At 41.6% G+C, this 110,672-nt stretch overlaps 1 protein-coding gene and 1 long non-coding RNA gene across 5 annotated transcripts; one reads left to right on the top strand and one right to left on the bottom strand.

Annotated features, from left to right (window-relative positions):
- Positions 1 to 9,331: 9,331 nt before the first annotated feature.
- On the bottom strand, positions 9,332 to 98,464 carry SHB (SH2 domain containing adaptor protein B). Of its 4 annotated transcripts, none has more exons than XM_064642501.1 (7): positions 97,560 to 98,459; positions 84,409 to 84,526; positions 62,210 to 62,425; positions 54,716 to 54,887; positions 50,275 to 50,394; positions 37,927 to 38,150; positions 9,332 to 15,015 (listed from the first exon to the last, which is right to left on the bottom strand). In XM_064642501.1, the coding sequence occupies exons 1-6, from the start codon at positions 98,142 to 98,144 to the stop codon at positions 37,967 to 37,969; spliced, it is 1,395 nt and encodes a 464-aa protein (XP_064498571.1). In that variant the 5' UTR covers positions 98,145 to 98,459; the 3' UTR covers positions 9,332 to 15,015; positions 37,927 to 37,966. The 4 variants fall into 4 exon arrangements, with proteins under 4 accessions (XP_064498571.1, XP_064498570.1, XP_064498569.1 ...); XM_064642500.1 differs by lacking the exon at positions 9,332 to 15,015 and adding an exon at positions 34,555 to 36,873; XM_064642499.1 differs by lacking the exon at positions 9,332 to 15,015 and having other exon boundaries at positions 34,555 to 38,150.
- Positions 80,460 to 81,987, top strand: LOC135407458 (uncharacterized). Its single transcript, XR_010426881.1, has 2 exons — positions 80,460 to 80,689; positions 81,096 to 81,987. It is a non-coding gene; the product is annotated as an uncharacterized LOC135407458 (long non-coding RNA).
- Positions 98,465 to 110,672: the final 12,208 nt, after the last annotated feature.

The following is a 110,672-nucleotide window of genomic DNA, read 5'->3' as shown; positions in this document are numbered from 1 at the left end:
ATCAAAGTCCTGTTTCAGAGGTGCTGAGGCCCAGATCTTCAATGGCAGTCATATGCCAAGCTGAGATTTGAGCAGGAGTTGGTCACACTGGCTAGATGAACGCACAGCATTACAATTATGACCTTCAGGGACTCCACAAGACTCTGTGAAAATGGAATTTTGAAACTAAAAAAGGCAAATTTCTGCCACTCATTTTCATGGTTATGTGTTAGTTTTCTGTATTTTATAAACCTGTATAGAACAGCCATTCAGCAAAATGCAGCTAAAATGTTTACCATCTCCAGGAATCATGCTTTAAGGAGCTCTAACAATTTGATTTAATAATGTTAATTAACGAATTTAATGTCTTTAAACAGATTGAAATATTAAGGCATGATTAAACTATGAATAACAAAATCCTGCAAAAATGAACTTTGGGAACCAGTCTTTGCCAGGTTCATCATTGTAATAAAATCATAGAACCATAGAATGGCATGGGTTGGAAGGGGCCTTAAAGATCATGTAGTTCCAGCCCCATCCACCAAGGGTAGCAATGGCACCCACTAGACCAGATTGCTCAGAGCCCCATTTAACCCGGCCTTGAATACTTCCAGGGATGGCTTGTACAACTTTTCTGGACAACCTGTGCCAGTACCACACTACCCTCTGAATAAAGAATTTCTTCCTGACATCTAATCTGTATCTCCCCCCCCTTTTTTTTTTTAAGTTTAAAACCGTACCCCCTTGTCCTATCACCATCTACTGTCACACTATATAAATGTAAATTGTCATTAGAAGTGTGGCCTGACCACCACTGACCTTTCCTTTGGCCCTGTACAGAAGTCCATTGCAGCACTGTCTGTCATCATGGGATTGCAGATGAGGTTTTTTCTCATAGACCATTTATCTTCTTTACCTTATATGATGGACCTGCTCGTGGTGTGAATAATAGTTTCCCCATCCCCCTGCCCTTTTTTAAAAAAAGCTTATGACAGCATGTTTATCACTTTTTATCACTGTTACGCTAAACCTCAGCTCTCTTGTTAAAAATATGAGCTACACAATGCAAACGATTTACATTTTCTAAATCAGCAGAGATACTTTTACAGTTTCAATGAGCAGAAAATATCTTTGAGGCAAAGAAACAGTGACCTTCTTATGTAGCTGCTCAGCTGGCTCTGGAAACTGTGCAAAACATTCTACATTCCCTCTCCATCACCTACACGATCCTTACTAAGGATCAGTGCTGATTATATTGGTACAATTTCTCTTGGCACTAGGTATATCCCTTTCCCTGTTTCTTTCTGTTTCCAGCTTCTGATGTTTTTAAAATATCTGGTGGTGATTACAGAACAACATTGTGTGGGCCTCCCCTTCCTCTCAACATACAAAAAATCTCTTGTGTGTGCCTTTGGTGGATGGAGTTGTGCCTTTCCTTACACGGGAGTCCAGAATTCAGTTAATTAAATGGTACTAAATGGGAGACTGAATCAGAAATATTATTGAGCATGAACACACTTATATATAGGAGTATATAAAACCATTATATACTTTCCTACACCGTGGTCAGACTTTACCTGAACCCCTTAACCTTTTATGGCTATGTTTTCTTCATCGATAGAGTAGAAAAGCCTTAGACTGTGGATTGCTCCTTACAGGAGGCTTTTGAAGCCACACTGTTATTTCTCTGTGTGCTGTAGTAATAGAAATTAAGATACTCAGTGCGTGGCAGTTCACAATCCCTTGTGGTTTATGATAAATGTGACCAATCAGCAAATCAAAGGCTGGAATAAACCACAAACTTTTCTACAAGCTGCGCTTGGTAAGCTGAATGTTTGCCTCAAGCAACAAACAGTTGTGAATTGCAGTGTCAGACAAGAGATCGGTTCATAGAAGATGTGTTGCCAAAACTGGTCTGTGTGTTGGGTGTAGTACCACAGAGTGCAACAGTAAGTGGCAAAGAGAGGAGAGGAGCCTACTGGTTGGAGCAGTATTTCACCTAACATTGACTACAAGATAGCTTCTTCCCTTCATTAGTAGTTACATTTGTTCTTCTAACAGAATTCAGGAGGAAAATGGGATATTCAGCTCAGATTTTTAAAAAGTTTATTAATTTCAGTAGTATATTAAAGTACTTTGCTGTCAATGTCTTTATGGCAGTATATTCACAGAAATGTCTCAGCATAAGCAAACAGCTGAGGCAGTTTTGTATATTATTTGTGTATTATTTGTGTATCATTTTGTATATATTTCTAATGCACAAATTAGACTGCAACAACAGTCTAGATCATTTAAAATGCAGGTCCAGCACAGTGTGATTCTCTGCATTCTGAGATTCTTGATGCAAAAGAAATGAAAACTACTAGCAATTGATATGAACTAATTGCCATTGTTCTTGTATTCCCACTGCCATTACCCTGTTTGTAACACTAGATGTGCTCACAGCAGTCAGCCAGACATGGCTGAAGGTCTGGTCCCTATTTAAAATTGTACAAATTCTACAGTATCCACGCTGACATTATGGACCTGGGTAAGCCATCTCCCAGCTGTACTAACTTGGAAATTCGCAGTTTTAACTCCCATGGCTGGTGTTTTCTTTGAGAGAATAATGGTTCGATGCCTTTTGCTACCAAATTAGGGGCTGAGCATTTCGACAGAGCACATTCCTATCTTGCTGTACAGAAGAGGAGATGCAAAGCACCTTCTTCTGACAGCAATTGCTTGGGTCCTCATGAATGAGAGGCAACTAAGGCACGAAACCATGAGTTTAAAACCAGGTATATATCCAACTTGCATCACAAACACATCTGGGCAGACACAATGTCCCAGGCAGGACTGGTATCTGCTCACCACCCTGGAGAAGATGCTATCACACACAGGGAGTGGAGACTTTGTGACTTTGCAAGAAATCTTGCAGATTGCCCTAGACACTGGATTGATAACTGCCTTTGCATGGTGCAGAGGTTTCCAGCTTCTGTATCAGTTCTTGGACCCCGTGGGATCTGAATGTCCTGTTTCTCAAAGATGGAGAGGACCTGCTTTTTCTTCATCAGGCCCTGGAATTTCAGCACTTCATAGAATGCTTTGGGTGGGAAAGGACATTAAAGATTACCTAGTTCCAAACCCTTGGCATGGACAGAGACATCTCCCACTAGACCAGTTTGTTCAAAGCCCTGTCCAACCTCACCTTGAACACTTCCAGGAATGAGCAACCTGTTCCAGTGCCTCACCATCCTCATGGTAAATAATTTCTTCCTAGTTATCTGATTTAACCCTGCCTTTTGTCAGTTTAAGGCCATTCCCCCTTGTCCTGTCACTACATGCTCTTGTAAAAAGTTCCTCTCCAGATTTCTTACAGGCCTCTTATAGGTACTGGAAGGTTCTCCAGGGTCTTCCCAGAGACTCTTCTTCTCCAGGCCCAACAAGCCCAACTCTCTCAGCCTGTCTTCACAGAGGAGATGTCCCAGCACTCTGGTCATTTTTGTGGCCTCCTCTGGACTTGTTCCAACGGGTCCAATTCTTTCTTGTGTTGTGGGCCCCAGAACTGGATGGGGTACTCCAGGTAGGATCTCACGAGAGCAGAGTAGAGGGGCAGAATCACCTCTCCCAACTTGCTGGCCACACTGCTTTTGATGCAGCCCAGGATACAATTGGCTTTCTGGGCTGCAAGTGCACATTGCCAGGTCATGTCCAGCCTCTCATCCACCAGAACCCCCCAGTCCCTCTCCTTAGAGCTGTGATCAATCTGTTCTCCTTCCAACTTGGTTTTTTTGCTTGGGATTGCCCCAACCCAGGTGCAGCACCTTGCACTTGGTCTTGTTGAACTTTGTGATGTTTGCACAGGCCCACCTCTTCAGCCTGTCAAGGTCCCTCTGGATGGCATCCCTTCCCTCCAGCACATCAACTGCACCACACAACTTGGTGTCGTCAGTGAACTTCCTGAGAGTGCCCTCAATCCCACTGCCCATGTCGCTGACAGAGGTGTTGAACAGCACTGGTCCCAACACTGACCCCTGAGGGACACCACTTGTCACTGGTCTCCACTTGGACATTGAGCCATTGACCACAACTCTGAGTATGATCATCCAGCCAGTTTCTAATCTACCAAGTGGTTCACCCATCGAATTCGTGTCTCTCCAGTTTAGAGACAAGATGTCATGTGGGACAGTGTCAAATGCTTTACACGAGTCTGGGTCCCATGAAGAGAATTTTGTCCCATGATGACAATTTTGATATCTGCAATCAGCAGTGTTTTCCCTAAGACCTTGCAGAAATGAAGTCCTTTCCTGTACACCAACTACATTATGGGCTGGTACAACACACAGTATGGGATCTTGATTAAGCCATTTCTTTCCTTAGAAAGCATTCATGTGCTGTGGTTGTTCCACAAAGAAAATTACCTCTCCTGGGTGTTCTGGCTCCAGCATAAGATAGAAAATGTCTGCCAATATTTTGCTTTACAGGCCACTTTACACTTCAAAGTGGAAATGCTCAGACTTGCACGATGTGGCCAGGATATGCCATCAGCTTTGTCCATCAACTCTCATATTGCTGTATTTTCCCTTGGCTATTAAACTTTACAAGGTTATGCACAGAAGCCAGCATGTGACTGAGGTGTCATATCTGTGAGCAGACACACCTGCACCTGCTGAGCTTGTTTTTCAGTGTTGAGGGGTTATCTGTTGATCACAGCAGTCAAGACTACTTCCATTAGTAATATCCATGTCTGTTGTTACTTGAAAAGTCTACACAAAGGACTCTCTGTGTTCAGACAACACCTCTAGGACAGACCTACTCCTCTGAAGGGTCCCCTCTACGAGGTAAGATTGCTTTCTTCTTTGTGTCTGAGGTTTATCCTCCTGGGTTTGATATACAATTTGATAATTGCACGTTTTGACTGTACAGGCATTTTTGACAATAGTTCATTTTGCATAAAACTCATAAATTTCAAGCGAACTCCTTACAACAGAAACATCCATCAGGAAATCAAGCTGTGTTCTGCTGGCTCTTCTTTTTGTTCGGTGGGGTTGGGTTGTCCCTTGTAAGTCTTTCATTGCTGTTCCAAATGCTACTGCTGTTCCTGAGGGGCGTGTCAAGTTCACCTTTGCCACTGACGGTCTTTGACGTCTCCTGCTGTGACTGCAATTAATCCACTTTGGCCCACCACCTATGCAGAACAGTCCTACAGGAGGAATAGCCTGTCTTGTACTATGTGTAAACTTTCATTGATGAAGACGGGGGGTTCTTTATGGTGGGAAGGGAAAGAGAGTGGGTCGCTCAGTTAATCTGCAAGAATACAGTGTTCAGTGTTGCTGACTTTAGAAAGGCACTGGTGAAATGGGACACAGCCACTCTCAAAGACACCTAAAATGGAGATGGGGCAAAGGACATGATTATATCCAAAAACCTCTTCTCTGTGACTTGGCCTCATTTTCCTCCTATCCATATGGCCCATGAACTTCAATAAAATAACCTCATGCAAGTACTTCACTAGAGGTCTGTGAACATGGCAAAGCTACTGCAGTATATCTAGAAATGTGACGTAGCAATTATTCAGAAATTCAAGATGGTGGTCCCTACATACCTTTGGAAGGATACAGACCATCTGGACTCAAAACATGCTATAAGAAGAAACTAGAAGACCAACAGTTGTGAGCACACCAAATATTAAAATCTGGCATTGCAAAACTCCTTTGGACACATTTGTCATCAGAGAAAGATTTTCAAAATAACTTTTTTGAAAAATTAATAGAGAAGAGTCTAATGGTTGTCTGGAAGTTTGCTGCTAGCTAGACTGACCTATGTTCTTCTTCCCAATAGCTCAGAATCATGAATTTGAATCCACAGTCAGATCTTGCAAGAAGTCAGCTGGGAAACAGATCTAGGGGATATCTTCCTGTCAAGGATTCATGATTCACTCCATCTTCTCTCTCCAGACCACATCACTGAGAGGGCTATTCTTTCAGCAAGAAAAGTTAAGGAGATCAGATATATTTTAGACTTTGGAAATAACAAGCCATTAGAGAACACACAGTTTCAGACCCAGGTTTACTTGTTAGGAAACTGAATTGTTTGCAAGTGTTTTCACCCATTACTGATGTAAAACCTGAGCTTTCTAGTAGAGAAGAGACGCTGCTCTGCAAGTTGTTTCATCATCTGCCTGTTAAAAAATTAATTTCACCATCTATTTAAATGCTTGTCTTTCAGTGGAAGAAAATCTAAAAAAAAAAAAAAAAGAGATAATCTTGTTAGGACTGTAGTGCTGATTTAAACTTTTTCTTGTGCATTATTGTTTTTGGAATAGTATGGTTTAATGATCAAGAGATGGGACATGTTGGACTGAGTTTTAAGACAAATGGAGAATCTTAGAGGTTGGCATTCTTGTGGGGGCTTTTGGCATGCAGGAGCAGGCTGTCTTCAGATGATCAAGAGTCATCTTGGTATTTGTCTTTTAATTTTGTCTTCCCTGGGTTATTGCACAACACTATCTGAATTTTTATCAACAAGACAGAGTCCTTTTTTATAGATGATTCAGGCTAGTGTCACTCGAGGATATGTCTTTTTAAAAGAAAATAAAAGGGAAATGGTATATACTGAATGGGAAATTAGAAAGACAGACAGAAAGCACTCACTGCTGCAAAGGAATTCAGAGGTATTTGTAATCCAGTTCCAAACTATTAAAAATATGTGCTAATTTTTTGTTAATGACATATCCATATGTAAACCAACTTGGCTTTTTTTTTTTTTTTGTGCTAAGATACAGTGGGATGTTTTTTCTGTTGAAATGTTTCATAGGCTTTTAAAAACTGACAAAAACACTTTGAGAGTTTCGATAATTTATTCTGGCTTCCTATACAGCCCAGGCCATGGGCAAAGGAACCTGTTCTGTCTTCCTGCTTAAGCGACATTCTTTAACTTCGTTACACGTGGTTGCACTGGTCCCCATTCTACACAAGCGGTTTCTCACTAAAATCCTGCCAAAATTTCTGCTTTTCTGAACGTGAACTTACCAGACAGAGAGATGGTAAGATTGCTCACAGGAAAAAAGCCATACATTTCATTTACCTGAGGCTTCATTCTGCCACTTCTCATAACAAACTGGATATAACTCTAGTGTCACTAGAACTATTTGAAGTTACTAATTGATAAGCTTATCCCAATAACCAAATCCAGCCACTCTTTAAAAAGTAGTCTATGTCTCTTTATTGCTATGAGGATCTACTACTTGATATTTCAAGGTGAAAGTCTTGCATGAAACCTGTTATTCAGCAGTGGATATATAGCATCAACTAGTCAGCTGCAGACTATTCATTGTCGCTCACTGTTACCCCAGTCAGAGATTTTAACAACCTGACCTCTCTCTAGGTACTTAACTGCAAGAAGTTATGGATTAACTATATTAGCAGTTCAGCTTGCAGTCTAAATGGACAGCCAGCCCATATCTAAATGAAGTGGTTGAGTATGGATTGTCTCAACCTGGAAGGCTGTTGAGACAAAGAGAGGCAATAACTCTATAGATAGAATGGACATCTGTAATTTTAGGCTGAACTTTGTACTCCTCTGTATTGCTTGGAACTCTTTGCAGGGAGGGGTATGGGAAGTTCATGAGATTCAACCAAGCCAAATGCAAGGTCCTGCACCTGGGGTGGGGCAACCCCCAGTATCTACACAGGCTGGAGGATGCAAGGATTGAGAACAGCCCTGCTGAGAAGGACTTGGATGTACTGATGAATAAAAAGCTGCACATAAGCCAGCAAGCCCCAGAAGCCAACCATATCCTGGGCTGCACAAAAAAACATGGCTAGCAGGCTGGGAGAGGAGATTCTGTTCCTGTATTCCATGCTGGTGAGATACCACCTGGAATGCTGCATTCAGCTCTGGAATCTTCAGTACAAGAAAGATATAGACCTGTTGGAACAGGTCCAGAGGAGAGCCACAGAAATGATCAGAGGGCTTGAGAACCTATAAAGACAGGCTAAGAGTGTGGTGGTTGTTCAGACTGGAGAAGAGAAGGTTGATTAAAAAGAGACCTTATTGCAGTCTTTCAACTCTTTAAGTAGGGAGGCTTATAAGAAAGGAGGGGACAGGCTTTTTGATAGAGTCTGTAGTGATAGGACAATGGGTAGTAGTTTTAAACTAAAAGAGGGTAAATTTAGACTAGATAAAAGGAAGAATTTTTTTATGATGAGGGTGGTGAAACACTGGCACAGGTTGCCTAGAGATGTGGTCTATGCCCCATACTGTAAACATTAAAAAGGCTGGGTTGGATGGGGCTCTGACCAACCTGATATAGTTGAAATGTCCCTGCTCACTGCAGGAAGTTGGACTAGATGACCTTTAAAGGTCTCTTCCAACACAAACCATTTTAGGTTTCTGTGATTCAGTGATGAAGTTCTATTATCCTTAGTTTTTCTTCCAGCATAACAGGAATGGATCAGTAACTTGCTGCCTGGACAATGCTTTTCAAATCACAACAAGCGATACCTTTTTTTCATCACTAAGTCTTGTTGAAAAAGTTGAGTTAAAACTGCATTTCAACTGGGGCATCATTTCAGTATGCCAACCAAAAAAATTGATGTAACATTTTCATCTTGTTGTGTCACTCTGTTTTCCTCTACAGACAGTTTTTACACCTGAGCTTTTTCTCCTTGAGTACAAGTCACACAGAGACCCTCCTGCCATACCGTAATAGAAGAAACTGAAATATGCAGTGAAACATATCGTACAAATAAGAAGCTTTACCTTTTGAGGCTTCAAGAAGCTCATGTACTAGGTCTGTGATTCCGAGGAGCAACACAGAGATGTTGCCCAAAATTCAGACGTTGGCCAAAACAGCTCCTTCTGGTTTTTGTATGAATTGACATGATTATCTAAGTGCAGCAAAACACAGCACTGTTAGTTAACTTGCCTACATGGTGAGTTGGTGTGTTCCCTTGCTCTGAGTAAATCTGATTGGTCTGCTCACCACTTGCAGAGGAAGTGGCCCTGTAGCCTGAGTGAGCGCTATCAGTACCTTTGTCCAAAATACAAAAGGAGAAGAAGGTACCCCAGCAGTTATTCATGAATCTTGTTTTGTGAGTTACACTTGCAGGGAAATGAGTGTAGTATTACAGACTCTAAATTACAGGTAGCAAACTAGACTGAATAAGACTGATTAGAAACATCTGTTTGCATAGAGATACCACCTTCTGGCAATGAATGACAGAAGAAGTAAGAATTTGAGTGGGGTTTGGTAGCTGTTTGCCTGCTTGTGGTACTGGATCTCCTTTAGTGCTCAGATGGCTTGCGTGCCCACTTTGAATCAAAGTTTAGATTCTCTCTCTTGTTGTAAGAAGAAAAGCTGGATAGAAAATGGCACAATATCCATGATTTTTAATATTCATACTTAGGACAGACCTGCAAGCTGTACAATCGTTTACAGAAAACAGGAAATAGTATGAGTCACTGAGGAATGAGAGATACACGTTGCTTAAACCACCCATACTCCAGCACAAAACGTGCAGTGCTGTTCATATTTTAATGTGAATACCATTGAAAAGGATAAGACAAGTCAGTTTTGCAATATTGCTCTGTTTTGATTCGACCGTGCGAAGTGTAAAACAACACTCTGGGTCACACAACTGTACTCCAGCTTTCCTCAAATGATTGTCGCTTTAGCACATTCCTTCTAGAAAAATAGAAGATTCTCTTAAGAGTATTAAGTCTTTGTTTCTCCTTCTAGAGCACTGACTATTAAAAGCTATGTACATACCAGCTGGTTTTTTTCCCCACTATCTTTAATAACAATATATTTTTTCTATTACTTTTACAAAAGCTTTTTGTTACAGTCAACAAGATCAGTCAAATACTGCTACTGTAGACAACTTGAAGCAGTAAGAAGTCAGAACTTTTGTATTTCATCTTCTGAATGAAAATACCACTGCTTTTAGTATCAAAACCCTCACTCTCGCACACAGACAGTCCTCAATAAGGTAATGTGCTGGTCTCAGATGATGCTATTGAGTGGTAGAAGCTTCCTATTTCAATTTTTTGCCTAGAAAATTAAAATTGGCACTTCAATTTATTAATTTTTTTAGTACAGTGGTTCTATCTTGAAATATTCAAACAGTACAGTCAATTCTACAATTGCAATTGGATATTTCTATGTGGAATAAGAGTTCCTGTTCTTGTATGTGAAGAGTGGGATTGCTTATGCAACCTGATCTCTAGTCAGGAGGGTGTTTACCAGTTAATGCCATGGGAGCCAGCATAGATCTGCAAGGACCACTTAAGGATTATGGCTGTTATTTGATTTTGAAAATTATTTAATTTTTTTTTTTTTAGTCATTCCAGATGGTGGGAGAAACTGTGACTCCTTAAGGACTGCCCAAAAATTAAAGTGGAAAAAATGTGAGAGATTCTTCAGTGTCAGCCCTTGCTCTGCACATTCTAGTTGCATTACTCCTGCTTGGAATGGAAGTGTCTGGTAATTGTCACTAGGTGTGAGATTAATTTTGAACCTTCTTGAATAAAAATCTACCTTCATCTGCTCTGCTAGCCTGCCTGCATAAAGTTCATGCAAACCCTTTCAGGAGCATGAGGAAGGAGATTTCCAGTGTGAGTTTCCTCAGCCAGTGAGTTTCTTATTATGCATTGCAGGTCTGTTAGGAAAAGCAAGTTAAGGAGAGCTGGCTTGTAAGCAGAAAATTAACATTTCCCCTTCTGTCTTTTGGGATCATGAGATAACTCTGATTACTCAGCCAGGGTTGGCAGAAAAAGCACAATTCCTGAGGAAGTGAAAGTGTTGAGGCCACAAGCAGCCAGACTGAGGGAAAGAAACTTCGAGCTTCTCCAAGCATTTGTAAACCACTGTTTCTCCAAGACCAGACCTTCAGCTAGTGTAGATGACACAGCCTGGGGACCCAGGATCTTGTGCCTCCCTGATCCTAAGCACAATTCCTGGACGGGGCCATCTGCTACGGGTACTATAAGGACACTGTCTTCACTGTCTTCCTCTCAGACTCATATTGCCATCACATCCCTTCCTGCAGTCCTCAGGCATTACCTGTGAGAAAATGTTTCTAAAGGCAAAGATTCTGTGGAAAGCTCTCTTTTAGGACATGATGAGAAACATGCACCACGAAAGTAAGCACCTTGTGGTGCTTACATTACTGCAGAGAAGAGAGGTAGACTTCTGCTACACACAGATTGGCATCATTTGTTTTTTTAATTCTGAGTTGTGCTGTACTCACCTGGCATAACAAACACTGCTCTATTCATAATGCTGAAGAAATGTAGGTCTTATAACCAAAGGGCTGATGTGGTAGCTACTTTAGCTACTCTGACTGAAGATTTGTGAAAGAACACCAGGATAAGCATGTCTCTGTGGTGGAAAATATATTCACTGCTTGACATCTAGCGATGTCAGCTCCCATCATTGCCTCACAGCTGATCACAGACTCCGGGCAGTAAAAGAGGTCAGAGGTCTGCGTTTCAGGCTGCTATCAATAATATGACCTAGGACAAACTGCGTGTGAAAATCTCTTCTATTTATCATTTCCAGTTAATAACTCATGGAAAATAAACGTATCATTTCACGTGTTCAAATTATAACAAGGAAGTTGTGTTTCACCTCCACTGTAAGTAATGCGTTCTGAATATAGGAATTACTGTGTATTGGAGTGCCAAGCAAATGTTTTTGGGTCAAGAGATGCCTTTGCTGATAAACTTTGAGATAAAGAATCCAGACTGGCAGTGGTTCCTGGCTTAGGAGGCCTCATTCCTTCTGCTTCAGGCACCTCATCAAACAGCCCTCCGAAAAATTCAGCTGTGCTTCTCTCTAAAGCCAGACTGGCAGCCTATGAAACCTGTAGACAGGCACTGCTAGAACCTCCCTGCTCCAGTGGTTAGGAATGTTCCTTAATTTCTACCCTAAACTTACTGATAGCCAGGCTGTACTCCTTTGTTCCTATGCCTTGTGTTTTAGCTCAAAGAGTTGCTCACCCAACACAGCACTTTGTAATCTGATGTTTTTACAGGAAGTAATTAAATGCCTTCAAGCCTTCTCTTAACTGAGTGAAACAACCAGGCTCTTTTTGTCTTCTTTCAGAAGAACTGTGATTCTGTCCAGAACCCTGAGTGTAGCACTGAGTAATACAGGATGTATTAGGAGTTGCCCAAGACCAGGTTTGTTTCAACCATGTGTGAGTTGAGATTTCTGACCCTCATGTTGTGTCTTTGAATATTCTAACTGCTTTTTTCCTTCGCTGAATTTTTCTGTCTAATTTCATATTTTAGCATCCATGAAACTCCGGAGGTCTATGAGTGGCATGAAGAAACAGCTAAGTCTCCATTTTGAATTTATAAACTGATTTCTTTAGTGATGTCACCAGTTAGTGATTTAGGTCATTTAAAGAATCACATCAAAGATTTCAGCAAAAGCACATTTAACATAAATTTGTGAAAGCACAACTCAACAAAGTTTGGCAGCAAGGTTTTCTCTTACTACATAGATGAAGCATACATAGGGCAATTGTATTATGAAGCATACTTAGGACAATCAGATCAGAAGGAGGTTAGAATGATTTACACAGAGACCAAGGATGCAAAAAGGTAAGGATGCAAAATGGTAAGGGAGACCTTCATGTTGAGTCCAGACATTCAAGGAGGACCCTCTTGCTTTCTAAACTCCAGATGGAGCCTAGGTGAACTTGAACACAATCTTAGTCCCAGACTGGCTCAGTGGTTTATGTCTAAAGGATTTGATCATTGATGCATTTAGAAAGCGATGCAATTGGATTTACTACAATTACAACAGTAACTTAATAATAGATGGCAACATCCATACTATACTTGATAAAGGGTATTTGAATTAATTCACACATACACACAGGGACACAGAGATGTAAATATGCACATATATGTACAAAAGTACCTTTTAAAATTCACACCTAATGCCTTTGCATCTCTCAACAGGCAAAGGGTTGAGCCTCGAGGAGTGGGGGCACCAGCCCCCACTCAAGGAGAGGGAGGTACTTGTGCAGCCACTGAAGCCCAGGGGAGCTCAAGGGGCCTCGCTTGGAACTTCTGTTCATAATTTATCCCTGTAGCACAAATTCTGTGGTATTACAGGTCTTCCATTCCTCACCTGTTGTGGAAAACAGTATCTTCTCTCTTACTTAATCAATTGCAATAAAAATGAAATCATAACCCACACATACACTGATATCCAGATTTTAAAAATCCTGGCCATTACCATATCCCATTTTTTTCTCCTGAGAATTGGGGAGGAAGGAGGGGTCTCCATCATTTTAAGTAGGAGATGCTAGATTGGGAGTTAAACACTGCAGTTTGAGTTGAGTTCTGTAGAAACTGAGAACTCTCATTTATAAGTGGGAATGCCCGGGACCTGGTTTCCTGGCTCTGCAAATACATTCCCTGAATTACCCCAAAGCTTTTGTGATCCAGGAAAGTTTGTAGCGCATATTTCTGCTGGAAAGTTTGCTCTCTCGGTTGGTTACTCAGACTGCTATAACAAAGGGTTCAAGAGGCAATAAGAAAATTTCTCCACAAACAAGGTGTACCAGGCAGGAAAGCTGCTCCTTTGGTACCACCCTAGACTGGAGTTTCGCTTGTACTTTTCTGTAACATAGTTATTCCAACTGCCTCATCTAAAGTCAGATTCATGCCCGTGGTAAAGGCAGAGATCGATAGGCAGCACCACCACCACCACTACAAGCAGTACCTCGAGCTGTCCAGTTGGCTCTCATGCTTCTCCATGGCACGAAGACAGTAAATGGCTCACACAACTGTTGACTGACTCAACTGTTTGTGTGAAGGTCGTGCCAGGTTTTTTGCTTTCCAAGGAAAGCTGGAGCATTAAATACCATGAAATGAATGGAAACTTGAGAATAGGAATGCAGGAGCTGAACTAAGAATTTTCACATGTTTTTGTTGCCAGGGAAACTCACTCTCTTTGAACTTGTTTCCTGGTTTTTTTTTTTTATTATTTCAGGAAGAACAACAGTTACTTGGGCTTTGTCAGATATTCACAAGGTTTTGTTGCTATACTAACTTTCACCTTCTATATTTTCTTGTTCCATAGATAGGTTTTCCACTATATTATTCAGTCCTATTATATTATATCAGTAAGGCAAGAATTATTTTTTTTTTTTTACTTTGAGAAAGCACAACAACCTTCTGGAGTCTGACCAGGCATCCAAGAAACAAGTGATAACAGCAGGTAAAAATTTAGATTAAAAACTGAAGTGGTAAATGTCAAGGATCTCTAATTCATTATGTTCACATTCCTGATTCTGTTTTCAATTCTGTTCTAGAGCTGTGTGTCTAGGTACATTCCAGGCATAATCAGGAATATGGAATGAGCCACTGTAGTGACCCTCAGCAGAAGATTGTTGTTCAGAGCTAATGATCCACTAATGATCTACTCAGCTTTCCTGAGTAGATCTTGGACAGTGCTATGCTTCACTATGCAGATTGTATGTCTTTGCCTTCAGTCCTGAAGCCATTTGACTTTTGCAGTTTGACTTTTTATGCCCAGAACTCTTAATCTTCACTCATTATGGCAGACTGTAGCGAAGATACAGCCCAAGTCACAGAATTCTCATGCTAAGTTGGATAAAAAAATCATCCCCACCTGAACATTGCCATGTGTTTGTCGCTGCAAACTGACTCTCCCCTTTGTCCTTTTCTTCCCCAGAATGATGAAAGACAGAGTTCATGGCCAGGTCTACAGTGCTAATGTCTGAGTGCTCAAGTGATTTTTGAAAAAACTTTTAGTTAGGAATGTGAAACATAAGCTGAGGTCTATTGAAAGCATAATTCTAATCATAAGCAATAAGTACTTTTAGAACATGGTTATGTGAGATGGTTAGTTAGTAGAAAATCCAGTTTTCACCACTTTTGCTTTTCCTCCTGAAGCTGTCCTGGTTCCATGCTGGCCATGACACTTCTTGGCTGGCTCAGAGTTTTGAACATAGAAGACAGTAAAGCTTCTTGTGTTCACAATGTTTAAATCATCTTAGGTCAAGAAAAGGCCTGAAATAAAAAACATGTCATTTTTAAGTGGATGTGCAAAACAAGTTATACAAGTGGAAATTAACCTGAGAGCACAAATCCATCCCTGGGGATTCCAGCTGATAAAATATCCCTCACTGGGCTCTTGATGTCATTAATGTCTTTGTTCCAATTGAATATAAATTATTCTGATTTTCAAGTAACTTAGTAATTATTTCTTTCTATTGGTCGCATGACTTAGGAGATAACTTTCAGCTTAGTGACTGCATAGTAATCAATAATAAAATTATTTGCAAATTATTTGCTCTCAAGACCAAGTAGCCTCCAACATGCAGCATGCCCTGTAGCCATGATCCGTTGCAGGCAATATCCCTTCTTGGTCTTTCAAGCAAATACAGGTTTTACTTGCAAGGAGCAGCTCTACCATTGCTACAGTCAAAACAGTAACAAAGTTAACTTGAAATCTTCCTTCTGCACCATTAAACACGGGAGATGCAGTTGCTAGTACCAAATGGGGTGAGCTGACTGCGGGCTGCACTACTGCACTGAGCTGGCTGAATTTATCCTGCAGCCAAGGGATCTCCACATCCGTAGGGCCGTGCAGGTACGGGGGAACTGCACTGTAAATCACCAGCTCCTGGACATGCGTGATGGTCTTCCCATCGGGATCAATACATTCTATTCCTCAAAAGGGCCACATCATTGGCTTTGGTGACAACTAGAAGGGAAACATCACTTAGAAAATTTGCTTGGGCTAACATTTAGCACAGCTACCCAGTGCAGGTGACTCCCTGTTTGGGTAATAGGAAGTTCTAAGCAACAGCCATTTAGGACCTCCTTGGCTCAGGGGCTATGGAAAGGCTGTTGGAGTCAAGCAGTAGCCATACATTTTCTTTGATTTTTCTGTCGAGCAGTGAGGAGGAGATTTGGGTACTAATCCTACACATACTTTACTGCAAGGTAAAGGCCTTATTTTGCAGAAATAGGTTCTTTTCAGAGATCTTGGAGCAAACGTGCTGACTTTGTTGTTTCGCCTGTGGGGCATGGTTCTCTGTCCTTGCTGGATTTAAAAAAAAAAACAAAAACAACACAACAACAACAACAAAAACAAAAGAGCGACCAGATAAATATATGGTGCAAAATTTCTTTGAGGGTCACTAGTTACTTACGTAAAACTTCTGCTATTCAAAATCCCTGAACCATTGGAAACTGGAAAGATGGAGCAAGATCGATACTGCTGCAGATCTCTTCCTACAGAAAACTCATTTTTCTGTTTGTTTCTGGACACTGTCAGCACTGTATTGGATGGACCTCGGTCTTAGCTAGGTCAGCATTTCTCTCCATCATGTCTGAGGCTTTAATTGAGCAGGGCTTTGAGCAGTCAACTCTTAAAAAATACACAAAGTACTGTCATGCTTCCAGGGTTGCAGACACATATTCTTTTATTGGGAAGGGAGAAGAAAACAATCAAATACCTCCTTGATTTTTAGATGAGCTCCATAACAATTGAAATTCAGTTATTTCCAAACCTACAAATATTCTGGTTAATAGAATAGGTGTGATAAATTCTCCAGTCCTTATCTGTGAATGGGCATTGCCTGCAGCTTCTCTGATTGCAACATGCAGTCGCTCAAAAAAGTTATCATAAATAAGTAATTATACAAAGGTTAAGAAGCCTGGAGATATTTGCAGCTAGGAAAAAAGCTTCTTGCGCTTGGATGAGAGTGAATGGATTTTTATTATCATGGAAAAAACATTATTTCTGATCTAATAAATCACATAATAGAGTAGATACATAACCTGTTTGTTTTGTTCATCAGGAAACAAAGTGGTTTGGGAATAAAAGTCTTTAGATTGCTATAACAGTGTGTGTCCCTTTCTCTAGAGAGCAAGACAGCATGCTAGGAATTTATCTGCTACATTGGCTGAAAGGGACCTCATTTGACATTCAGAGTTCTCTGGACAATTTTGATTATTTGAAATATTATTGCATATTCTAGAGATAAATGATTTTAAACCAATAGTGACTGAATGGATGTTTTTATATGCATTTTTACAGATTACTAGTACTCCTTGTTATGTTCCTGGATTATTTGCTGGTTTTTTTTTTTTCCCCAGATAATCTTATTTCCTGGTCTTTTTTCCTGAATATTTCCAAAAGTTAGAGTTTACACTGGATTTTTTTAAATTAATTCTGGAGGCATGAATATGCCTATAATTCATCTAAGCCCACTTAGAATATTTCAGAATATTCTGAATGTTCTGTTTCATTTTGCCTTGTATCTCTGTTACAATCAAAGGAACCTGCGCTCTGAGTTCATTTTCTGCAGGCTTCTGGCTCTGTCTGTGTACGGTACATCCACTGATGGACCAATACCATGTCTGCAGCATGCACTTGAACTTCCTGTGATGAGATAATTTCAGTTAGCCAAGTATAACATGTGTAAACAAGGTGTGGTGGTTTAACCCACCGACTTAGCTGCTCGCTCATACCCCTGCCCCTGGTGGGATGGGAAGAAGAATTGGAAGAAAAAGGTACAACTTGTGGATTGACATAAGAACAGTTTCATAACTGAAACAAAGTAACATGTAACAGTACTAATACTAATGTAGTAATAACAATAATAACAACAACAACAATAACAATAGCAATGAAAAGGAGAGAGGAAAACAAATAAAACTGAAGTGATGCACAATACAATTGCTCACCATTTTTATCTGGGTAACAGGAAAATACAGCACGAGCAATCGCGTGGAATTTCTCAACGATTTTTCAAAAATAACACAAAAAATAAGTCAATCAGTCAAATAACTTACTCTTCTTCAGATCTCATCTTCATGTCTCATTTCTAAAAAATGTATAATCATTGTTCAAATCCAACCCACACGCTAAGACTCAGATTTAATCTGTGCGAAAGCCATGCTGGGAAAAAAAGATCAAAAAGCTGTGCTGAAGCCATTCTGAATAGAAGCAGGTGCTGAGTCAGTGGTGGTGATTCTATTTCCATTCTTTGTTCCTACCACTTCTTACTTTCCTAACCATGCTGCATGTGGTTCATAGCCTGTGAGGTTCAAAGGATGTCTCTTTTTGAAAGCACTCTGTGACCAAGACATTCAGATGCTGTTGCTAGAGGACATGTGAAAATGCTATTCGTGCAAATAATTAGCCTCGTGCTCCCTGAAGCCTTCTTTCATAGCCGGCCTCTGGCAGAGCAGAGAGGTACGTAAATGAAATAGTTGGTGGAACTATTGAGTCAACTAAAATAATATGACTAATTTTACCTGGAAGGTAATTTCTTTCCCAGCTTTCATGCATTTCATAGAATACTACCTTTTGGCCTCCAGTGGTTTTGGGAATATTTTGTTCTCAATTACCCCATATTATTCTGAATCTCATCCAGAAGAAGTATCTTTTCTTTCCTTGGTAAAGACACAGACACATGCATTTGCACCTATACTGCTTGTTTTACAGCCATTTAGACTGAATGCGTAATATGACATAGGGAAAATAATTAAGATGAGATAAACTAAATAAGATAACTTATGCTGCAATCCAGCATCAACATGGTTTACTTTTCATCAGACAGACATTGCAAACTAGTCTCAGCTATTGTCCAGAAATGAAGAAGTGCCTGTTAGCTTTCCCTGGCCCGTCTAAGGCGGTGTTGTATTGCGTTTTACGTCACCGAAACAAAAACAGTAATGCATGTCTCTCAGTCCCTTGTTAATGCAGGTAGAAATGACTGCTGTAGGCCTCATTCCCTGTTGTAAAACCATGGATGACTCACTGAAAAAATTTTCCAACAATAGCACTGAACTGGGAGAAAGAATGTGGTAAATTGCAAAGCGGAGACTCTGGATTATGGCTGAACACAATCATGGATGTAGCAAATACTTAGATCTGTTCACTGTCATCCAGCCAGATAATTTCTAAGTTTTCCCAAGGTGCTATATTTCTAACTGCAGGGTGTCTGAATGCTGTACAAGGGTAACCAATTTTATCATTCTTCGCAGCGCTCTGAGCGGTAGCAATTGTTTATTACTTTTTAGAGTAGTTGCCTGAAGATTCATTGCTTCTGATGATACATCATTCCTCATTGTTTGCTCTTCCTGAGTTAAAAACACCAAAAAGACACAGATGTTTCCCTCTTTGTATTCATTAAAAGTTCCATGATCCTTTTCTGACCCACTCTTACTGAGACTGTGATCTCAGTGGAAATGTTGGTGAACCCAGACTGATCACTAATGAGCTGCTGCTGACCTCTGCACTTCATGGAGATGAATTTTATCTTGCATTTATTCAATTATGACCCAGATCCTTGGGGAAAAAAAACCAAACACCACCAGGCTCTGGTACACAGATAATTGAAGGCAATAAAACTTTTAAACCTATTTCAAAAGTCTTCAGATGGAGTTTTTATTTTATGCCCCTTGCAACTGGATTCTCATTGAAATCTGAAACTCCAGCAACAGAAATACAAGGTCAGTATTCCAATAATGAATAAAGGAGAAAATTTGTATGTGCAATTGAAGGAAAAGAATCTTGGATGGGTGAAGGTGATATCTGGCCTTATAACAGATCCCAGTTGTCACTGCTTACCTAGACCTGCCAGTGTAATCTGAAACACACCTGTGAGATCATCAAATGGAAGATTTATAGCTAATTGGGATTTGCTTAATCTGACTGAAGAAAACCAAGGTTTATGAGAACTTCTGTAGGGGATCTGGTTCCTACTGATATTAGTTTTGTGGTTTATGTGTGATCGAGGCAGCCCTAATCAAATATCATACTGGTTAGGGAGCTGTCAACTGCCACCAGCCCCACCACCATATTCCCTGGGAAGCTTACATGGGTCATGCTGCTCTAGCTCAGTCCAGGAGACGGTATCTGTCCTGAACAGCTTCGACAAAAATCCATAGCTTAGCAAACAGGAGAGAAGCCCACATGGCAAGAACTTGGCATGGAAATACACCACCAGAAAGGCAGACACACTACTGTGCTATGAGGAGGAGAGATGCAGTTTACAAAGGCTGCCCCCTCTTGATGGCAGAGTGAATGCATTTTCCTGTCCACAGTGGGGTTTAATACAACATGATAAAAAATAGGAGTGGCGTTCCCTGCACTGCACTGAGAGTGTGATTCCCTTCTGGAAGGGATAATTATGTATGGGCTGTTTAATCCTGCCACTTGCAAAAAAGCCTAGATGAAGTGGACTTGCTCTGCCAAAGCAATGCACAGTAATTAGGCAGACTCACATATCCCTTTTCCCTCTCAACAGGGCCTGAAAGGACTAAATGTCTTCTTCAGCTGATCTCTCTTCAGCTGCCTGTGCAGTTTCAGCAGTGCAATAGGGTTTGATGAAATTACACTGATGTAAATTTGACAAGGTGTTTCCATGTCAGTTGGGATGCAGATAATTTTATAAGTTTTCCAGACTGGCAAGGCGTTACACTGGGCGGGTATAGCTCCCAGGAGAGGGTATTTTTAGTTCAGCAGAATGAGGCAATACCTCCACTTGTCTAATTTACACTACACTGAGGCTATCTGAACTGTCATGCTTTTTTCTTGCATTACTGTTAACTGCATGACAAATCACACTGCATTTGTCCAAAGTATAGCAGCACATACACACCACCCTGGCATCCTTCTCTGGCTTATCATTTTACATCTGTTGGTTCTCATTCAAAGCTCTTTCACACTTAAAGCCATGTACTCACCAGGAGCTAGTCACCAAAAGTTGCCCCGGGTGCCATTCTAAAGATGGAAATGATTGGATGGGATACCCTTCCAAGCAGAGGAAGGCCACACTGCCACAAGGAAAATTTCACAAGAAAAAACTCTCCTTTGATTATGCTCCATGACTTTCCCTTTAACATAATTTTTGAAGGTAATTTTCAAACTTTTTTGCACCTTTCCCGTAGTATCCCTCCCACCTTTGACATTTTCCTCCAAGCACTACATCCTTTGGAAGCTCTCACAACACCTGAACCTCTATCTTGCATCATTGCAGTACCCACTTTAAAGAAACCATTCTTAATTAAATTCTGTTTTTTCACATCTTTCATATTTACAACTTTAACTCGTAACAATCCTTCCTTAAGCCATTCCTCCTACTTAGCACTTTCAGATCTGTATTTTTTATTCAGACCACCTTCTCAATTATAAAAACTCACGATTAGAGTTTTTAATGACTGATTCATCTCTTTTGAGAGAAAATCTTAAGCTCAGCACTTTTCTATGAACTGCAAATAATATTTTCACTGATCTTTTCCCTATGATGATTAAAATACCTCAAACTCAAATAAATATGCTGGTTGAAAATGAACAGCAAGGAACAGATCTTTCATGAAAGAGAAAAGGATCTATTGCTTCATAGAAGTTTACTTTTGAAAACAGAACATAAAAATGAAGACATTTTACTTTCATCGTCTGAGTTAAATCAGAGTCTTCAGTTTGGAATATATTCTTCATTCTATGTTTTTTAAATCAATTCAAAGCATCATAAAACTTCCCTAATGCCATGACATCTCCTCCAACATTTTCCTCAGTCAGATGACCAAATTCCATTTAAATTAATAGCAGCTCAAAGCCAATCAAATACAGGAGATTGCTCTCACTCAGGAGGTCACTGACTGCAAGAAAATATAAAATTTTCAAAGAACTTTCCAACTTTAGGTACTGTTTGAACTTGAAACACCTGTTCTAAATATTTCTGCTATGCTTGATATTACTGAGAATGCTACTGTGGAGTCTTTAAAAGATTTTCAGTCTAAAATTGACTCACTTTATGTAATAATAAAAATTTAATTGCAACCACAACACTGTGGCCTGTTCTAATTCTGATGAAGATCCTTAAAAGGACCTGTCCCCATCGCATTTGGTAGCACCGGGTGACATGCACCAAAGGGTGAGATGCCCAACACATTTGTCAGGACTGGGAAATGTTTCTTCCTAGGCAGGAAATGCTGTCACTGTTTCCTTCTCAACAGAATTGGAACTGTGAGGTGGGAGGTGGAGTCAGCAGGAGTTAGCAGATTCCTGTTGGGATGCAAACCCAAGGTTGGATCCCATGTAAATCATAGCTTTGGAAGGCCTGTAGTATCCCAAAGCACTTGGGCAGTGGCCCAGGTCAAGGAGGGCTGGCAGTGTGCTCCCATGGCCTTCACAGGCCTGGTGGCAAAGCCCTGAAAGGAGAATGGAGAGTGAAGACAGCAGCCTGTAGAGACAGGGCTTAGACTCCAGCTTCGGGGCATGGCCTGCCTGAGAGCCCTGACCTGTGCCCAAGCTTTCCTCAGAGGAAGCCGAAGGCTGTGGAGTTTTCTCTGGCAGCTGCAGATTGCCTGAGTGGAAACTTCTTCACTTCATCAAAGAAGAGATGCCAGGAGCTGACTCAGGCAGGTAATTCAGCCCATGGCAGGCTCACAAACAGCTGCTGGCTGTAACTCAGCGAAGGGCAACGGAGCCTGGGGAGAGAAAAGCTGCCACTCTCCTCTGTAACCTGGCAGCTGCTCCAAGGGACAGCTCTGCTGAAAGCCTGGCCAACTGTACACTGTGTTTCCTTGGAGCAGGAACAAGACTTGTTCAGGAATAGGAACAAGTAACACAGTTCTCACCTCTACAGTTGCTGGCAGCCATGAGGGAAATATCTGAGACTGACCTATTGCTGAACAGAGAGCCAGATCCTATGCCTCCTGCAGTCTCTGAATCTTTCAAAAAATGGCCCAGGGTTAGAAGGTTCTGGGGCAAGCACACCCCTGATGAAGGCAACTCTAGACCTGATAGGAAGCAGAACATACCTTTAGGGCTGTGACAGGCAGGTCCCAGTGAGTTGCTGCCCTGCTTGGGCTTGGGGAGGAAAACACAGTGGAGAGTGCTTTGCCAATTGTTAGCTTCTGTGGGGCCAAGGAAGGAGGTTCCAACACCTCTCCTGCTTTGGCAAAAGGGAAAGGTTTGGGTGAGGGTCAGCCTGGAGTGGTAGAGGTCAGGGCTTTCCCGTAACACCTCAGGGGTAGGGAGGAGGGAGGTAAGATTCTGACTGCAGCTGGGAGACACTGTACTCACAAACTAGCATGGTGAACTGTTTTGGGTCTGGACAGGGTGGAGTTAACTTTCCCCATAGCACCCATGATAGAGCTGTGCTTTGTATTTGTAGCTAGAATGGTGTTGATAGCACACCAGTGTTTTGATTATTGCTGAACAGGCCTCACATAGCATCAAGGCTATTTATTCAAATTCAGTCCAAAGGCCAGTAGGCTGGAGATGGGCAAGAGTTTGGGAGGGAATATAGTCAGGGCAGCTGACCCAGACTAACCAAAGGGGATATTCCATACCATATTGATGTTGTACTTAGCAATAAAATAAAAGTTAAGGATTGTGAGAGGGATTTGTTACTAAGGTGCTTGTCTTACAAAACAATCACTGTATGTACTAAGGCCCAAATTCACATGACGATGAGAAAGAGAGAATAAATCTTTTTGCTTTGCTTCTATGCATGGCCTTTGGCTTCATTCACTGAGCTGCTTTTATCTTGACCTACAAGCCATTTCATCTTATTTTCTCCAGTGTGCTGTTGAGTGATAAAGCTGCTTGGTGGCCACCTGGCATCCAGTCAAGCTCAACCCACCACAGTCCTTTATGGCACTCAGCATGTGTATTGAGACAACATGAGTTTTGAATTGAGTAAGCTATAGCTGTAGCAGTTATAAATTGGCAGGCTTCTCTGTCTTTGAAGTTGGCTTGCTGCACTCAATACCCCTTTATGTTGTTGAGCTTTGGAACGTGTTAATACAAACATTAGCCATATCCTTGGCCCTGGCACTGATGCACTTAACTGTGCTGGGAAAGTTATCTTGTAGAGAGAATGAGAGAATACACCTCCCACTTCTCATCTGAGATTGATGTTGGTGGTTTCATTGCACAGACTCTCAAGGTTCTTGTTCATCCTTGTGTGAGTGGTTACACCAGCAGCCATACTGCAGTAATAGATACTCTGGCTCCTGTCCATGAGCTGATTCACCCAATGCAGAGCCGAAGAGTGGTGAGCATCTTTTAAATGTCCTCCTATACAGCCAGTGCAGAAGTCTGATGGAAGGTGAAAGTTAACAGGGACTATTGTGCCCTGAATGAAGTCACTGCTGCTGAGTGCTGCTCTAGTTGATCTGCTAGAGCTCCTATATCAACTGGAGTCAAGGACAGAGAAGTGGTATGCTACAGCATATATTGCCAGTGTCTTTTTCTCAATTCCTCTGGCAGCAGAGTGCAACAGTTTGCTTTCATGTGAAGGGATGTCAATACACTTGCAGTCAACTGCCCCAGGGTGAGAACACAGTCCCCCCATCTGTCATGGGCTAATCTGAGCTGCACCGTAGCAGGGTGATCCCACTGGACATCTACCATACATGGACAACATCATCACGTGGGGTAACGATGCAGTGCTAGGTAGGCAGCAGGGTTTATAGAGCTGGGAGTCTGTGATGTGATTTTTAAGAAGTTAAGTCTCTAGAGTCTGGTGAAGAAGCCAAGCCTGGATTGGGACTAACAATTAGAGCAGAGCAGGGCTAGTGAGCAGCAGGACATCTGGGCTTCCTGGAAAACCACAGGATCTAGTGCTTCTCTCCCCAGCCTCGCCTCTTACAAGATGGGCATCTTCCAGTTGTACCTGTGCTGAGGGTTGAGGGTTATATCTGCTTCCTTGGTGTTGCAGATAGTTTTGCTCATTACTGAGCTGAACCTGGAGCCTCAAACGGCCCTGCTGAAGTCTGCCTCATGAGGGAGCTGTGTTCCCAGAAAAAAAGAGAGTGCTAGGTGATTCCCTCCCACTATATTAGCCCTTGAGACCTAGAATAGGGCTGGGGGAAAAGATCTCTCTTTCCTCTCCCTGCATGCCTTACCGAAGGGGTGCCTCTATACAGCCCCCAGTTATGCCCCATAGAGACACAGGGGCAGGGAAGATGAGGATTTAGAGCTGTGGGGTACAGGACGGGGGGACGTCAGCCTAGGGAAAGAAGGATCATTGCCTGCCTGTGGGGGGGTCTCCACTTTTGGAGGAATTTCCTCGTGCTTTGTCTCTATATCGAACAAGGCCCCACTTTTGAGCAAGCTGGGGGGTATTCAGTCCTCACAAGGCCAGGAAAGGCTGGGTTCTCTCCAGCCTCTTCCCCTGCAGCCCAAAAATGTCCTGGCCCACAGAGGACCTAAGACAGCAGTTCTGGGCAGAGAGAGGACACAGCCATAGCTGCTTCAGCCCCTTCAGAATCCTGGGGACTGCACTGTCTGACTGCCTGCATCAGGACCAATCCAATGCTGGGATTGGCCACAACAGCCAAACAATATTTTCATCTTGCATCAAAATATTATTATTTTTTTTAATTTTTCAAAACGGAAACCAAAATATTTGATGGTTAGATTTCAGCTTTTCAAGTTGGTGGGCAAAAGGAAGAGGAATGGGCAATTAAGATGAAAGAAGGAAAGAAGAAATGCAGCTGGGGAAACAAATGTAAAAACTGAAATGAGCACAAACAGGCCAAACACATCTTCCATTTTTCTTTTTGCTTTTGTTGCAATAACCAAAGTGCTAGGATTCAGTAACAAGAAAATTCAATATGAAGAAAAATCACAATATGATGAACACTAAGTTAACATTTAGGTTAAATGAAACTAACCTAAAAAATTGGCATAATCCCCACTATTATTGCCTTGGGCTTGGTTAATGTGTCATATCTTTAAAAGCAGAAAAATTTCGTTTTGCACATGAATGAGCCTCCTTCTTCAGCCACGGGGTGGCTACAGCTGTAAATGGAAGACACAAAAACTGAAAGAAGAATGCAGGTGTGAACAGCCAGTGGCTCAATGTGTAAAACCCACAACAGTTCAGCAGCTTTGGTGATCCCAGAATAACGTCGTAAGGTGTGTTTTCAGGAAGGTTTTGGGTTTTGCAGAATGTTGAGAAAATGAAAGTAACTCTATGAAGCAGTTTGCAGCATATCTGATGCTGAGAGGAAAGGCTCTGTCCTGCAGCCAAGACGGTGATGGATGGTTCGTTGTTCTGTGCTTTCCAGCTCTCTAATAACACCTTCAGTACTACATATTCTGGACACAACACCAATCAATCAATCAATCAGTCAATCAAAAAAAAAACAAACTCAGAAGAAACAAGGCAAAAAGCAGTCCCTGATTTGCATTATTTTTAAATAATGCAGTCTCACATTATTAAAATAACCACAGGTATGATTCCACTTATTCGCACAGAGTTACATCAGAAGAAATTGAAGCTGATGCAATGAAATGCAGAAAGACAATCACAATTCAATAGGAACTCAACAGACACAAAAGGAGCTAAAGTTTCAAGATGAATAATTTTGTGTTGAGCCTCCCATCTGCTGAATGCTATCTGAAACAACCTCCACATACAGACAGACACTGACACAATATAGTTAGCCATTTGATATAGTTGCACAGGGAAGCTTTAAATAAACAAGCAAACGAACAAAACCTAACCAACTAACCAAAATAACTTTCATCATTGTAATCCTTTGCTGCCTTTGCAGAAGATGAAGTGTCCCATTTCAGCCTATCCCGAGAACCACAGAAGGCAGGAGATAAAACAGCTGTGCTTATTGCCACCCAGAAAAAAAAAAAGCTCAGCTGTTGCTGTTCAGGACAAAGTGTTTCCACCTGCCCTGAGAGTAGCCATACAGGTGGGTGTTTGGCTCTCGGTTCAGACAAGTGAGAGTCCGTTTTTTGGTACTCAAACCTAAGGTTCTTCTGCCTCCAGAGCTGTACTTTCATTTATGGGAAGGGGGCTGCTGCCACCTGATGAGGCCTTTGGAAGAGGCCTTAGGACTCTGCTTGTCATAAGGTGTCTGACCTAAGATAGTTCTTCCTCCTGAAAACTTCCAGACTGCCATAATCTGCAGCGGAAGGCAGTTATGGGGAATGCTGATAGAAGCTCTGTGGTGGTACAATGCACTGTCAATCTCAGGAAGAGAGGAGGAGTTCCATCAGTTCCACTTCAAGTGGCGGTTTGGCTCCCTACCATGTCCCCTTGGCTCATGGGCTCTCTCACTGCTGATCTCTGGAGCTGCACCTCCCTATTGTGGGAGCACAGTGTTCCCACCCAGGCACCTCCTAAGCAGCTAGATCCCAATCACAAAGGCTAAGTTTCTGACTCTCCCTCTTTGGGGCTCAGAGAACATTCCATCCATCCTTCACTAAGTCCTATGAGGATGCTAATGGCCTTTTGGAAAGAAGATACTTTGTTCTTTTTCGGAATTCACCACTGCAGTTCAAAAGATTTTTTTTCTTTTTTTCTTTTTTTTTTCTTTTTTTTTCTTTTTTTTTTCTTTTTACAGTGAAATTTTTCCCAAAATACTCAGCTTTGCCTTTTCCAACTATAAGGTAGTTTTTGTTTTCCTATCAAAAACACTGCTTGGTGGAAGAGTTTTGATGCCCTTTTGTCCTTCCTCATGTCCCCTTCTCATACATCTCTGGAAAATTCCCATGTATCCAAACAGCAGTGTTGCTTCAGCAACCCCTGCTCTAGACTATTTATAACCTCTATGCTCCAAGGGGATGGGCCCCAAAAAGGCTTTGTGTCCCACAAGGGTCTCCTGGAGCTTAGCAAGGCAAAGACACAGCTCCATACTTCAACATTTCTCTTCCTTAAGAGTTGGCAAAATGCAAGTCTCTCACCTAGAGCATGGAGACAACACTGGCCTGAAAGATTGTTCCAGAGCTGTGAAACAATTTATGCTTCCAGAAAGGTGTGTGCATGGATACACCCATCTCATAGGGTGCCACAGCTCAGTTGTTTACAGCTTTTCTTTCACTGCTACAGTTTGAGGTCTTTGAGCTCACACTCTTCCCACATAGGTGGTAGAAGGAGTGTCCAAGACGTGGAAATCAAATTATCTCTAGCAAAGAAGGCCCATGCAAATCAGGGAAGCCCAGAACACAGGTAAAAATGATCCAAATCATCTGCCTTGCTCAGGCAGAACTAGAGCTTCTGCCTGGGACAGGACATAAAAACCACTCATAAAAATCCAGATGTTAGTGCTCTTCTTTCACACTGTCACCTCTCTCCAGAAGAACAGGAGAGGCAGGCACTTTCAGCAGGCACTTCTTAGCTATGCAGCTCTTTCTGAGAATGCCTGAGCATCAGATCTCAAAGCCCTTTAATGCAGACAGCTGACAGTCTGCATTAGGGCTGACAGAGTCTGCAAATGGGCTCTGCCTTTCTTCTGTGGAAGTGGTTCCCCTGTGCATGGGCACGTCACTCTTCCAGCAGGACGCAGAGCAGGACTAGTTCTGTCCACTGCTCCTTGATCTGGTGGAATCAAGAAGACAGCACTGCTGAGATGGGGCCTAGCTCTTGTTCTTATAATTTCCGTGTCTTGACTGTACCCAGAGGCAGCTGATAGTTCTTTACCTCATCCATGACTTCTCAGGGAATATTTTTTGTCTGCTCAAAATGTATCATTGAGCACACTAGTGGGCAATAGCAACACGCTTTACAAGGCAGCCGTAAATGAAGGTCACCATGCCCAGTCTGGTGAACGTGCTCAGGGACACCCTTTATGTGACACACGGAAGATAACCAGAGTGGTGGTGAGCAGCAGCACCTGGGGAAAAGTAGCTCTGCTATCCTCTCCCAGGGCATGAGAATAACCAGTAAAACTTGAGTGCCTCCCAAGGAAGGACATCCTTGTTGTCAAGTTCCAACCCCATCATTTTCTCATGACCTCTACAAAAGACAGCATATAGCTGAAACGGTATGCAGGGTAGTGGGGGTTTTTTTGGGTTTTGGTTTTGGTTTTTTTTGTTTGTTTGGGGTTTTTTTGGTTGGTCAGTGGTGGGGGTTTTGTTTTTGTTTTGTTGGGGTTTTTGTTTTGTTTTGTTTGTTTGTTCTAGGCCTTATTCTGAGTCAGCAAGTCACTCTCAGTCTTGTGGTAAAACAGCAGGTGCATAGTGACATGGCAGGCCTGAAGTTAAGCCTGGAAACCAAACCAACAGGCCAGGATTAGGGTCAGAATCAAGGAGGTACAGGGCAACGAGGTACACAGGTAGTGGCTACAAAGCTGTGATATGTAGCACAGGTAGAGGCCAGCAGTAAATTCTCAGCTTAAAAGCAGATTTCCAAGTGGAAGAGGGACATGCTCTCATTTTTAGCTTTCTTCACCACAGCTCCTCTTAGTGACAGAGCAGGCCCTGGACTCTGTAACTCAGACTCTTTAATTCAGCTTATCCTCAGCACCTTGAAATCAGAATAATTCAGGCAGTCACACAGTGACAGCATGAAAGACAAGTAAGGGAAGGGACGGCTTAATTTGTTAACAGAGGTGAAGAACAGCCTTAATAACAGCAAAACTGGTGCAACTAATGGCTAGAGGATGGCTGGACCATAGTAATCATGAAATGACAGAGTTTTTGAGTCTCAGAGAAATAAGGATGTGGTTAGTAGAACCGCTACCTTGGACTTCTGAAGGGCAGATTTTGGCCTGGTTGACAGAACCCCTGGGGAGGCACTTCAAGGAAAGACATTGAGGTGCTGGAGCGAGTCCAGAGAAGGGCAATGCAGCTGGTGAAGGGCCTAAAAGGTAAGTTCTATTAGGAGCAGCTCAGGGAGCTGGGGTTGTTTAGCCTGGAGAGTTGGGGTGACCTTACCTGAAAGGAGGTTGTAGGGAGCTGGGGGTCAGCCTCTTCGCCCAGGCAACCAGTAACAGGATGAGAGGAGATAGCCTCAAGCTGTAGTAGGGGAGATTTGGGTTGGACATCAGGAGGAATTTGTTCATGGAAAGGGTTGTTAAACATCTGAATGGACTGCCCAGGGAGGTGATGGAGTCACCGTCCCTAGAGGTGTTCAAGAAATGACTGACACAGCACTTACTGTCATGGTCTAGCTGACAAGGTTGTGATCAGTCAAAGGTTGGACTCAGTGATCTCAGAGGTCTTTTCCAACCTAAATGATTTTGTGATTCTACGCTGTCTTAAAGGGCAAAGGAATCTAGGCAGGCTGGAGATCTTCCAACAACAAAATCTTAAAGGTGTGGGAGCACTGTCCCTGTGTGAGAAAAGAGAAGTTGCAGGGTAGGGGGAAGAAAACCAGTCTGAACAGAGAGTTTTGACTGTAACTCAGGAAAAAAAAAGAGTTTATGACCTTTGAAAGAAGTGGCAGTCCACTCAGGAAGACTACAATGATGTTGTGAGTTTATATGGAGAGAAAATTAAAAGAGCCAAAGCCCAGTTAGAACTTAATTTGGCAACTGCAGTAAAAACCAAAATGTTTCTATAAGTACATCTGTTGAGCTGGAAGACATAGATGGGGAAGAGAATGATGCCCTCATAATCCAACTGGAAAGAGTTAGAAACCTGCATGCCACTTAGACACACAAAAGTCTATGGGGTCAAATGGGATCCACTCAAGGATACCGAGGGAGGAGGTGGAAGGGCTCGCTGAGGCATTTTCAGTCATTTACCATCAGCCCTGGCTACTCGGGGAAGTCCCACTTGACTAAAAGTTAGCTAATGTGATGCCCATCTACAAGGGCTGGAGGGGGCACTAAAGGCATGTCTGCCTGGGAAGGCAATGGAGCAGATCAGCTTGAGTGATCTTTGTACACAGCATGTACAAAACAACCAGGGGATTAGGCTCAGCCAGCGTGGCTGGGTGCTACTTGACTAACCTGATCTGCTTCTGTGACAGGGTGACCTACTTAGTGGATAAGGATAAGGCTATGAATGTCGTCTACCTTGACTTTAGTAAAGCCCTTGACACCTTTTCCCACAGCATTCTCTTGGAGAGACTGGCTGTTCATGGCTTGGATGGGTGCACTGTTTGCTGGGTAACAAACTGGCTGGATGGCTGGGCCTGGAGAGTGGTGGTGAATGGAGTTACATTCGGGTGGCAGTCGGCCGCAAGCACTTTTCCCCAGGGCTCAGTTTTGGTGCCAGTTCTATTTCAACAGCTTAACTGATGATCTGGACGAGTGGATCAAGTTCACCTTCAGTCAGCTTGCAAACAACACCAAGTTTGGAGGGAGTGTCCATCAGCTGGAGGGCAGAAAGACTAGCCAAGGCCAGCGGTATGAGTTCAACAAGGCCAAGTGCCAGATCCTGCACTTGGGTCACAACAACCCCATGCAGTGCCACAGGCTGGGGGCTGAGTGGCTGGAGAGCTCCCTGGCAGTAAAGCATGTGGGTGCTGATTTAACAGCCAGCTGAACATGAGCCAGCAGTGTGCCCAGGTGCCCAAGAAGGCCAGTGGCATCCTGGCCTGCATCAGCAATAGTGTGGCCAGCAGGACCAGGGTAGGGATTGTGCCTCTGTGCTCGGCACTAGTCGTGTCGTACCTTGAGTTCTCTGTCCAGTTCTGGGCCCCTCATTACAAGAAAGACATTGAGGTGCTGGAGCAAGTCCAGAGAAGCACAACAAAGCCATGAAGGGTCTGGAGCATAAGTCTGATTAGGAGTGGCTGAGAGAACTGAGGTTGTTTAGCCTGGAGACAAGGAGGGTCAGGGGGAAACTTTCCCTCTCTGCAACTACCTGAAAGGAGGTTGTAGTGAGGGGGATGTCAGCCTCTTCTCCTAAGTAACAAATAAGAGTACGAGAGGAAACAAGCTCAAGTTGCACAAGGAGTGGTTTAGATTGTATATTAGGAAAAAATTCTTTACTGAAAGTGTTGTCAATTATAGACCAGGCTGTTCAGGGAAGTGATTCAGTCACTGTCACTGGAGATATTTAAAAGATGAGGCACTTAAGAACATGGTTTAACGGTGGATTTGACAGTGTTAGGTTAAATGGTTGGACTCAATGACCTTAAGGGTCATTTCCAACCTAAATGATTCTATGGTTATATGGAATTAAGAACATTCTCTAGGTATGGACATAACAGACAGATGACAAAATCTTACAGGCCAGCATCTCAATTAATGAAACTAATTAGTGGAGGTAATTAATAAGATGATGTCAGAGAAAATCTACTATGTTTGTGCTGAATGGAGGTTATGAACAACAAAAACCAAAGACATTGTTTACGTGGCCCTTACTTTCACAGAGCTGATAATACTCAGGTTGAAAACACAGTCCATCCTGGCCATACGAAGTTACTAACCAGAATCCTTTCATTATGATTTAATACAATTATATCACATAACTTTGCATTTGAAAATAATTAATAAGGAACAGGGAGCGCAGGGCTGGTTTTTGCAGTTGAAGAGCAAATTGAAAGTGTAGAGTCTAAATGGAGTCAAACCCAAAACTACTTTACACGTGGATATGTGTGATGTCAACAATGAGTAACATGACCTTCCAGTTCCACAGGGCAGTCCAGGGGAGAAGTTGGTTTGGTCTGTGTAGTGGTGCCTGACATAACTTCCTTGTCCTGTGTGGGAAATCACATGATGGTCCGTGAGAGAAGTCAGGAGGGTCAGTGTAGCAGTTCCAGCCCTACTGTGTGTTGTCTGTAAGGATGCAGGATCCCCTCTGTTTCTCCCAAGGCACTCCTGTAACCTCCCTTTTTACTCTCCGGGGTTTTGCTTGAGGCCTCTTCTGAGTATTTTGCATTCTCCTCAGGTTTCTCTGGTCTCTTCTTATAATCTCTTCCTCTAGGCTATCTCTTGTAGGCCTCTTCTGTGTCTCTCTTGAGAGACCCTATGCAATATGAGTTAGAGACTGGTAGAGAATGCCTGATTCCCGATAAACTTATCCAAATTCTCTTGGTGTCTCAGACTTGGGTCTTGCCTCACTAGCATTGACAGTCTGCCCCTTCTGAAAGTATCTCCAGGTTTTCCCCATGACACTTTTGCAACTTTCATAGCAGTTAACAAGTTGTTTACTCTTAAATGGTTCCCTTATTCTTCTCTATTCTTTCATAGCCAAATTTCAGCAAGGCCCAGCCCGCCTGACACACAATCTAGCCCTTATTCTATAAACAATCCTGGAACTCTTCCTATAGACTAATTCCATGTACTTATCATGTTTCAGCCATCCCCATGACTTTTGCAACTAAGTTTCCAACCATCCTGTTGTTATTTCCACCATGGCTAGAACCATTGCTTCTTGGAGGTAGACTTGGGGAGCAGGCTATTATGGTCAACTTGCCAACAAGCTTCCTCAGGCTTGTGTCTTGGAACTGTCAGCAGCAATAAATGCAATCCAGGGAGCCTGAAAACACAGGCACCGTTTGGACTAATCTTGTGACTGAACTAAATACAAGGTACAGAGCACTGAAGTCACCACAGCAACTCTGAATTGTCCATACATAGTTCTCAATGTAAGGTCAAGCCCTGAGACAGGAAATCAGTGCTGCAGAAAAAGGGATTTTGTACATGGTCATCCCTTGCAACATATGAACATCCTTTTACAGTAGGCCTTCTATTCGCTTTATTTCAGATCAACAACTTTGTTCAGCTGCTGTGCACTCCAGCAATAAGTAAGGGAAGGCAGTAATCTGCAGTGTTTTATGTGGGATCACTGCAGATCATTACAAAAGAAAGAATGTATGAAAAACAGTTGATCCCCAATGTTTAATTTCTTTCACCTCTTGCTCAGACCAGGAGTGCAGAGAGGTCTGTTTCATTTCTGTTTTGTTTTCTCTCCTCTGCAGGGAGATAGTGCAGCAGTGTGTTAGGTGAGGGTTTTTTGATTTATTTATTTAAACAAGTGTTAAGACCTCGCTTGTTCTGCTCAGGCACCACTTTAAGTACAACCTGAGGACAGCATGAATAACTTAGAGCAGCAGAGGACCGAGTACACCAGAGTATAGCAGAGTCAAAATGGAATCAGAGCCTGGACAAAAGATGGTACCAGCAGACTCCACCAACAATCCCACACAGTGTTTGTGTTGCCACCTTGAGCCATGACACCACAATGAAGTGCAAAGCATGACCCTCTTTGGAATGGTGAGAAGCAGCACACAAGTGTTCATTCTTCAAGTTTTCCTCAGAACACAGGTTAAGGCCATGTTCTTTGAGAAGCTGAAAATGTGTGGTTTGTACCTTTGCACATTAAGACAGCCCTGCACTTTGCATCCTGTCTCTAGAGACTTAATTTCAGAGTAAGAGAATAATATGTTATCAAATACAGAAACCATGGTGATGACTGTACTTCCACAAACCTGAATGGTTTTTCCAATTATGGAAGGACCTGTGAAATGTAATCTTGGCCACTAGAGCTCTCCTACCCGCCATACAGATGTTCACAGCTTTCATCAAGCTGTGAAATACTCATCAAAATAGAAGCCTAATTAACACCTCTGCAAAAAGTCTGCAAAAAGTGACTCACCAGTGTTATGCTGTGAGCAGCAATAAATGGATTCCTTGGACACCACCAGCAATGTCATTCACACATGCACCCGTGTCAGCCCTTGTAAAGGTGCACATTATCAAAAGAATTAGTCAGGGCAGAACTGAGACATATGATTTTCCAGACTCCAAAGCAGATTATAACCTAATGATTACTTTCACAACACACAAACACAAGTTGTTCTGAAAGGCCGCTTCAGTTATTAGCTGTTCATGGCAATCCGAGTACACAATGACAATCAGAGAAAGAAAAGAGAGAGGTTTATATTTTTTTTTAAAATAAACTTTTAATGTGCTATATAGGCATCATTGCTACAAAATCTTCCACCTAAATGCAATACTACACACTGTTACCACACTGCATTTTCACTGTACATTAAAAAATCTGGGAAGAATATTCCTTCACTGGAAAAATATCATACAATCACTTAAATAAACAAAGACAACATTACAGTGCAAACAAAATCCTGGTTTTATTTATTCTGCAATTACTCAGTACTTTCTAGAAGTCTTTTAGAAAAATAATAAAAAACCTTCCCATGGACAACCAATACTTTTGAGATGATTTCTTCTTGCTGAACCAAGAACTTTGATCTGATCCTTGAAGCTGTAATAAGCTGTATACACAGTTGTATGAAGCAATGGATCCCAACCCAAAATTTGCAGACAGCAATAAAATGGCACCTGCTGGCTTCATTTGACATTTGATCAGACCCCTGACAAGACAGGTCTGATACAATAGTTATCCCCATGAATTAAAGACAAAGTGCTTAAGGAAGCCAGGCAAGGCCTTGGTTAATGATGCTGTTGGTTTCTACTTGTAATTGCTGTTAGACAGAGTAGGGGCATACTCTTTTTTCCTTTAAAGAAGAAGAAAAGCAGACCATGGAACAGAAACAATGTCAGATTCAACATGCAAAAGAAGAAAGATGACATGTTTCTGTGCCAAAGGGCATGATAGTGTTGCCAGAGCCCACAAGGACTCAGAACAGATGACACCTGATTCCTAATCTGTGTGAGCTCTGCCACCTTCATAAACTCCTACTCTGCTGAGAGAATATGCTAACTTAAAAGTGCCTGTATGCTCTTGTCAATTGGGTGATGTTAAGACAATAAGGAGTTCTGCAAAGACTTTAGGGAAATAAAAAATGCATGTAAGTGAGTACATGAAAAAGGGGGTGTTTAGTTTCACTTGGAGAAGATTGTTGTCTTTGTTCTCCATTGGGTCACCCTTCTCTCGGAAAACCAGAGAACCTATTCCAATGCAGCTTCAGATTCTGGGTGAGACAGGGACAGTCTGACCCACTACCGTTGCTGCACAGAATGACACTATTCACATATGTGTGATCCACTCCTGTTCAATCTGCATTGGATGTCACATAAAGAATAAGGCAGGCTTAAAAGGAAACAGAACATTTAGCACCGGTGATATTACATGGGTCATCCTTGAGATTCTTATCAGATTAGACAATACAATGAAGCACTACTTTTACAGGCAGTAAGTGGTTATTCCATTACAATTTTCAGATTTGCACTTCTTTCTAAGCATACATAAAAAATAGTAGTAGCTAAGAAAGCTGAATTAAATAGCACACAATTTCACAGTCCTATTGCAGTCTGTAAAATACATAACCTGCATATAACCAGTTTGCTACTATAACAGCTGATGGGTTAATGCATGACATTCTAGACATATGTGGGAGATGGTTCAACACGAGGACTATAAGGCTATTGATTCCCCAGTTCCAACTTGTGCACAACTATAATTTTTCACTTATCTCATTCAATGAGCACACAGAACATGTAGAAAATATGTCTCAAGTGGAAAGGCAATGAGCTGGCAGGACTAAGACACAGAGCAGCTTCTACAGTACTTCTGGCTCACAGTGACTGAAATACAGCAGGAGGCTTCTGCTCATGGTGAAAAAGAACACTGGCCAGAAGGTATGTGTCAAAGGGGCTGTGTTTTAAGAATGGCTTGGTAGACCAGAAAAACAAATTCTGCTCTGCTACATATCACAGTTCTCACAGCTGCAAAAGCCATCTCGTGGAAAGGCAGTGTGACACACACGTTAGTCTGCTGTATCAGTAGGACACCCGTTTGATCCAGACGAATGAGCAAGTGAAGATTTTGCCTACTAAAGTTTTATAAAAGCCTTTGGCCACCCTCATGCATAAATAGTAACCCACATATCAAACTGACTTATCCTAACTACTTAAAACATTATGGTGTAACTGCCCCAAACAGAATTAGCTGCCTGTACCTACGAATGAAACTTGCAAATGAAGATAGTAAACATTAAGAGATTATTGTACCAAAAAGGATAAAAATATATAACTACTGTTTAATTACATCCCCTATTCATAAGTAATTGACCATGATTCACTCTCACAAAATTACTTTAAGATTGTGTGTTGTATCAGGGATGGTGATACTTTTGGCCCAGCCACCTGTAAGAGTTTATATTTTCCCTGCCAAGTCCACTGATAAAACGGGAACTTCGTCCTTGGAGAGAGAGCTTCTTGTATAAACTGTATTAACTGGTGTTCTGTGATTGGTTCATCATCTGCCAAGGACATCTGAAGGAGAAACCGAAGAGGAGGGGATGAAGTAACGACTCCTGACTCAATTAGGAAAGACCCCCAAAGCATAGTGTGCACGTAGAAGGGAAATTCCAAAGATCTCACTCATGCACTGAAGTAAGTGATGCACACAACCAAGGGAGTGGGACTGAGAACCTCTGGCGGGGCAGTGCTGGCCACACCTGCCTAGGCAGATGTAATCAGTTGACTGTATAAAGCAGACAGCTTGTTTTTTGGGTGAGCTTGCTCCACACGAAGGATCAAGCTGTCTTTAGCAGGGACGCCTGCTACGTGTGAGCCTGCTAACCCTCTGAAAAACGCAGCTGCTGCAGAGGATTTTATGGTATTTGGAGTTGGAAAGATACCCCATGAATGATGCCTGAGTGAGTAGGGTGTCATATTTCCTCATTCGTTTCTCTTTCTCTCAGGTTCCCGTTTACTTTGGCCAGTTCTTTGTAATAAATATCAGTTTTGTTGAGCTTTCAATGGTGTTATGGTTTCAGATTTCGGTATGCTCCGAACCCTTTCCTAATATATGTGTCTAATAGGAGTTCAACATTTGACTACCCCAAGAAACTGCACTAAAAAATCCCAAATCCATCAATCTAAGTGACCAGAGCCAGAGGCTTGTCTGCTAAGCAGCTCCTTCTCAGGTCCATCAAGAACATGCTAGGATCCCTCAGAGTATTTTACTCTTTCTCATGGAGAAGTTTCTCAGGGTAGCAAAAGAATAGAAGCTGTTGGTTTTTTACTGCTGAGAAGAACTTGTTGGTTCTTCTCAAAACATGAAGGAGCAACTTTTGTTGGGAAGCACTTTCATTCACAAAGAAGGTCTGGGAAGGTTATCTACTCTCCTTGCACTAAAATAAGTTTTCTTTCTCTTACGTAGCAACACAGTTCTAGAGGCATGCTTCAGCACAAGAGTATCATACACACGGTCCCATATGCAACTCTGCAGAGAGCCCACATTCACCAGACTAAACGCTGCCACTCTCCATCATAGACTCAAACTCTGAATTCTGGCAATGTATTCAGTGCAACCCATCTTACCTCTCACCTCCCATCCACAGGAAGGGGTGAGATTAGGCTATCAGAGTGTCCGCACAGCCACAGGGTAGAGCAAGGACAAGTGTTCTGCTCCTTTGATAGGCAGCTTTTTTGTGGTGTAGTAGTGGATGACTTCAGGAACACTGTCAAAGGGAGGGCTGTTCTGGCCCAGGATGTATTTCTCTTTGGTTTTCATCAATTTCATATGCATAAAACCTTGACTGCTCCTGCAAGAAAAGCAAAGTGTTAGTTTGCTGCAGTTTACAGCTCTTTAAATACAGCTCTTTAGGCATACGTATATTACACAGATAGGTCAACTCAAATACACAAACCATAATTCTTACAGCTGATAGGTGGACTTTCTTAGTTCTACTTTCTCACAACATCTCTGCACATCTGTTCTTGTTTTCCTTTAATGTTTATATTTTTCTCAGCCACTCTGTTCAAAATAAGCCCTTGTTCTCATGGGACAGCTTTCTCCTGATGTTTTTCTCTTCTTCTCAGAGTGCATCAATATGTTGACAGGACCAAGGCCTCCATTCTCAGTCAGCTTTTCGTTCTATATCAGGGGTCTCGGTCCAGCTGAGATTCCTCACAGTAGTTCATGCTTGTGCGTAAGGAAGCAGCACCATGACAGGCTCTCCCCATGATGTAGGGGGATGTAGGAGAACAAAGTGCAAGTAGTTGCTGGCTCACAGGCCAAGACAGTGGCCAGACTGACAGAGTGACTGCTAGCTGCAAATCCCCACGGACAGTCCAACACAAAGGCAGGCTAAGGTAGTATTTTGTTCTCAGCGCCTATGCTGCCTGGATCCAAGTGCAAGGCTGTGTCACCCTGGAATTGATCCAGATGTGTGCCACAAGACAATCCCTTTCCTCACTCATGCCCCACCCCCCTCCCAGCCCCATCAATGTTTTCCTGTGAACTATTTTCACTATAGCTAATCATTACTTTTGGACCCAAATATATCATTGGTGTTGGCCTGTCAGAGGCCTGAGGGTCCCTTTGTAGACACAAGCTGGCCATGAGCCCTGCTCAGCTTAGGCAAGACCTTCCCATTCTATCCTATAGAGGCCTCAGGACAGACCTTACACATCCCACCCTGCCAATAAGTGCCCAGAACATGTCTCTGTGCATAATCTGGTGGCTTCAGCTGGGAAAACTTCCCCAGATAAGCATAATGCTGCACTGTTCTGAGCACAGGCTGCTATCCTGCAGTCTTTCTGCAGGCAGAGACCATGGTGTGACTTCCACAGCAGAAGCAATAAATTCCTGGATAACCAGCCTGCCTGCACAGTGCACTGTCATGCTGAGGAAGGCTCATGATTACACAGGTAAGAGAAGAGAGGCATGGCAACTGCCCTGCCTGCTCCTGCCAAAGCAACCCATCCAACACAACGCCACTCTGACGGGCAGAACCCACCCTGCTGTACAGTACAGTAGGTGATAAAGCTGACCTAACTCTTTCCAGAAGTGACCCTTCAGTGTCTGCTGCCTTCAGCACGACATATAGGCTATTTTTAGAGTGCAGAGTTTAGCCCCAACAACACAAGAGCAAGGAGCAGCTCCTACACTGCAAGATGTTAGCTGAGGCCTAGAGGGTTTTTACAGCTTGCTTGATGTCCCCCAATCCCTAACTTTCTTGCTCCAAGCCATTATCTCTTCCAAGTGTGTCCAGGGGCAAAGGCAATAGTGTTAAAACTGGAGTTGGTCTATGTCAGCAAAACCCCCCACAATTTAAGATGACACAGAAAGCCACAGTTGGAAAACAAATCATGCCATGTTAAAAACAGCTTATCTAAAATATGCCATTTTCTAGTTAGCAGGTGCAGCACTCCCTCTGGAAATACCTGTAGCATAACTAAGCTCATGTCTTTCAGATGTACTCAACAATTCTCTGATGAAGTGAGCCTTCCTGGGGGGCAGAAAACACTGCAGGCAATGTAATTATAGCTCTACATGCTTAAAATCTTGCTTTAAATATCAATTTCTTAGTGGAAAAATATATCCCTCAAGTCATAATTGCTCTCCAAATTATTCCCCTTAAATAAGGGTGACTTAAACACTTATTATGAGGACAAAGGTATTGTTTTCTTTCTCCAGTTCCCTATGCATCTGCTTTGCTACAGCATGCCTTAAAAGTGTGTAGATAAACTATGGAATTGCAGGTGCATGCTAAGCTTAGAAGTATAGCAAGGATTAGAGAACAGAAGTGCACTTTAGCACACTTCAGTGCAAAGACACTTTCTGGCCTTTTTAAAAATGGAAGACAACACATCTAATGTAAACAAACTGCTACAAGCCATATATTCATGACAGACATTTATTGCTTCTCTAAGAGTATCCCACAGTCAATGAGCTTACAGTATATGATGTCTGTGACTGCCAAAATTATACAAACAAAAAAAACCATCTCTGCTATATCATGACAGGTCAGCCTTTTGAAAGACCACACTGATTGTGAAGATGAGTAAAAGATAATGTGACATTTGGCTCATTTAGCCATCGAAAGCTGACTGCCTAAGACTAACAAAGCTCAAGATTTTATTTGCACACAGCTTTTCTGTTAAAACCAACTGCTAACCAGGATCTCTGTGGAATATCCCAGATGATTCAACTGCCAACTGGTCATGTGCAGATGAAAAACTGTGAGGTTGTCTTCATCCAGTTATTCAGTCATCTTCATTCTCATCTCCTCTGATTATTCAGTGACATCTCTAACAGCTCTCAGTCAAGCACTAATTCCTATTTTCTTTTCAAGACAGTCTGTTGGTAAACTGTGAGGACATGGACGGCCACCTAACCTAAGATTTTGATTGTTGAAAAGCAGTTTTTTCCCACTGTCTCATGTCCTACCCCCTTTGTATCTTCTCCACTTCAGCAAACGTGGTGTTTCATCAGCATTCACAGTTAGAGCAGATTAAAATCTAGTTTCCCTTTTGTAGGTCTTCATAGTATTTTGTGTAAAATACTTTCCTCCTTCACTCCCTTTCTGCCTTCTCTTAGTTTCCAAAAATTACATTGTGAATCTGCTATGTGCCTTCCTTGTTTCAAGTGAACTGATCTGTCATTAGCTGCAAGTAGAAATATCAAACCAGACAATTCTTGTCTTCTAGAATGAAGAACAAATTAAGTTGGAAGAAAGTCAGCTTAGCACCTTGAAACTATGCCCTTGAATTAAACACTTCCAACTGTATAAGATTTGAAACTGTTCACATCTACAGTAAGGATTCTTCTGTGTTGTTTCTCTTTCTCTGTTTGCCCTTGAAGTTTGTCCTTCTGTCACAGACTCCCCTCTTCTAGTATGCCTGGACTCAGAGAATCAGTGCCTTTAGTAACTGGTAAGGGCAGAAAGCACCTACCCTTGATTAACAGTACTACTGCTGCTAGATCAGTGACCAGGATTAAAGGGACACTGTTAGAAAGGAACCTGGAAGTCATATTCCTCCCTCTTCCTGTCCTCCAAATTCTTTTGATTTAAGCTCTGATTTTAATAGGCAAAGACATTACTGAAATTTCAGGTAGCAACGGGGGAAAAGCCTCATGGCTGAACTGGTTGTAAATCAGTTTTCTGCTTAGGTCTTGAAGCACTGTTGGAGTCTACCTGAACAAGTGCCTGACAGTGAGAAGACCTGTTTTTGGAATGCTGATTTCTCAGTTCTTTCAACAGCAATACCTATTAGAACCTGCCAGGCCCAAGGTTTTCAAAGAAGAGAACCTAAATGACAATTCCAAATTCACATATGTGAACACTGATGACAGCCAGTATCGTGAAGAGATGAGACATACATGTTTTGCAAGAGAAGATGCTGGGACCTGACCTAGTATGTGATACTGCTACTTTATGAATTCTGAACGTCACTGCAGTTTCTCAAATGTTGCAACTTTTAGTTCAATTGAGGGAAACCACTGACAAAACATTGCTACTGCTCTTCCCTTCTATTTTATTCTCTCCTTTTCCTTTTTGCAACCATTCCAATGTGTAGTTGTTTTCCCCCAGAGGCTAAAAAAGTGGTAGACCCCAAGGGGTGGAAACCCCTGGAAGTTGTGAAGTTCTGTCCAATGTGCGCTCCTGCAAAAAATGTAAACATATCACAAGCACCGGAAGAGAAAAGTTGTAGTTTTGGTTGTTGTGGAGAGGTGGCCATGTTATAGAGCCACGAGGAAAGGGGCTCGGAGCCCCTTGGGGCCTCCGGGGCCCCCCAGCCCCAGTTGGGGGCTACAGAGACTTGGAACAGTGTTAGACTGGATTAAGTGTTTGTGGTTAAGCTGGGAGATGTTTCTCTCCATCCTGGGCAGTGGAGACAGAGCAGAAAGCAGAGACGCAGCGTCCGGAGACTCTGGCTAAGAGCCAGGACAGATAAGATGCGGCAGAGGCATTACAGCCAAGCAGGAGAGACACAGTGTTGTCCCAAGAAGGAGAGTCAGCAGCAGAGCTACAGAGTTCTGGGGGTAAGAACTAATACCAGACCTCCCCCAAACTCCTTTGAGATCCCTCTGAGAAAAAAGAGGGAGATGGACTCCTATTTTGGAGAAGAGTTTTGGACATGCAGCACTGGAGCTGAGAAGCTCAAAAGATGTCCCGGAGCTGGACCGGGACGGCCAGATGGAATGTGGGGGGAGTTGACCTTGGCCCCCCCGTTGCTGCTGCCAAGCCTGGCAGCCTGAGACAGAGCACAGGAGTTCTGATAGAACTCTTGAGGCAAAGGCTTGCAACTGAATGCTGCCCAAGATGTTCTGACTCAGGGGTGACTCCCCTGAGGAAAGGGACTGCCACGAAGACCCCTGAGCTTCGTGGTATGACATGGTGACACAAACTTGTCCCTGCTACGCAGTCCACGGAAGAGAAAGACCCTCGTTTTGGAGACAACGGGCCAAGGGGCTTGGAGACCCCCTTGTGTGTATTGAAAAGAGATCCAGCTACAACAACCCAGTTACTGCTGCATGGAAGACAGAAGAGGAGCTGCTGCCCTAAATGTGGAAGGGATCTGTCCTTCTTTCCCTCCTGGACTTTTATTTGGAGGGGAGAAGAGATCTGATCCACTGTAAATACTATATGTCATGGTAGAGATAGTTGTGATCATGTGTATAATGTGTTATAGTATTTATTTGTACAGTTATTGTAATATATTCCCTTTCCCCCATTTGGAGTCTGGTGTGTTTTGTCTGGAAAAAACCATCTCACATTAGGTTGAGACGGGGAAGGGGGCTAGGACTAGGGAATTGGATTTTGGGGCTATCTCAAACCATGACACCATGAGTTTCAAATACAGAAGGAGAGAATTGCTAGTTGCTAATCCCTGCACCAAATTGCTTTGGAACTCTCAAGCACAGATGTTTACACAGACATAGTACTTGATATATGACTAATAGTCACACCTTGTTTAAAATGTTTGGCAACAGAACCATAAAACCAAGTGACTTTGAATTACAACTTTCCCACACGTTTTCCTTTAGTTTTCAAAATCCAGTGAGGATGGGAAAGGAATTGTGCAGACAGCTAAACAGACTTTGGGTTTTTTTGATCTTATGCCTGAAGTGTGATAAAAGAACATTAAATAAATATTAATTAGGTATTAAACCTAGTATTTTTTTTCCAGAAAATGCTAATGGCTTTGAAACATCATTTATGCTCACAATCAAAAAGTTTGGCCAAGCCTTCTGAAAACTGTTTTTGCTGAAGAAAGTGCTGTTTTGTCAGAACAGATTTTCTGCATTAATTTTGACAAAATGTCACTTGAATGAGGAAAAAGAAGCAACAGCTTTGCAGTAACATCAGAAAAAAAAAATTCTAGCAATGTAGAAAACACATATTGTGTTGTTCTTCCATTCTGAAATGCTTTTCCAATTCATGATTTTAGTTTATATTACATGCTGTCACTTTGAACAAAACCTATAATGTTTCATGTCAATCTACAGCAACAAAGAAATAAATTAAAACCTCTGAAAAATAAAAACTCACTTTTTTCCCCCAGATGAAAAAAACTTCAAAAAATCCTTTACTGGAGGCATTCAGAGGATGGCCTGTCTACTGCTTTTTCTGTTTCAGCTCTGCTTTTTCAAGCACAGAAACACAATGCCGTCATTCTACATCTAGCAGACACTGTCTCCATGGTAAAGTAAACAATGTCTCTTCCCCTACAAGCAAGAGCTAGTAGTGTTCATTTGCACCCAAGATGTGAAGATCACCTTATTGAGCCCAGGCTCCATTCTCTATAATCAGCTGCTATCTACTGCTTTGAAGGTAGTGAGGATGTTCAGCTTGTTGGCACTCTGTAGAAGTGACAGAATCCCTGCTGTCTACTAACAGCCTCCTGGCTATTACCTGTCAGTACTACTTAGGCTGACAGCAGACTAGTAATACACTTTTAAATATTTTCATTGCATCGCTGATTTAGAGAGCCATCAAAAATCCCACTATCTCTTTACAAATTATATTGACAGGAAGAAACTTGTCGTTTTTACAATATCACAAGAGTTACTTACAAGAACATATTGTGTGTTTTAAATCAACTCAAAGGTGCAAGTCTAGCATTCATCCAAAATCCAGAACTACCCAAAGTCTATGTACCTAGCTTTGGAAAACAGGACTGCTTCCACAGATCATGTTGACAAAAAAAAACTTTGCTTGCTGATCCCTTTGCTATTCAGAGAAACCACATGCGTGCTTATGAGTCCACAGGATCACGATGTCACTGACACCATCCTCTCTGAATTCAGCTCTGTAATTCCAGTGGCTATGATTGTGCAGAAACTATGTGACAGAGCAGAAAGTAATGCCCACTGCTATTTTTACTCACAGTTTGAACTGGTGAGATAATCCTAACCTAAAATTCATGGCTAGGCTTCGCGAACGAAGATTTGGGAAGGGCTCTACCCACATTTGCTACAGGCACACTGGTGGCTAAAGAGGCGAGATAGACAAGATCAGTTGCAAAAGGCACAGCAGAAAGACTGTTTCAGTTTAAGAAAATAAACAGTAATGTAGGCATTCTAATAGGTCAATGTCTACTACAACACCTAGTTTTGAAAACTGAAGCCAGCTTGTAAGGTGGAGGCTAAATTTAAAATTTTATTGAGTTTTAGAGATGTTTCAACAAAACATTTTAATCTCTTTAGTTACTGACATTGTTCATTATCAAGTAATCTTAGATGAGGTCTGATACACTACTTACTATGTGACTGTTTTAATGCTGGTTTGCATTAGTCTCTAGTGGGCCCCGGGCCGTGTGCGTTCGGCGCAGCGTGCCCGGCTCAGTCCTGGGCGTGGAAAGGAGCGAGAGAGGGGGAGCTTCACTGGTGCAGACTGTGCCATCGTGGGAGACAAGAGGGGGAGCCCAGAACACACAGAAGAGAAGGACAACTCCAAACCCGGGCAGATGGAGCTCGTTCAGCCCTGTAAGGCCATCCATCTAAGAGAAGGTCACTCTAAACAAACCTATGTCCTGAGGACCTCGCTGCTGCTGTCCAAGCTCTCTCAGCCCCAGCAGATGAACCTTAGGATTAAAGGGTGGGCTCAGTTCAGCACACACTGTGTCTCACCTAAAAAATCCATTGCGCAGGCTCGAAGGCCTTACCCGCATTTGCAAAGCCCTGTATCAACATCTACAAATGCAGTCACACAAAGATCAAAAGACAAAGGCATATACACCTGCCTCCAGAGGTGCAGCCAAATTAACTCTAGCATGTTGGAACATCAGAACCATGCTCAATTCTGCAGATAGTGGACATCCTGAGCACCGGTCTGCCCTGATTGCCCATGAACTGTCACGTCTCAACATCGACATTGCTGCTCTCAGCGAAGTTTGCCTTCACAAAGAAGGCAGCCTCAGAGAACATGGTGCCCCTTACACAAAGTTCTCTATCAACCACCACCTCAGGAAGTCTTCCTTCATCCCCATATCACCATTGGCCAATCAGAACTCAAATCAGTCCAGCAGTTTAATTACCTAGGCAGCCTCATCTCCTCGGACGGTAAGATTGACAGAGAGATAGACAACAGATTAGCAAAGGCACACAGTGCCTTCGGAAAACTCCATAAAAGAGTTTGGCGAAATAAACACTTGAAAAAAAGTACCAAGATCAGTGTTTTCAGAGCCATAGTGCTGTCTACTCTCTTATATGGATCTGAATCATGGGGCATCTACTGCCACCACCTGCGACTCCTAGAACACTTCCATCAACGCTGTCTTTGAACAATCCTAAACATCCACTGGTCAGATTATGTGACCAATACATCTGTTCTAGAGCAAGCAGCAGTCACAAGTATTGAGGCCATGTTGCTGAGAACACAGCTGTGCTGGGCAGGGCACGTCTCCAGGATGAAGGACCACCACCTCCCTAAGATCTTCCTCTATGGTGAACTTGCCACTGGCTGCCACATGAGAGGAGCCCCGAAGAGGAGATACAAGGACTCCCTGAAACAACATCTCAGCCTTGGCCATAATGATCAACATAACTGGTCTACTCTGGCCTCAAATCGGGAGGCCTGGAGACACACCACCTATAACGCTGCTACTTCCTTTGAGAACACACGCAGGATCACCCTTGAGGAGAAAAGACAACACAGAAAGAATCGTGTCTTCCAGAATATACCACCTAAGGAGTCTTTCTGCTGTGCCTTTTGCAACTGGACGTGTCTATCTCATATTGGCCTTTTTAGCCACCAAAGTGCCTGCAACAAATGTGGGTAGAGCCCTTCCCAAATCTTCGTTCGCGAAGCCCAGCCATGATTACACTGTAAACTATGTAGTCTGTTCTTGAAAACGAAGTGTCAAAGCAGAACACTGATATTTTCCACGCTCATCACACGCGATGTTTCCGTATTTCAGCATGCTCCGAGGGACAGCCCTCTCTGCCAATAGTGCCGCCTCAGAGGCACAGGCTGGGCGTTCCCTCCCAGGCAGCTCCGTTTTCCTTCCCATCCTCCGCCCCCGTCCCAGGGCAGGGAGGTTGTGGAGCAAGCGCTGGGCTTGTGCCAGGGCCTGTGCTCGGGCCTCTGCCCGGCAGACACAGCATTGAAGAGAAAAGAGAACGCAGAAGGAATCGTATCCTGCCGATACCATCCAAGGAGCATCACGCTGAAAAAGATTGTGAATAGGGTTGGTGTGAGAACGCAGCCTTGTTTCACACCATTAGTTATTAGAAAGGGCTCAGAAAGTGTGTCACCATATCTGAGTTGGCCACGCTGATCCTCATGAAGTGAGATGATCATTTTAAGGAACTTGGGGGGACAACCTAAATGCTCCAAAATCTGCCACAGACCTGGTATTTGTTCTCAGACAACTGCAAGAGAAGCGTAGGGAACAGAACAAAGGTCTCTATGTAACCTTTGTTGATCTTACAAAGGCTTTCGATACTGCAAGCAGAAAAGGTCCGTGGCCTTGCAAAGGGGAAACTGTGACTTGAAAGGATTACCTAGTAGAGCCCAGTCAGTGGTTGGTCTTCAATGAGCAAGACAAACATAGTAACCCTATCCTGAGGTCCTGTTCTACTGTTACATTAGATAGGCACCTCTGAGAGCTTGATGTGCAGTGAAGTAATAGCTTAACACCCAAAACACTTAAGAAATAGTTCTTTCTCTTCCCTTTGCACATCTACTTCCAGCTTGATAGTAAAGAACAGGTCTAAGACAAGGAAATCACAACTAGACATTTCAATGGCAGCCAGAAAGCAGGATTCCTGGTCACAACAGAGTTTTTACCCAGCCCTGTGCAACTAAAACTAGGTGTAATAAAAGAGTGGGTGGGTGTGAATGAGCCAAACATCTACAACCCTGAAGAAATACAGAGAAGAGGAAACACAGGGAACAATGCAGCAATGCAGGGCTGATGGAGGAGGTACAAGAGAATGTACAGCTGCCCCTTGGGCCTTTGGGATCATATTGTTCTGGGAAGGTAGATCATATTCTTTCCCTCTTCTGCTATGGAGAATTTAAACAATACTGACAAGGAGGCTCAGCTCTCTCACAATCCATAGAAGGATGCTTTTAGCTTCAAACACTTGTCATCAACAATAATTATTCCGTGTTTCTGACATGAGCAACGCATGAATGTGTACATCAAAAATACCTTCTCTGATGCCTGCAGAGATAGCCAATCCACGTGCAATTAAATGTCCCTGGGTAAACTACAGTATCTCAAAATGACAGACACTGACATGAGCAACTTAAACAACCTCAATGGTTGCTTTATGTACAGATGCATTTTAATTTGGTAATGAAGCTGTTTTGATGTTTCATTATATTTGGAATGATAACTTTTGGAATTTGAATCAGACAAATATCTCACACAAATTCCCCATGCAAGTTAAGCCTGTCTGGCCCTCTCCAAGTCCACAGAACACAGAAAGGTTTCCTGCTATAGGAAAAGAAAGTCTACAGAGATGACTCCATTGAGCAATACTCAGTTATATTAAAAGAAAATGAGAAATGCTACCATCTTTTAACTTTTCAAATACAGATAATATTTGGGTAGATTCTCATTGCTGTGTTTTGGGAAACATAACCTTTTGCTACTAGAGAAAAGAAACCCCAAAAACTAGAGTAAAGTGGTTTGAGTGGTTCTTTAGGTTTTTGTGTGTGTGTGTTGGACTTCATTTGTTTATTGTTTTTGTTTGTTGTTTTGGTGGGGTTTTGATGTTTGTTTATTTTTTTTTGAAAAAGCTTGCCACATGAAGCTGCAGTACAGACTTTAAATCACTGTTACTTAATCTCAATACAAAATCAGGGTGTCACTCTTCCTTTTCCCCTGAAGCAGATATGTATGATATTTAACTGAAAAAAATGCTGATTCACACATGCTGGTGAAGGTCCCCAAGAAGCACAAACTAAGAGGGAATATTGTAGTCCTGTGCAAAGGGACTACAAAAGGATACTAAGAGCTTGAACCCAGTTGTTCAAAACAGCAAAATATAAATTTAACTGTCACCTTTTCCTCTGGAAGTTGTGCTTCGGTTGAGTAACAAAAATTACTGGGCTGATGCAAGAATTAAGTGAAATACTTTAAAAAAAGTCTGTTCCAAGACTTCCATGAATTTAAGGGAAAATTTAAGCCTACACCCAAAGCACATGCCATTAATGCTTCAATGTTCGAAAATATCTAGAGACCAATTGTGTCAGAGAATAAGCAGATCAAGTGATAAAAGAGACAACAGGAGCTGAACTGCACTTCTAAAGCAAGTGTATTCCAGTTCAAGGCAAATCTCTGCATTACAGAGAAATCCCAAAAATAACAGCAAAGGAATAACAATTTAGAAAACAGTCCTACAAAATATTTTTTTATTTAAGTCTTAGAAAAGAATCTTAAAACTAGTTTAAAAGATGCACTTCCTCTCAACCCAAAGTGGGGATATAACACCAGTTTGAAATTTACTGTTTAGACAATCAGACCAAACTAGGTTAGAGTAGGTGTGGGCCTCTGTTTCTAATGAACCTATGAATGTAAAAAAGGATCAGCTTTCAGTACTACTCATAAAACTTTTCTTGCTACTGTCAATATCACCATCATCCCAGCAATAAATTTGTGTCTTCAGACACATGAAGAAACAGTGTAAAAGGCAAACTGGCAGAAGGTTAAAAAGGTAAGTAGGCCTGTGTCCCAGACCTACTTGAAAGGGTAGGTTCCATATCAGACCCTATCCTGTAAGATAGAAAGAAAGGAAGCAGTTCCCTTTAACCTGTACAGTTTATACAAAGGGTCAAGGGGCTTCTTTTTCTCCTGCACAGAAAACCTTGAAAATCTTCCTCAGCTAGAAACTGAAGCGAGCTTAAGACCCTGCCCAGGCCCAAAGGGTTGAACTAAATGGTCTCTGAACATGCCTTCCAACCCAAAGTACATTCTATGACACGTTGAACACAACATCTGTAATTCACCCTGCTCAGCCTAAGGTAGGTGAGGCAAATTCAAAGCACTGCTAAAACTGGAACAATGCTCATTTCCTAATTCTGTAGATCTTTCATCCTTGATCCTGGGCTTTTTACTTTCAATAACAGTAGCAATGCTGTACATCTCTACTCCAGTAAAGCACAAAAACCCAAAAGGAATAAAATTCCCGAATAATACAGTTCCTTATTCAGCCTAAAACATAAGCAGCAGGAGTATCTCAAATCAGAGCCAGAATAAAATTAATCCAAGTTTATTTAGTTAAGTGGGCACCAAATGAAGACCAACATCCCCAGACTGGAAGGTACTAATTCAAGGACTGTGACTGTACACAATGCAGGCTGACAGTCCAAAACTCTGCCCTTTGGAGATGAACCAGTACAGCAACAAACTGGATAATCTCTTCTTGCACCAGAGAAGTTATGGCTCATAAATTACATTTATTATGTTTTACTAACAAGTACTTACTTCAGTGAAAGAGAATAGTCATGCTTGCTCGTTTGACTGTTTCTTACAAGGTAGCTACACTCTTTACATAAACGTAACAGGTTTTCTGCATCTGTCCGACTGATTGCTCCATGATACCATCTAGAAAAAAGCAGAGAGATTAATACATACACAAATATTCCCACTCACAGTGCTTTCAACTACTTAATTTCTTTAGGTATGAATAGTCATTAATATCACATGGATATCTTCATGATCTAACAAATTACAGATAGAGATCACTATCTGAAAGTTAACATTACAACTTCTGGAGGCCTGTAGTTCCTGTCAGCTGAAAGAAAAAAGATCAGGATGCAGCATGCATCAAGACTGGTGTACGGTTTTTATGTAAGAGATTCCCATTTAGAGTAACACATTACATAATCTGTCTCGTAAGCAGCAGATCCATGATACAAACATTTGCTCTATTTCATCCCAGTGGCAGATCAGTTTTTAAACTACCAGATAACAAAAAGAAAACAAAAGCAAACAAACAGAAAATCACACGTGGAGAATACGAACAGTTAACAGTCGAAAAGATTTTCTAAAATAAATCTTTGAGGAAGGAGAAAAGCGATAAAGTGTGAAGATCTATAACAATGACATGTTCTAAACAGATCTGTGGCAGCTCAGAGTGCTTTATGCAAATCCTCCGTGGATCTGTGTAGCCAGTGTAATCAATTCAGGGAAAAAAGGGAAATCGGCAGAGGAGATGTGTGTCCTTCATTAAACTGACCACTGCAAACAACCTCCTCAGCACATGCTGCTCTATATCAGCTTTTAAAATGTCACACTCCCCAAGTAAGTGCTTCAACCCTTCCCTTAAGTTTCCCAAGCAACGTTATGTGTCTGGCTCTGTACTGGGTCAATTGCACCTCTGAGGAAGATCTTTCCCTTCCTGCAATTGCCAGATACACTTTGAAACACAGTGTGACACTACCATGTCTCTCAAGGTATACATCAGAAGTGCTTTCTGCCTATTCTTACCAGGAACTGTTGCTGGCTTTGTGTAAAAAAATTTCTTCCATTTGTTCTGCTGAATTAACTCTAAGGCAGATGCTCCAGCTACAAGGTAAGTGAATAAAGACCCTTTGACAGAAGTCAAGCTCTTAACTACCTTGTGCTGGTGTCAGCTTCATTGTCAAAGCTGATGAATGAGCTAAAAAAGAGTTGGGGTTCAAATTAAAAATTCATTGTGTGCTTGGTTACAACCAAAGTCTGCACCAGAGAGAACAAAAAGGAGGTTATACTATTGTATATTCACAACAAACTATTAAGGGAGGCCCTGAGCGCTTCACCACTTCATAAAAATAGAGACACAGATAGAAATGTTTTCAGGCAATGTTCTCCCTATTTCCCTTCAGATATTTACCGCTGAAAGGTATTTGTCAACAAGCACTTTAAAGACTAGATTGTCTTCTGAGTGTGAGGGAATAATATTAACACAAGCGTGAATCAGAAAGTGGATTTGGGAAAATTTAATTTAAAAGCTATTCCTATTAGCTAGAAATATATTAGGGCCAAATAAAAATATTTTTTATATTTTTATATTTATATCCCCCTTGCCAAAATCAGGGAGATATCCCAAACTCTGATATTCAGAGGGAAGTATTTCTTATATTCTTCAGATCTGGTGTTCCCCAGCTCTCAGAGAGGTTCATGGAAGAAGAATACAAGGCTGGTTTGAGAAAGAAAAACCTCCTTTTAAGATCTGGAAGTAAAAGAGCAAAGTATGAAGACAACTGTTGATGAGAGAACATTTGACTCATACCTGTTCAGATGGGATGCATGGAAGCTGTTTTGGCTACAGCTGAGAGTAAACAGCAGTATCCAGTAATTGCTTGTGAGTCATATACCCATGTAAATGGGACACTCAGATTGCTCCTGTTCCTGCTAGCTAGTGAGATAAGCATAGTGCTGTACTCAGCTTTAAATTCCTGAGTAATTTGCTGTTTCAATTGTATTGGGTCTGTTTGCCCTGGGTGTGCTTTTTTTTGAATGTCAACATGTAGGTATTTGTGCAGAAAAGGTCTGCATCAAAGGTCAATGATATGATCTTAAAAAAGTGAAATGACAGCTTGTGAGAGACATCAATGCAAACACACAGGACAACCTGCATGTCTCCTAACATAGCCAGAAAAACATAGGCACACAATGCAAATTAAAGCAGAATTCAAAAATAATCACACACTTTGACATTTATTCAAGACCTCCTCCCAAGACTGTAAGTACCCCAATTATGGTTTACATAACACTCTTCCTGATGTCCCTTACTTTGTCAATGATCAAGTTTCAGCCACCTAGGGGCCACAGCTCCACTGAAGACAGGACAGTAGCATCAATTAATACAAGTAAGTATAATCAGTTATTACAGCTCATATAATGTACAACGCTACTCTGCTTCTGAGTTGGTCAGAACAAAACAGGAAACCACCAGATCTTGATTATAAGGCTGGGAGGGATTCACTTTCAATAAGACAATGGAAACAGCAGAACACACTTTCTTCTTTGTACTGTTATTGAGGAAATAGAACAAATTAATTTGATTCCCCTGGGTCCATGAACTATGAACTAAGTTCATAGTTTCCAATTCCTTAATCACAAGTAACTAAAAATATTTTCTTGATATCCTAACACACCTTGGTATTTCTGCCTGTTTGGGGAATTTCCTAACCTAGCTATCCATTTACTAACTTTTGTGCTTCCTTTCCTCTAGATTGTGTACTCCTTTCTACAGAAACAGACTCTGTTTTTGTAGAGAAAGATGGAAGGGTTTGGCAAGTGCTGTGGAGATGTCTCACAGCACTAAAACTTGAGCAACTTGAATTATTATGAATAATCTATGGTACAATAAATCTAAATTCTTCCACTTTCTGACACATTATCGTTAACTGTGCCTTCATTTCAGGTTTGATCCTGCATTCTGAGGAATCAAAAATAACCTCATGTCACTGACATTAGAATAATTAAAGGAAGAAGAACTAGCTCTGCAGTTTTTCAGTGGTTAATATCAATTGCAGTTACATGTAACTGCAACTATACTGAAAAAGAAAACTACACAACAATGTATTTATGAGTCAAAAATTAGTTAACAGATACTCAACCTCCTGCAGTATTATAAATGTATTTGGGGGGCGAGTATGGTGAGCTGGAACTACCAAGTCTGAGGACCAAATTTACAGTCAAATTTATAGCCTTTTAATCATTTATTTATCTAACAGTATTTCACAATAACGGTTGCTACTTCCTGTGTTGGAGATAAGCACACAACCTGTCAATGAGCAGATGGTTCAAAGGCTGAGGTTGATTAGATGGAACATGACACCACACAGATGATATTACTCTCTGTTTCAAGCTTAAGCTTCCAAATACTGCCTGTGAAAATAGAATGTCAAAGGAAAAGGAATTCTGGAACTACCTGCTCTCAGACACAATGAGAGGATTCTCTCCTACTGAGGATTTGAAATGCAAAAGGATTGTTAAACCTCTTAATACCACCAGCATTCAGGAACAAAGTATTCTCACAAAGCACACATTCACATACATGCAAAATTCTGCCCTCCCTCCCCTGTACAAATAAATTCTGCATCTAAAGTAGAATGATAGTTTCTGGAGTGGGCCTGCCTTCAGGGATTCAAGACACAGTTTCCTTCTTTACTTCATGAATCCGCTGGCTTTTTTGTGCCCACAAGTATCAGTCTAACCTGTGTAAATTGCCCCACATGAAGATTTTTCTTTGTGTAACAGGAGTTCTGGCCCCTTCTAAGAGGCAGCACCTTTGGTATGACACAGGATGGTGGATCATTCCATCACACAAGCCACTCTGTCCAAATCATTCAAGGAAGGGTAACAATGAGGCAGCACGAGGGCCACTTTTGTGGATACAGACATTCACTCCACAGAATTCTCTGAGAACCTGATTTTGGAGCTGATGAAACTGCCTCTGAACACCGCTCTCAAGTTTGACACCACCAAAGCAGAGATAAGTCTTTTTTCCGAAAGCTTTTTAAGTGGTCTTATCATTCTCTCCCTGAAAGAGTATCACAGCCAGATGCAAGGCATGTCTGATATATTAGAAACATGTTACGAAGCCACAAAAATATGGAACTAAGGCAGCTTTAAAGCAGGCTTTGTACTATGTGATATACAATTTTTTTCACAAATGCAATATAACCAACATGGTTGAAAGGAAATACCTGCATATACTTGATAGATAAAATTCACTGTTCCCAACAGGAGTTTCCCATTTAAGATTATTCTGCCCCCACAAAAGTTACTTACACTTAGCAGGATTAAAAAAGAGTAGTTTTTTTGTGAGCACAAGGGATACTGAGGAGGGCAGCTGGACAGCAGGATCTGGGCACTTTCTGCTCCTGTAAGTGGGGAGGCAAAGAGCTAGAGAGCAATTACTGTGCTTACTTACATCTGCTTTTCCAGTTGAATAGCTGGATCTATTCTCTCTCCCAGGATCCCACAAAATTCTGGACTGCCATGTTTCATGGGTTTAAAGCCTCCTCCAGGTGCTCTTAATTGCCTGTGCTGGTCATTTGAGGGAGAAGGAGATGCTTGCCGTTTCCCACTTCCATTAAATTGGGCTGCAAGATACACAATAGTTACCTCTCCAGGCAAGGTTAAGAAGGACCAAAAGAGTTGTAGCACTTAGAGAGGTTTCACACCCCACGGAGAACAAACATACACCCACTAGCATTATGATGTACTGCTTTATCTACAGAGTTATATGTATCGTGTAAAGGTGTTTCTTACTATGCAAAGTAGTCCTAAAACTCTCTTTCTTTTCCAGTAACAAAAGCCACACTCTTATAAACCTTGTTATAATAACTAGTACTTATCTTAACATTTGTTACTTTCATCCCCCAGAGATGATGCTCTTAAATAATTAACAGTAACAAGCTTTTAGTCACGTACCATAATTCCAGTAACAAACAAGTGAGAACATCAAGAAATCCTCAGTTTAATGTGGTATCATCCTAACAGTGATCTGGATGCAAATCCAGGCAGCTAACACCCATCACAAATACTGTCAAGCAGCAAAGAATTAACACAGTGGCACTTATACAACACTGGCACAAAGCTTTTGTCTTTAAACACTAGGAAACAAAGAGGTGAAAACAGAAAACAGCATTTGCTAGTTTCTCTCACTAACTATAGTATTCTAAGAAAACCAATATGACTTACTTTGCAAAGCTGTAATTTATTAGAGCACTGTAACATCCCTAGCAAAGCACATAATAATGATATCAGTGTCCTCATTCTACACTTACAGATTCCACATATCTGTAATTTAAAAATAATTAAAGAAGAGAATGTTGACAGAAAGAGTGAAAGAAGCTACCCACACCATATTCCTGACTCTCACTGCCTTCTGTGGTTTGCTGCTTCATCAAAAATTAACATTCCCACCCTGCAGATGACTTTATTTCAAGGTCATCTACTGGGCACCAGGCAGAAAAGGCTTCACTGTATCAGGAAGTAAACATCACCATGTGCACCAGCACAAACAGCTCAAGCAGCTCCTCTGTGAACTTCAACAGCAACATGAGAAAAAATGTTGCAAGGTAAACTGAAGGGGCCCCCTACGAAGTTATAGGTATTATGCATTTAGAACTAAACTTACTATAACACACAGCCAATTAGGCATGTGGCTGGTAGTACTTAGTGTTTTAAAGCAATCTAAACAGCAGGAAGACAGCTGTAATGTTCAAGTTCAAAAAAGATAATGTGTAGAGACATGCTGGACATGGAAAATGTTTTGGAGCTTTTTTATAATATATATATATATGCTATCTTCATGGGACTTATGACAATTCAAAATTTCTCCTTTATTCAGACAAAGTAGGCACAAATTTTTGCCAAAACTGGGCAAATGTATTCAATCCCATTCTTAAGTATGCACGGCAGTAATATGCTGGTTCTTTCTTAAAATATAAACTCAGATTTAACCTCATTACTGGGTAATGGAAGCTAATTAGCATAAGAAGAAGAAACATTGCATGTGCCTACTTGCCCATAACATGCATGAACAGTACCATTATTTCAACTGTAAGAAAAACAGTGTAATCAGGAGATTCTCTGAAAACCAGCTTCTGACCAAGGAGCATCTTTCAGATACTAAAAAATTCAGTTCACAAAACAAACATGAAACCCAGCTCTGACTGTAAACAGCAATATCTTTACATCATAGAATCATAGAACGGCTTGGACTGGATATGACATCAAAGATTATCTATTTCCAATCCCTGAATGGAAGGAGGATGTCACCACAGGCAGTGATTCCACTCACTAGACCGGGTTGCTCAGAACCCCATCCAACCTGGCCTTGAACACTTCTGGGGATGAGGCATCCACAACTTCTCTGGGTAATCTGTTCCAGCGCCTCACCACCCACCTCAGTAAAGAATTTCTTCCTAACATCTAATCTAAATCTTTCCTCTTCTAGTTTGAAACCATTCCCCCTTGTTCTATATTTATCTGCCTGTGTAAAAAGTCACTTATATGAGGGTTTAAAGGTACGATCTATTCTCCAAAACCAGCAAAAAGTTAAATTTCAGATGTTTTTGAATATTTTGGGTTTTTTTCTCTCTGAAAAGCTCAGACATGTCTCTGGACTCCTGCCTTTTTTTTTTCTTCCTTTTTGGTTGGTTGTTTTTGGTTGTCTTTTTTTTTTTTTTTTTGGTGGTTGTTGTTGTTGTTTTGGAGTTTTTTTGTTGGTTTGGGGGGGGGGGTTGCTTTTTTGTTTGTTTGTTTTGTTGTTGTGAATTAATTTGTCAGGAAGAAGCAGCCTTGAAGGGATAACCAAGCAGATTAAACCAACAAGTGAGATACAATCTTGTTATCAGGTCTGAGTTTTGGCTGCTATAAATCCCCTCTTAAAACCTACTGTATTCACAATGAAGGTTCAGAAGCCTAATTCCATGGAACTGGCAGTGTAGTTCTTTATTGCTACAGTAATTCTGTTTATCACAGCCATTTCAGTTACAGAATACCTGCACACCTGACACTTCCCCATTCTCTGTGTGGCCTCTCTTCCACTGCCCTGTATCTGGTGCCATACCCCAGGGGTGGTGGCATGCCAGAACTCCCCCGTGCTTTAGTAGCCAGCAGAGGAGACCCAAGTCTGGCATCTATAGATTCCCCTTCAAGAAGTAGTCCATGATCAGTGCTGGAAACTACTACCAAATGGCCCTCTTCATAGCATAGGCCCATATATTTTTTAAGGCAGATGGGCTTTACAGACTTCACATGCATTACGTTTACCCAGAGGTTTGCTATTCCCCTCCCAGCAGTCCAAGAAGTCAGGTTTCTCATAAACTCAAATGGAAGCCAGTGTCAGCCTGATATGCCTGAATGGGCTCTCCGGTGCCCATGTTATCTTCCATCTAGCCAAAGGGGTCTCCCTGGTGTTAGTCATCCCCTTTTCTACTTTTCTAGCCAGACTTGTGTACCTGAAAGCTACTTTGTTCCTGTTACTTTGCCAACCTCAACTCTTCTGGGCAAACCAGTTTGCCCAGCTCAGCAGGAGTTCTATCAAGACCTGCCCTCTTCCCAGAAGAGCCAAACACACATCTAGCTTCAGCTGTACAGCTTCCAGTAAAACAAAATTAAATTTGTTTCTGAAGGAACTCAAGCTGCAGACAGTCAAAATGCCACATTCCAGCTCTGCTACACAGAGATGCATCTTTCAGCACTTCAGAAGTCCCTAGGCTACACATAGCTTGCTTTATCTACAGTGTCAGCATGACATCAGCTCCATGCTTAGGAGTCAGGGCACAGATATACTCTCCTCAACCTGAGCGTATTTCATAGCCTGTGCACACTTACATTCTACCTTTTCAACTACAGGTTGGAGATAAATAGGTTTTAGCTGTGCTTCAGCAATAAATCCTGAAATCATGGCAGAGGAACAAATGTTTTCCTTAAAAGACTTGCATGAGTAATTAACTTCATGATAAGTCTGGTGTTGCTTGCCACTTTGGTTTGTTTCTGAGATCACCTGACAAATCAAAAACATGTGCTGCACAAACCTGTCTGCACTTCACATCACAAATGTCTGTTGTTCCCTTCAGACGAACTTCTCAAAATAGAAAATTTTTAGCAGAGGGTACCTTCAGGACCTCCACAACTCCAAGTAGTTAGGGGATGGTAGCTGTGAGCCTGTAAAATGGGACTTGCCCACTATCAGAATTTATAATACCACTTAGACCAACATTGTGCTTTTCAGAGAAATCCACCTCAGCTAAGAACTAAAAAGAACCCCACCTGGTCTAGGTACATCAGGTAGCTACATTATAGAACCACAGAATAAATCAGAAGAGCACTTCATATATATCAGCAGTGGGTCAATACTTCTCCATTGCAAACTTTCCACTGTTTCAAGTTGGACCTCCTCTTTCCTTATTTTAGACATCTATAACTCCTAGGACTTAAATGTAGAGACACCAGATGAAACAGCAGCTTGAAACTATGGTTGCAGTCAATCCTTACACACTCCTTTGTAACAAATAACCAGGTACCTAAGATAAACTAAGTTATAATGAATGGCAGATGCAATCAAAGAAATCTAATCTCAAAAATTGTTTACTCTTCTTATTTTAAATAAAAATGCTACATGCTGAACCAATAAGGAATCCAACCGTATTTTAGTCTATTACTTTTAGTCTATTACTTTTGTAAAGCAGTATTTTGTTCTATGTGCTCTCATAAGAGTTAACTACATAATGCTTAGAAGAATATTTACACATAGACTGGTCATAAAATCTCATATTGGATTGACCTTGTTAATTTACAGTTACATGTACACAAACTGAAAAGCAAATATAAAGAAAAGAAATCACAAAATTAAGATTCTTTTTTTTAAAAACTAAAAAACCCCCTATTTAAGAATTTACCTGTTAAAGACCAAAAAAGTGGGCATGAAGGGGAGTACAGAGCTTAAGACTTAAGTTCTGAATGAACTAAAAATTATCCATTTCATATAATATGAACAACACACGAAGAATAATGTCTAAGATTTACATACACACACAAAAGACTCTTTAAGACAATAATTTTTAAAACTAATAATCCCATTTCTGTGGCTGCTGTATTACTAATTGAAAAATCTGTGAAGCGCGATCTTACTGGACACAGACATTTACTGGTCCCACAGTTTGTATCTCAGTGTTGTTAAGGCATGAAGTTGCTGGTTTTTGAAAGGAAAATTACTTCTAGGTAGCACACAATCACTGTTCTTGCATGGGAAGCTCAGAGCCACTCGCTCACCTGTCAGGATACGAGGCTGCATATATGCTCTAGGCAAAGACAGTACTGGTGTCACCACAGGGACACATAAAAAGGCACAGAAATGTCTACTGAATGCCATAATATGAACCCAAAGCACAGAGCTTCACACACACTCCAGACATCTGCAAGACAGCCATTATGGCACTGGAAACCTAGTGATACCCATCTCTGTTGATTAGCCTATCTTGATATACACCAGATATCCCAAATTACAGCCAGGATCTCACAGCCAGGAAGTCTCCCAGCACAAGCCTTGCAAGCGTTTTAATTGGTCCAGCAAATGGGATGAGTCAGCTCAGACAAGCCTAAACCAAAGCCTGTTTCCACCAGGCAGACCTCAGGAGCAGAACTGCAAGCCACATGAGCAGGTTAGACTATTGTGTTGGAGTTCATGCTCTTTAGAGAAAGAGACTTCTTTACCTGTAAAGCATCCAGCAAAATTGGATGCTGCTTTAGATCCAGGTTCAAAAGATCTATTAGCATATGCTTAATGAGAAAGTCACTCAGCCTGTAGCTCCACAAGATTATTATCAGCTCACATGCCAGAGCAGACCATGTTGCTAGGAAGCACAAATCAGTTTTCTTTGACCTCTTCTGTTCCATAGGAGCCCAACAAGAGGAAAGGGGATGTTAAGCAAGAGGTTTCTTTTTAAGTATTTTGTTCAGGTTCATCTGTGTGTCTCTCGTTCCCATGCACATTTCACAGGATGGATAATGCAGACATCAGTTGGCTTGGAAACAAACACAAATCAACCACAATTTAAAAATGTAAGAAGAAATGAGGAAGAGAGGTAGAATCACTCTCACAACAATAGGCCATTGCTCTACCCTGTTGTGCTAGAAGAGAAACATATTTCTGCCAACCATATCCACCTACCTATTAGGGAATCAGGTCAGAAACCTGATAGTACCAAGAAGGGTACTATCACAACAGGTTCTGCTTACAGAACACTAGCCCTGTACAGCTATGAAGGGAAGTCACTTCCCATTTCTGTAACACAGCAACATCTTGGCACACAGAATTGCAAAATCACAGATAATTCAGGTGGTAGAGTCTGCTGTGCGATCAGATCAGGTTGTTTATCCAATCACTGCTTCACACAGTACGAAAACATCTGAAGATGGAGATTGCAAGAGCTCCTTGGACAACTGGTTCCAATGCTTAACTGTTCTTGAAGAGAAAATTATTTCCTGTATTGAGTCAGAACCTCTCCTGATTCATCCTATGTCTCATCTTCCCATCACACACCTGTGAAGAAACTGGCTCCATCTTCTTGAGGATCTCCTCCTATGTACTGGAAAGTTCCCATTATGTCTCATCCAAAGTCTTCTCTTCTTCAGGCCAAACAGGCCCAGTTCTCTCAGCATCTCCTCACACATGCTGTCATGTACTGCAGTTTCCTGTCATTTTGGTTGCTCTCTGCTGACAACATTTATAACATCCTTCTAGTATCAGAATACTGGACACAGCATTACACAATGTCCAGGAAGTGTGAATTAAAGAGGAACAGTCACTTTGCTTGATCAACTGGCTTGCTCCTGTTCACACAAGCCAGGATGCTTCTAGCCTTCACCACTGGTGAAGAGCACTGCTAGCCGTATTTAGCCCACTTGTAGCAAAGCTGTATTCCAGCAAATCAGCCAGTTCTAGGTCCTTATCACTGCAAGGGGTTAGTCTGTTCCAGATGCAAGTCTTTTGGTTTGTTCTGGTTGGATTTTGTAAGCTTGTTGCCAGCCTATTTCTGCAGCCTGTTCAGGTCCCTCTGAATGGCAGCTTTGCACACTCACGCCCTCCCCCTCCCTTAGTTACTATCCCAAAGTTCATAGGGGGCATTTCCTCTTTCTGCTCTGGGTTACTGATAAGTGTGCTGAACAGGAAGGGTTCCAGAACATATCCTCTGAGGAATCACTTGCAGCAAGACTCCAGGAAGAGTATGAATCACCAAGCACTACCCTTTGAGGTCAATGACTCTAATCAGTTTTCACAAATCTACTAGTCCTCCCATCTAGGCTACAATATTCCAAACACAGTTGATGCCACAGCACACCATGCTGAAAGCTGAAGTCAATCTAGATGACACCTACTGCTCCTTTCCATTAACAGATCTAGTAGTTTTAATACTGAAAGCAAACAGGTTTGTCAAGCAGGATTTACCCAGGGTAAATGCACACTGATTACTTAGTAATCATTGCTCTCAGGCTTCTTCTATGCTCCCTCATGGAGCCTGATCTCTTCCCTCCTCATCCCCAACACTATCATCACACTGTCCCTTTAAGAATTGCTCCACAATTTCAGGACCTGGTAAGGCAATGTCCTTGTCATAGAGTCAAAAATGAGGGTAGAGACAAGGAGTGAGAGAATCAAAAGTTTTTGTAACATGAACCAAGTGTTAAGATGATTGAAAACAGGTCAGTTGAAGCACCAAACAAAGTGCAATGTTCCATACTTCTGCAGCAGGTAAAGATTTGAGGCTGCCCACACCTGCTTTTCAGACATTTCTACACATACACACATGCCAAAAAGAGCTTGCAAAAAGTACCTGATTTCTCCCAAAGGCAAGTGTATATGCTATAAGTGTGAGAGAGAATTTTGTGGTTGGGATCTAGGAAATCCTACCTGCCAAAGCTGGGATGGTGACTTTGTTCCACTCCCACGGCTGATCATACTCATCTGCAGGCCTGTCGTCATCCTGTGGCAATTTGCTTTCTCGTAAGCGGTGACTCACCACACTTTCGGAATCAGATTCCACACCACTGCCTTCTGGTTCATAGGGTGTGTCATAGAGCTGCATGTTTTTCTGATGGGACTTCATGCCTTCCTGCTGTTGAAACTCTGTTGGCAAGAAGGAAAATTGCATCAGAATCACTACTAACCACGTCTTATCATTATAGTCTATAATTTTAGAGCATTCAACTTCCACCCATTTCTTAACAGCCACATAATTATAGAGATGACAAGCTTGTACAAGACTTCTAAATTCTACCTCTACATTGGTAGCTGGCTGGAAGCAAAAGTTTGCTCCAGCTAACAACCACAGCACAGTCTCATGCCTCCAACAACATTTCCCAGCTTGTCCAGAGCTAGACTGCAGGAAGCACACAAACCCTCTCAGCCTGTATAAAGCACATTTGGAAGCAACTGAAGATAAGTTCCCAAGAACACTGAAAGTTTTGTAAAGAGATTGTTCTGAAATACAATTTGAAGCTAAAAAGATCATAAAAAAATAAATCTCACAGTATAATTATACATGTTGATAAAAAAAATAATTGTCTGCATTTATGCCTACAGAGTATCAGCAAAAAATTAACTAGGTCTAGAGTAAGGACACTAAGCAAAAGCATTGCTAACTACTGCTTAGCTCACATTAAGGGGATTTAACAGCAGCTCTCAGCTGCCGGAAAAGCAGTCAGAACCAAACCCTTCTAGGGCAGAGTCAGTAGATACAATAAGGAGAAACAGATATAAAATGTAGCTCAAGAGTTCCAAGTGGTATGTTGCAGGAACCTTCCTCCCCTGGTGTGTAGTGCAGCCCTGGAACAGGTCACCAGGTGGGTCACGGGAGGGGTCTCCATTCTTTGGAGTTTGCAGAGCCTGGGTTAGGCAAAGGCAGCCACAGTCACCACATCCCCGATACAAAACTGGGTGGAGTGGGTGATAGGCCAGATGGCTGTGCTACCATTTCAGAGGGACCTGGAGACTCTGGAAAACTGCGGGCTAACAGGCTGGAAAGCTGCTCAGCAGAGAAGGGCGTTGGGGTCCTGTATGACAGCAGGTTGAACATGAGCCAGCAATGCACCCTCATGGATAAAGAGGGACAATGCTAACCTGGAATTAGGAATTTTGAAAGCAGATCAAGGGATGTGATTCTTCCCCTCTACTCAGCATTGGTGGGGCCACAACTGGACTGCTGGGTCTGTTTCTCATGTCCCCAGCACAAGAAAGACATAGAAAGACTGCAGCAAATTTCAGCAAAAGGCCATGAAGCTTGATAATGGGACTGGAGTACTTTTCACACAAGGAGAGGATGAGAGACCTGAGACTGGTTAGCCAGCAGAAAATAACTCTTAGTGGGGACATTATCAATGCATATAAATACCTGATGGAAGAGAGTGAAGATGGAAACAGACTTTTATTGGCAGTGCCCAGTGACAGGACCAGATGCAGTAAGCACAAGTCAAAATACATGCAATTCCATCTGAACACAAGAAAACATTTTTTAACTGTGATAATGGTCAAACACTGAAATAGGTTGCCTAGAGAAGCTGTGAGATCTCTACTTGTGGAAATAATCAATATATGACTGGACACAGCTGCAGGCAACCTACTCGAGCTGACTCTGCTTGAACAGGGTTTTTTGTTAGATATTAAGAGGTCCCTTTCAACCTCAGATGTTCTGTGATTATATTTACCACTGCAAGGACAAAGTAGGAATGTCAATAATTGTAGAAAATTGCAAAGTTACAAAAAAAAAAAAAAAAAAAAGACTCAGTCTGAGAACTTTTTAACCCACAAATGAAGTAAAGATTTAGAGTAGTTCTCTCCATTAGTGTAACAAAAGTCATTCATCAATTAATCTATCAGCAGAACATTATAAGCAAGCAATTTCTCCAAACCACTTCAAAGTACTGTGAAAGTCTGCAAAATGACAGTGCAATTCCTTGGGAAAAAATATTTAATTTATAGATTACAAATACAGTAAATGCGAAAAGATATACACCAAAACTGATGATGCAAATACAAGCAAGATAGGTCCTGCTAATTCCTAGTTATGAATTCCTAGTTATGAACAGCCACATTACCCCCTTTCAATACAAGCAAAACCTACAAAATGCCATCTTTAAAGGGCAGCTTATTTGAAAAAAAGGCTTTAAAGCTTTTAAAAAACCACAGTCCTTGTATTTCAGCTCTTCTTTGAAAAGAATTTTGCTCAAGAAAAAATGCTGCTCTGAGAAAAAACTGTATTAGAAAGAATTCACAGCTGATACTCTCTAGAATATTCCTGGATCAGAAAGATAAACATTTTATTTCTTCTAAAGTCAGGAATGTGGTATGTATATGTTTGTCTTTCAGTACCATGAAGCCAGTAACTCGTACACAAAGAAATGTGCATTTCTGTGGAACAGAAGCCATGATCCTACCAAATCAATCATAGGTGCCAAACACAAACCTGTGTGCCAAACACAGTTAGGCTGCTGGCTCCTTTTGTGTGAGTACATTTCAATACAGGACTCCTTGATCAACATTTGTCTTTTACCCAGAGGATCAAAGCATCAGACTGCACAGAAAGTTTACTGGGAAACAGAAGGTGATTCATGTTCAGGGACCACAATTAGAAAAATGACAAATATTTGATCCTAAAGTAGAAATTTTTTTCTAGGAAAAACTAAAACTATGAAGAGTGAAGTGGAAGAACAACATATACACGTATATACAAACCTATATGTGTTTATACACATACACTTACACACACGTTTACATAGCATCTCTTTTATAAAGCTTCCTATAAATATGCTTGAAAGTTCATCTTGAAGAGTATGTGTAAATAAAAGTAATTTTACTAAAAGTTAAATCAGAAAAAGTTCCTTTCCATAAGTTACAGCACAGCTGAATCTGTACCAGAAGCAGTTTTAGAATTATACACACTGATATGTCGGTGTACACTTGATATTTAAGAATCAGACAGTGGAAGACAACAGAACATTTGTGATGAAGCATTTCTCATGGTTTTCAAACAGTCTGTAATAATGACAGCTCTAAGGGCTACAATAGTCACTGGAATGACTAAAAATCCAAAACTCTGTTAATTTAATTTTTAAAAATATTTTTCACTTTTATCAATTGTATAATTTGAATTCTTACTACTGGTGAAGTATATTTTTATAGAATTATGTGCATTAAGTTCATAGCCATTAGAAGGAGAAACAACTGAAGTTTTGAAAGCACTAATTTTGCTAGCAGGCTGGAAGACTCCCACAAAAAATTCTTATTCTCACAGATTAGAAGTTATGACAGAATTAGGCTCTAGAAGTTTGGGCTCCTGTGTAATATCAAAAACCTGACCAGCAAGGTACAGAAACTGAGAGAAGATTATGAGATACAAGACTCAACTTGACATTCCTCTTCCCATTCAGTGAACAATTCTGACACTCACATATAGAACAGAGCTCCAGTGGATAAGCAAGTAACCTCATGGTAACCTTTCTAGCAGCCACACTAAATGCCTTAATAGCCCTAAATAATGTAAGAGCATTAGTCATAGGTGCACCGTATTCCTGATGAGAGTGTGGAGAGAATTAGGGGATATATCATCAAGAAAATAGAACAACTACGAAGCCAATAAAAGGAAACATTGAACACATTACTACTTGCTTACAAAACCCACTAGGTGAGCTTCTACAGCTTGCTTTCCAAAAGGATTTGACAGACAACAAAACAACCAGATTACTCTGTAATGGTCAGATACCAATAGATATTTCCTTCATTCATGCATGCAGTAACAAGAGGTCAGTGTAGCTGCACTCTTAAAAGGAAGTTCTGATAACATAAAATCCCATTTTCCCAAATCAAGTACATCTGTGTCACCAGGCAGTAGTAAACTCACTGCCATTTTACATCCCCTTTGCAACATTTCTTTTGATGAAACACAAGACAAGCAAAATGCAGGAATCCTCCTGCCACAGTTGTATAAGGAAATGTCAGACACAGAAAGATTCCCTGAAGTTAAGCACTTGCAAGAGTTTTTGTTTTCCTATCTGGTGAAAAACAATGAGCTAGATTCTGTTGGGTAGGTTAGGAATCAAAGCCAGGTTCCTGCACCACACAAGTAGGAGCACACTGTGCTTGCCTACATCCAGTATGCAGAAAGAGTCTTAATCTGCAGGAGACAAAAGCACTAAGCTGTATTAATTCCCTGGGGTTTTTTCAACCTACTCTACTATTCTGTTGCGAAATATAGAATAACTTTTTTCTTTTAAACTTTTTGTTTAAAATTTCTTTTAAATATTTTACATGCAACAAATCACAGCATCGGTGGTAACACAGACATAGGTGCTTCTTTATCACTCTGAAAGCAAACAGTACTTTATGGATGCCCCACTGAAAAAAAGAGAGATCTACAACGTAATTGGGTACAGTCACATTAACTTATAGATTAATCAAGAGCAGCACAATAAAGCTGTTTTGACTCACCATTATGTCAGATTTCAAAGCGTACTGACCCACACATGTCCGGTGAAAATGAGATAAGCCAAACCCATCTCCATCTCAGCTACAGCTTTCAAGACTGGTGCAGGATTTAATATTACAGTCCTACCACCTCCTCAGGTGCTTTATCTTAGCTAACAGCCCTATCCTAGTAAGACAAATCTGATTATGAAGGTAACATGCTGGAAACAGCACTGCGAACTTTCAGAAATCTAGCACTGAAATTGTGTTTTAAGCAAAGTACAAGGGCTATCCACACCCTCTGTACCTGATAAGTCTAAGAACAGCACTCAGGACAGATAACAGAATCCTACTGATGGGATTTTACAGAGCACCCATTTCCATACAACTACACCACCCACTACAGAGTTTAAACTGGCCATAATGCTGAATAAAGCTTCACTCTATTTCCTAAAGCATTGGACAAAATACTCGAAAACATTACTAACCTCAACAAGTGGCTGTTGATAGAAACCCTTTAATGTAAATATAATGATTTTTAAAGGCCACTTTTGCGTGCACTTAAGTTTTTTCAGATACACAGCTATTTGAAGGAAGCCCAGCAGATTTTTCATTCATTCATTTAACACACATTAGCATGTAAACACCATGCTGGAATAAGACTGTACAGCGCACAGCTGTCAAGCTGTCAGCTTTAAGAATTTCTGTCCTCCCATCTCTGCATTCAGACCACAGGTCTCCTCCAGATGGTTGCTTCTCTTCTGCTCTCTTCCCCAAAGTCAGCATTTAAACAGCTTCAATCCTAGTGATCTGGATTTACTTTCCCACTAACCAAATAAAATGCACAACCTGCTGTTAACTACACACAGAACTATAACCAACCTACAGCGAATACCACTGTGATACTATTCTCATTGAGTACATTTGCATCACTCAAATCTACCAGGTAATTCCAGTGGCAAGGGTCTTAGCATTGAAGCAACTTTATCTGGAACTCACACAAGTTTTCAAGGCACACAGACCTAACATATCATCAGAAAGATATGGATATTTAATTAAAGCAAGCAAGCAAACACCAATATCCTGCTAGAGTCTACCTCTTGCATCTTGTTCTCCTGTATAGACAAAATGCCCCACAGGGAGAGGGAGCCCTTCAGCAGTGAGAGAACAGGCTAACCTATCTTCAACTAGAATAGTCAGAGCAGAACTTTTGGAATGTGGGTTCAAACATTTTATATTCAAAAGCCCCAGAAGGGCAGTCTGCAAAGCGTTTGGAGGACCTGCTGTAAGGACACCAGCTTTCTATGGATAAGTCTGGGAAAACAAGAACACCATATTCAAAAGTACCTGAAAACATAACTCAAGAACAAAGCCTGTTCTTGACAACAGCAACTTGTGTTCCTTGTATTCTGATCTGCCATTGAAAACAAGAAATTATCAGTGGTAGCAGAAAGAAACTTGAAAATGATCAGGTTAGCACTGAGAGGTACTGATGAATATCTGATGCATCCCTCTCCAACATTATCCTGACAGCCTGGCAATCTCTAGCAGGTGAACGTCACATCTGATCACAGAAAGCCAAGTCACATCTGCACGAGTTCTTCCTTTTAAGGAACAGGCTTTTCTGTAGTGGCCCAAGCCTCTATTTTCCATGTGTTCTGCTCTTGAGATTTCCAGTGGAAAACCACTGAACTGGCAAGTAACCACATTAAGTGGCAGTGAGTTGTTTGCTCCAGGTGCATGGGTAGGCAGCACATCAACCAATAATTTTCCAGTTTTCCAGAAGCGTAAGACAGATACTAATGCAAAGATTACACTGACACAAGAACATTTGCTTCCAGTGAATCCATTTCCACATAAACAGGTCAAAATAATTAGCCAACTGCTTAGTTAATCCAAGCCTCACCATAATTGTTTCTTTTCACATCCACTGTGGAAAGATAATCTGGAAATATTTTAGGACTCATTGTATGGAATTCTCATTGTATTACTGCAAAGTCTATTCATAAGAGAAGCTAAGTTTTACCTCTGCTCAAATTTCACCTCAGGCCCCCAGAAATCAAATTGCTTTCTACTCTGCTTCCAGAGCCAGCTGGATGCCTCCAACTGCTGGGACACAAGGGAACACCAATAATATTGCAATGGCAGGGAGGGCTGTTCTGCTTTGAGACTGCAGCAACTGCTGCTGAACGGTGATGATTCCAGATTTTGCTGCAGGAAAAGCTGGATATGAGAAGACCTTCCCTCATCTTTTCTTCTGAACAGAAGCCAAGTGACTCAGAAGTGAGCCACTTTCCAGGAACAAACAACTGATATTCGCTCCCCTGCCTTGATGTGAAGGCTTGGCATAACCTCTTGCTGTGAAAAGCAATGTCTTCAAATGGCCTGAATCATGTTGGAAGTACTACTGAAGTCCAAGTATGACTCATTACCCCAGGAAGAAGCATTCAAAGCAACTTTACATTCCAACAGCCCTGATAAAGAAAAGTTATTAGGCCAGTCAGAGCAGGGGCAGGCTTATTTATGATAAGTATCAATAAACCAGAAACAAAAAACATTAATATTTTCCACAGAAGGTACATACTGAATTAAAACAAACAAGCAACCGTACCCTGCCCAAGAAGACAGGAAGCACACATTTGTCTTTATGGGAGGGGAGGGGAAAAGGAGGGGTGGGAGTTGGTGGAGTTGAAGGAGGCTGATTAAGAAAACAAAGCACATGGAAAAAAACCCTAAATCCTGGTGGCCTGGAAGAACAGCAGTACAGCTTCCAAAGGATGTCAAAATTGTCCTTGGAGACATATTTGTCTTATGGCACAGCAAAGAAATAAAAAAATAAATGTCTTTTCTCTTCTGAAGGCAGTTTATTCTATAAAGTCTTCCCCCTCAACACCTAATTGTCTGTTAAATAAGCAGTGATTAAACACTCTAACTGCCATCTTAAAATTCTTAATTTTTGCAGACTTTGCCTCTTTGGAAGTGCTTTGAGGCTGCTTACCTACTTACTCCATACACATTTCTCAGTAAGGCACAAAAGAGGATTAGGGATGCCCTTTTTATTTAAGGCAAGGGGAAAGAGAATTCAAGAAATCTTCACTGGACTGTACATTTATTGCTGCCTGGCCAAGAGCCAACTCCAGATGCTGCTACCAGCCATCTGCATCATAGTGCTGTTGCCAGATCCATGGTTTGCTCATAGGTTTTTCTTGATCTTTCTGATCAGGATCACTGACCTTTGGGGTTCACAGATCACTGTTCCATAGGCTAAATGGAGCAATTCAAGTGGCAACAACTCAAAACAGAGACCTTAGCTCAACCAAAATTTGAGATCCTCATTCCACAATATGAAGTTTCTAAGCTGCGTAAAAGAGCTTGTGATAAGAGGGGATGGAAGCCCTCTGGGAAACAGAGGGCAGTGCTGGTATTTTCATGTACAACAGTTAGTACAATGGTTCTCATCAGCCTATGACACAAACTACAGTGCCCCAAAAGGCTTAAGATTAGCACAAACAGAATCAATTCTCCTTGAAAGTGACTGTAACACCAAAGTCATGCCTATTTTAAAGATGTTAAAACTCTCCAGAGAAGCTTGTACCAAATATGACTATCTCCTGAAGTTAGATCAGTCTTGTGACTCATGACTGCTACTGATGCTCCCAATGGCCTTGCCAGCTCTCTTCAGGAACACAGTATCTCACCTTCACAGGAATCACCTAGAGAGGGGAAAGGAGTGAAAGAAGAACCCATTCATAATGTAAATGCCATTCAACACTTACACAGAAGGAAGATATCTTCTTGAATCATGTCTGCCTGTGAAAGTCTCTGCTTGCTGAAAGCTTACTGAAAAGAATCAAATGAGATAAGCACTGATCAAAATGATTCTTTAGTGAGTATAAATATTTATACACATTTACATATTAAGGACAATATTGCAAGGAATAACTAGATGTGAGTAAAAGTGAGTTTACAGGACCAAGACAAAGTATGCAATTATTTCCCCGACAGCTGGAGGCTTAAATTCAATGAGAATTATGCAGAGGGGAGTTATCTTTTCTGCATGTAACTAACTTTGAACATGGTGTTACTAAGGATGAGGACAGAGAAGAGAGGTAAGTGGATAGAGGCCTCCCTCCAGACTTCCTCCCCACTATGCCCTATGATACATATAGTGGGGAAGAAGGTGCCTACAGGTACAACTTGTATGACAGAGTGAGGCAGCAGACTCATGTAGCCAGAAGAAATGCCATAACTGATTTAACAAAGACAGATTGGATGTGTTCAGCCAGGTGAGATATGTTCTTATCTTCTTTTAGGCACCTGCATTCCCCAGTACAAGGCAGAGAGAAGAACTGCTGCTTAAAAACTTCTATAGTAGATTTATTCCATAGACATGGTGGCTATATGGCTAAAAGGAACACAGAAATGTAAACTGTATATTGTTTTTAATGAAACATCCAGCCTCTGAATTATTGTGTCACTATGATTTAAAAAACCAAAACCAACCAGCCAATAAAAAACAAACCCAAAAAACCCCCAACTGCCAGCTCTAAACAGCCTGAAATTTCCCTAATTACTAATGCCCATTATTTAATCTTTGTTAGTAATTTTTTTTTTTTAAGAAAAATGCTAAGAAAACAAAGAGAAGTCAAACCTTTGGAAGTGGTATCTGATGAATTTACAAGAGATCTTTCCCTGACCAGGATTCCAGAAAGAGCAGGCACTATGAGCTCCTTTGGTGGGACTTAAAAGCCACAAAGCATGTGGTTTTTTTCCTGTTCTTTGCAAGGAACAGCCACAGTGATTATTTGCCACAGCGATCATTTGCAATTTTGCCTACTTTTACATGCTTTCCCTGAGGGAAGTGTTGTCCTAGTTGCAATCTTTCTGTTCTGTCACTCAAGATGAGTTACCTGCACCATCTAGGAACTCTGATCAGCATCTAAATACCTAATGAAGACTAATCACCACCTCTTGGATGTAAAAGCTTTCACATATAACTCCAAATACTAAACTCCAATGTAAACTCTAAGTCCAGCACGGTCCTGCACATGCATACAGCAAGGATCATGAATGTAGGGCACAAAAGATGATCTACAACCTTCACATGATTAGACCAATATAGCTGCTCAGTTGTCATTACACAGAGCCATAGATTTTACTCATCACATTACAAGGCTTTGCATGCAGTAAAAGACAGCTGACAGCACAGAAAAAGTGACAGGGATATAAACATTGAAATTATTGGGAAAATATTTCAACTTATCCCCTTTGGCCTATGATCTCTTTACTCATTGAGTCAGCTAGGTCAGCAAGAGACTGATGGGAGGAGAAGCTTGTGTATAGAATTTTTAGGATTTCAAATACTACACACTGAGCTGTGCTGCTGCTAATAATCAGTACCTTGCATCTGTTTGCAGCTTTGTCTGTAGTTATTATACTGCTCAGACAAACCCTGAATAGATGCCAACTCTTAGTTGAAAGCCCACTTGCAGAGTAGTAAGTTAGTTACACGGTGTTGGTTTTTCCCCTCAGACACATCATCACTCAAGAGCATTTGTACTTTAACAGATACGTAACAACAGCAAATAAATCTGGTTAGCATTCAGCACAGGATCATTAAAAACAGACCCTTTAAGACAGCAAATGACAGTCATGCAGAAACACCATAAATCAGTACTTTTTCACTTCTTGCAAAAGAAGTATCACTAATTCTGGAGAGTAATATTTGACATTTTCCACTTGGATCAAGTCAGAAAGTGTCATGCTATAAAAATCCATTACAGACATGATCCTGATGCATAGAACTGAGTCAATACTTTCTGGTAATTTTTCCAGTTACACTCTCATTTTCCAATATGCATCTCTAAACCACTAAGCAGTGGGCATACAAATATTTTCAATGTGCAAAACCACACCCAAGGAGACAATTGTAGAAAGCTGTGGGTTTTGCTGGGTATTTTATTTGCTTTTAAAGAAGGATAAAAAAAGAACCTTTAAAATATGGTTAAGAGAGACTGTTTGTTGACATACTACCATGATGCCAAGTTTCCTCAGTGGCAGCAGATCTCACAGCCAAAGTCAAGGGCAATAGTAAGTGCTTTACTCAGCTTTACGTACAAAATCAAGGGTATATCTGAAAGACATCACCTTTTTTTAAAACTTTGTCTCCCTCTTCCCTTTCTATTTTATTTGAGGCAGCAGCACAGACACCTTCTAGACAATTTCAAGCTGCATTACAGCCATAACAGTCGCTGCAGGACTTGCTTAGGAAAAGCTCACAAGGGCTCAAGCTGTGTCATCACATTTTTCTGCCTTGCAGCCCATCCCAGGCAAGCAGGACTGTTTGACAGACCATACAAGAGACATGAGCTAGAACTGCACAAGAGCCACAAAATCCACTGTGTCATCATGCAGATTTTCAAATTACCCACTCCACAGAAAATTAATTCAAAACTGAGAGCATGCCCAGAGTTCCTTCAGGCAAGCCTCATTTCCCTAGGTTTACCTGGGTTGTTCTTAATTGCTAGTTTGACCTGCAACAGCATCAGTTTTGCATGCCTTCATCCTGCTTCATAAAACCAAAATATACGTGAACTCTCCCACTCCAAGCCATCAACATATGGAACCGAACGAGGCAGAACCAGGAACAAGCTCCGATGAAGGCTGAATATTTCCATCTCCTTTCTGCACATGTTATTACTCAAGGAATTCGGTCACAGTAGCACAGTACAGTCCACCAGAAAGCAGAAACACAATGCAGGCTTCCCAGGTCTTTACTTGAGTAGGAATAACAGAAATAAATGCACATATCAGCACACCAACACCAGACAAGGCTTACCTGATCCCAGCCAGAAAGAGCAGGCTGCTCCCACAGACAATAGCCTCTAACAATTTTAGCAGCTGGAATGGTAATCAACAGCTGAGTTTGCACAGATGTTTGAGCTCCTCCAAAAGAGCACTGTCAAGCAGAGTTCTTCATAGCCAGAAACCAGAGAAGGAGAGAAGCTGTATGTTGTTGCCAGCCTACATAAAATGCACAGAGCACAAAAGTTGTGTTTCTCACCACTTCCCACCGAAGTTTAAAGTTCATTTTATGACACTGCTGTGAAGCCAGTGTTGTAATGTTGGTAAACTGATGTGGCGAGATGTTCAGTCTCTGTGGCAAAAGCAGACAGAACTGGCCAAATCTTCAACTCTCATTTACTTTTAGGGACAAGCAAACACGTGGTTTGGGTTACAAAACTGAAAAAGGCACAGGAGAAGTTTTAGCTACTACATTACAGCTGATGTCAGAAACAGACTCTGTTTACTGAAGTTTTCACTCATATTTTGCCACCAGGGACTTCTGGAGTTTGGATGCAAAACCAGGAGGCAAAAATTTTATTCATTTACCAGCAAGTTAAGCACAAAAAAGATGACAAAACAGCACAGCTGAAGGGGTACCTTGTTCATTCCAAGAACTACTCTGTTTACTTTACCACATGCTTAACTAACTTCCTGTACCAGCTTGTTTGAGCTTACTTAACTCTTCTCTACAGTGCAGATAAAAAATCAAAAGTGATTGGAGTAAAAGAGAATATAATATGAAAGAATGATTGAGAAAGTACTTCTGAGAAAAAAATCCTCACTAGTTTAGGGGGAAAAAAAAGGAGCCTTGCAGGACCTTTCACAAACACAGATAACTGGGGAAAGGGTAGAAATTCCTTCTAACTTCACAGCACATGTCATGTCCACTAGCTGTCTTAAAAAAAAAATAAATCCAGGTTTGGGTAGAGATATCTATTCCCAGGATTGTAATTCTGGCACTAACTTGCTTATTAAAATGCTACTCTTAAGCATTTTCACATTTTCTTTGGCTGAGTACCTCTTTGCAAAAAATAAGAGGAAAGAGAAGAGGAAAACAAAGCATAATTTTGAAGATGCATGCAAGTGCAACAAGGGAATTTTATCTCAATTTTTTGTCCCAAGTGCCAGTCTCATTTTTTTCATTTAGTATCACTTTTCCAGCTCCATTTAACAAATCTCTGTAATGCTCATCAGCAACAGTCCACACCTCTCACACTGCTGACTCTTCATGTAACAAATCCTTTCCATTCTCCTCTTGAGCTATGTTGCAGAAGACAATAGAATTGGGAGCAGTTTGAGAAGATGGAAGGCTGAACTGACAAGCTGGCAAGATGTACCTCTGATATCTCCCTGCCTAATAAAATGACACTCCTCCCAGTCAGACCAAAAAGTGAGTTTAGAGTGCTTCCTTCCTTTGCCATGACAGACACAGTGGTATCAGTCATCAGCACTTCCATCACACTTCCAGCTGGAAAGCACCCAGAATTCCTGCCAGAGTCCAGAAGTGCATATATAGGCCCAGTCTAGTCTGCAAGCCCATCTGTTCAGCCTTTGCTCCTTCCTCCCAAGAAGTGACAGTGAACAGCTGTCAGGAACTGTACTCCCTTGCTGCAACAGCATGCTTTCAGCATGCATACTGCCCATCTAGTGTTATCTCCAGAGAACTGGGATATTTATGGATGAGCCCCTGTTCAGATACATTTCAGCAGGCTGCTTCCTTATGCCTCACAGTCACCTGTCTGGTCTTTCCAGCGATAAAGTTTAAAAAGATCAGTACTGGGAGCATACTGTCATGGTGTCAAAGCTGGAAATGGACTGAGACTGAAAAAACATGAATTCCAGCAAGCTAGTCTGGGATATCTGGATTCTCACAGCCATTTCTCACTTTTACAGATTAGCTGTAGGATCATAGGATAAGCCAGGTTAAACAAGATCTCAGGAAGTCATCTTGTTCAAAGCAGGGTTTAGCTATGAGGTCAGACGAGATTACTTAGGTTCTGGTTCCTCAGTCCAGTCTTGAAAGATTCCGAAGATGGAGACTACATAATCTCAGAAGGCAATCTTCTCCACAATTTAACTGTCCTCAGTTATTTTTTTCATTGTATTCAATGAACCTCTTATTTCTGTTTATGTAACCCTTTCCAAGCATGGAAAGACAGATGGAACACTGACCAAATCAGAAGGAATTGCAGTCTGCAGATTTTCAAGGGAAAATGCAAAACAGTTTCATTTTTAATTTACTTCGTCCAGTTAAAGGGTTTACAAAACTCACACAAATCTTTACAGATCCCTTAGCTGCCACATGCCTTCATGCATAGGCATATTCTACCTAAGAGAATCCTTTGCAGTAAAGGAAATTCATCTCTTCTATCCCACTAGATGACTAGAGCAGTGAGACATCTTCAAATTCAACACACCTGGTACTAGGGGGTAGGGATGGGGAGAAGAGAGCGGAAATGAAATGGGAGAGATTAAAAGGGCCTTGAACAGAGCAGCAGCAAGTTGCTTAATCCAACAAGACACGAAATGAGAAAAAAAGGACCTCTTTCACCTCTGTAGCCAAAAGAATACCAGCCTTCCACTGAATTCAGACTACTGAATTCTTCTCACTCAAGGGTCACAGTTTTCTTTTTTGTATTTCTCAAGAGACAGCTGCTGGAGTTCTAAAATCACAGATCCTCTTAGACCACATAGACCTCAGTGCTTCTCAAACTGCTGCCAGAAGCACTGCTGTCTTGAAGTGACAGGCAATTCCCGTCCAATACTAAATGGACTACTGTTCTTAAGTAACCTAAAGACTTGAAACTTATCTGAGGGGGTAGAGGGAAGACCTGTGGTAACTGGCAGGTGAAAACAGACACAGATTCAAAGCAGCATATTAAGAAACTGAAATACAACCCCCTATGGCAAAGGCAATGCTGCATTCAAACGACATGTAGGCACCAAGGAATAAGCGCTTTCAAACATTGCAGATGTTGCTCGTACTAGGAAAGCAGATAGGTTTTGTCAAAATAATGCTCTTGATCAAAGTGGCTTGAAACTCCTGCTTCTTTATCAACATGAGTCTTCCAGAATGCAGACAAGGGATTAATAGCATTTTAAGCTCATTGGTTTCTCTTTCCCAACCACCAAAGCATCCATTCCTTCATTTTGCTTTCTGTGGAAGAACATAGGTCAGACTCAGACAGTGAGCAAGTAAATTGCATGAATGAAGTTACATTGCTTCTACATGTACCCTCAACTAGTCTACTAGGATGCTGACCTATCTTCTTAAAGTTCTGGACATCTTGTTTCCTTTATTTTGGGTATAAGCTTTGTCTTAGTGAGAAGAAGCGGAAAGAAACAGGGAAGAACTCAATTTATATTCAGGCCTGTGATTGAAGTTTCACATTTAGTCCATTTCCAGACTACATCAAATCATAAAAGCAAGATGAGGGTGCTGACAGAGGGGGGAAAAAAACCACAAACAAAACCAGTATTAAATTAAACATATAATATTAAACATTAGACAGAATGCCTTAAATCTTTCTAAGAGAGGAGACATATTTAAAGAGAGAAATGCTATTAATTTTATGCACCACTGGTTTCCAGCCCAGTTATGCATCTAGTTACAGCAACCACAGCACAGTTTCTCCCAACACAAGAAACTAGGCTCTATACATTCTGGTCTTATCTTCTTGTAACCACTGATGGGGTATGAAGTGCTCCATGAAGACAGGAAGAGAAGTACTGATCATCATGGTAACCAGACATGCTTCTAAACTGATCTGGTTTCACAGCACACGTGGGATCTACTGCTTTGCTTACAGAGAAGGTAAGGAAGCAGATCCAGCACTATTTAAAACATGTCTCAGTTCAGGCACATCAGACTTAATGCTAAGGAAGAAGTTCTCTTCTGTAATTTTTCCTAGACAATTTATTTCCTTCAAATCATTGCTGAATGAAATCTCTTGTCCAAATTTCTAATTAAGTAAGAAACAACTTGAAATAGATGCTGAAGCCCAGGAGGTTTCTAACTAACATTACATCTAGCATACTTTAAAGAAGGAGCACAGCTGTTCAGAGCACATGTCCTCATTTCTAATGGGCTGTAGGGAATTCTGCACTACAGGACAGCAGCAGGTGACAGTAACACTAGCACTGTGTTCCAAATGATGGGTACGCTCAGAACACTTCAGACATCCCCATCTTTGTCAGTTCTAGGAAGAGCTCCCCAAGATTTCCAGTGCATCCCTATAGGAAACTCCCAACATGTAAATAAAGACATCTTGTTACTGGTCACAAGCTTACTTCTGTGTGCTATTGAACTTCTTCAGATCTCACCCACATTGCAAATGCTGATTCGAGAACACATACACATCAAATTTCAAGAGTGAAGAGTTACCTTGCACTTTCCCTGACTTTTTAAAGGAAAAAATTATCCCCAAACTTGTTCTTCTAAAATGGCCATCGTGTAGTCATATCCACACCATCTGGCAACAAGACAATAAATGTAATGCTAGTGAGGAGTCCAGAATAACACATGAGGTGGACTGACAGTGGGTCAATTCTCATTTTGGGCTGATTTCTAGTCATGGCTAGCCTAGAGTTAGAGCCTTGAAGAGAATTAGAACTGGAACACACAAATGTAGGAACAAGAAAAGGGGCTTGAAGTTTTTTGAAAACTATGCCAGCTGTTGAGCTTAGTGGTCAAATATACTGCCTTTTCTGTGTTGGCTACGTTCAGCTGTTTGCCATGTTCAAATACTAGCGGACAGCAAATCTTAAGCAGAGCCATCACAGTGCTTAAAGGTTGGCTTGCTAGGCTCAGTGTCTTTCAGCAGGCCAGAAACATTCTTTCTACACTTCCCATGCTGTACGTGCTAATCAAGGCAACCTAATCAAAGCCTTTATCAAAGTAGTTATCATTGCTCTTTCTATATTATTTGCAGTTGTAAACTCAGTGCCAACAAGCAACATGCCAGAGGCCACCTGGTAAAGAATTTTACAGTATCTGACTCACCACCGATGTGCTGTAGTGACTATTCAGATGAAGTTACAGGCCTGAACAAAAAACCAGCCTTTCTAGTTACAAGGGAAACTGACACCCAAGAGCTTTTGAAGTAGGTGCAGGTTCATGGGAATGCTGTTTTCTCCATACTCCCAGCATTTCTGTGATAGCTTGCATGAAGACTGAGCTACTTCTCCCAGCATGTCCATGGCTCGCTCCCAGTTAAGGCAGGTGCATGGCTTTTTTTAGGCTGCCTGTCATGCACTGGAGATTCCATTGTGATGCAGCCACACTCTTTCTTATGTCAGTCCCTAGAAAGAACCAGTGAATGCAGGAAGGCATTTACTCTTCCAGCACTGTCTGCAACTAGAGAGGAGTCTCAGCTTTCTGCACCCACAGGGAGGGAGGCAAAGCACAAAATCTCTAAGTGTGATCTAGTTAGACTTGCTCACTGCTGTTCTACTGCACAGCCAGCATGATACATACAGAGACAGGATGATAAATACATAGAAAAAGAAGAAAGGAAGAGGATGCTAATGTTGTAAGCCTGTGAAAAAAGCTGTGTTTTTTCTTTTGGAATTTTCTCTAATATCCCCTTGTTTCATTTTAAAAAAGCTCCTTTTGGCAGAATGTTCATATTTATTAAGGCCTCTCCAGATGAAAACTCTGCTCTTTACTCATCAAGCACTTCCCTTACTTTATGCTCACTTTTGCTGATGGGGCAGATGTGTCATCACCTAGGTTGATGAATACACTGAATAACATAGGCAAGACAACAGGTATCTCTGTACCATGATCCAAACACTCTAGAGCATCCCTAGAAATAATTTCCAGCTCTTCAGGTCCAGTACACAGGTCCTTCACACACACCAGTCGCTCAGCCCTGGAGCATGTATACAAGCTCATCTACTCAGTCTGTGAAACTTGAATTCAGCTTTCTATTATGTCCAGAAGCCCTTTTGTGACTTACTGGGATTTTCCAGTCTTCAACAGGTACTGGCAGCAGGCTTCTGAGTTGATTTGGGACTTACCCAATGCACATTGAGCTTTCCCTGATCTCATGTGTTAGCACAACCCACCTACAAAATCTAATACGTCCAGTTCCCAGGACAACTGTGTTACCAGCCTCCTGTGAGAAATGCATCAATAACAAAACTGATTTCCTTCTTCCTCAAATACCTGCTCTGGCTGTACAAAAGGAGATTTTTTTTTTATGTCCTGAGTAGCTTCTAAATTTATCCTGATCAGAAGAGAAGCACAATGTATATTTTGTTAATAGTGTTGTGACAGCCTTCTGAAGTCTGTTCACAACAGAGCATTTCCTTCATGAGGAATACCACATGGTATGTTACATCTCAGGGAAAGTACCTGTTTTCAGAAGTGCTACCCATTTAGGTCTGCAGAATTCTGAAACACAAGAAGAAGGTTTTCTCCCTGTCTACCATATCTTTGAGGCAGATGCATGATCTAGAGGATGCCAGAACCCCATGAAGGGGGTCCCTGGCACAGTCCTAGGTCATACCTACAAAAGCAAAGGAAAAACATGGTGTACATTAGAACTTCCAGAGCACATACCTGAGGCATTTGTAGACCTCTAAGAAATCAAGGCACTGATGTACCACAGGCTTAACTCAAATTCCAAACTGTTGTATTAACCCAAGGGCTTAGCTTGCCCTAACTCCCCATTCATAACCATTCTAGACAACAGAAAACACAGCTCCTGATGTGGAAAAAAAACAGAAGTGATTTTGCTAAGAAACATTTCTCAAGGTAGGCATGCCCCTCAGATAATGCTTTTTACTTCCTTTCTCACCAAACAGCACCTCCCCTCACCCAGCCACTTTTGATAATGTGCTTCCAAACTATTTTGAGACTTGAAATGACCTATGACCTTAATTTCACTGTTTTTCAGTTAATTTTATTTAATAGCACATATCATGCTAAGCACCTTGCACACAAGACATTGTGAGTTAGAAGCAAGGGGCTCTCTTCAAATCCAGCAGCAAGAAGGACAGCAGACAGTTCTTCATGCAACAACTTGGCTGACAGCATATCTCTGTCTGAGTGATGATCCAAAACCGGATCCTCCTCCAAAGGTGAGTTCTTTCATACAGCATATATAAGGCTGTGGTATAGACAGCCTTGACATGGCATTTGATTGCAAATGTCTCATGCAGTCTGAGGACTTCTCTTAATTCCTTCTGCAAGGCAGAGATGCCTGAAAAAGCTGCGTCAACATGTGCAGCTGTCAGGGGAACGTGGAAAAGCATACCCATAAGAGTATGGCTAGAATAGGACCTTATGACTTATAGGGGATTTGAAAGGGAAACAAATGCACATTTTCCCCAAGTATAGCCATAGTAACATCCATGAATTAAGTGCACCTTTTCTCCTCACAGGTAAGGGATTACCACAGAAAACAGACCCCTCTCCGTGATTTGACATCTAGTGCAGACCGATGGAAGTAAATACTCAGGTGGAACTCAATTTCTCTTCCCCCAGCACTCCCTGTGAAGAATGGATGACAGAGCAGCACTGCCACTCTGACCTGACAGTATCTCAACCATTCACTTCTGGAATGTTCAAATGCAGCATCTCCAGCCACGGCTTCTCTGGAGAACTCTTTCTCAAGCACAAACTAGTTTCTACACCTGATTAAAGCAATGATGCTTGGTTACAGGCTAGGTAAGGCAGCACAGGCTTGTTTCTGTGGCAGGACACACGTCATTGCAGCAGCTACAGACTGATACTACAGGGAAAGTAAGGTCCATCTAATTCTCGGGATCCATAGAAATCATCATCTTAGCTACGTCTGTTGCTCTCATGCATGCACGAATCTCACTCCACGTGTAGTCCATGACACAGTTTGTCAGATATTAACATCACAGAGAACTTCCTTCATACATATGTAGTTACACTGAGACATCAAATCTCCAAACAGGTTGTGGATAAGGCAAAGATACAACGCTGTTCCCATGGCTTCAGGTGCACACACAGCCAACCAGAGACTCACGCCACACAGCACATCAGGAACTGGATTCCCAGGGGTTTCCTCTGAACCTCTGGCACAGACTTCCTGAAGACAGGACACTTATGAATATCACTACTAGCCAGCAGATGTGCTTGGCTGACAGGAGATGACAGTTTCTTATAAACATGCATTCCTTATCAGCACGCTTTTCCTTAGCCTCAGGTCAAGCCTTCCTTCAAAAAGTCTTTCCAAAACCTGGCATAAAGGTTGCTTGCTTTCAGTCCTCACAACCACAAATCTGGCAAGACAGTGTTTTTGGAGGACACTATCAGCAGAAGAAACTTCAAGCCTGATTGAACCCAATTCTAACCACAGACAGCGTAGAAACAGACAGACCATTAAATAATTAATTGAAATAATTAACTTTAAGGATTGCATTTTTTTTTCAAATTAAACATCAGCTCAGAACAAATTACATGACAACTGCAAACCCACAGAGCTCTCAGGGAGAAAGGAGAAGTACTGAATGAAAATACTAATTATTTCAGACATCATACATTTCTATTCAGGTGTAAGCTTACTTTCTCATATTGAAATCATAGGGTCTTATTTCATATGGACACCTGCTTTTGCCTAATCCTCTCCTAACTCAAGGAGCAGGTAACATGCACAAAAATTTTAGGCTCATATTTCAACTAGCCTTACACCTGGTTTCCAGAATGCAAAGGTTTGGGTACACCAGTAACATGTTTTGTGTCTCTCCTACATTTCCTGCGTTCTGCTGGGGTATGCAAATTACTTCTCTCTGGGATTAACCCATTTTAAATACAGTCAGAAGGACTTAATCAGATTAGTCAAGCTAAACAGATAGCCATCTCATGTTCTTCTATTCATCAGACAACAAAACCAACAAATAAACATAACAAACAAAGCAGTAAAGATTTTGAGGCCAATCAATCTGCAGTCAAAAGATCTTCTTTAGAAGGTGCATACACATAATAGAACTCACCTGGTAAATAAAAACTGAACCTTTAAAAACTCTCCAACAGGATGCCTTTGGATTTTCATTTGTCAAGTAAAGGGCAAAGGCAATACCTGAGCAATAAAAAACCCCAAACACAAAACCACATGCTTGAATATAGTCAACACAACCTGACCTCATGGAGGTTTGCAGGAAGACCTTCTCTATTTCTATCTGCATTAGGACAAGATACCTGGATCTCAAAACACTAAACATCTTCATGGGTATATCAATCATCTTCTGCTGGCTCAATCAAATGCATATTCAGAACACTTGCTCTATCATTATAATCAATTAAACCTCATTTTCAAAAGGGCATCTTTGAGAGCTCCTCAGGTTTCCTTTATAATAACATATGGAGCAGATATAACAGCTTATCAGTTGCGCCAAATACAAATTTGGCAAAAGGTGTCTTGTAAGTGCAAGGGTTCGCAAACCCACTGTTCCTTACTTTAGGTAAGTCATCTAGTATTGTCCACTAAATCATCTCATTCGTTATGGCTAATCTGGAAAAGGAGATAGAATAAACTCCTGTCCTGAACACAGGGAGAAACCAGTCAACCCACTGTAAACTTCATAGTTAAAATCACAAATGTTCATCACAAAACACCTGTGCATTTTGCTCAACACAGAGCAAAAAATTGTTTGGACTAATTTGTTTTTCTGAAAAATTACTCAACTTAGAATGGATTCACACTAATGAGAAATAAAAGCTCCCAGCCCCTCTATAAGATAGTGAGAACTTCCAAGCAATAGTTTCCATGTCATTTCCTGTCTCTCTTCAGAAATGCTATTTAAGAAAAGAAAAATAGGAACACTTGCATGAAAAAAGGATCTTTGCATCCAACAGCCTCATCTTCCCCCACTGATTAATCTTTCCTGAGGGCCCAAAACAGGAGCTGCCAATAGAAAAGGAAAGCATACAATCAACTTAACTGGGCACAAGAATGACTTTTACTCCATAACGAGAAAAAGAGGACCTGCTCCACAAATCCAAGAAATGCACAACTGATCTGCACAAAGATGTGTGTTGATTGATTCAAATCATCATAAATTAAGAACATGTGGTCCCATACCTTGGAGCATTTTACAGAATGCACAGCCAATAAGTAGGAAATTGATGCAGATAAGAAGAATATACGGAAAATACAGTTGCATAACACTAGGACAAGGGGTTCAAACAGTCCAAATTCCTACAACAATGCTACCATTAACCACCTCCCTACATGACGAAAAAGGAAAAAAACTATCAAGAATAGCTGTTAAAGGCTTACAGGCATCCTATAGTGTCTCATTCTGACCACTGGTAAAAAAACAATCAGAGCAGCAAGGAAGGAAAGATGGAAGCTACATGAAGACGTAGCTTTACAGCCATCCTCCAAGAGAAGGAAGACCAAGAAGTCTGAATCTGATTGAGGAAAAAAGTCCATAAAGCAAACTGATCAACTGTTTTTAACTGAAATAACACAATGGCATGCTTTGGCCATCCCTACTACATACACGAATTACAGCCTTGACATTGCCAAGCTGAGCAATACACACTCCAACTCCCACTGCTCATATTTTTTTAATCTTCTCACATGACAGCACAAAACACCTATATTTTAAAGTGAGGTCCAGAGCAGTATTTTTAGATATCAAGGCACATGCAGGCAAATTAAAAGCTTTCATGCCATTTACTGGTGCTTACCTAAGTATCTTCAGAAACATGGGTTTCCATGCCAAAGTTTTCCAAACAATGACATTTCTGTTTCACAGCAGCTATAATATACATGGAAACTGCCATGCAACTAGAGCTCACATGTGCAATTGTCTTTTCTTACCAGCCATTATTCTCTGGGCTTCATATGGTTCCATGTAGCCAGTGTTCTCCCCTTTTCCCATTCTGTTCAACTCACTTTTGGCATCAAACGGATCTGAGTAGTCATCAGCTATCAATACCTGAAAGACAGGAAAGTGACTGTTACTGAATTCTCCAGTCAGATGTGCAAATCAGAAGGCAGTAACATCCTATCAGCAAAAAAAACCAAAAAACACCCCAGTTCCACAGAGCTGTGTCCTATTCCATCTTCAAAGTACAGTCTGAGTTCAGAGGAGAAACACACAATCGCCACAGATCAGTTACTAAACGGTAAACTAAACAGAAGTGTGCTCCTGCTCACACCAGAAACCTAACAAAGGCACACTCTGTGTTGAAAAGATTTCTGACAAGCACAAGCTATAGAATAATTGCAATGGACAAATTAGAAAGAGCCAATCAGTCAGCAAACTCAATCCAGTGCAACTCCTATCAGAGAAGTTTGCTAATATTCAGAAAAAAAAATAAATCACATTTTCTCTTGCACACACTTCATACCCTCTGCTTTTTAGGTTTATCAGCTACAACTGAAAATATTGCTAGAAATTTTTCAAATAAATTTTTCAAATAAATTTTTCAAATAAATTTTTCAAATAAATTTTTCAAATAAATTTTTCAAATAAATTTTTCAAATAAATTTTTCAAATAAATTTTTCAAATAAATTTTTCAAATAAATTTTTCAAATAAATTTTTCAAATAAATTTTTCAAATAAATTTTTCAAATAAATTTTTCAAATAAATTTTTCAAATAAATTTTTCAAATAAATTTATCATTCAAATAAATAAGGCTACTATTTTCACCGCATTAATAAGAACCTTTGTAATTTTAGTTCTCAGCTGAAAAGAAACAAGACATAAAACAAGCTTCTTGGCTAAATTTAAATCCTTGAACCCATTTGTGTCATTCTTTCTCTCAGAAAAACATCATATTTACTTATATTTTGTGAACTGAGACAAAAGGCAGCAAAAAGAAATTCTATCAGAACACGTTTTCCTCCTCTACTAGAAGACTAAAAAAATCTGAAGGTTTGAAAATCTCACACCTTACATTACTATGCTTTCTGAGCTCTGTAAAAATCACTGAACGTGTAAGTCCCATATATAGTTTTTTTTAATCAGTCAGTTGAAGTCACAGGAACTATTCCTCTCTATAATTGAAGGGGCAGAGCTAATCTTCATTTCTGGAAGGTGACAAGGGGATCAGGGCAAGGGCAAAAATCCTCACACGAGAATTATTGCAGAGCACAGAAATGCAATGTACCACAGACAAGATAACCTGAAGCTAAGCAGAGGCAGACCTCAGCACCAGAATCCCCACAGAATCATAAAATAATTCATGTAGGAAAGAACCCCAGGAGACCACCCTGTCCAACCCATCACTCAAAGCAGGGCAAGCCTAAATGGCTTACTCTATTAAAGAGGAATTTTTCAGCCCACCAGTTACTTTGCATCTTTAAGACCAGCACCAGTAAGACTTAGAACAAACTGCTATTCCAACAGCTTCAATCTTTTCAAAAAAGAACCAGGAGTACACTGCTAGCTAAGAGACCAAAGCTGCATCCACTTCAGTCTCCTGCTGCCAACATACCCCACCAGACAGAGAAGAAAAACGGGACACACAAGTATTTACAGATCAAACACCTGCACAAATTCTATGGAGTAAATGAGCACTGCGTAACTCCTTTAAAATTACAGAACAAAACATCTAACGCACTTCAGTGTCATTACTCAGGCCCTGCAACACTGCGATTTTATACTACTTATTTGCTTATTTCACTGCTAGGACTGATGTTTTACCTATATTTTTTGTGTGTTTTCCTCCAGTCAAAGTCTAAAGTGACCAGAAGTTTCTTTTTGACCAGAAATCACCAGACTGGCACGGATCATGGAGGGAGGAAAACATAATCCTTTTTCTCACTTGGTGTCCAAAATTACTCCCTCATTACTGCAAAAAGCAGTTAACACAAAGGGGAAAAGTCCCCTCCCCCCTGTCTAGCAACATATGCCCAAGCAGCAAATCAAGTGACAGCAGCTGCACACACTTGAGACAAAGACAACAATGTGTATCACGCAGCAGTAATTTCTCCTAGTCACAAGGACAAGTTTATCTCCAAGTGATGCAGTTGAAATGCCATCCATGTAGCCTTCTGATCAGATCCTGTCAAGAGCTGCTAGGTGGTAGCATGGGCTCTGTACTGCTCTCCTATTGCAAACACTGACATGTAGTACTCACCAATCCTTAGCATAACTGTACTGAAATATGAAACAGAAAGTAGTCTTAGCACAGCTATTTTTGCCAAAAATTTACTAGGACAAAAATTATACATAAAAAAATGCTGTCAAACAAGACCACCCCCTCAAAAAGCAAAAAGACCCCCCCACTCAAACAACCCTCTCCCACAACAAACTCCAAATCCATTTTTCAGCACTCAGTCAGGCGGAAAGAGCAGCCTGCTTCACCTTTCCTGGAACTGTGTATCTCCTTAAAGGTGGATTTACAACTCTGAGCTGTCAGAGGGCTTCCCAGCTGACTGTTACTGTTTCCGTATATATTAAAATCTAGTAATTCTCAGCCTGCATATAGCAGCTGGTCAGTGTCAGTATTTGATTTCTTCTACACTTGCAAACAGCTATAAATTCTCTACTTCTATAAAGTCTCAAGTTTTTCTACTTCTTTCAAAGGGAAGCCAAACCTCAAATGACTATGCTTGTTGGTTCTATTATAACATACCTACTTTAAATGTCTGAACTCCTTCTCACGATCCCATTTCAGAAGACTGTTTCTCCTGTTTTCAGAGATCTCAGCCAGAAAAAGGATTCCTAATCTGCAAGTCCTTGTGCCAGCTCCACATAAATTACTTTTACCTAATGAGCTCATTTTCCGAGCCTATATGCAGCAGGACAAAGTACAGACAAAGACTTTTGATGAAATACAAGGTTCTGAGTACATGAATTTCCTAGTTATGGTACACATAATAATCAAAACATTTGCTTCATGATAGGCAATATTAATACACTGTCCTCATACTCCTTAGTGCCATCCTCACAAAGCACATGCTTGCCACTGCTACACACAAGTTCTGTTCACAAAGTATCGCAGGTACATGCCCTGATTCTGCAGACCATCTTTATCACCTCAATGCCATGTAGGGAAGATCCAATGTGAGAACACCACACTGGCACCTCTCCCCCACGGCCACGTAGGAGCAGGTCTTTCTGTGTGTTGATTGAAGTGCCTCCATGTTCACTAGGGCTCATCCATTTTCCAGAAAGGGTTATTTGTTGTGTGCTTTGTTTATTTTTCTCCCAACAACCTTTCAGCAACAGCCCAGCAAACAGGTCTCAGTCAGCCATTTGTTTTCTACAGTCCAGAGGCCAAGGCCAGCACAGATCATCCCAGGTTAGGGCCTGCATGCAGTGCCCCTTCCACATCTTTGATTAAGTGCACTTTCAAGGCAAATGACTAAACTTGTTCAGTTGGCCTCCAAGTTGATGTTTCATGTTAGTGACAAACACTGGACAGGAAAGAGAAGGGAACAGACGCCATCCATCATCTACCAATGCATCCCTCCCAAAAGTCTTGAACACTCAGACTGTCCAGGATCTAATGCTGTACTTCACACATCTACCCTGGACATAATCAGAGGAATGGCAAAGTGTTGAGGTTCTGTAACTATGGCTAGAAAGAACATTCATACACAAGTTCTGACCCTTGGAGCAGGACACATTTAATTTGCCTCCCTCTTCTGCTAAATCCAGCCACCTTCCTTAGGGGTCTTATTTACCAAAATGAAAAACAGCTAACAGGAAACCCTAGAAGGACTCAGGCAGTCATTCAGATTCCAAATTAATGTTTAAACTGGCTGCATTTGTCAAGGCTATTTTCAAAGACCTGTGGCTTACCTCTTAACAGAATGCAAGATCACCTGAGTGGGCTGTGAGCTCCTACAGCTATTGATTCCTGCTCTATACAAGCCCATTCTATGGCACCCCATGCACATATGATACTATTTTCTATCAGGCACATTTAGTAATAGTAGCTTGAGGCATCAGTAACATCAAGCAAAGAAAATTCCAACCCATCAATAGAAGTGCACTGATCAAAAGAGGTCAACAACGATTTAGGGAACACTCACAGGAGTACGTCCCAGTAGGTTGTCTTTAAAACTCTGAAGACAAAGAGTACAGCTCAGTTACCAGACCAAGTTGACAAATTCAAAACCATAGCTCTAGCTAAAAAGTTAGCCAGCAGATACAAGACCAAAAAAAACAACCAACCCCCAGAAAATAAAATAGAAGCTGAGATTCTGGTTGGTTTATCCCTCTATTATATATTAACTTAGTTGCAAGCTTCACTGTTGATGCATAGTCTTTGTTCCTCCACAGTCTTAAAAAAAAAAAAAAGTCTGACAAATATTATCATATTAAATACAAGTTTAAGTCGATATTTGCAAATACAAAAGAATGATTTGCATATACTGTAACAGGAAGAAACCAGGGAACACACCTATATGCTTAATTTCACAGGTATCTCTATCTGACCAAAAAAACACATTTTAAAGGGAACAAACAAGAAAGAAACAAATGAGAACTTACCACAGTGAAATAATCGGGGTAAACACTTTTTGAACTGAAACACAGAAGATCTAACTACCTTTAAAACAGCAACTTCAGCACAGAACTGTTTGCTATTTCACTGATTTAGTGACTATGATGATCAAGGACACACTGTTCTAGAGGAATCCAAGAGGAATTACAATAAACAACATGTAGCAAATAAACCTAAAAGATCTCTCCTGTCCACCAGTCCTTTGGGAGATTTATTATGGGAGACTCATTTGTGGTGGTGGTGGGGCTTTGTCTTTTGGGGGGGGAAAGATCTGTTATTAATAAATATTATTATTTTATCAATATATAGAATCATAGAATGGTTTGGGTTGGAAGGGTCCTTAAAGACCATCTAGTTTCAACCCTCCTGCCACAGGCAGGTATACAGTTAAATAAATATATAAAGGCAGATCATACATTGGCCTTTTTGACCTTTGTGATCAACAGTTAAGTCCAGCAATACCACAGACAAGAATATGTCACTGTCAGCAGAGATACAGAAGACAACAGTACTTAGAAACTGTGAATATGTCTACACCATAGTTAACTGACACAATTTAACACAATGTAATGAAAATTCCTCGTCCTCTTTGAGAATTCTTACTCAGAAAAGTCACTAGCTACAGTACAAGTCACTCTGTATTATCACAGAAACATAGAATGGCCTGGGTTGGAAGGGACCTCAACAACCATCTAGTTCCAACCCCCCTGCCATAAGTAGTGACTCCTTCCACTAGACCAGGTTGTTCAGAGCCCCATCCAACCTTGCCTTGAACACTCTCAGGGATGGTCAGCCACAGACTTTCTGGGCAATCTGTTCCAGTACTTCACCACTCTCACAGTAACATCTAATATCCTAGAATCTAATCTAAACCTACCTTCTTTCAGTTTGAAGCCATTCCCTCTTGTCCTGTCACTACATGACCTCATAAAAAAGTCTCCTGTAGGATCCTTTCAGGTACTGGAAGGCTGCAATTAGGTCACCTGGGAACATTCTCTTCTCCAGGCTCAACAAACCCAATTCTCTCAGCCTTTCCTCACAGGAGAGGTCCTCCATCCCTCTAATCAACTTGGTGGCCAACACCAACTAACAATATTAGATGTTTTGTTGCTGTTGTTGTTATATTTGATTGTAGTTATGAAATTAAATCTTTGAGAAACACCAAATTTCTCTCCTTGCCCCCAAGCAACCTCCAGGTCTCACATCCCAGACAGGCCCTGGGCAGATATTTCTTTAAAAATTACATTTTCATTTAATGTTCAGGTAACTACACATCAGAAGTATCTCTGATGTTGAAGCCTGGACAAAGCTCAGCCTGCATACAGCAGTACTGTGAAGTTTTGTCTTGATTTGTTTTGTAAATAAATAAAGACTTGCACTTATGTTTTCCTCCATGAAGCACTGAATTCCAGAACCTGTTGGGTTCTCCCTGTAGCCTAAGCACAACCTTTTTTTTTCAAAATTAAGTTCACAGCCTTGGAAAACCTGCTGATACAGTGATCTGTACATAGTTGGATTTCCAAAAGTATCAGGAAAAATAAATCAAGGATTTTTAATATCTTGCTAACAAGTCAGAAATTTAGGACATGATTCTAGAGGACTACTCAACAGATAAAATGTGTATAGAGCCTTTCCTTCTACTCCTAAATTTGAGCATTGGAAAGGGCTGCATCAGCTCTGGCCCTGTAAGAAAACACAGGCCTCATTCATAGCAATGATTTCCAGAGTATGATACATTTCTTGTCCGAAAGGTAACTGAAACACAAATGGGGAAATGTCTAACTTTCTGAGACAGTTGTGAACTGGTAGTGAGGTGCTGGGGAAAGCAAAAAATACCTAATTCAGATTTACACACTGATCTTTAAAACTAGATTTGGAACATTTGTGACTTTTCTTGAATATTTAAAACCATCTTTTGTTCCTTTGGGTTTTCTGTTTTTGTTTTGTTTTAAACCCTGCAAGATTAAAATAGATCTTTAAATATCTCAGAAGAACAGAGATCTGAAATCCAGGAAGGCAGTCTGCTCACAGACAGTCCTCCTGTAGTTCCCTTCAGCAGCCTTTAGTCCACAATCATAAATAAATATATATCATGTTGCAAATTTCGAGTAGCTGAAGTCTCCCCATGGTCACTACTGCTCACACATAAAGCCTGTAAAATGCTTTTAAATCCTCTGGGAATACAGCTACTGATAATCCAATATCTAGTATTTTTGCAAAGCCACATGGAAAGAAAAAAAGAATTCAGGCATTACTGTTTGACACCAATGTATGGAATTTGGGTACAGAAACAAAAGAGATCTGCAGGTTTCTTTTCATCTGGACCAAACAGACTGTAGCTATTTTTTATAGTCAAATATTAACAATAAATTAACTTAAAAATGGCATTTCATCCCTCCAATGGAAAACATCCCAAGTACTTGCAGCCAGGAATGGTTTTGTTAGTTTCTCAGCTAGAACTGAAAACTGTAGTAAGGAAACCTGAATGACTGCCCTGGTAGATGAGGGGGAAGCAGTGGCTCTTGTCTATCTGGACTTCAGTAAAGGCCTTTGACATTTGTCTCTCATAAAATCCTCATGCACAAGCTGTCGATGCAAAGGCTGGCTGAGCAGTGAGGTGGACTGAATTCTGGCTCAACGATGAGGTACAGAGGGTAGTGACCCATAGCACAAAGTCTAGTGCTATGGGTGCACCAGTGAAGTGGTGTACTCCATGGGTCAATATCAGTTTTAGTCCTGTTTAACATCTTCATTAGTGACATGGGTGATGAAGGAAGAGTGTACCTTCAGCCAGGTTGCAAAGGACACCACACTGCGAGGAATGGCCGAGATACGAGTGACCAGAGGGGCCTCTGCAGCCTGGAGAAACAGACCAACATGAACCTCATGAAGTTCATCAAGAAATGTAGTCATGCACCTGAGGATGAGCAGCCTCGTACAACGGCACATGCTGAGGGACATCCAGCCGCAAGGCAGCTTGGTGGAAAAGGAAGCTGAACATAAGTCACCAATGTGCCCTTATTGCATAGAAGGCGAATGGCACCTGGGCTGCATTAGGCAAAGCATTGCCAGCAGGTCAAGGGATAGGATCCCTCTCCTCAGCACTGGTAACGCCACACCTGCAGCGTTGGGTCCAGCTGTGGGATCATCAGTATAAAAGAGACATGGACATACAAAGTCCAGCAAAGGGAGTCCAGCAAAGGGCCACAGAGATGAAGAGAATGGAGCACCCTGTGTACAAGTAAAGGGTGAGTGAGAGGGGACTGTTCAATCTATACAAGCTCAGGGGGAATCTTATCAATGTGTATAAATATCTGAAGGGAGGGTACAAAGAGGATAGAGCCAGGCTCTTTTCAGTGGCACACAGTGACACGAAAAGAAGCAATGGGTACAGACTGAAACACAAGAGCTTTCAACTGAACATCAGGAGACACTTTTTCCAATGTGAAGGTGACCAAGCACTGGCACAGGAGGCCCAGAAAGGTTGCGGAGTCTCCACCCTCGCAGATATTCAAAAGCTGTCTGGACATGGCCCTCAGCAACAGGATTTATGTGGCCCTGCTTGAGCACGGGACTCTAGACAAGCTAATCTCCAGAGATCTCTTCCAACCTCAACCATTCTGCAGTTCTGTGATTCTGTCCTTGCAGTAAAGGCCCCCATGTGATTTTTAGTCATCACCAAATGTCTTTCGGTAACCATTTCAAAATGTGACTTGGAGTATGTATGGGGAGACAACAGTTAAAGCACTAAGCTCAGACTAACTGCCCTAAAACATACAGCAGCCACCTCTCACACCACAGGATGCTCAGAACACAGGTTGAAGAGACAGAAGAACACACATGCTTATTCTTGTTGCCCAGCAATAAGACAGGGTCACAAGATAAGAGATTGAAGTGTCTATAATTACAGATGCAATCAAACAGACTACAGTTGGACAATGTGAGGAAAGACAAACACAGGTACTTTTAACAAGAAAAATTTATCCTGAGTTTTCTCTAAAACTTTTAAACTCATACCTTGTATCCTTCACCCTTTCAGTCCTAAAGGAATGAATACTTTGTAACATGCAATGAGCCCAAAAACTTAGCACATGATAGCCCAGATCTGCTGTTTCTAACAGCAATGTGGATCCTTTCAGTTTGGGAAGACAGCCCAGCACAGAAACATGTTTGTCTTGCATGCTCTCCTGTGAAACAAGTGCGGGAACAGATAAAAGAGTGATGCAGAGATGTTCTTGCTCATTGGGGGCCAAGTGGTCACAATTCATAGAGATTAGATACACAGGCTGCTTGGAAAGAGGTGGAAACAAGACAAAGGTCCACCACGTTGCCCAGTTCCCTTACAGTCATTTGTACTGCAATATTAGCCTTTTTTAAGAATAAGGCCGTATGGAATGTGTTCAGTTACTGTCCCAGTAAACAGTTCAATAAGCACATTTCAGTTCAGAACAGGCAAGTCAGTCTCCTTGTTTGAATCTAGTAGCTAAGGTATGCTTTTTCAATGGGATTGATATGCTTACTGCAAAGGTATACACTCTTCCAGAAGGCTACCACTCCCTCCTTAAATCTCCACGTGTCTTCCAACTGCTTCATACTCCTTCCTGGTAGTGTTTCTCTGCTTGGATCTCTGTGTCCAGAAGTCTGATAATCTGGATGGTTTCCAAAGCTGAGTGTTCCAAGCTGTGCATACACTGCAGATGCCAGGCATACTTGTAACTGAACAGCCTAACACATCATTTCAAAAAGCCCTAAAGTACCTGAGCCTGTGGACATTCAGCGAATATATGAATATCTTCCTTTTCAGAAGACTGTAACAGTCCATTAATCACGAGACTGACATGTGAAAAAACGCATTTCTAGCTGCATTATGACATCATGAGATACATGAAGAAAAATAGTTTGCTGCCTTTGTGCGTAGCCTTGCTCAAGCTTTTCACGCAACCAGATATCATAATGCATCTGTGCCCATAAACCTATCTAATGGAAGTGAAAGCTTAGAGTCAAAAATTTCTTTAACACCTGTGGAAATGGATCTTGCAACTTGCAGTGTCTTCTGCATTCAATATGCGAAACCGTTGCAAAGTTCTGCCTCAACTGTACAGAGAGAGGGCAAAATAATGTTCATTATGAAATAATTATCCTTTAAAGAACAAGAATACTACAATCCCACCTTTTAAATCTTAAGAACTTCCTGCAATGAAGTATGATACAGCTTGTCTTTGAATAGTGTCCCAGGTTCTTCAGCTGCAAAATCAGGCAGAGAACATTTCGGTTCAAACAAGTAACAGGTGAGAACATAAACGAAGTATCCTTTTACACAGGCACTGTCTCCTCAATTATTGCTGCTTTCATGGATCTACACACTCCACCATGCCAGACAGAGGACAGTCACTCGGGAAGATTTCAGCTCATTGTTTTCAATCCCCAGTTCATTAAGTGGTTTGCCTATTGAGCTGATCTTAAACCAAGTCTCTCATTTATTCTTGCACAAATACCGTAGCTCCTAGGTTGCTGCAGAATGCAGCCACATATTGTTTCAACTTGCCTACACTCATTTGCTTGCAACAGAGGAATTAAGAAGTTAACATCTCCCAAGCCAGCACTAAAGACGGAAGCCAGTAATTTCTTATCTGCTACACTGGAGGAACTGAGCTGCTTCAGCCATGAATTCTAACACAGCCTGCTCCCCCTTGTCTGAAGGTAAGCATCACTGTTAAAGCCCCTGAACTCGACTGATTGTATTACCTAAATAAAAAAAAAATCTACCCAACAATTTGGATTCAGAAACATCTGGAAATGATGACTCTCCTCTGGGCATCTACTGTAGAGGTTAGTCACTTCACTGTTAAAAGGTGCATGGCAATTTGGGTTTGTCTGTTTCAACTTGAGTTCGTATTACTACCTCTACACATCAAAACTTCTTGAACATCAGATAAATTACATCTGTGCCATTACTTTTACAGTCTATGTTGGGAATCTTGCAGAGTACAATCATGTCTGCCACTGCTTTAAATCTCCATCTCCTTTATTCTCTGAATCAGCTAGACTATAATTTTTTTTTCCCCTGGGAATTTCAACTAACTAAATTGTCACTATTCATACTCTGCCATTTGCCCTTTATAAGTAAACACACCAAACAAGCACCTTCCTGAATCTCCTTCACATTCCAGTAACTCTTTCAAGACACACAACTCAGTTCCTCAGCCAACTCTTTACTGATGAAATAACAGAAATTATAAAATTGCTCACTGAATTTGTTGAAAACAATACTTCTCACTTCTCCATTAACACATAAAGGAAAACAGCACCCTATCCTTGTAAATGAAAACAGAAAAAAAACACCCAACAGATGCTGGAATGGAACTCAAGCAGACAGTATTGGATCATTAAACACTAACATACTTCCACAAAGTCAGACCTATATGGCATCTAGATCGTTTTTTTCATTCCCAAGTTGTTTAGTTGTTTATGCTACAGATTTTTTTCCCTTAAATGTTTTTATCATTTCTATGAATTCTTCTGAATATCGGACCTCAATAAACCCCTAGTCTTGGGGGGTTTATTGCTTCTTTATTGTCCCCTGTACTATATCCTTCTTACACAAGTTTATTTTCACTTGCTTTATTTGCTACCAAACTACAGACACTCCATTAACTAAATTCCTCATATCTCTTCCTCAGTGAATCACAGGTGTAGAAGACAAGCAGTTCTCTGTCTGTCTGCTATGACCCCTGCTTACCAAGTTCACCTGTCAGACTTTACACTTCAGGGATGTGAAATAATAGAGATTTCACATCAACTGCTGGGAGGAAATAATACAATTAAACAAAAGCATGTGTTGCTTTTCACATCCAAATTCTGCTGTGGGCAGGCACACCTAACTTTTTGAGGCACAAGGACTATTTTATTTCTCAGACATGATAAGACTTCCTACTTGTCACATATAGTTCTCTGCCTCAAAAAGAGAAAATAATTGTGACTACGACTGAAGCTTTTTGCAGGCAAACTTTAAAACCTACAAGGGCTTGGGAGCAGCACACAGATTTATGACCACAGGAGGTAGCAGGTTACCTAGCAACAAATATATGGTTTCTGCTTTGAAATTTGCTTCAGTAGGTTCTAAAACTGAAAGATGATTAAAAAAAAAATTGAAGTAAAAGGAAGAAATAAACATTTTGCCCCAAGCAGTTGTTTTCACTGAAAGTGTTTCCCTAAGAGCAGATACCTGGTATCAACCCAGGAAATTTAAAGAAGACTGAATATATCATAACATATCATGTAACACAGTGATATGCTAACTTTTAATCAATCACTTCCACAAAAGAAGTTGCTTCCAGTCTGGAACTACACCTAAAAAAACCAGTGTAATAAATTCTAGACTTTTAATCTTGTATCATCACTGTCACAAGCTGATTTCTTTGGAATGCCACCTGGACAGATACAAAGTTTATCAAGTTGTCGTGAAAGTGTGGCAATGCAATCATGTTACATATTTAAACATGTACACACAGATCAGTTAGACTGATAGCATTCAGCACATACTTGCAATTCTTGTGATGTGACTATTATACTGAAGTTGAAAATGCCAATTAACAAAATTGAGAAATATTTATTTCCAATATAGAAGAAAAACTAAACTATACTCACAACACCAACAGAGGTGGGGGGGATGTGCTGTGCTTACAAAATATTTGATGCTACTTCCCTCTGTAACCTGAGTTCCTGAGTCCAGCACTTTACAATGCTGTGTCTAGAGAATTTGTTAAAATTTGTAGAGAGTGACCACTGAAAAACAAGACATTTGCATCTGAGTAAGTAGCTACAGAGTTTGCTTCAGCTACCTGCCAGTTGGAAAGACAGTTATGGAAGTTGTGATGCTCTTGTGACACAGGACTTTGAACTGCCTCACCTTTGGTACTGAACTAGGAGGCAAGAAAGTTATTACTAAACAAATTACAAACTGGCTCCTTAAAAATAGACGGCATGCCTTGGGATGGCATCAATTACCTTTTCTTTTTTTTTAAATGTATTTTTTATATATGACTGTTCCATATCACAAGCAATGGGCCTGAGGCCACAACTTTGGATCACAAGCACGAGGCTTTTCAAGGGACTCTAGCGCTCCCAAAGCACCTCCCTAAAGATTCACATCCTATTCTGCAGGGGCATACCAACCCAAGAGCCTCGGTACCAGTCACGAGGTTGGCAGTGCATTGCGCCGCAGAGCAGGACTAGGCACACCTGTGAACCTGCCCCAAAGAAGGGAGGTGAGTTTGAAAGCCAGGAGGACAGGGCACCATCACTTCACGTGCCAGTCTTGCACATGCCCTGCCTGCCCTGAGATACTAAAAAGTGCCAGGCCACCCGGTGAAGGATGATTGAGAACAGCGGCGGCTCCAGATGCAAACAGGAGCTAGTCCCCTCGCCAAAAGTCCCTCCAGGGGCTTACGTAGCCCCAGCCCTACTCCCTAGTCTACAGGGGCGGGAACGGGAGCTCAACACTTACCTTATCTTTCACGGCAGAGGGAGCAGCAGTCGCCGGCTGCTTGGAGCCCTTGTGGAGCTTCTTGCCCGCGCCGTCGCTGCCGCCGCCGCCGCTCTCCACCTTGATGAGCCGGTGCTTGGGGGAGATGTACTTCACGTCGGGCGGTGTCGCCGGGCGGCGCTCGCTGTGGCTGCGGAAGAGATGCGGGGAGCCGGTGGTAGGAGGCGTGGCGCAGCACGACGAGGAGGAGGAGGAGGAGGAAGCCTTGAGGGCCGCCTCGCCCAGGTCCTCGGGCGCCGAGTAGTCCGGACGGCACATGGCGCGCAGCTTGCGCAGGGACGAGCCGGGCCCGCTGTAGGGGTCCTCGAAGTCGAGGTCCTTCTGGGCGAGGTAGGCGCGGAGCAGGTCGCTGGTGTCGTCGCGTAGGCGGCGGCGCGAAAAGCCAGGCGAGGTGTGGTGGTGGAGGTGGAGGTGCGGCGGCCCCTCGGGGCGGGGCGCGCCGCCGGCACCGTTGCGCTTCTCCCGGTAGTCGGGCTGCGGGGGCTGCGGAGGGCTCTTGGTCTTGCTATTGCCCAGGCTGAAGTACTTGTTCAGCCATTTGGCCATCGTCTCCCCCGGCCGCGGCCTCAGCGCCGCTGCGCGCTGCCCCCGGCGCCCCGCGCCCCAGCGCCGCTGGCCGCCCGCATGGAGGAGCGGCGGGGCGGGCCGGGCGCCCCGCTCCGCGCACCGGGCGCTGTCCCGCTGCCCGCGGCTGGAAGGGCTTCACTGAGCCCCCCGGATTCCCGGCGACAGGGAGCCGCTCCCGGCCTGAGCCAGGCGCTCGCCGTAGCTCCGCGCCCGCCCCCGCGGCTCCGGGTCCGCCGCGACCTCAGCCCCGCTGCTCCGCGCTGGCAGCGCAGCCCAGCCTGACCTCAGCACGCACCGGAGAGGCGGGGGACGCATCTGCATGCGGGGCCCGCCCACCGCCGCGGCCGGGCGGGGCCGCGCCAGGTGCCGGGGCGGGCGGAGCGGCCGGGCCGGGCCGGGGCGGGGCGGGCAGGGGGATCCGCGGTGCTCGGTGCGCGCTCCCGCGGGTGGGACCCGCCGCGCCTTCCGCTCCGCACCCGCCAACGCGCGGGGGAGTGGCGCTGCCACCGTGAGGAGGCGGGAGGTGCTGTTCCTTTCCTAGGAGCCTCCGTCCGTCCTCTAGACAATCGCCTGGAGGGGCCGGGATACCTGCACAGTCTGAGCTCTGACTGCTCTACCACCGCTGCCTGTGTGTCCCCCTTCCCCTCCGTGGGGGGTCCAGCTGGCCCCTAAAAGGCCACCGAGCCCTGTTGTTGGCTAGGGCCGATGCTAAGCAAACAGGATATTACATATTTTCTTGGTAGGTACCTTTCCCACGTGCGTTCCTAGGTAGGGCTGCAGTAAACCAAGTGCAGAGGTGATACGTGGGTGAATCATGCTGCTCAGCTTGTGCGTTGCCAGGAGGGTTTGTCATCTGGGCCACCACAGTTGCCACCAGTTAGTATCACACTTTTTTTCTTTCTCCATCTGCCCAAAGGTAAACATATACTATAACAGGTTTCCCCAAGTTCTTTCTGCCCAGCTGTGATAGCCTACCTGTATTTTTAGTTTTCCTCCCAATGCTGATTTGGTCTCTTCTTAGAGAAGGCTGGAGGCATTGCATGGATGTTCAGGTGGAGATAGGAATATCTGCAGACTGATGTCTCCAGGCCCATCTATGGCCTCTGCCACAATAAAAAAAGTTAAGCAAACAAAAGAACTACTCAGGCGATAGCTTTAACCGTGGTGCTTCAATTGTGCATTCTGATCTGTGACAGAAGATTTTGTTGCAATTTTATTCTGTCTACACTGCACGGTGGAATTCTGCTTCACATAAAGAGTTGGAGAAGGCCCTCATAGTTGCATTTTTGGGAGACTTTCACCAATCATAATTCAGACCCATCAATACAAGCAATGAAGTTGGTTGTTCTTTTCCTTTTGAGATCATCTTTTTCGTTCCTTCAATGCAAACCATTCCAACCTGTGATAGTGTTTTCCAGATCTATGCTTTCACACAAAGCACCATTTCTCTGTTGCTTTATCAAGCCCATGAATGCAGAGACACAAGTGAGCAGGGGACCTCTTTTCATACAGGTCAAAAGTCTGCACAAGAATGTCCCAGTTTCATTGGGAGCCATGGACATGTTTGTAACATGTTGTGCTGGTTTTGACTGGGGTACAGTTAATTTCTTCACAGTAGCTGTTATGGGGCTATGATTTGGATTTATGCTGGAAACAGCACTGTTAATACAGGGATGTTTTCTTTACTACTGAGCAGTGCTTACACAGAGCCAAGGCCTCATCTTTTTCTCACAGCACCCCATCAGTGAGTAGACTGGGGGTGCACAAGAACTTGGAAAAGGACACGGCCAGGACAGCTGACCCCAACTCACCAAAGAGATGTTCCATACCATATGGTGTCATGCTCAGCACATAAAACCGGGGGAAGAAGAAGGAAGTGGGGCACATTTGGCGGGATGGCATTTGTCTTCTCGAGTCACCATTACTCACAATGGAGCCCTGCTTTCCGGGAGATGGGTGCACACCTGTCTGCCCACGTGAAGTGGTGAATAAATTTCTTGCTTTGCTTTGCTTTGTTTGTGTGTACATCTTTTGCTTTACACATTAAACTGTCTTTATCTCAAACCATGAGTTTTCTCACTTTTACCCTTGCAGTTCTCCCCTCCATATCACTAGGGAGGAGTGAGGAGTGGCTGCCTGGTGCTTAGTTGCCGGCTGGGGTTAAACCACAATACATAAACAGCAAGAGATCCTAATATGCTTTTTGCACCAAAGGGTGGCCTGGAACTAGAATTGAGATGTAACCCTTTTTTGAAGATGGGAAAAGCAATGTTATGCAGTGTTTGGAAAGTGGTGTGAAGATGTTGTGTTTTGCACTGTTGCTTTTAATAATCTCTTTTTATCTTTTTATATTCAGAGTAGTAAAGGGGAGAGTAGAGGAGCCCTTTATCAGCTTATCATTGCAAGTCATCTGTGTGTTGCCCTGCTGCATTTTGGCAAATGCCTATGTAGTTCACTGTTGGCATTGTTGAAGCCCAGTGTGAGAGACGTACCTGTAGTGTATTTTACACACCCACCCCCAGTCATGAATTATGCGGACAAAATGGAGTCAGTTATCTTAATGAAGTAATTATCTTTATGAAATAAAGATAGATTGGATTTTCACATAAAGTTTTTATCTGGTTTTATGGACCCTTTTAACCTTGCTCTTGGCTGCACATTCTCTATAAGAAGCCTCATTCTCTCTTTTGAGTGCAAAGGAATTCCTCGAGTTTGGTCACCATCTCACAGCTTGCTCTAGGTAAGTGTGTCTGTATATTTAAGTGTGTTCCTGAGAACAGACCTCCTTCACTATGAACACATGGTTCAATTGTAATTCCTTCCTGCAGCATTGTCATCGACCTGTGTGGAAAGGAAGATAGCATGCTCTCTTTACTGCCTTGAGCAAGTGGAAACATTTATTTTTTTACATCCTTTATGCTGTTCTCCCATCTCTGCTCAGTATATTCATCCTGTCCAACTATGGGGTTTATTCAGAGCAACTTCTCAGCCTGAGCCTGAAAAGGGTCCAGTTTCTTGACTGGCTAGTACCAGGGACTCTCAGGGGGCTGCAAGACTCCCAGCAGTTGCTGTCTCAGAAGTGGCATGTTAGAGGCCCTTTGTACAAGAGCAAGCTTTTGCCCTGAAGCAAGATGAATTTATTTAAAACTTAAAGGATCTCATTACCCAGAAGTCTAGCAGCTCCCTAATTCTTGTTCTGCCAGTCTTTCAACCAAGAATTTGACTCCAGCATGGGAGGGGCAGGAAGGTCCCAGAAGAACCCCAAACTCAGCCTAATTCTGTCCCTTGTAGCTTAGTGAAGAATCACGTTTTCTCTGCTGCATTGATAGGCAGTATGGGGTGACAGGTGAGAAAAAGGATGCCAATGCAAGGCAGCTTCTCTAGTATTTCAGAATTTCTCTTAATATACCTACCATCAAATCTCAGCAGTATGGGAGGATAGCAATTATGGGCAAACCTGGGTAATACCTGTGAATGAAAACAGAATAATCTGCAAGACAGGCATGGCAGAGAAATAAAATTAATAATTCTATTGTCTGTCTAATCTCAGAGGTTGTTCCAATCTAAGTCTGCAAGGACCACAACACTTCTGAATGTGCATAGGCTGCTTTCCAACTGCAGTCTGCTCATGCAGGATGCATCTGCACCTGCAGCACTCCAGAGTGAAAACTCTGAGGCATTTCCACATGGGTTTTTGGAGGAAACAGGCTTCATCTTTTCAGAGCGTTGACTGCATTTTTGAGTTCTGGTTGGTTGTTTGGTTTCTGGCATATTTTTTTACTAAACATAAGGATGGAGGGGCAGTAATGAAAGTGAACTTTTTCTGTGAAATAAAAAATCCTAAAATTTTATGATCTGAATAGAATACCTGATTCTGCTTGGCTCTGCCTCTATCAAAGTAGAAATAATTTACAATTTGTTCCAACACAGGAAATGAGTAATAAAGATACTCTTATCATGCATATTATACATGCATATTATTGCACACAAGTAATTCATTTGTGCTAAGTAAGCACACTCCTAATCATATTAATTTAATTAAATAATGAAGTTAAGTAGCATCTACTCTGGAATTTATAAGACATTTGTTTCCTCTTATGCTTCTAGTTTCCATGTGTAATAAGTGTTGCAGTACCTGCAGTGCATTTCAAATTAAGATAAAGAAGAATAAGTAGCAAGTGACATAAAAAGCAAAGAACCTTCTGCATTAATAAACACTGAAGCAGTGCTGCCATATCTAACTTTACAGTTGTCCTACAGGAAAACAAGTCCAAAATTTGGAAAATCACAAACAGCTCCCAGCTTTACTGAAAAAAGATTGAAAAAAAATTCTCCACTCCTTTTAACGCTTGCTCACATCAGGCTCAGAATACCTAATTACTTTTTCAATTTGATAATGAAGAAGAAATAGTACTTTACAGGAGTTAACTTGTGCACTCCTCAAGGAAAATACTATCAGAATAATTCATCTTCATAATTTATTAATGATCAGTTTTCACTGGTCAGAGATTAGAAATGAGGATTTTTTCAAAATGAGCTTCTTGGCAGAGAATAAGAACAGAAACATAGAATGTTTTGCAGGTTAAGAAACAATTAACCTGCCTCGATATATTGCAGGGAATTGAAGAGTAGCTCAAATACAGAGACTTCAGGAAATTAACACATCAACCCATGAGCATTCTTCTGAAAAGCTGAAGCAGACACTGCAGCACAGTGAGTTCAGCCTCAGCAACTGGGCAAGTGATCATATATAGGTACTGTTTAAATACACTAGTAGCAACTACTGAGACCTGAGATGTGAGAAATTTCATAATCTTTTCAAATTGGTCTGTAGAGGATGAGGCCTTGCTCCATGCATGAATCCATCCAGCAATCCATCCATCTGATGCAGTAATTGAACCTGGATTGTATGGAAACATGAAGCATAATTCTGTAATTAAAAACTGAATTATAGAAACTACAAGTAACCTGTTGAATTAAGTTTCTACATGCAACCTTGACTCTAGCATTTCCAAATCTACATTGCAAACACAGTACTCTATTATGTTGTTGGTTATGTTTTAACATTTCCCTCCTTTGAGTAGAAGAATAAATCAATGACTTTCAGAAGTCATGTTATACCTCATTTTCCTGAGGTTTCAGTTACCACAGAAAGAGGAACGGTTCTCCAGTCTGATTTTTTATATTGGCCATATGCTTACACTACTTTTGGAAGATGGGCCTGTAGATTTTCCTTTTGGTTTCCTGCTCGTTGTGGATCTAAGGAAGAAGAATGCTGTTTCAGATAATCCAGATCAAGGATTGCTTCATGCCTCTGAGAGCCAGCAGCAGTCATTTACAATGTGTTTCTGTCCTAGTGCATTTCTGTGAAGTAAACAGCTCCTACAACCCTTCTCTGTTCACAGGTTCCTTGATTCACAGCTTTCCTGTCACATTCTGAATATGCAGCAGGAACATAAACCATGTTTGTACCTCCTGATCACATGGTGTTGACAAAAAGAACCTTGCCTCTCAACACCTGCAGTCAAATTTTGTAGGTCATTTTTCTACTTTAGCTTGTACAGAAGACAAGAATGGTCAGTAACCAGACAGTACTAAGGTGTTTCACAATAACCAAGCTCCCACAAGAAAAACATATACACAGTTGTTGCTGAGGCCTGAAATTCTGCAGGGGAACAGAGGCAGCTCTGATTCTTTAATAAATTACTCCTATGCCTTGAGTCAGTGTTCTTCTCTCAGGCCTTTCATTCCACTGGACTCAATACTAGGTTAATTGCTCCCATTTATCTGGTGTCTGCTGGTTTATGGGTGTCCAAACGTGGCGATGTTACATAATGAGAGATTTTGCAATTGCCTTGCTGGTAATCCCAATGCATTTTAATGTGCTTGGAAACAATAAAAGGAGCTTTAAACAGAATCAGGTTGTTCAAATGCAGTCAAATGGCAGACTTGTCAGTTAAGATAATGTAACTCACCCAAATAATATATCTCACCCAAATGCCAGAGGTCCTTTCCGCACACAGCTACTATAGCCTTTGCACTTGTATTGGGTCTGGCTGAGATGGAGTCTATTTTCCCCACAGCAGGCCTCACAGAGCCATGGTCTGCATTCGTAGCTTAAAAGGTGTTGACAACACACCAGTGTTATCAACTGATAGCAGCTGAAGAGCACCAGTGCTATCTCTACAACATTCCACCCGCAAAGGCCAGCAGGCTGGGGGTGGGCAGAATCTTGGGAGGAGACGTGGCTGGGACAGCTGACCCAAACTCAGCAAAGGGTCAGACATTCCATACTATGTGATATCTGTCCAGATACAAAAGCTAAGGGAAAGGAGGAGGAAGGGGAGGCGTTAATTATTTATGGTGTTTGCCTTTTGGAGCATCTGCTGCGTCTACTGAAGCCCAGCTTCCCAGGAAGTGGCTGGGCATCACTTGCTGATGGGAAATAGAGAACAAAACCTTTTGGGTCTTTTTCCCCTTTGTTTGCACGCATGGAACATTCTCTTTTGCTTCATTAAACTGCCTTTATCTCAACCTGTGAGGGTGTGTTTCCTATCTTATTTTCTGCCCCATCCTGATGAGGAGGACAGGGGCACAGAGGCTTGGGGGGCACCTGGCATCCAAAAAAGATCAACCCACCATATCACTGTCCCCTTGAAGCTCTCAGAATTCACCAAGTTTTTAAAGAATATTCACAGATTGAACCCTGAAGAGACTAGTGGCTGCTGATTATCCACTGATGACTTCATAACAGTCTATAGTGTTTACTGCACATGCATCCATCTTTGGCAAAGAAAACCTGTTTTGTTTTGTTTTGGGTTTTTTTTGGATGGTTGGTTGGTTGGGATGGTTTCTTTTGTTTTTGGAGAAAAAAGTTGGTGATCCCCAGTATTTCCCTGTAAACTATTCACAGCAAATTCAAATGGAGGATGTCTAGGTGTGTCAGCTGGTGTCTGTGATCACTTTCAGTAAGTAATGGTGAAAGGTAGTGACTGTTTGAGGATGCTGTATACTTTTTTCTCTGAATAAATATAAATGATACTTTGAAGGAATTCAGATCAGACTTTCTTCTTCAACAGCACAACATGAAAGACTGAGTCATTTGAATAGTTTAGGTTGGAAGGGATCTTTAAAGGCCATCTAGTCCAACTCACACCTGCAATGAGCAGGGACATCTTCAACTAGCTCAGATTTCTCAGAGCTCCATCCAACCTGATCACTTCTGAAATGGACCAAAAGAAAAAACCAGTATTTGCAAAAATTTTCCTGAGAATTGTGTTTCTTTAAATATCCCGATCCATTATAAAATATTATGTAGTGAAACAGCAAGCAATGTGCACATGTCAGCAAACCTGCTCCAGCATGGGTTCCTCTCTCCACAGGTTCACAGAACCTGCCTGGAGCCAGCTTCACTGCAGACTTCCCATGGGGTCACAGCCTCCTTCAGAAATATCCATCTGCCCTGGAGTGGGGTCCTCCATGGGCTGCAGGTAGGGATATCTGCTCTACCATGGACCTCCATGGGCTGCAGGAGAACAGCCTGTCTCACCACGGTCTTCACTACAGGCTGCAGGGGAATCTGCTCTGCCACCTAATCCACAAAGGAAGTGAAAGATTTCTTAATCAGTGAAGAAAAGCCTCATCTGAGGCAGTCACCAGGAAGGGAGGATATTTCTTAATTCTTGTCTATTCTAATCTCTCCAAGGAGTCAAATGCTGCAGAAATCTCAGAATGCAAGTTGTCTTGGCTGTCATTTTTCATTGCTGGTTGGCAGGATTTGCATTCATGTTAAGCAAGCAAAGTCTCTTCCTTTTCTCTCAGTAACAGATAGTTCCTGAGAAAAGCCTGTGATTCAGGTTTGCTGTTGTGAAGTAGGTAAAGATGTAATGTGAATAGGAACAGAGGATTGTGGTAATTCATGTTAGCTGACAGCCTGGCTCTAACTTACACTTTGTCTACCTGGGAAGATCCAATTTCAGGTAGTTTCTAGGCTGATCTTTTGCAGAATACACCTTTACAGAGCCCATCCTACTCGACCAGCAGATTTCAAGAACAGATATTCAAGTGCACATATTGAAGTGCTTAGTCCAGGGTTTGCCACTTGATACTGTCTCTAAAGAAAACTATAAATATATCCATAAAGTATCATTCCAAACCCATCAATGAAGCTCAGGTTCCTCCTTTTGCCCTAACCAAAAAGAATGTTCTTGGTTGCGTACCATTCACCCACTCAAACTGGAGCTGATCATTAATCAGAGAAACTGCAGCAGGCCAAGATGTAGCAAGTGAGGGGAAAAAAGAACAAGTGAACAGAGTGGTAGATCTGCTGTACTCTAAAACCAGTGTGAAACAGCATGGTTAAAGGGAAGGCATGGTCTGCATTCACACTGCAACTTTCTCCTTGTCAATGGCACTTCTACTCACAGGCCACTGGAAACCTGAGTGGCTGGGCTTGTGAAGCTGCTTGGTGTCTGCCACAAAGGAGATTTTGAGAGGATTTTAGATAGGGGCTGAATTCTGGAGCAGTGCAGAGGTTCCTGGAATAGACCTCCCTACTGCTGGAAAAAACATCATATGTGCGAGTCTCCAGTGAGTGAATCCAGCTCTGTGGAATAGCTCTTGCCACTAAAATGAACAGGAAAGAATAGATACATTTATCTTTCAAGTCTGCAACTTGCAAAACCCTTTAACATGTTAACCCATTTGTTTATTACTCCTTCACTGATGAAATTACGTTCCCTTATGAACTGCCACTTTGTCTTTTACACTGACACAATAAAACATGATTATTTGGGATACCAGAACTTAACATCCTTTGAGTTCCTGGCCCTGAGTCCAGATGGTTATTATCCAGAAGTTACTCGGGTCTGACCATGAACTTGCTTGACTCAAAGCATGGAATAGCAATTATGTCTTTAATTGACATTCATTTTCCAGTAATTAGAATGGAGCCTGAATATTTGTTTCAATTGAATAAAAAACGCAAAGAAAATCCTGTCTCATTGTCATCTGAAATATTCATCTGCTGCTTTCCCAAATTGGTATGTGGTGTCATGAAGGGAGGAATGATCCTTACATAGTTACAAAACTGACACAGCATACGTGTTGCTGCAATCAAAATACTCTAACTGCTGCCATTCTAAAAATAGAAGAATGGTGCGGGAAAGAGAACTTTTTTTTAATAGGAAGCATGAAATTTCCTTCTTGTATTATTGTGAATCATAGTGAAAAGCCAAAACATTCCTTAAATATCAGAGGTAAAAGATAGATTACTTATTTTGCAGTACAAGGTCCTACACCTGGGTCCCAGCAATCCCAGGCACACCTACAGGGTGGGTGGAGAAGTGACTGAGAGCAGCCCTGTGAGAAGGACTTGGGGGTGATGGCTGATGAAAAACTCAACATGACCTGGATATGTGCACTGGCAGCCCAGAAAGTCAGTGGAATCCTGGGCTGCACCAAAAGGAGCATGGCCAGTAGGTCGAGGGAGAGGATTCTACCCCTTTACTCAGCTCTTGTGAGACCCCACCTGGAGTACTGCAAACAGTTCTGGTGTCTCCAACATAAGCAGGACATGGAAGTGTTGGAAGAAGGCAAGAGAAGTGCCACAAAGTTGATATGAGGACTGGAGCACCTCCTCTACAAAGACAGGCTGAGAAAGGTGGGGTTGTTCAGCGTGGAAAAGACAAGGTTGCATGGAGACCTCACAACAACCTTCCAGTATCTGAAGGGGCCTACAGGGAAGCCAGAGAGGGACCCTTTGTCAGGAACTGTAGTGATAGGACAAGGAGTAATGGGTACAAATTGAAAGAGGGGAAATTCAGGTTACATACTGAATTCAGGTTACACATTCTGTGCTGTGAGGGTGGTGAGATACTGGAACAGGTTGCCCAGGGAGGTTGTGGATGCCCCAACCCTGGCAGTGTTCAAGGCCAGGTTGGATAAGGCCTTGAGGAACCTGCTCTAGTGGGAGGTGTCCCTGCCCATAGCCGAGGGATGTTGAGACTAGAGGATCTTTAAGGTCCCTTCCAATACTTAACATTTTATAAATAGTAAATTAAGTAAGTAAATATATTCAATATAAAATTGTTAGTATAAAAAGTATTATTTTCAAAGGGTAATAACATTAATTGAAATAAAAATATAGAGAAAAGAAATAGACTTAACCCATACTTCCCTGCAGAAAATTTTTCTTCATAGAACTGGAAATGATTGAGTAACATGCTTGCCTTTTTTAGCTGAGAACTAGAGTTTAGAATGAAACATGAGATATTATTATCAACAGCTTTTTAGCACTTAGCCTCTTTCCATTCACAAGGTTTTCCTCTTCTTCTTTTTGGTGTGCTGGAAAAATTTTCCACCTTGTTTGGAGTACTTTACTGGAAAGAGACCGTATATACAGAAATCTCACATGGCTCTCTAGGGCTGAACTCTGACCTGCTACCTCAGCCCTTGTACCTGTAAACTGCACTGCATCTCAGAATTTGTTCTACGGCTTGTGGATTTTTCCTTCAAGGTAAAGTACACAGATTTAAATAATATCATTACTCTGCTGATTAAGACATTATGAATTATGTAATGAATGCCTGGCAAAGCTATCACAAAAGGCAAAACAACTGGAAAATTATTTTCTTCTTCTCTCTCATATGTTAGTAAGAAATTAAAAAGAGAACAATTAATATCTTCTGCTCAGGTAGGCAAGGAAATGACTGGCCTTCTGTTAGAAGGTAAACAGAACTTTGGCAGAGTGGTTACAGCATGTAGAATTGACATTTTGGTAATTATTTAATAACAGCACATCCTTAGGGTTTGTCTTATTTTGTCCCATCTGCTGTTTGTCAGCTCTAATGTCAAACAAAGCCAATCCGAATGTAACATGTCTCTCTGATCTACAGTTCTTGTGCTTGCCATGTAATATAGGAATGCAAATGCCTTCACTGACCTTCCTTATTCCCTGATTCTGCCATCTGGTACATTTAAATAGTGCAGTATAGCAGTTCTGCTCCTTGGTGAGTGACAAAAACTCCTCAGGTGTTTTCCTCTGTTCACCACTCTGTTTACAGACCAAAATACTGTTCCTTGCCTCTGTGATCTAATGTACCAAGAAGCTTTAGCTTGTGTATAAATATGAGCTACCCCAGCTCAGCAGCGCACACCACAGTTGGCTAACAATTAGCTTGCTCAGGAAGGACAGATTGTCAAAAAGGCAGACTGATAAATAGCCAATGAAATCATCTCTGTCTTGTATATTGGGCAGGTTTCCAGCTGCTTGGAAAAATGCAGTATGCATGTGGATTTGGCTGATAACTTGAACTGATATAATTAGCTTCTAAAATGAAAACCACGCTGTCTTTTGTATTATTTGAGTGTAAATTCATAGAGGAATTAAAATTGAGTGAAAACATGATCTTGCTATATATATGTGATATATTTACATTGCAGATTTAAAATTCTGAATGTTTTCTTAAGTTTTTATAAAACCCATATTATTTTCATGGAAAAATTCCACAAAATCATAGAAGGTCATCTTATTCCAAGCTATATTCTGAATGCAAACATGAACTTCTATAATACTTTATCTCTAAGTCAATATGAGAGAAAAATATCAAGTACATTAAAGTGCATTAAACAAAATCAAACAGTAAATATTATGTAAGACAAGGACTGATCTCGTGATTGTGACAGACATGTTTGACCCCTAACCATACCTTTTTTCAGACTGACTAAGGAGCAACAGGCCTCATGCCCGTGATGAATCTGCATGCTGTTAAGCTCCTGGCTCACATACAAAGGAGTGGGAAGTGCTTCAGAAATATATGTCCAGAGGTGGTCTCAAAACCCAAAAATACAAGATAATTAAAGTACAGGTCAAGGTAGTACAGCTAAAATGAAGACATCTATTTTGTCTACACTACTGAGTAGCAGCCAACTACTTCACTCTATAAATATCACCACCAGGATGGGCTGAATTTGAGCTCTCCCTGGACTGTAGCTGGGCTGCACGCCAGGTGCCTCTCCCCTTCAGCAGGGATGCCTCAAGAGGTTTGAAATTCCCTACCTGAGACTAGAAGATCCTCCATTACCTAAGGTGGAGAGATCCCTACTTGCGACAGATCCTTGGTAAGTGATTGAAATAGTGCTGATAACGTGTTAATGTTATTATTATAAGGATTTGAAATAATGCTAATAGTAACTAAATATTACTAATCCACAAAACTATTCAATATTATTATAAACATTGTATAGATAATTCCATTGGGCATAAATGACTGGCCAAGTCTAGCATTATGATTGGACCTAGCCATCCCTAGAATCCATAAGGCATTTAGAAAGTAAGGTGGCCCCACTCTGAACCTCGTCACTTACTGAGAGTGTTTCCTTTACTCTCTGGTCTCTATGTGAATCATTCTAACTCAATTTGCTTGTATTTTACTAAAAACTTTTTTTTTTTTTTGCTTCCTGATAGGTGTTCCACTGTGGTACTGTATGCTTCTTGTTCCTTCAGCT

The sequence above is a fragment of the Pseudopipra pipra genome, chromosome Z, assembly GCF_036250125.1.
Source record: "Pseudopipra pipra isolate bDixPip1 chromosome Z, bDixPip1.hap1, whole genome shotgun sequence".
NCBI lineage: Eukaryota > Metazoa > Chordata > Aves > Passeriformes > Pipridae > Pseudopipra > Pseudopipra pipra.
This window is presented reverse-complemented; position numbering and strand designations above follow the sequence as displayed.

What these genes read in the sequence shown, in the direction of transcription:
- SHB (XM_064642498.1), bottom strand. Translation starts at nt 98,144, where the DNA reads ATGGCCAAATGGCTGAACAAGTACTTCAGCCTGGGCAATAGCAAGACC. An exon ending in CCTCTGCCGTGAAAGATAAG is followed by an intron (nt 84,527 to 97,559) that starts GTAAGTGTTGAG and finishes CCTGTCTTTCAG; the next exon opens with GTATTGATAGCTGATGACTA. An exon ending in AGCCCAGAGAATAATGGCTG is followed by an intron (nt 62,426 to 84,408) that starts GTAAGAAAAGAC and finishes TCTTGCCAACAG; the next exon opens with AGTTTCAACAGCAGGAAGGC.